The 144179-nt window shown below is 36.4% G+C and overlaps 2 protein-coding genes and 1 non-coding gene across 12 annotated transcripts; 1 reads left to right on the top strand and 2 right to left on the bottom strand.

The window, feature by feature from the left end:
- Positions 1–40640: 40640 nt before the first annotated feature.
- Positions 40641–56153, bottom strand: EXTL2 (exostosin like glycosyltransferase 2). 5 transcript variants are annotated; one of them, XM_033433903.2, is made up of 6 exons: positions 55585–56153; positions 53294–53373; positions 48967–49065; positions 46001–46428; positions 45282–45352; positions 40641–42730 (listed from the first exon to the last, which is right to left on the bottom strand). In XM_033433903.2, exons 2-6 carry the CDS (start codon positions 53296–53298, stop codon positions 42242–42244), a joined length of 1092 nt encoding a protein of 363 aa, XP_033289794.1. In that variant the 5' UTR covers positions 53299–53373; positions 55585–56153; the 3' UTR covers positions 40641–42241. The 5 variants fall into 5 exon arrangements, with proteins under 5 accessions (XP_033289794.1, XP_004263135.1, XP_033289796.1 ...); XM_004263087.3 differs by lacking the exon at positions 48967–49065; XM_033433905.2 differs by lacking the exons at positions 48967–49065; positions 53294–53373 and having other exon boundaries at positions 55585–55751; positions 55970–56153.
- Positions 56154–56222: 69 nt separating this feature from the next.
- On the top strand, positions 56223–138473 carry SLC30A7 (solute carrier family 30 member 7). Of its 6 annotated transcripts, none has more exons than XM_033433890.2 (11): positions 56226–56364; positions 57338–57439; positions 70216–70329; positions 74662–74749; positions 75386–75512; positions 84333–84476; positions 88463–88513; positions 91768–91903; positions 116967–117057; positions 122977–123126; positions 132051–138473. In XM_033433890.2, exons 3-11 carry the CDS (start codon positions 70244–70246, stop codon positions 132096–132098), a joined length of 921 nt encoding a protein of 306 aa, XP_033289781.1. In that variant the 5' UTR covers positions 56226–56364; positions 57338–57439; positions 70216–70243; the 3' UTR covers positions 132099–138473. The 6 variants fall into 6 exon arrangements, 5 of the variants coding, with proteins under 5 accessions (XP_033289788.1, XP_033289781.1, XP_033289762.1 ...); XM_004263088.3 differs by lacking the exon at positions 56226–56364 and adding an exon at positions 56856–57118; XM_033433897.2 differs by lacking the exon at positions 57338–57439 and having other exon boundaries at positions 56223–56364.
- LOC117203211 (U6 spliceosomal RNA) lies at positions 121085–121190 on the bottom strand. The gene has a single exon (XR_004485891.1). It is a non-coding gene; the product is annotated as a U6 spliceosomal RNA (small nuclear RNA).
- Positions 138474–144179: the final 5706 nt, after the last annotated feature.

Below are 144179 nucleotides of genomic sequence, written 5' to 3'. Positions count from 1 at the left end.
AAAAACATAATAATAACTCAAACCAGTCACAGCATGACATGGCTAATCTTCCATGTGTTAGGGCTTGTGCTGTGTTTGTTTGGGTGGGCTGGCTGATTATTCAAAGAAATGTACGCTCATACATTACTGATAGCGGAAGGCTATAGATTAGATGTCAGATTACCTGGGAATAATATTTTAAACATACATAGTTGTTTGGGTTCCCCTACTCCAATCAAGTTAGAATGACTGCGGGGGTGGGGGTGGGGGGGCACCTGGCAATGTTTATTGACAGTTCCTCAGGCGATTCTAAAGAGTAGTCAGTTATCTACATAGAAGTATCTATTCTTTCTCAAGACCTTTTCCCATTTAAGTTATTACAGGTATTGAGCAGAGTTCCCTGTGCTATACAGTAGGTCCTTGTTGGTTATCCCTTTTAAATATAGCTGTGTGTACATGTCAATCCCAAACTCCCAACCTATCCCTCCCTGATACACTTCCGCGCTGGTAACCATAATAAGTTCGTTCTCTAAGTCTGTGAGTCTGTTTCTGTTTTGTAAACAAGTTCATTTGTATTATTTTTTTAGATTCCACATACAGGCAATATCATATATTTGTCTTTTTCAGTCTGAGTTAATTCACTCTTTGCTGTACACCTGAAATTAACACAACATTGTTAATCAACTATACTCCAATGTAAAATAAAAGTTAAAAAAATAAATTTTTAAAAAAAGAAATAAAAAAGAAATAATTGTGTTTAACTATGGCAGTAGTGGAAATTAGCCTGTAGTTTATTTATTTATTTAATATCTTTATTGGAGTATAACTGCTTTAAAATGTATCAGTTTCTGCTGTACAACAAAGCAAATCAGCTATATGTATACATATATCCCCCATCCCCTCCCTCTTGAGCCTCCCTCCCACCCTCCCTATCCCACCCTTCTAGATCGTCACAAAGCATCGAGCTGATCTTCCTGTGCTATGTAGCTGCTTCCCATTAGCTATTTTACATTTGGTAGTGTATATATGTCAGTGCTACTCTCTCACTTTGTCCCATCTTCCCCTTTTCCCCTGAGTCCTCAAGTTTGTTCTCTACGTCTACATCTTTATTCCTGTCCTGCCACTAGGTTCATCTGTACCGTTTTTTTAGATTCCATATATGTGCGTTAGCATACGGTATTTGTTTTTCTCTTTCTGACTTACTTCACTCTGTATGACAGACTCTAGGTCCATCCACCTCATTACAAATAATTTCGTTCCTTTTTATTAGCTTGTAGTTTAAATGGTGTTATTTAACTGTGAAGTAATTATATTGAATTATAATGATTTTCAATTAAATGTAAACATAAACGTCTCCAAAAATAGCATAGCCTTACTATTCAGCAAACATTTCATTTATTGCAAAGTAGATAACTTCCTGGGTTTTTTTTTTTACACTTATGATGACTTAGCTGCCAAGAAAATATTTTAAATGGTAATAATTGGAAGTTTTAAAGTATAGATTAAAATTGACTGTACATAGCTAAAAAAAAAAAAAAAAAAGAATAGACAGAGTTGAGACCCTGCTGTAGACTCTCTGCATTAACTTTGGATTTAAAGGCAATCATTTTAATGGTCTCTCTGACTGGAGCCAGTTGTTTGCCCTTTAGGGAAAATGGTGAAAGTTAAGTCTAAACACCCCTTGTTTTCACAATAATTTCAAGATAGATTAGTGTGGGTCATCTTAGAAATATGTCCTGTTATTAAAGGCTATTTTTAAACAGAGTGTAGTTGAGAGCCCGTATGCAGAAATCAGTCTATTTACCAATAAACAAAGTTTAATCTACTTGAGACAGGTCTCAAACCCTATCTGCATAGGGCTGGATTTTGCAGTGAGAAATAACCTGTAAATTAGTTGATATGCAAACAACTCTTGACTTTCTCTAGTTTTCTCCTCCTGCTTTGATTCTATCTACACTCTAGTATATTCTCACTATAGGATTTCTTTCCTACCATTTTTCATCACACACATTTAGAAAAAAAAATTGTGCTCAATCCTTAGTCAGTATTTAGTATCTATTTCCCTTAAATTCTTTTTTCCTGTTAGTCTTTCACCTGTTTTCCATCTGAACTTATGTCAACTGACATTGTTTGAGTTTTTCTTTATAGATTCTGCCTTGAAAACATCCCATGGGTTAGGGTTAACCATTCGTCTTGCCTACTTGATGTCTAATACAATTAATGGAAAAGTTATTTTTGTTCAAAGTGTGAAGAACAAAGGAGTTTATGCTTTAGAGATGTTCAATGACATATTCAAATGAAAAATAAAGTTTTAAATTAGAAATAAGCTATTATTCTCCAGAGTAGCAGTCACTGAATGAACCAGTAGTTTCCAGTGAACTAAGTTTTACAGCCTGAGATCGATGGCATTGATAATAGGTATAAATGAAGTGTCTGCATCACTAAGGAGAGGCGTTGTGATGCGAAAAGCATGAGACTGGCAGTTGTGTGATTTGATTTGAAATTCCAGTCTATTGCTTGCTAGTTGTGTGACCCTGGGCAAATTCTTAACCTTTCTGGGTGCAATTGTGAAAGAGTGAATGGAAATAGCTCTCCAGTTGAAGGCAGGAAATCTGGGCTTAAGCCATATCTCTTCTTGCAGGCTTTGTGACTTAGATCAAATCATTTAACTTCTCTGAGCCAATTGAGGATAATACCAATCTTACCTCGCTGGGTTGTTGTAAAAAAACTAAATGAGATAATGAAGAATGGAGCAGGAACTTAGTAAATGTTTGGGGTTATTTTAAAGCATATAGCTTTGTGGCAAACACGGAATAATAAAAAAAAATATTTTGGAGTCAAGCAGAACTGAAACAGCTGTGTGACTTCTAGTAAGTTACGTAACCTCTGAATCTGTCATGAGGATTATTAATTATGTATATAGACTATTATCCTTGGTCTCACTGGTATGTGAGAATGAATGAGGTCAAATTAAGAGTATATTTCACAAGCTTTTGCCCTCACCTGTTTGTTTCTTACAGTATCCACCCTTTATGTTTCCCCAATATTGCCTACGTGCTGTTAGGCAAGGCTATAGGACTTCTTCTCAACGCTGGCTTGTAAACAGAAGTGACACATTTGTTATGACCATTTAGCCTTTCCTGGAATACACCCATTTTTTGGCCTCCAAACTTTCTGGAAATAATAGTGAATTTCCAGAAGTGCTACTGAATATATCCAGTCAGTTATCATGGGACATCCAGCAGATTCCACTGCCCTTCTTAAGCATTTGCTACCTCTCACCAAAGGGCTCTATAGTCACCTGCTACACACTTCTCCCTCAATGTGCTAAAACTATTTGTTGGATTGTGATAAATAAGGGACATGTCTCTCTCCCTCATTTATGTTACACTGTATTAGAGGAGTACCAATACTTCAGGGTTTTAGTGGAAATGCTCTTTTAGAGCACATTCTCTCTCACTCTCACCTGACTCTCTCTCCCTGACCCAGACAGGGTCCATGAGGAAGGCATAAATCCAAGTGACATAAAAGTCACTTGAGGAGTGGGTGAACTCTCCTCTCTCCTCTTTTCTGATGACTAAGGCTTGATATTGGGTTAGGCATGTGATATCTGGTTCTTTGTTTAAGGTTAGTCATTTCCCAGGGGGATCCTCAGCACCTTCATGAAAATAGATTTGCCCAAATCTAACGACGCAACTGAACTGCTTAAGTAGATGTACTTACCCTCAAGCTGAGCTATCCATCCATGCACGTAAAGTATAATGTACGTAAAATATTCAGTGGAATATTGGGAAACAGAAATTTAATAAATGATAGTGCCACTGGTGGCGAAGGTAGTCAAAAGCATCCTGCACGGTAAAACTACTTTTCTTGTTTCTAAGTTTTAGAAGCTTCTTTTCCTCTTCTTCACCTTCTTTACCTTTCATTCTTTTTTTTTTTTGTTTTTTTTACTTTTCATTCTTTAGTTTCATTACTGTCAGAGAGTTTAATTAGCTTTCATTTTTATGCAGAGAAGTGCAGCCCTTCCTGTCTACTGGTTTGGTTTTATTTTTATGTCTGATAGCAATCAGGTCAAAGAAGATGATCTCAGAATGTCTCACATCCGGTCCAATTCACTCACTAAGATTTTAAACTTTGTTCTTTTAAAATATTGCTAAACACAATTGTTAGGGTATTTTCTTTCAGTTTTCATCAGATCCAGTTCTTTAGACTTTCTGAATTTCAGGAATCAGGGGAACTTCCCAAGAAAATTGGGAGTTTTTGATGCTACAAGGATTTTGCAACAGTTTTAATCTTTCTTTCAAGGTGCTCGTCAAGGGGTGTGGTGTGTAGAACTTTCACTTAACTGATTTATTGCTATTAGAAATTAATTGTTTCATTTCCTTTAAACAGTATGAAAAGTATTTTTTTTCTGCCTCTTTTAAGTGATAAAAATCTAAAGACAATATGTCCAGTATAACAGGCATTTGGATGTTACTTTTTCCCTGGTTAAGAGAATAAACTCCATTAACAAGGTGCTATTAAATCAAACTATTAACACCAGTGAAATTTGAAACTCAGTAATAATAATAATTGAAATAATGTTACATTTCCTGGTATTTTTCTGGGCTTCTTTGGTGATTGGAAATTTTATTGCAGAATGAAAGCCTGAATAATAGAATTTTAAAATAGAATAAAATTTATTTAACCAAAACACATTATATACAAAAGAATAAGCTGAAACCCAGAGAGTTTACATTATTTACCCAAAGACACAAAGCTAGTTTATGAAAGACCTGATTTCATAGTTTCTTTTTAATAGAATAAAAATGGCTATTTACAGTCAGCTTTGGCTTCTGTTGTAAATATTTATGTTCAGGCAAAACATAAGAAAGAATTTTGCAAACATTGCACACATTACTGTGAATATGTACTAAGCCCAGTCTACTTTTTTTGTCACCATTTTGTTATAGCTCCCAAATCCTCTCCTGTTGCTAAAGATAAGTTAAGAAAGGAAAAGAGAGGTGAGAATTATAAAGCAAATACAGTGTTAAAGCCTGCATTTAAAAGACAAGTGCCGGGAATCTGTCCAGAAAACAAAACAGGCACCCTATTTGTAGAGACTCTAAAAGGTCCCATGCTGTTGATCTGATAGATTTGGTGTTTCACACTATCAAACTAGGAGCATTTGAATTCATTCCACCTTCACATCAACAAGTTGCACTTTTTATAGCAGCAGAAGCATTGGTCTCCCTACCAAAGATGGATATTCAATTAAAACCCAAAAGAATCCAAGACTAAGGTAGGTAACAAACTATGATGATAAAAATGGAATGTTACAATGACTATAACAAGCATGATGACATTTATTGGAGGACATTGTTCTCCAGGGATAGAGATCCATGAATCCTTCCCTTGATATGCCCTCTCCCAATTGAATTGAGTAGTTCCCTAGCGTCCAATGCATTTTTTTTTTTTTTTTTTTTTTTTTTGCGGTACGCCTGCCTCACACTGTTGTGGCCTCTCCCGTTGCGGAGCACAGGCTCCGGACGCGCAGGCTCAGCGGCCATGGCTCACGGGCCCAGCCTCTCCCCGGCATGTGGGATCTTCCCGGACTGGGGCACGAATCCGTGTCCCCTGCATCGGCAGGTGGACTCTCAACCACTGCGCCACCAGGGAAGCCCCAATGCATAGTTTTTGATTATAGAATGCGGTGTCAGACACCTCTTGTGTGCCACTTCAAATCCTTTCACAGCCTCACCTCTTACTCCTGCCGCTGCTGTCGCTACCTGTTCAATAGCTGCTTCAGCCAGTTTTGTACAGGAGGAAACAGTTTTTCTCTGTGTGCCTCTTACTTTCTGCCTTGCCTGGAGCTTCTCAGATGAGGAAACTTGCTCAATACTTGTATCACTCAGGGTTCAATCAGAGAAGCAGAGCCATTAGGAGGTTTTATAGATACTTATATTTGTTGCAAGGATTTGACCTTACATGATGGTAGATGCTGGTTGTGCCGTCATTGTAAGGCTGTTGTCCTCAAGTCAGTGGTGTTGTTCTACTGTTCTCTTTCTTCCTCACTAGGCTGTAAGCTCAACAAAGGCAAGATCATCATATTTTTGATATATTCATTAATGTACCCCCCCACCAAGAAAGGTGTCTGATAAATAAATAGTTGTTAATTAAATACATTAAAATGTTTGAATTGATAAACTGTTCTAAAGATCACAACTTAGAGTAGAAATAAATGCTAACTTAAAAAGTGTATAAACAGTGGTTTTTATAAAGATAAAAGCTGGAAATGCTCTCCCTTGTCATTTTAGGATAAAAATGTTAAGGCTGTGTATGCAAGAAAATCAGCTCTGTTTTTCCACAGGGACAGATGCCAGATGGTGCAATAGAGAAAAATAGTCCAGATATAAAGGATCACTGACCATCAGGGAGGGACACAGAGTTGATCTAGACTGTCCAAACAGACATCATTCTAGTGTATTTTTCTGCCAGAAAGGCAAAATGAATGCTAAACTTGGTTAGGAAGGAAGTAGGAAACCATGATGTCCTTGATAGGTTACTTGAATTGTTCTGCTTTCTCTCCAGAACAAAAGCTTAGTCACTGAGTAGTGGTCTACTAGGTACCATTTTCCAGGCCTTGTGGTGCCCTCAGCAGAGAGGTGTGCTTGGCCAGAGAATATGTCTTCAGATATGGACAGACCTGATTATTGCAGTCTCTTCCATCATCTATATGCTGGCTCAACCTCTCTGGGTGATGATCATATATAGTATCTCATTTATGATGTATTTGAAGCAACTTTACCTTGAATTAGGGTGGTCAGGAAGGAGCCTTACAGTTTTCTGTATCAGATATGAATTTGGCCTTTGGGCATAGACATGACCACTGGCTGAAAATTGCCTAGGTGATGATGAAGAAGAAAGAGAAAGAGAATATGGAGGAGGAAGAGGAGGGTGAGGGGAAGGAGAAATTTTACATTTATTGAGTTCTTTCTTGGTGCCGGGAACTATGCTAAAAACTTAACATTTATTATTTCATATTGTTCTCTATGAAGTGAATATGCTATTCTACCCAGTTTACAGATGCAGGAGGTAGAGCTTGGAGGGCTAAAGAAACTTGCCTAAGGTGACTCACGGATCAGAGATTCAAGCACAAGCAGTCTAATTCCAAAACCTCTTTTCTTCAACATTGATCTTTTTTAATATTAAAAGTTTAAAAATTAAATTAAAATATATATTGGTAAAGCAGATGCCTATATGCCATCCCCCACAGTGAATATGTATTAGTTCATCACATTTGGAAAATTTTAGGCTTCTCTTTCATCAGATATATTTTGTGTCCCTTTGTCTCTCTCCTCCCTTTCTGGGACACCAATTACACACATGTAAGACCATCTGATATTAGCTCACAATTCCTGATACTTTGTTCATTTTCTAAAATCACTTTACCTCTCTCCTTCAGTCTAGATAATTTCTATTAACTTTTTTTTAATTCACTAATTTTTTTCTGCAGTGATCTATTTGCTGTTAAACATGTCCAATGAAATTTTAATTTCAAATGTTACACTTTTCAGTTCTAGAAATTCCAGGGATTTGTTTTTGTTTTGAAGTTCACTTGTGATTAGTCCAACTTACATCCTCCCATGCCTCTCTCTGTCTTTTTTTTTTTTTTTTTTTTGCGGTACGTGGGCCTCTCACTGTTGTGGTCTCTCCCGTTGCGGAGCACAGGCTCCAGACGCGCAGGCTCAGCGGCCATGGCGCATGGGCCCAGCCACTCCGCGGCATGTGGGATCTTCCCGGACCGGGGCATGAACCCACGTACCCTGCATCGGCAGGCGGACTCTCAACCACTGCGCCACCAGGGAAGCCCTGTCTTTTTATTTTATTGGTAGTTGAGCTGGCAGTCAATGGTGCTGAATTTTAAGATATATTTGGTTCACTTTTTGGACATAATTGGGCAGATCCCTGGAATCTAATTACTGCAAGAATGCCAAGGACTACACTTCCACCCCCTCAACACCCACTGTGTTCTCAGCCCAAATTCAGAGTGGGGTTATAGAGAACTGTAAGACCTAGCAATTTGCTTTGGATATGGGGCTTTTCCAGATGTCATTCTGTTTCATTAGTGCATATATTTAAGGCAAAGGCTGAGCTGATTTATCCTTATTCATGCTGTTTCTCCACCTATGACAAGCCAGCTCTTCCCTCCATCTGGACACAGAACAGGCACCTCCTCCACCACCCAGGTATGGAGGCAGCCACAGCTCCCTGACCACACAGGTGTGGCCCATATTGCTCTGTAACTTAGTTCTTAAAGGCTTCCTTATGCCCCTCTTTCTTGTCTAGCCCCATAAAAAAGTGTGAGTTTCTAATTTTGCTTGGGTTTTTTCCTTGTTGTTACTGTAGGAGTGGAGTTCTTTCACATCTACCTATAGTCTAACTGGAAGTGGAAATCTCCATAGAAAGTTTCCTAACACTACATTCTCAGCAGCGACTGCAGATTGCTCTTGGCTGGAGCTTGAGATTAAATCCATTTGCTGTCTCAGACACCTGTGTGAGAATTGGGACTATAATTCAGAACACTTCCAAGGCACTGATATCAGTAGGTACTGAAAACTTCTCACATAAATTTTTTATCCTATGAACTAATTGAGGCATCTGTTTATTTGTATATATTCAATCTTGTTTCAGAAAGTATATAAGATATTAACATAGTAATAATAATTGCTCCCATTTACTGAATGTGTCAGGCCCTTCAACAAGTTTCTTTATAAATTTTTAAGTTTATGTAATCCTTATAACAATTGTTAGAAAAAAATATATAACTATAATATAAAATATATTATGTTATTTTATATTATTATAGTATTATTATAACCATTTTTTACAGATGAGAAAAAAATTTTAATAGATTTCAATGAACTTCTGTAGGCCACACAGAACTCAGATTTTAACTTCCATCTGTTTTCATCACCATGATATTTTAAATCCTAAAACTTTGGAGATTACAGTTGTGTTTTTCCCAGATCACTTCTTCAGGGCTTAAACACCCATCCTCCAGCTGCTGGAACCATCAGCTACTGATGCCTCATAACTGCATCTCTCCCTGGATACTGTCTTGCTCAGGAGTACGTCCCTGAGGGAGCAACCAACAGCCAATGACTACCCCTTTGCCTTAGTTCACTATATCTCTGAAGGTCTATCCCAGCTCCACATCTCCTTGTCAGATAGGTTGAGGCCTCAGTTGCAACCTCACTTCTTGTCAGTTTCTACTTCTGCCCAGTCCTGACTTTTCATTTTCTTATATCTTCTGAGAACATTCCTCAATAAACCCTCTGCACGGAGTCTGATATAGAAGGAATGTTTGTCTCTCCTCAAAATTCATATGTTGAAGCCCTAACCCCCAATGTGGTAGTATTTGGAGATGGGGACTTTGGGAAATAATTAGGTTTAGACAAGGTCATGAAGGTGGGGCCCTCATAATGCGATTAGTGTCCTTATATAACAAGGCACCAGAGAGCTCTCTCTCTCTCTCTCTCTCTCTCTCTCTCTCTCTCTCTGTGCCATGTAGAAGGTGGCCATCTGCCAGCCAGGAAGAGAGCTCTCACCAGAAGCTAACATGTTGTCACCCTGATCTTGAACTGCCAGACTCCAGAACTGTGAGAAAATAAATTTCATGCCCTGCCCTCTTCGTCCTTTTTAAAAAATCACTGCCATCCTCTTTCTCCCTTCATTAAAAAAAAACCGAAAACTTTATGATGTAATATTCGATATGTACAAAAGAAATTATGTCACTCTTACTTAGATTGTAAAGCAAAATAATAAAACAAGCACCTATCAATCCATTACCCAAGCTCATAAGCTCAATATCACCGACATCATTGAAGCTACCTGTTTGTTCCTTCTTGATCCTATTGCTCTGACTCTTCCTTCCCTATAGTCAACCACCATGGTGAGGCTTCTGGTTACTTATAGGCTTTCTATGGTTTTGCCTCAAAATAAACAATGTCTATTTTTGTTTTTGAAGTTCATAAAAGTAAACTCTTGTTCACAGATTCGTATCACACTATATGAATCACTATCAGCATATCTTCACTAGAATGTTGTCTCTCCACAAGAGCAAGGACTTTCAGCTGTCTTGTTCAACATTGTATCAGAAGTGGCGACAGCAGGGTCTGGCACCTGGGAGAAGCTCAGCAAATATGTGTAAACTGACTGAATGAAAATCTGAGACTTCTCAATAGTTTTTGTCCTTCTCTTCATATCTGAAGTTTGGCAGTTAAGTGTAGCTGCTTAACTGATTGAGGGCTGATTGTCAGGTGCTATTATTTGTAGCTTTCTATCCTGCCTGATATAGATATTTCACGGGCCTAGGCATGAACTAAGCTATTGTAAATAAACCCATTACAGTAAGTATGGATTTCCTTCCTGCTTATCTCCACTGTCTCATTATAACTATCCCAGACCAGAAATAATTCTTCAATACAATGACTTTTGCCCCAGTCATAAAAGTCCTAGGATAAGACAAAAAAGTGGATTTCCTTCCTTCTGCTGCTAAATCTCAGATTATTCTATGCAAGAATGCCTATTTAACCCAACAGCTTGGTTGTTCACATGTCTCACCAGTTACTAGAATTATTATGGTCTTATAATATATATGCTGTTTTTCTCTGTACCAGCATTGGAATACTTTATACATCTTTTATGTTTACACTGCATCATTTCCTTGAATCAAATGTTTTGCATACACAGCGAGCTCCTTCAGAGATCATTTATTTATTTTTTACTAATGTGTGCTTTGTGTTTACTATTTCCTTAGTTGTTTATTACACATATATCTTTTCTTCTCTATTCTTGGCAGAGAATATTTGTTAGAAGTCCTGTGTGATTAAACTTCCAAGACAGGGAATGTTACTAACATTTGCAAAAGTGTTTAGTTCTAAAGACATTTGGATGCAATGCAAAGTTTTTTCATGGGAGGAAGAGTTGTACAGTGGAGGAGAAAAAGCTGTTTTGTGATTACAGTGGTTCCTTGACCGAAATAGGAGAGAGAATCGCTGGTGTTTCTGCAGTGTTGCCATGGATTTCTATTCACTGACAAGGCATTCCTCCACATTCTGTTTTGCAAAACTGGAAATTCCCTGAGAAATCTCCAAGAAAGCTGAGTGCCATATGAAAGAAAAGAAAACTGAAACCAGGGAGCATACTATATGGGGCAAGAACTCAACAAAATAGAACTGTGCCAGTTTCTAAAGGTTAGCATGAATTTGAGAGATATCACAATGTTCACTGTGGACATATACATACATATTGTTTTTTTGTCCTCAGTGTTGCTTTTTCTTAGTCTGTAATCAATGAGCAAGTATCTACTGAATACCCATATACACTTAGCATGGCTTAGGACACTGAGGGGTTTCTGAAGAATAATCTATAGAGTCCCTGCCCTTCAAGAGCGTACAGTTGAGTAGGAGGAATAATATTAACACACTTAAGCCACAAGGCAAAGCAAGATGGTATTTAATTACTATAAGCACTAAATTATGAGTTACAGACTATTAATACTGTAAAATTGATTGAGAAGGGACACATAGGAGCAGGGGTGAGCCCCCAGGGTTCCAGAATGTTCTATGTCCCATCTGAGTGGTGGCAACCTGGGTGTTCTCTTTATAACCATGTGTAAAACTGTACACATAAGTTTATCTCCTTTTGTTTATAGTTCACAATAAAAATAATAGAGGAGAGAGAGGGAAGGAGCTGAATAAAGACTGGAATATTTAGGACAAAAATCTGTGGGGGAAATAGGACTTAAGGGTGGGCTACAGAACTGGCCCAGAGGAGAGAGGAGATCATACACATGCAAATGTAGCATGGTTGTGAGTGGGTGGGGATGCAGGTGGGCTTCAGGGAGAAAGGGTGCCGACAAGAGTGGACCTGGAGTTGGAAGGGAGGTGGGTAGATGGGGGGTGCAGCAGCTAAAATAAAGCTGGACAGTTTGAGAGATTAGAGGGGTTGAAGAAGGACCTTGAAATGGAGGCACAATTTAGCTTCTGTTGCAGTAGAACATCAACACATTGTAAGTTTTAAACTAGGTGACATACTGATAACAGAGGATTTTAAGGAAAATTAGTATGGCTGTGGTCTACCTTTTGGATTAAAATGGGATAGAAGCTGGAGTAAGAAAGGGAAGCAGAAATCGAATCACGTGGTCAGTGAAGGCCATTTGTCAGCATCACTGGAGAGGAAGAAGTAGACGTGAGAAAAACTACAGAGGAGAAATGTGCATGACTGGGTAGCTGACCAGATAGGGGGAATGAGCAGGATAAATTAAGCCCATATTTTATAAGCCTGTGGGAATAACGGTGTCAATGATAGAGCAATTGGTAGAAGTTGGTTAAGAAAAGAAGGGAATTTTCATCTTTCAAATGTAGGATTTGAGGCGACAACAACAACTAAGCAGTAGCAATATGGGGACAGAGCAAAAGCACATAGAGAAATGTTAATGAACGTTTTCTAATATAAGATATCACAACCAGAAATGAATCGTCATCTCATGCTATATGACATATATCATAAAGTACCTAAGCAATGCTTCTCTCACAACAAGGACAAGGCTAAAACTCGAGGCAATTTCCCATCCTTAAATGTAGTAGCAAAACCTACCACTATTCCTTCCCTATTCCATTTCTGACATTTCTGTGAATACGTTAGTTCTAAAGCAAGACCTGTGTGTTTTATTGGAGGAAAAAGCAGACATTCCAGTTGATGGTGATTTCTGTGCAAGATAAACCATCTTACCACTTTTTAAATCTTTTTGATTTTGTGTCTTTTTAACAAATTTGGAGAATTATACTATAGAAATGCAAATCTATAAAACTCCAAAGGGCAGATGAAATCAAGGAGGTAGATTTTGATTCAGTTTAAAAAAGCACTTTCTAAAAATATGAACTACCCATAAATGGAAAAAGCTAATTATATTCCCTCTTTGGGAAATATTTTAGCAAAAGCTTGACTCTCTGTAGAGATTCTATATATAGGATTTTTACTTTGAGTCAGTGATTGGACTAAAAGACCTCTACAACACTTTTTATACTTATTCTCTTCCTGTCATATAATGAGGGTAGGTGAGGAAAGGTTGGAATAATATCAGTGAATTTGTTCATTTATTCATCCAAGCAGTTTTTGTACTTTTCCAACGAGACAGGTACTGGGTCAGGCACTGGGGACACAACAGTGAAATAGACACTGACCCTGACCTCAGTGAGCTTGTAGTCTAATAAGGGGTATAGTGAACAGAGTGTTAAATGCTATCATAGAATAAATACCTGGAATTCTGGAAAGGCAGGGCTCACTCTTGAGGGGTCAAAGAAGACTTTAGGAAGTAAAGAACATATTATTTGAAGCATCGCATATTATACCAAACCAGATTATTGAAGATGGAAGAGGCTTATGTTACTTCCATGAGTTTACTTGCCCAATATTCACTGAACACAAAAATTTTATAGTAAAGTCTACTGACAGAAAATAAAGCCTAAAAGAATGAAATTCAATATGCCAGCATGAACTGCTGTCTCAGAAATGTACTTTGGGTTTCCAGAAAACCCAGATCCAATGGAGATTGAAGTATTTTAAAATATAAATAAAATCCCTGTCATGCAGTGAAGTATTCCCTCTACCTGAACCTCCCCTATCCAGGTCATTAGACTGGATTGTTCCATTGTCCCAAGAAACAGGATGAGGAAGAAGGGAAGGGGAGGAAGTTGCAACACAAACCAAAAAATAAAGATATCAAGTTCTTGGCTTTGCAATTAAAGATGCCCAGTTATATGATACAAGGATTAAATCAAGTATTTCCTGGGCATTTTCCCTTTCCAGAGGAGACAGTTTAAATTTTTTTCTGAGGTAAGGAAAGAAAGTGTTTGAATTGGGGTGGGAAACAAGATTGTTAAGACCTTGGTGAAGATCTCTAGGAAGGGTTCCCGGACCCTACTTCCTCTTACCTTCCTCAAAATAATTAGCTCCTTAGGGAGGGAAAAGCAATTGAACCCTTAGATAGGTCAGGGTCCTGAGGGCAAGTTGAAACTCTGTCTTGTATCTCAGGGATGAGTGCTTTGCAAATTTTAATGTGTATACGAATCACCTGGAGATTTTGTGAAAATGAACTTCTGATTGAGTAGTTCTAGAATGGGGTCCAAGATTCTGCATTTCTAACAAGTTCCCAAGTGATCCCGATGCTACTGGTCTACAGTCCACACTTTGAGTAGCAAGATCATAGAGGATTCTTGAAGGTGACATTGTCCCCAGGAATCCTTTCTACTGTCATGGAGCATATTCAGTAGCAGAGGTTGTTGTGGAAATGGATGGGGGCAGTTAGAGCCTGAGATGGTCCTATGGAGCTTCCTGAAGCCCAATAGCAATGTAGGAGAGGAGATAATTTTCTTATGCCCTAGAAAAGGGTGCAGAAACTAGCCAGGAAATTGGTGAGGAATTCACAGTCATAATGAAGAGGATTTGTAATGAGAGGAAAGCAGCTGGGATCACACCACTATGGTACAGGAGGGAGCAGTGACATCTCCGTGGATGCCAACATGGAGGGCTGTGCATGGCTTAAAGGGCTATTGCAACTCCGTGGAAGCCAATATGAATGACAGCTGTCAATCATGGGCCAGATACCCTTCAACCATCCCCATCTGCTCCCACAATATCATGAGCCTCCGGAAATCAAATTCTACATCAGAGAAAAGATAAAGGAGAAAAGACCCTAACTGGACTGGTTTACTCAGAATTGACAAGATTATTTTATTGGCTACTGAGAAAAAAGGGGATTTTTGAGACAGAAACTAAGTTGTTTCAGAAAAATATTTTCTTAAATTGTCAGATTTGTGACCTGAGAACTTCATAGTCACTACTCGATATATATAAGAAATGTGATGGTTAATGCTCCCAAATAGTAATTTACATGAAGGTTATAAATTACAGGTTTGTTTTGAGGGGAAAACTGATGTGCTGTGGAGTTTTATATTCTATTTAGGGCCTAGAACAGTCCTTAAAGGAAGCAGGAGGATTCAAAACTCTATCAAGTTCTTTTGGAAAACAAAAATGCAAAATCCTGTGAAAAAGATGGTCAAAGTCAATTAGAGTTTTCTTTCAATCCTTTAAAGAAATAAAGTAATGCAGAAAAATGCAAAATGAGGGAAATCAGTTCATGGAGAGAAGGAACTAGAGTAACACATTTTGATCACTTACTATGTGCCAGGCATTATAATGGGAACACAGCATATAACTTCCCTAATCCTCTCAACGACCCTGTAAGGTAGATTAAAGACCTTTTTGCAGATGAGCAAATAAAGCCTGAGGAGATCAAGTGGTAGAGCCAAGGTTTAAATTCAGGTTTATATGATTACAGAGTCAAGGTTTTCTTGTAAATGAACATGAAAGATCCAGAGAATAATAGATGTCTTGAGATCAAAGTTGTGGGATTAGCAAATGCCAAAAAGTTATTCATAATACAATAATAAGAATAGCAGTTGTCAGAAAGAGACATGAGGCGAAGGACATGGTATAGGTCAGGGGAATTATTTATTTTGGACTTATTCAATATGATCTTATAAAAAGAATCATGCTAATTACAATAAATGGTTAAACATTTACCCATACTTACAAGTAAACATATTAACAAATAGACACTTGAAAAATAATATTTTCTAAATATTATAAAATAATAGCAAAGAAAACAATGAGGATGTAACCAGATTCACCAGTCTAACTGCTCTTAATGATAATATATTAAGGGACTTTGGGTACATATAAACTAATCCATTTAAAATGAGTTTTGAAGAATCTCTGAGAACTGGGGATAATGCAGATGACTAGAAAAAGTAGTACAGCTTCCTAAAAAAGAAAGAAGACATCCTTGGTAATTACTATTCTTCCATGGAAGATATTGTGTTTGGGATACATCATTGAAAACAAAAACAAATTTAAGCAGCTAACTGGGATGGAAAACATGAACAACACAAGCAAAGTATATCTCTTAAAGCACGGGTCAAAGGATGATCTAATGGCCTCAGTGTTTTCCCGAAAAAGAGAAAGGGAAATTCTTTTCTGTTACTGAGTGGAGAAGAAATAAACGGAAGGCTTGAGTAGAAAAATGAGGCTACTGGACAATTTCCAAAGAAAAAAAGAGTAAGACAGCTAATTCTAGCTTCAGTAAGAAATAATTTGGTAAGCAGTGCTGAGCAAGTTTACAAAACATAGACTTACAGAGGAGATGACTGTATGATTGGGAACCTTTTTTCCTTTAGAATTTAGCTGCCTGAATAGAATAGCAGCAGAAATATTTTTTAAGATTTCCAAGTTTGGGGCTTTTTCAGGTAGGGTAGGTTTATGGTAAAGAGGCAGAGGAGTTGCATGAGCTATTAAGACTATATTTTAAATAATTAATGATAGACTGAGTATGAGAGATCAAGAGAAAATGGGTAGAATGCAATACAATTGGGGGAGCCTTAAAGACCTGGAAGAAGCTAAGAAGTCAAACAATAATTCTCTTACCTTTTATTCTTTTCACAGATCAAACATAGAGGTCAAATGAGTTTCCTCTAGTACAAAAACTCACCAATGCCTTTCGATATCAAAGCAAATTCCTGCTACAAATTACCAAAATTTGTAATGGATGCTAAGTGAGCGTATCAAAATGGGAATTTATATACAATTCAATAAAAGCTTTGATACATAGAGTATCCAGCAAAATTACAGAAATGAGCTGTATAAGGTTCCCATACAAAAAGTACCTGTGGGTTGGGGTGGGGGGGAAGTGGGGGAAAAAAAAAACCTGTGAAAGAGAGAATTTCTCTAATTATGAAGAAAAGTGTCTCAGTATGCCATTCCCTACCCTCTCACCCATATCTGGCAGAAAAAGGCTAATCCTTAAAGTCAAATAGAACTCATCTTAAGTTCCCATAACATTCTGTGCTGGAAGCAGTGACCATCAGCCAGTTTCTTCACTTCTTTAAGCATAAGTAACCTTAGAGGAGTATACAAAGCAATGTTTGTAGAGCATTTTACCTAGTGCCTGTCATATGTTAAGCTCAATAAGTATTTTACTTTACTTTATTCCTACTTTAATCTGGTAAAGGAAACGATCATAAACTATTCTATTCACTAAAAAATAAATAAATCACAAGTCCTTCTACACAATTAACAATTTTTTTATTTTAAAATTATGAATTACAAGATAAAAGAATGGAGGAGATGCTGACCACCAAACTTAGTAATAAAATAGTGTCTCTTAAGACTTTTCTTGCATAGTCTGCATGAGTATGGATATAAGAAAATAAAGCCATTCCAGTGGCAGGCTTAGTAAATGGGATATTTTAAGGACAAAACTCAGATATTAAAGTCTAATTTTCTTTCTTTTTCTGTTCCTTCATTCTGCCAGGTGATAAAAGGATAGATTAGTCAGAGCCAAGCAAACTTAGAAATTTTGGGTTTAAATTCAAACAACTTATTGTTATTTGCTTTTCCAAATATTCCTTGGGATAATATCAAATTTCTGAGAAAAAAAATGTATAAGCTATACCTCCTTTAATCTATTCTTCTGATGACTAACATTCTAGAATTTTCTAAAGTTATGTATCTCAGCCTTTTATTCATGAGACAATCCAACTTAGTCATGATGTATCTAATATTTGTTTAGAATTCTTAAATCTACATTCATAAGTAAAATTGGCGAGTAATTTTTTTCCTCATATAATCCTTGTCTGGTTGTTATCGTGGTTATTATTGGACTCACAGAATACGGTAGGGAACATTCCCTCTTTTTTTCTATTTTTCTGAGAGTTTGCAAAAGATTAGAATAAACTTCTCCTTGCAAATTTTGTAGAACACATAAATAAAACCATCTGAGACTGGTGTTTTCTTTATAGGAAGATGTTTAACTACTTTGTCAGTGTTTTTAAGAGTTGTTGAACTCCTTTTAAAAGTTTGTATATTTTTTCTATATTTTCAAATTTATTGCCATAAAATTAACCAAAGTATTATTTTATTATGTTTCATAAATTTTGTTGGTTATGAAGTTATTTTCCTTTTCCACTGCTAACATTATTTATTTGTGCCATCTCTACCTTTCTTTCTTTCTTTCTTTCTTTTTAACATCTTTATTGGGGTATAATTGCTTTACAATGGTGTGTTAGTTTCTGCTTTATAACAAAGTGAATCAGTTATGCATATACATATGTTCCCATATCTCTTCCCTCTTGCGTCTTCCTCCCTCTCACCCTCCCTATCCCACCCCTCCAGGCGGTCACAAAGCACCGAGCCGATATCCCTGTGCCATGCGGCTGCTTCCCACTAGCTATCTACTCTACGTTTGTTAGTGTGTATATGTCCATGACTCTCTCTCACCCTGTCACAGCTCACCCTTCCCCCTCCCCATATCCTCAAGTCCGTTCTCCAGTAGGTCTGTGTCTTTATTCCTGTCTTACCCCTAGGTTCTTCATGACATTTTTTTTTCTTCTTAAATTCCATATATATGTGTTAGCATACGGTATTTGTCTTTTTCTTTCTGACTTACTTCACTCTGTATGACAGACTCTAGGTCTATCCACCTCATTACAAATAGCTCAATTTCGTTTCTTTTTATGGCTGAGTAGTATTCCATTGTATATATGTGCCACATCTTCTTTATCCATTCATCCAATGATGGGCACTTAGGTTGTTTCCATCTCTGGGCTATTGTAAATAGAGCTGCAATGAACATTTGGTACATGACTATTTTTGGATTTTGGTTTTCTCAGGGTATATGCCCAGTAGTGGGATTGCTGGGTCATATGGTAGTTCTATTTGTAGTTTTTTAAGGAACCTCCATACTGTTCTCCATAGTGGCTGAACCAATTCACATTCCCACCAGCCGTGCAAGAGTGTTCCCTTTTCTCCACACCCTCTCCAGCATTTATTGTTTCTAGATTTTTTTTTTAAACATCTTTATTGGAGCATAATTGCTTTACAATGGTATGTTAGTTTCAGCTTCACAACAAAATGAATCAGTTATATATATACATATGTTCCCATATCTCTTCCTGCTTGCGTCACCCTCCCTCCCACCCTCCCTATCCCACCCCTCCAGGCGGTCACAAAGCACCGAGCTGATCTCCCTGTGCTATGCGGCTGCTTCCCACTAGCTATGTTTCTAGATTTTTTGATGATGGCCATTCTGACTGGTGTGAGATGATATCTCATTGTAGTTTTGATTTGCATTTCTCTAATGATTAATGATGTTGAGCATTCTTTCATGTGTTTGTTGGAAGTCTGTATATCTTCTTTGGAGAAATGTCTATTTAGGTCTTCTGCCCATTTTTGGATTGGGTTGTTTGTTTTTTTGTTATTGAGCTGCATGAGCTGCTTGTAAATTCTGGAGATTAATCCTTTGTCAGTTGCTTCATTTGCAAATATTTTCTCCCATTCTGAGGGTTGTCTTTTGGTCTTGTTTATGGTTTCCTTTGCTGTGCAAAAGCTTTTAAGTTTCATTAGGTCCCATTTGTTTATTTTTGTTTTTATTTCCATTACTCTAGGAGGTGGGTCAGAAAGGATCTTGCTATGATTTATGTCATAGAGTGTTCTGCCTATGTTTTCCTCTAAGAGTTTGATAGTTTCTGGCCTTACATTTAGGTCTTTAATCCATTTTGAGCTTATTTTTGTGTATGGTGTTAGGGACTAATCTAATCTCATACTTTTACATGTATCTGTCCAGTTTTCCCAGCACCACTTATCGAAGGGCTGTCCTTTCTCCACTGTACATACCTGCCACCTTTATCAAAGATAAGTTGTCCATATGTGCATGGGTTTATCTCTGGGCTTTCTATCCTGTTCCATTGATCTATCTTTCTGTTTTTGTGCCAGTACCATACAGTCTTGATTACTGTAGCTTTGTAGTATAGTCTGAAGTCAAGGAGCCTGATTCCTCCAGCTCCTTTTTTCGTTCTCAAGATTGCTTTGGCTATTCGGGATCTTTTGTGTTTCCATACAAATTGTGAAATTTTTTGTTCTAGTTCTGTGAAAAATGCCAGTGGTAGTTTGATAGGGATTGCATTGAATCTATAGATTGCTTTGGGTAGTAGAGTCATTTTCACAATGTTGATTCTTCTAATCCAAGAACATGGTGTATCTCTCCATCTATTTGTATCATCTTTAATTTCTTTCATCAGTGTCTTACAATTTTCTGCATACAGGTCTTTTGTCTCCTTAGGTAGGTTTATTCCTAGATATTTTATTCTTTTTATTGCAATGATAAATGGGAGTGTTTTCTTGATTTCCCTTTCAGATTTTTCATCATTAGTGTATAGGAATGCCAGAGATTTCTGTGCATTAATTTTGTATCCTGCTACTTTACCAAATTCATTGATTAGCTTTAGTAATTTTCTGGTAGCATCTTTAGGATTCTCTATGTATAGTATCATGTCATCTGCAAACAATGACAGCTTTACTTCTTCTTTTCCAATTTGTATTCCTTTTATTTCCTTTTCTTCTCTGATTGCTGTGGCTAAAACTTCCAAAACTATGTTGAATAACAGTGGTGAGAATGGGCAACCTTGTCTTGTTCCTGATCTTAGTGGAAATGCTTTCAGTTTTTCACCATTGAGGATGATGTTGGCTGTGGGCTTGTCATATATGGCCTTTATTATGTTGGGGAAAGTTCCCTCTATGCCTACTTTCTGCAGGGTTTTTTATCATAAATGGGTGTTGAATTTTGTCAAAAGTTTTCTCTGCATCTATTGAGATGATCATATGGTTTTTCTCCTTCAATTTGTTAATATGGTGTATCACATTGATACATTTGCGTATATTGAAGAATCCTTGCATTCCTGGAATAAACCCCACTTGATCATGGTGTATGATCCTTTTAATATGCTGTTGGATTCTGTTTGCTAGTATTTTGTTGAGAATTTTTGCATCTATGTTCATCAGTGATATTGGCCTGTAGTTTTCTTTCTTTGTGACATCCTTGTCTGGTTTTGGTATCAAGGTGATGGTGGCCTCGTAGAAGGAATTTGGGAGTGTTCCTCCCTCTGCTATATTTTGGAAGAGTTTGAGAAGGATAGGTGTTAGGTCTTCTCTAAATGTTTGATAGAATTCGCCTGTGAAGCCATCTGGTCCTGAGCTTTTATTTGTTGGAAGATTTTTAATCACAGTTTCAATTTCAGTGCTTGCGATTGGTCTGTTCATATTTTCTATTTCTTCCTGATTCAGTCTTGGCAGGTTGTGCATTTCTAAGAATTTGTCCATTTCTTCCAGATTGTCCATTTTATTGGCATAGAGTTGCTTGTAGTAATTTCTCATGATCTTTTTTATTTCTGCAGTGTCCGTTGTTACTTCTCCTTTTTCATTTCTAATTCTATTGATTTGAGCCTTCTCCCTTTTTTTCTTGATGAGTCTGGCTAGTGGTTTATCTATTTTGTTTATCTTCTTAGCTTTTAGTTTTATTGATCTTTGCTATTGATTCCTTCATTTCTTTTTCATTTATTTCTGATCTGATTTTTATGATGTCTTTTTTTCTGCTATCTTTGGGGGTTTTTTGTTCTTCTTTCTCTAATTGCTTGAGGTGCAAGGTTAGGTTGTTTATTCGAGATGTTTCCTGCTTCTTAAGGTGGGCTTGTATTGGTATAAACTTCCCCCTTAGAACTGCTTTTGCTGCATCCCATAGGTTTTGGGTCATTGTGTGTCCATTGTCATTTGTTTCTAGGTATTTTTTTATTTCCTCTTTGATTTCTTCAGTGATCACTTCATTATTAAGTAGTGTATTGTTTAGCCTCCATGTGTTTGTATTTTTTACAGATCTTCTCCTGTAATTGATATCTTGTCTCATGGCGTTGTTGTCGGAAAAGATACTTGATACAATTTCAATTTTCTTAAATTTACCAAGGCTTGATTTGTGACCCAAGATATGATCTATCCTGGAGAATGTTCCATGAGCACTTGAGAAAAATGTGTATTTTGTTGTTTTTGGATGGACTGTCCTATAAATATCAATTAAGTCCATCTTGTTTAATGTATCATTTAAAGCTTGTGTTTCCTTATTTATTTTCATTTTGGATGATCTGTCCATGGGTGAAAGTGGAGTGTTAAAGTCCCCTACTATGAATGTGTTACTGTCGATTTCCCCTTTCATGGCTGTTAGTATTTGCCTTATGTATTGAAGTGCTCCTATGTTGGGTGCATAAATATTTACAATTGTTATATCTTCTTCTTGGATTGATCCCTTGATCATTATGTAGTGTCCTTCTTTGTCTCTTCTAATAGTCCTTATTTTAAAGTCTATTTTGTCTGATATGAGAATTGCTACTCCAGCTTTATTTTGGTTTCCATTTGCATGAAATATCTTTTTCCATCCCCTTACTTTCAGTCTGTATGTGTCTCTAGGTCTGAAGTGGGTCTCTTGTAGACAGCATATATAAGGGTCTTGTTTTTGTATCCATTCAGCCAATCTGTGTCTTTTGGTGGGAGCATTTAGTCCATTTACATTTAAGGTAATTATCGATATGTATATTCCTATTCCCATTTTCTAAATTGTTTTGGGTTCGTTATTATAGGTCTTTTCCTTCTCTTGTGTTTCTTGTGTAGAGAAGTTCCTTTAGCATTTGTTGTAAAGCTGGTTTGGTGGTGCTGAACTCTCTCAGCTTTTGCTTGTCTGTAAAGGTTTTAATTTCTCCATCAAATCTGAATGAGATCCTTGCTGGGTAGAGTAGTCTTGGTTGCAGGTTTTTCTCCTTCATCACTTTCAGTATGTCTTGCCACTCCCTTCTGGCTTGTAGGGTTTCTGCTGAGAGATCAGCTGTTAACCTTATGGGGATTCCCTTGTGTGTTATTTGTTGTTTTTCCCTTGCTGCTTTTAATATGTTTTCTTTGTATTTAATTTTTGACAGTTTGATTAATATGTGTCTTGGTGTATTTTTCCTTGGATTTATCCTGTATGGGACTCTCTGTGCTTCCTGGACTTGATTAAGTATTTCCTTTCCCATATTAGGGAAGTTTTCAACTATAATCTCTTCAAATATTTTCTCAGTCCCTTTCTTTTTCTCTTCTTCTTCTGGAACCCCTATAATTCGAATGTTGGTGCGTTTAATGTTGTCCCAGAGGTCTCTGAGACTGTCCTCATTTCTTTTCATCCTTTCTTCTTTATTCTGCTCTGCAGTAGTTATTTCCACTATTTTATATTCCAGGTCACTTATCCGTTCTTCTGCCTCAGTTATTCTGTTATTGATCTCATCTAGAGTACTTTTAATTTCATTTATTGTGTTGTTCATCATTGCTTGTTTCATCTTTATTTCTTCTAGGTCCTTGTTAACTGTTTCTTGTATTTTGTCCATTCTATTTCCAAGATTTCGGATCATCCTTACTATCATTATTCTGAATTCTTTTTCAGGTAGACTGCCTATTTCCTCTTCATTTGTTAGGTCTGGTGGGTTTTTATCTTGCTCCTTCATCTGCTGTGTGTTTTTCTGTCTTTTCATTTTGCTTACCTTCCTGTGTTTGGGGTCTCCTTTTTGCAGGCTGCAGGTTCGTAGTTCCTGCTGTTTTTTGATGTCTGTCTCCAGGGGCTAAGGTTGGTTCAGTGGGTTATGTAGGCTTCCTGGTGGAGGGGGTTAGTGCCTGTGTTGTGGTGGATGAGGCTGGATCTTGTCTCTCTAGTGGGCAGGTTCATGTCTGGTGGTGTGTTTTGGGGTGTCTGTGGCCTTATTATGATTTTAGGCAGCCTCTCTGCTAATGGGTGGGGTTGTGTTCCTGTTTTGCTAGTTGTTTGGCATAGGTTGTCCAGCACTGTAGCTTGCTGGTCGTTGAGTGGAGCTGGGTGCTGGTGTTAAGAAGGAGGTCTCTGGGAGATTTTTGCCATTTGATATTATGTGGAGCTGGGAGGTCTCTTGTTGACCAGTGTCCTGAAGTTGGCTCTCCTACCTCAGAGGCAGAGCCCTGACTCCTGGCCGGAGCACCAAGAGCCTTTCATCCACATGGCTCAGAATAAAAGGGAGAAAAAGTAGAGAGAATTAGTAGAATTATGAAGAAAGAAAGAAAGGAGGGAAGGAAGAAAGAAAGAAAGAAAGAAAGAAAGAAAGAAAGAAAGAAAGAAAGAAAGAAAGAAAGAAAGAAAGAAAAAGAAAGAAAGAAAGAAAGTAAAGTATAATAAAGTTATTAAAATTAAAATTAATTATTCAGAAAAAAAATTCAAAAATAAAATCATGGATGGGTAGAACCCTAGGACAAATGGTGGAAGCAAAACTATACAGACAAGATCTCACACAGAAGCATACACATTCACAAAAAGAGGAAAAGGGGAAAAAATCATAGATCTTGCTCTCGAAGCCCACCTCCTCAATTTGGGATGACTCGTTGTCTATTCATGTATTCCACAGATGCAGGGTACATCAAGTTGATTGTGGAGCTTTAATCCGCTGCTTCTGAGGCTGCTGGGAGAGATTTCCCTTTCTCTTCTTTGTTCTCACAGCTCACGGGGGCTCAGCTTTGGATTTGGCCCCACCTCTGCGTGTAGGTCGCTGGAGGGCGTCTGTTTTTTGCTCAGACAGGACGGGGTTAAAGGAGCCGCTGATTCGGGGGCTCTGGCGCACTCAGGCCGGGGGGTGGGAGGGAGGGGCACTGCGTGCGGGGCGGGCCTGTGGTGGCAGAGGCCGGCGTGACGTTGCACCAACCTGAGGCCCGCCGTGCGTTCTCCCGGGGAAGTTGTCCCTGGATCCCAGGAACCTGGCGGCTGCACAGGCTTCACGGAAGAAGGGTGTGGATAGTGAGCTGTGCTCGCACACAGGCCCCTTGGTGGTGGCAGCAGCAGCCTTAGCGTCTCCTGCCCGTCCCTGGGGTCCGTGCTTTTAGCCGCGGCTCGCGCCCGTCTCTGGGGTTCGCGCTTTTAGCCGCAGCTCGCGCCCGTCTCTGGAGTGTCTTTAAGCAGCGCTCTTAAACCCCTCTCCTCGCGCACCAGGAAACAAAGAGGGAAGAAAAAGTCTCTTGCCTCTTCGGCAGGTGCAGACTTTTCCCCGGACTCCCTCCCAGCTAGCCGTGGTGCACTAACCCCTTCGGGCTATGTTCAAGCCGCCAACCCCAGTCCTCTCCCTGCGCTCTGACTGAAACCGAAACCCGAGCCTCAGCTCGCAGCCCCGCCCGCCTCGGCGCGTGAGCAGACAAGCCTCTTGGGCTGTGAGTGCCGGTCGGCACTGATCTTCTGTGCGGGAATCTCCCCGTTTTGCTCTCCGCACCCCTGTTGCTGTGCACTCCTCAGCGGCTCCGAAGCTCCCCCCTCCGCCTCCCGCAGTCTCCACCCGCGAAGGGGCTTCCTAGTGTGTGGAAACCTTTCCTCCTTCACAGCTCCCTCCCACTGGTGCAGGTGCCGTCCCTATTCTTTTGTCTCTGTTTTTTTCTTTTGCCCTACCCAGGTATGTGGGGAGTTTCTTGCCTTTTGGGAGGTCTGAGGTCTTCTGTCAGCCTTCAGTAGGTGTTCTGTAGGAGTTGTTCCACGTGTAGATGTATTTCTGGTGTATCTGTGGGGAGGAAGGTGATCTCCGCGTCTTACTCTTCCGCCATCTTCAAGGTCCCCCCCATCTCTACCTTTCTTTATCAATCTTGCTAGTGGTTTGTCTCTTAATAGTCTTTTCAAAGAACCAACTTTTGATTTTATAGATCCTATTTATTATATTTTCTATTTTCTAAACCATTAATTTTGCTTTTAACTTATTCTTTCTTAATTTTTTTCTGTTTTTCTAATTTTTTAGGTCGCATGTACAGCTCATTTATTCTTTTCTAAAACAAGCATTGAAGGCTATATACTTTTTTCTAAAAACTCCTTTTGCTGGTCCCCTCATGTTTTGATATGTAATATTTTAAATATTTTTGGTTATAAATATTTGTACTATACAATTTAATTTCTCCTTTCCAAGTATATGAGAAGTTTTCTGCTTGTCTTTTATTGTTGACTTTTAAGTTGTGTTTAGAGAACATGTTTTGTGTGAGAACAGTTGGAAATTTGTCAAGCTTTGTTTCAAGGCCCAGATTGTAGTCAGTTTTTGTAAATAAGCATTGATAAGTATTTAAACAGATATGTTCAGCAAAGTATAGACTTTTTATATAAAAGTTAAGGTTACTTTACCTTCTAGTGAAGGAAGACAGAGCTAGATAAAATAGACAGGTAAAATATATGGTACAGCAGATACCAATGTCCTAAGCAGAAATATAAAGCAGAGTAAGGGAACAGCAGGATGAAGGATAGCCTCACTGGTAAGATAAACTGAGCAAAGAAGGGATGCCAGCTGTGCCAGTATCTGGGGGAAGAAGGGCCTTCCAGGGAGAGGAAAGAGCCAGGGTCGGAGATAAGAGTCTGCTTGGTGTGTTCAAAGGACAGCCCAGATCCTGTGTGGCTGCAGCAGGGTGAGTGAGGCATGGAGGGGTAGGCCATGAGGTCAGGGAGGGAGGGTGGGATCAGGTTATTTTTGGACTTGTAGGTTGCTCTGAGGACTTTGCCTTTTATTTTGAGTGAGCCAGGAAACCACTGGAGAGCTGTGAGAAGAATTGTGATATGACTGATTTAACTTTTTAAAAGCTCCCTCTGTTAAGGTCATGGTCAGAGATTTGATGAAACAAAAGTGAGAATGCTGCATTTAGTTCATTTAGTTTCATTTGTTGAATTTAGTAAGTGATTATTAGGTGTTAGGAACTGTGCTAGCTATTGTGCACACATGATTTCATTTAACTTTCAACTTGCTCTATAAGGCGGATATAATAATAATAATAATGATAGTTAACATTTATTGACCAGTTACAGTGTACCAGGCACTATTCTATGCTCTTTAATCATTTAATCCACTCCAAAACCAATGAGATACAAGATATTATTGTCCCTATTTTACAAATGAAGGAAACTGAAAGAGTTTGCAGAAGATTAAGATAATCTTTTCCTTGTAAATCTGAGAGATTAAATAATTTGCCCAAGGTCACCTGGTTGAATCCAGGCAGCCTAGCTGCAAACCTTCACCTCTTAGGCACTTCACAACATTGCCTCCCTTGCAATAAGCTTTATTTTGAGGATAAAGAAATTTGGGTTCAATGAGGTTAAAAAACTTGCCAAGTTCACATCTTACTCAGTGATAGATATGTAATGTGAACGAGGTCTATCTGACTCCAGAGCCCAGGTCTTCTGGTGGCTGATGGTACCAGCCGATATTCTCTCTCCAGAGCCCTGTTGGTCATGAGGGGTCAGAGTGAGAAATGGCCAGTGGCTTCATCTTAGGACAGAAAGGCCAGAACCTTATGTAGGTTGTGTGCTTCTTCCTTTTGTTCCACTCTACCCTTCAGATGAAGCTATTTTACTCTCTGTAACACTTGATATACTTGTCTCTTTCCGTTCCTTGAGAACAAGGACCATTTCTTACCCTTCTTTGTATCTCAAGCACCTAACATGGTGCTAGGTAGTAGGTGATTAATCAATGTTTGTGGAATGCTAAATGATTGCTTAAACTCTTTCCTGGAGAGGAAGAACCAAATACATCAGGGCTTAACCTAGTGCATGTATAAGAGAGATGTTAACTCGCCTAGTGTCATGTAGGGTGCTCCGTCCTAGCTGACATGTTTCATCATGACTGATAAAGTGAGAAAGTATGTGATCAAAATATACCAATTGCTTGAAACAACGCTCAGAGAAAAAATAAATAAATGCTGAGTTTTAACTGATCTTTCATAAGTATTTAAACAAAAGTGTCAAAAATGTTATTTTTTAGAAACAACTTTTTGATAATAGGGCAACGTTAACATGGTTAATGGCAAGTGGTAGGTAAATATGACTGAAACAGTGAGAATAAACCCAACTTTTCATGGGATATACATTTATATCAATAATGCTATATGCAAATTCATCAGATCTAGCAACTGTCCAGTTCTTTCCTCGTCCCCTCTTCATCCACTGCAGAAAAAGACAAAAAACAAAAAAAACCACAGGCCCTAAAATATTTTAATTGTTGGAGGGAGGGAAATAAAGAGTATGGTTGACAGCTATTTAAAATGAGGGAAACAATGGGGCATTTTGCGTTGGCGGTTCTGACTGAAAGGACCTGTCATATTTTGCATTTAATCTGTTAACTGCAGTCATGTCAGGAGCCACATCACTGCCAAGAATGTGTAGTGAGTTGGGTGTGCAGCAGGAGTCAAATTACAAAGGAAAATCTCCATTCTCTTCAGAGAATCTCTTGAGGTTTCAGATAACCTCTTTCTCAACCCTCATGTCTCCATTTCAACCAAAGGTGGAGGCACGGGGGAACATGGAATGTTTCCTTGGTAGAAGTCAGTTTAGTCCCTTTTCAGAACTCAAGACTGTCCCACGGGGGGTTGGAGGCTGAGGGCAAATCACACCCTGTGCCCTGTGCCCTCTCCAGTTTCTTGTTCCCTCTCCACAGGCTGTCCTGAGCCCATTTGGATAAACAGGACAATTGGATTTAAGTAAGCCTTAAGAAGAATCCTGAAAGAGAAAAATCACAGCAGCGTTTATAATTAGAGCATCAATTATATGCATTTTTAATGAACATCAGGTGATTTTTTTCAGCACTACCTCCATTTAGTCCCATCCTTCCTCTTTGAGTTCCTAGCATCTTTGGCCTTCTCAAAAGGTAGGGAAGTTACAAAGCCCTGCTCAGGGCAGTGGTTTTCATTAACCATAGCCTGAGTAGGATATAAAATACTAGTGAAGAATGTGAGCTTTGGAGTCGATGGACCCAGTTTTCAATCCTGTTCTTATACTGTGTGGCCTTGAACAAATCACTTAATCTCCCTGAGCGATAGTTTCTTTATCAGTAAATTAAATTGCCTATCTCACAGGGTTGTTTGAGAGTATTAAATAAGAGTATTCTGGGACTTCCCTGGTGGCACAGTGGTTAAGAATCCGCCTGCCAGTGCAGGGGACACGGGTTGAAGCCCTGGTCCAGGAAGATCCCACATGCCACGGAGCAGCTAAGCCCGTGCGCCACAACTACTGAGCCTGTGCTCTAGAGCCCATGAGCCACAACTACTGAGCTCACATGCCACAACTACTGAAGCCCGCTCGCCTAGAGCCCATGCTCCGCAACAAGAGATGCCACCGCAATGAGAAGCCCGCACACTGCAACGAAGAGTAGCCCCCGCTCGCTGCAACTAGAGAAAGCCCACTCACAGCAACAAAGATCCAATGTAGCCATAAATAAATAAATAAATAAATAAGAGTATTCTGCAAAGGCTGATCCACGCTACATTATAAACGATCAAGAAATTGTAGATGTTGATGTTATTATTACTATGACACTTTATTCATTCAATAAAAGTTATTAATTATTTTAATCCAGAAGCTATACTGACTAGACTCATTTTAAATTTGTGACTACAAATCTCAGATGGCTCATAACACTATCTGAGAATTCTACCTCATTTCCATGGTGACTTCACTCTCCCTCTCTGCAAGTTAGCTGTCTCATAACATCCTCCCTTCTCAAAACTCCAGTATCTCTCTCTCTCCCCCACCCCCCCCACACACATTCACACTCACACTCAGCTGATGCTCACACTCAGACCTCAGTTCATAAAGATGATAAATTCAGTCAGATGGGAGCTACTCTTCTTCCCGCTACCAAATCCACTCAGCTGCCTATATACCTATCCATGAAATTTACCTCCCCTCCTTTTCCAGTGGAAGAAGTATTGCTACTCCTCAGCTGACCCTCCCCTCAGTTTGGAGCACATCCTCTCTGGCCTTCCCAAAGACCTCATTCTTGTCTCATGTGTTGGCTACTTTTCCTCTAACAGGACTTCCAATGCTGGAGTGTCCAAGGGCTCTGCCTGGCCCTCTTTTCTTCTCTATATTACCCACCTGAATGATTTCACCCAGTCTTATGGCTTTAAATGTCATCTATGCTCTAATAACTAATCCCCAGTCTTCTTCATCTCAGTAAATATTACCAACATCCACCTCATTGCTCAGGCCCCAAACTTAAAGAGCCCATATCCAATCTGTCTACAAATCCTGTACAGCTCACTGCCTACCTCCAAATATATCTTAAGTCTAAGTACTTCTTAAAACCTCCATTGCTACCACCTGGGTCAAACCACCACCATTTCTAAATCATAGTTTCTCAACCTTGGCACTACTGACATTTTGCCCCCAAAATTCTTTGTCATGGGGACTGTCCTGTGCATTGTAGGCTGTTTAACAACATCCCTGGCCTCTACCCACTACATGCCAGTAGCACTCCCACTCCGCAGTTGTGAGAAACCAAAAATCTCTCCAGACATTGCCAGATGTCCTCTGGGGGTTTAGGGAGTACAAAATCACCCCCCACTGAGACCTTTGGTCTATAATTGACATCAGTCTCTTCTTTAGTCTTCCAGTTCCACCACTGTCCTTCTAAAATCTACACCCCACACAGCAGCCAGAGTGATATTATTAAGGACATAAACCATATCATCTCCAGCCCTGGTTTAAAACATTTCAGTGACTTCCTTTGCACTTAGAAATCAGCTCAAGCTCCTGACATCATTTCCTTCTGCTCTTACCATTAGTCACTGCCCTATAGTCACTCTGGCATTCTTATTGTCCCTCAAACTTGCCAAGTTAATTCCCATCTCAGGGTCTTTGCCTTTGATATTTCCTGCTTGAAACTCTCTTCTTATAGATCATACATTGGTTACATCTCATCATTCAAGCCACATCTCATATGTCTCCTCCAGCTTTCCCTGAACCCCCCAGCCAAAGAAGTCCCCTAAAGCTGTTCTCCACAAAATTACTCCACTTTATCTTCTTTATCAGTACCAAAATTATACTATTTATTTTTACCTATTTTTTGACTTCCTGCTAAAATGTCAATTACATGAGAGAAGGAACTTTCTTTGGTTTTGTTCACTACTGTGTCCTTAATTTCTTGAAAAGTGGCTGATCAAAATAAGCTTTTGGAAAATATTAACTAACAAATTGTTAACTGACTAATTGGCTGATTAAATACATATGTGATCCAGGTACTGGGTTTTGGGCTGTGGCTAGAAAAATGAATAATGAGTCACAGTTCCTGCCCTCAAGGAGCTTGGTCCAATGGAGGTGTCAGAGAAGAAAAAAAGTAATTGCAATACAAAATGTAAATGCTATAACAGGAAGAAGCTCAAAGGCTGTAATAGTATTAATGTCAGAGACCTTTAACTCAGAACTGGGGCAGCCAGAGAAGACTTTTCAGAGAGGGTGGCATGAAAGAATGAGTTGAAAGGGGTGAGTCAAAATTAGCTCTGTGAGTGGGTGTTATGGACTGAATTGTGTCTTCCCTGAATTCATATGGTGAAACCTTAACCCCTAGTAGCTCTGAATGTGATTGTATTTGGAGTTAGGGCCTTTAAAGAGGTAATCAAGTTAAAATGAGGCCACTTGGTTAAGCCTTAATCCAATCTGACTGATGTCCTTGCAAGAAAGAAGAGAAAATTTGGACACTCAGAGAGACACCAGGGATGCACTTGCGCAGAGGGAAGATCATGTGAGAACACAGTGAGAAGATGGCCATCTGCAAGCCAAGGAGAGAAGCTTCAGAAGAAACAACCCTGCCAACACCTTGATCTCTGGCTTCTAGCCTCTGGAACTGTGATAAAATATATTTCTGTTGTTCAAGCCACCCGGTCTGCAGTACTTTGTTATGGCTGCCTAAACAAACTGATACTATGAGGTAGAAGAGTGAAGTGCGCCTATATGGGAAGAAAAGCATCTGAATGTGGAGCGCAAGCTGGGTGGCCACAAGAGAAGAGGCTGGAGACATAAGCCGGGGTGAGCTCCTGGAACCCAGCTGAGGATTTTGAGCTTTATGGGGAAGGGTCCTGGGAACACTGAACAGTATAGGCAGCAGAATAAGGTGATCAAATTTGCTTCTGAGAGAGAGAACTTTGGTAATACCATAATGGAGTTTCGAAGGGCAATCATGAAGACCCTAAGAGCAACAAGAAGGCATATGGCTTTGGAGTCCAATAGACCAATGCTCTGATCCTGGTTCTGCCATTGAAAAGCCTTGTGACCTTGGGCAAGTTTGTCCTCTCCCTTTGCTTCTATTTCCTCATTTGTAATTTTAGGCATAATCATTCTTACCCTGAGGGGCGATACGAGGATTAACTAAAACAGCTATGTAAAACACTTGACAGAGTACCTGATCCATCGTAAACAATGAATAGTTGGTAGCTATTAAAATGTCTAAGGCAATAATAGTAAAACTGGGAAAAAGTGATGAGCTTGAGCAATCTTAAAGATAGATACTCTGGAAAATTCAGCAGTTATTGATATTTTTATGTCTGGGGGTAAGGGAGAAGACGAAATCAAAATGAGCTTCCAGACCTTTGATTCGGGAAGCTTTGGATTGTAGTGTCATTCACCCAAATGGGGAACATAAGAGAAGAAGCAGAGAGGGGAAGAGAATAAATTTAATTTGGGATATATTGAGTTTGCGGGATCCCTGGCATATTTAAGAAGAATTGTGGCATAGATAGTTGAATATAGGGACTTAAGATCAGGAAAGAGTCTTGGGCTAGAGACGTAAACTAGATTGATGAGAGAATATCCAGAGAAAGCATGCAGAGTGAGAGAGAAGTATAGGGTAAGTAGAACTCCAGGGACCCATCCAAAGGCAGAAGAGGAAATAGGATAGGAGGCTGAAAAGGAACCAAAGAGATATAAGAAAAAGAAAGAGACCAAGGAGGAAAGAAGTTTTAAAAAGAGAGTGGTCAACAGTACAAAAGCCAAAGAGAAATCAAACAAGGTAAGGACCGAGACACACTCATTGGTTAATGTCCTGCCTGGACAGCAGGCATGACTTGGGAAAGGATGGTTTCATGGAATGACAGGGGTACAAACTCTACTGCAATGAGGCAAAGAACAGATGAGAGGCTAGGAAGTGAATAATATGAGCTTTCTTAAGGAAAAGAGAGAGAAGACTACCTGTAGAAGGAAACTCCTTTTGCTCCCTCTTCCTGTATAATTCCCTATCTTCCATTATGCCAACTTCCCTTTTATCCAGAGGTTCTCAACCTTGGGTCCATAGACCCTGTCAAGTGGTTCATGAATAGAATTTAAGGGGTCTGTGAATTTAGAATGGAGAAAAAAATTACAGCTCTAATTTTACTAGCCTGAAATTTAGCATTTTCATCAACTTTGCCTACTTTATGAATGTAGGTAAAAACTGCAAAAGAATAGCAGTGACTGTGACTGTCAAAAATATATTTTCATATCGTATTACAGTTGTCACAGATTTCTCAAAACATCATTTACACTCATCGCTTTTATGAAATTATGGTAGTTATCAAACTGACTGCTAAATCTTAATAAATTGTTTAAACCTATTTTGAAAACTGTATTTATATGTAATTAATTTTCTTTGTAATCTTATGTATTTTATTTTATGTTCTTTAAAAACACTTTTCTAAGAAGGGATCTGTAGGCTTCCCCAGATGTCAAAGAATTTTTGGTACTAAACAGTTAGGACTTCCTGCTAGTCCATTACATAAGCCATGTACTACTCTATTATCCCCAATTTTTGGTTTTTATATGCTGCTGCCCTTATTTCAATAAACCACAATTGTCCTAAACATTCCTCCAGGGAAAATAGCCATGTGCCTCTATGTGCTTTTCTATTGATCTGACTGCCTACTGGTCCTTTCACTTTTCACCTGGTCATTGAAAAACCACATGCCTGGAAATGGCAAAATCCATTCAAGTATTCGTTCACTTATTTGCTTACCGTCAACAAACGTTATTGAGCATAAGGTTCTATGTTACAACTTGGAGATGCAGCACTGGTACCTCCTAGGAATTTATAATTTGGGGAGTGGTCAAAAGAGAAGAGAGACAGACATACATAAACAGTTATAAGACAATGTGGAGGCTGCTTTACATAGAACATAGAACATTTTATGGTATATGAGATACCAGAGGAAGGCTTCATGCAAGAGGTGACATTGAGAATAAACAGAATGCCATTAAAGGACTGAGTTTGCCGAAACTAGGCAAGTAATATTCATGAAGCTGTTACTCTGTTTTCTAAAAACCTTTGAAACGTTAAACATAATGGAATAAGAGAGATTTCTATCTTGATATGTTGATTTAATTACCATCCTTGATTAGAACTAAGAAAAAAAAGAGGAAAAATTGAATATTTCAAACATCCTCCTTCCTTTAAGCATTTATATAGAGAAACAATGTTCGTAATCATTACAGATGAAAATATTAGGCAAATATTAAGAAAGCATTTTGATAGAAAGAGTTGTCAGTTTTTCATAGATAAGTGCGTGACACCTGCTGGCCAAATTATATAATTTCCCTCTCCAATGGAATGGTGAGTAAATAAAGCTGATATTATTAATACTGTTCTCCTACCTAGGAAGTATATATTAGATTTCCTTTAATCACCTTTAATCAGCAGGAGGGAGATTTTTTGGAATGGTGAGTCTGGTCCTTTTTTTTTGTTTTTGTTTTTTTGGCTTGAGAAGTTCAAGAAGGTTTAAATAATTTAGATATTTAATGCAATTTCTTTAACAGTACCTTAACTGAGATTTGGAGAGAAGTAATTCTCACTCAGGATCACACACAAGTGGGTTGGCCAGCTAACACTAGTACCCTGGTTTCTCCTACATTCCCAGATGAGGCTAAGTATTCCAAGGCAAGATTCAGGCTGTTAACTTCTCTATCTCTTGTTATTTGACTCAACAATTCATAAATTTTTATGGAATTATTAATACTTTGTGTCCAATGTCTTTCAATTTTTTAAAAAGTCTGGTTTACTGAGGTAAAATTTACATAAAATAAAAGTCACCAATTTTAACTTTGTAGTTTTATGAGTTTTGGTAAATGTATATAGTCACATTAACACCACCACAATCAAGATCTAGAATATTTTTATCATCCCCCAAATTTCCTTCAGGCTCTTTTGTAGAAAGAGCCACTGATTTGTTTTGTCTCTATGGTTTTGCCTTTTCCAGAATGTTATACACATGGAATCGTATGGTATGTAGCCTTGTGTCTGTCTTTTTTTACTTGGCTTAATGAGTTGATATTGTGCCATGGTGTTGCATGTATCAGTGGTTGGTTCCCATTTATTGCTGAGTAGCATTCTATCGCATGGATAAACCACAATATATTTATCCTTTAACTAGATGATGGAAATTTGAGTTGTTTTCGGTTTTTGATGATTATGAACAAAGTTTTGATAAACATTTTTTATGCATGTCTTCGTGTGGATATATATATTTTCACATTTCTTGGGTAAATGTCCAGTCATGAAATTGCTAGGTTAGATGGTAAGTGCACATTTAATTTTATTTAAAAAACTGGCTTTTGCTTTTTAAAAGTGGTTTTACACATCTCTTTATTTTTCCTTATTTTAGCCTAATTCTAGTTGTGTCCCATACCGTTGTTGTAGAAATGTTTTGTACAAAATATAGCTTGAACTCCGAGTGTGACAAAAAAATGCAACAAGAGGCCTCTTTAATACAGGGTCATGAAATAGCAGTTTTAGAGGAGCAGAATATTGCATAAAGGAAAGAATATAGCCTTGGAACCATCTGAGTTCTGTCACTTTGACTTTCTGCGTAACTTTTCTTTATTAGGCAAATTACCTAACCTCTCTGAACATCAGTTATTGAATCCTCAAAGGTGGGTGATACAAGTATCTACGTTGTAGGCTGTTACAAATTCCCCACATCATAGACGTTGCTGTTACTGCCATTAGATTAACAACTTTTGCTACAAGCAAAGGCTACATTCCAGAAGACAGATGGTATCACACTCTAGATATTTTAGGGATTCATTAGGACTTATTGTGTTTCTTCAGGGACTGTAAATACGTCACCCAGAGACAAATGAGTTTCCTTTGGCTCTAGTGTCTATGATGTGTGAGTTTTTAAAATACTGTTATTCTTACACTTTACCCCAGATTAGCATTTTGTATTTAATTAAGGTCATGTCTTTTATATGTCACTGAGAAATGCTATTGTCACATAAGTTATGACGATAATAACAATGTGTTATAACTTATGTAATATGATTTACCTAGGCAAGGGCCCGTTTTAACTTAATAACTTCTGAAGGATTGATTTTTTTCTATAGCTCCACTTAAGAAGATATTCTTAATCAAACACATTGACAGTAGATTTTTTAACTGCTATTTTAAGACTGTTTTCACTCAGTTTACTGGCAGGTATTTAATCTGCTTTAAAAAAAAAGTGTTACTCAGTTAATTAGGTTGCACTGACATCTGCTGGTAAGATAGAAAATTCCATTAAAATCATGTTTTATAAATGTCAGTAGAATCAAATAGTTTAATTCAGTCTTTAAAACTTGTATTTGCATTCTGGGTTTAACAAATTAGTGGCTTTACCTAATGATTTCTGCTTCATAGTTCAATTTGATTCAAGTGGTTTGTTGGCCTGTTGCAACTTTTTTTGGGATCTTCCTGAAGGCCAGTGGCAACAGATGCTTGGTTAAGAAGTAAAACATCTTTTATTTTTTAATTAAAAAAAATTTTTTTATGTTGGAGAATAGCTGATTAACAATGTTGTGATAGTTTCAGGTGCACAGCAAAGTGACTCAGCCATACATATACATGTATCCATTCTCCTCCAGACTCCCCTCCCATCCAGGCTGCCACATAACACTGAGCAGAGTTCCCAGTGCTATACAGTAGGTCCTTGTTGGTTATCCTTTTTAAATTTAGCAATGTGTACATGTCAATCCCAAACTCCCTAACTATCCCTTTCCTTCACCCTTCCCTCCCTGGTAACCATAAGTTCATTCTCTAAGTCTGTGAGTCCGTTTCTGTAAAACATCTTTTAAATCATAACCTCTTCTAGTCAGTGTTTAACACTGAAAGATGACATCATCAACTTCTTTTTTATCCCATCATCATGATTACGTCTTTTGGTCCTAAAGCAGTACAACGGTAGTGATGTTTATTAAGTTAGTTTTCACTTTGAGAAAGGATTCCTGGAAAGATAGGCTTAGGGTGTAGGGAAGGTTGTAAGCTCCAGCAGAGCTAAACTCTAGGGAATATTTTTTTTCTTGTCAGGAAGTATAACGTGGCTCCTTTAAAACCTACCAATTCAACACTGATTTAGGGTCACAGAATTTTACAAATGGAAAGAAAGTTACTAATCATTTAGTTTACCCCTCTCCTTTGTAGATGTGGAAACTGAGACCTAGATAAACCTACAGAACTCATTACCTAGCTGATACAAGAAAAATGTCTCTTAATTCTCTCATTCCAGGATTCTTTCCTATATAAATTGTCTTCACTAGCTGTTTATTAAGTTTATTGTTTAAACCAAAAATACTTGACCATACATAAATATGATTATTTGAAAATTTGTACTTAGTTTACTTTAACTTAACCATCCTGACTTTCTCTAACTAGAGATGTGTTATGAAAATACACACTATATTATGTAATATTGCTCTGTAGTTCTTCAGAAATATATGTTTATTCATAGGTCCTTCCCAGAAACTGAAGCTCTATTGTCTATTTCTTCAGATGTGAAAACAGAAAAAGGCAAGTGGATCAGAAAAAAAAAAGTCAGAAATAAACCTTAACCAGGGAAATTTCTGGCTCCTTGATCAGATTTTGGGTCACAGAATTATGCACCAGATGTCTTAATAGTAATATAAACATGTTCCCCCCCCCACTTAATTTTGTTCCAATAGGCACTGTTATATAAGATAAAACTTTAGGAATGCAACTGGCAGTGTCATAAAGTGTTAGTTATATAGATAAATTACCAATCAAATATTCTATAATATATCATGCACGTTTTTTCTCAGCTTCAGCACTATTGACATTTTGGGACAGTTAATTGGGGGCGGCAGTGCTGCAGCATCCTCCCTGTATGCCAGTAGACTGCTCCCATTTGTAACAACCAAATGTGTCTTCAGACATTGCTAATGACCCCTGGGAGGAAAATCAGCCCAAGTGAAGAACCACTGCTGTAAATTAAAGCTGCTTCCTTCAGATTTATTTATTTATTTATTTTTTATTTATTTATTTATTTATTTATTTATGGTACGTGGGCCTCTCACTGTTGTGACATCTTCTGTTGCAGAGCACAGGCTCAGGACGCGCAGGCTCAGTGGCCATGGCTCACGGGCCTAGCTGCTCTGCGGCAGGTGGGACCTTCCCGGACTGGGGCACGAACCCGTGTCCCCTGCATCGGCAGGTGGACTCTCAACCACTGCGCCACCAGGGAAGCCCCAGATTTATTTTTTTTTAATCTACTTAAGTATTCTGACCAAAAATTTTGTCCTTTTTCTTTTTAAATAAAATAAATATTGATATATGAAAAGAGAAAGAGCCTCGAGTCATCTCTAGTTTAAATACTTCATTTAAATATTTCATTCTGAGCCAGAGCTAATAAAGTGGGTTCCTTAAATTGTTTTCGGTACTTGCATATTTATTTTCACTTCTTTTTATGCGCTAAGGTGTAATTTTGACACAGCTACTAATTCACAACCAAGTTTTTTTCACTCTCAGCTGAGCTGCTCTTTATTTGTAACGGCTTTTAAAAAATTCTTTCATTTCCCTGATACTGTAAAGTTCTTCCTACACGTTGTGCCCTTTGAAACCAAAAACAACCAGTGAAATTTTAGGGCAGGTATTTTCAACCCCACTCAGCAGATGAGGAAATTTAGTGGAGCCAGGACTCAGTGCATGTTTCCAATGAATCAAATGCTCTTTGCGTTTCATCCACAATAAGTATATTTTTGAAAATATTTGGGTTTTATATTGAGAGAGCCTTCATGAATGGAGAGGAGGTGGAAGGGGAGAGAGAGAGAAAGTTGGAGGAAACTAGCAGAAAAATTAAAACTGGCTTATGAAATAGCATGCGGTAGAGGATGATCAGATCTCACCATTTATGTCCTCGTAGCTACCAATGAGATTTAGCACCTCTGTCTTCCTCTTCCATCACAGCACTGTCCTCCACTCCATCCCCTTCCTTCCCACTCCCTCTACCTCCTACCCTCCCCACTGTCACCACATGTGCACGTAGGTGTGCGTGCACATAGGCACACACACACACACATTCACTAATACACTCCTGACTTTGTGGTCAAAGCCCTAGGTCTTTTTCAGAGGAACCATTGTGAGCATTTTTTGTTGCTTCCAAGTTCTTTTTTCCTGGGACCAGCAAAGAGCCAACAATTCATTGCCTATACTCAAGCCTGGGAGCAAAGAATTTCTGGAAGCACTTCAGGATTCCTGAAGCTTACACTGTCCTGGAATCTTTCATTTGACAGTTGATTGCCTGCTTTTTCAGTCTTCTCAACATGGAGTTCTTAACACAGCCAGAGTCCTTCCAAATTCTGCAGCATTTGTGCATGGCAAGAGAAATTAAGAAAATTTAAAATAATATGCAATGTTGGGAATCTGATGAGAAACAGGTGCTCTCAGATGTGGTAATACTATAGCTATGGCAATGTTTCTTGGGGATATATAGCAATATGTATTAAAACCCCTAAAAATATGAAGACTAGATAGATCCAGGCATTGGACTTGCTGGACTTGATTTTAAAGAAATCATTATAGGTAGGCTCAAAGAGATCTGTTCATGGCAAGGACACTTACCCAAATGTTATTACAATAATAAGAAATTATCAAACAGAATAGCAATATGATTGATTATATAAACTATGGTTTACCCATCCAATGAAATACCAAACAAATCATGCTTTTAAAATATATGCCTAGAAAAGTCAGGAGGAATAGACACAAAAATGTTTAGCCATCGTTAATGTGGTTGGGGGCTTTTCATTTCTTCTTTATACTGGTCTGAATATGCCAAAATTGCTAGAATGAATATGTACTGTTTTAACTAGAAAAAGGGCATTTGAAATAAAGAAAATGAGATGAAAATTGCCATGATTATACAGAAACACTGTTATGTAGAAACATTTGTTATGTAGAAACAATTTCCCAAATATCGCACCTGGTGGGTCCGGGGGCCTTTCTGATGCTTGAGAGGTGAGTTGAGTAGAATGAACTGCCTTTACTGTCAATGACACACCCCAACATCTTTCCTTTATTGACCATTTAAAATGGGCAAGGCACTGTGTTCATACTTACACAAGCTATCTCTTTTATTCCTTGAAACAAACCCCTACGTAGATATTATTCTCATTTTTGCAGATGAGGAAGTTGAAGCTCCAAGAGGTGAAGTATACATTAGATGCAGGAAGGATTTGAGCCCAAGGACTCCACTGGCACATTTAACCCCTAAGCTATATTGCTTTTCTGATGTAGCTTTAAGCCTGAGCATCCTCTCTTCCCCAGATCATTTGGAGCAAGAATAAGAGGGTGCAGGGAAAAAGAGTTTTAGTATATGTCTAGCCTCAATCAATGCAAGAGTTTTTGTAACACAGACTGAACTTCACTTTGCTTTCATATTTGCTCTATAAGGTCTGAAAAATGTGATATGAGCAACTTAAGTGATGCTGAAGATAAGTTTAAGAATACAAGATGAGAAATAAAACCTGAGAATATTTTCCCACTGGAAAATTTTCCCATGGGCAATGTAGCTAATACCTCTAATCTTACTCGGAACAAAATATGAGAATATTTGAAAATCTGTGTAAATACCAACCACGAAAGCATGAGTCTGCTTAATTAACATAGAACATCTGGATGGTAAAAGTTTATTTTATTTATCTGCCAATCTCAAGAGGCAAAAAGTCACTACCAAGGTTGGACAAAGCAGATAATTAACACTATAAATTTTTAGTGAGGCTGCGAGTTCTATTGGCTTTCTCTGATGGCATTAAGATACATACACATGCCCATGTAAAGGAACAATATACACTGAGCTAATTGCACAGAGACCTCATTGTTGGAACATTAACCATGATTATTTTCATAGCTTTGCAATTTTGAGAATATAACGGCATAATGGGAGCAGAAGGGGGCATAGGAAGAGGAGAAGGTGGCAGAAAGAGGCCTGAGTATTCCTTTCCACCAATAGTGAACGAGGACCAAACACAGACACCGTGTGGAACAGATACTAATTCACATAACAGGAAGTGGGCAACTTAACAATCAGCTGATGCAGACTCCCTGTGGAATTCCTCTACTATGACTCAGGTCTCTTATTTTTTCCTGTATCTATGTAACTGAAATGATCTCTGGATCTTTTGCTGTGTGGAGGGAAGAAGTTCTGAATGCAAGAGATTGACTTAGTGCGTAATACACACGTTTTAGTATCCAGGAGATAACCTACGCTTTTATAACAATAAAGATCATTTGATAGTAAGGGTTGTAATTTCTACCAGTTCCTACTTAAACATTCTTTCAAAAGAGTTATTTTATACATGTTTCTTAAACAATACATACTTTATGTAAAATCTAAGAATTAATGTGCAATCTCAAAGTCAGATTCAGTGACAAAATGCACGACCTGAATCTAGTAACACATTTACTCCTCACTGCATATAAGTTGCATGTTAAGAAACAGAGGCTGCACTTGTGATCCATGCAGTAAATGTTCATAAAAATCAAGTGAACAACTAGACATCCTTTAGCTACTAAAATTAACCCTCCCAGTCACAACAGATATCCACAGAAATAAAAGCACTGATGGTTACACCAAAATCATGCTGGGATAAGTTAGTCCTGGAAAGGGCTGGTTGGAAGGACCACAAGGGAAGTACTGATAGTCACAAAATTTCCACTCATTTTTATATGGGATTGAGACTATTCTCTCCTCACATGGCTTTTCCCTATGCCACAGGCTTTTGTTGAAGAGGCATTTCAGGCTTCAAATGAAAATAATCATCCTTTAATGAAAAAGCTGAGAAATACCTGTCCTGAGTTTCTGATCCTGGAAACAGCTTGCTAAAGGTCCTTAAGGTAAGTGCCAGGAGTCAAAACAACTGTAGAACATTATCACAACACTGTAAATTAACTATACTTCAATAAAAAAATTTTTTTTAAATTGTAGAACGGTCTCAGGATGTAAACAATAAAATTGTTGACCAAGGAATCATATCTGTGGATGAAAACTTCTCACAGGAAGACCTATCTGGGTAATACCAGCTTCTTGGGTTTTGAAGTGCCTGTAAATTTTATATGCTAGAAGCCCTAAGCACTTTTTCCCCCTTGTAGAGACTTCTGGAGTAGAAAAAAGTTCATGATGTGCTTAAAGATAAATAAATAAATAAACCGACCATAGCATGAAGAAGCTACTCAAATACCAAGCAGTTTTGAGTTTGTTTTTGTTTGTTTTACTTTCACATTTTACTTTTGTGGTTGGCATATGGAAAACCAAACTGAGAAATCATAATGTTGGAGTATTTTAAGGGCATGCTGTCATAGATGTTAACAAGCTTATTTATACAATAAGACCTCTGCAGAAAGTGCTCAGCTCGATGCCACATTCCAGAATAGCCACCATTGGTTTCTTTTTCTAAATTGTCTATGTTTACAGGTTTCACAAATACCCCCGAAGTCTTCCCAGTGTGCTTGGCAATGATAAAATTCATGGCAATATCATCACAGTTTTGCGTTTCATCTAACAAAGCATGGACAGCTGCAGGTTGCCTCTGAAAGAGTTCAAGGTATTTGCTATGGAAGAATGAGGCTCCAATCAGCACCAGAGAGTAATGGTCACCATTTCCAAACCCTGGTGTTTGCAGTTCAAAACCTCCGTAACTGTAGACACCAGAGGAAGTAGACACATGTTTTCTTGGAACAAATCCTACAATTTGATCAGGAAATTGCTGAAAAGATGGAAAAAGAACAATTAAGTGTGGCATTTCTTTAAAGCTGACATGGTGAAAGGCAATGATTTACTACAGAAAGAATTAAACTGATTTGTCAATGTTATTTTATTCCTGGCTTCTACATCTCAATTTCCTTTAACTCCAGACAAATTCATAAATCTATGTACTGATAAGTTTAAAGGTCAATTCATCATAACCAAATCTCTAACAAAATTTCTAACCTCACAAATATTCTCCTAATTTACATTATCCAATATTAATAAATTCGAGTTACCAAAGAGTCTGGTTTTTCAGAGTTTGCTATAAGAGAAGTTGACTGTATGAATGATATTTATTACAGGAGATAAGAAGATATAATGTGATTATTTTGAAAAATTGTTTTAATCTCTTAGGCGTATATAAAATTATGGATTTACATGTATCATTTTACTGTTTTTCCATGTTGATTTCAATGTTTTTGAAAGTCACCATTGATTTTAAACGATGTTTATTTTTATCTCTTTTCAGCTTGGGTGTCTCTTTTTTAAAAACATAAGGAAAAAAATATATACACACATATATACACAACACACACATATACAGTTGAGCCTTAAACAATGCAGGGGTTAGGGGCACTGACCCCCTGAGCATAGTAGAAAACTCGTCTATAACTTTACAGTCAGCCCTCCGTATCCACAGATCTGCATCTCTAGATTCAGCCAACCACCGATCATGTAGTACTGTGGTTTGTATTTATTGAAAAAATCTGAGTATAAATGTACCTGTACAGTTCAAATCCATGTTGCTCAAAGATATATAGATAGATGGATAGATAGATAGATATAGACATATATATAGATATATAAGATGTGTCAGGATCTTTGAAGGATAGTATTAAAACAATAATAGTAGGATGAGAGTGACTAAAAATAAAACAAAAATCAGCAAAGAAAAGCAGAGAATCATGGAAAAGAAGCATGAACTTATAGAATTAAAAGGTTTAGTTCAATCTCACAAATAACTTGAGTTTCATTCATTGACAGAACAGACACTAAACTAGGGACACACGCACACAAGTCAGGGTGGGTTAAATCCCATTTCAAAGAACGCATAGTCTAGAGAGGGTATGATACAGATATGTGAACCAGGAATTACCACAGTGTGAAAAAGCTGTAAATGCAGCTGTGCAATTCTCAGGGGGGCACCGAGGACAGGATGACAACTGTGCTGCTGGGAAGCAAAGGGGAATGTCAAGGGTTGAGTGTAAAGGCTGGGAGCCTTCAGAGAAGATGTGTCACTTAATCTATGCGATGAAAGAGATTTCACGGATGAATGGAGGTGGAAAAGGTAAAGCACTGCAAGTGGAGGTGATGGGTGAGTGCAAAGGCACAGATACCTGTCTGCTCTAATCTTGCGTCTCTCTAGGCCCCAAATCACTACACTATGCAGGGCACTGATGGGACAGAACTTTAGGAGTCAAATTATCTTGCGCAATGGATTGAAACTGTTCTTGATGGTTTTATGAATAAAACCTAAAGTCATATTTATCCATCTTTAATTATGGTTTACTTGGATTGTTCTAATTAACCGCAGTTCTCATATTTCCCCCCACCCTGATATTTTCAGGAAATTGATTTTTTACCTGAAATAGAAATCTCACAGCTGGAGTATTACATTAGAACTTTTCGCCTAGGAAGCTTTTATTTATAGGGCTGGAAAAACTGCTGATATGGAAAAAATCTGTTGATCAGTACACTAGGCATGAAGCTGAAAACTGAAGTTTTGAGAATGATGATATCTGCAGAGTACTGTGACCACTTACCATTAATACCTAATGTTGTTACATCCCAAGTCGCTAATTAAGGAGAGTTACTATAGTGCAAATTAGACCATTTATTGGGTAGCACAGTGTTTAATTATTGGACAGGGCTTCAAAGTATTTGTATGCAGTTCTGGTTTCAGGTACTTGTAGTGCAACTTGTAAAAGCTGTCTACTATTAACACATATTCAGTAGGAAAAAGGAGTTTTTATAGATACCAGGCAATTTATGCCTGTTTATCCCAGCTTGGAATTTAAGGGGGTGGGGGTGGGGGAAACTGCCACTACAATGGTCCATGCAGAATTATTATCAGTATTATTAATTTTTAAACAATGGTCTCAGAATCAGAATTAAATTTTATGGATGTAATAAATTGTTTCTTTCAAAGGAAGTTCTGTGCAATATTAATACAGAAATACACTTCTCATTTGAGATACAGGCGAAAATGCCTCTGGATTTTAGTCTTTGCTCTATCATATACCAGATCGTTTCCTCATTGTTCTTTGGAAGTCAGTTCTAGCTCTTCTTTCCAATATACCAAATATAAATCAAATACAGATAAAAGATACTGTAACTTTCAGATTAGCTTAACTGAGCTCAGGAAATCTGATTATGACAAATTCATCTACCTTTTAGATAAATACTGTCTACGCTGGTTTGGGTGACTCTCACATTAAACCATGCTGCTCTGGTTAAACACTAGATCAGACTTTATACGGATGATTTCATAAAGGATGTAGTAACATTACCTGCCACACGGAGAAAGCAAAAACAAGGTCTTGGGTGCTAATTAGCATGTCATCATCTACCATTAACACCGCTGAAATGAAAGGAAAAAAATTTAAATCAAACAGTTTGGAAATGAAGACAGAAGTTATAAGATACAGTGGTGTTTTTATAAGTCATTCAAATGAAGTATTTTCTGAATGAAATTCAGTAAATAAAAAAATGTATTCTTGGAGAGATTTGTCTAGCAGAGAAAGTTTTTACTTGAAATGTAATTGATTTTTATAATTTCCTGAGGGGGAAATTATCATGTATTTATCATCCATTATCCTAGAAACTAATGAACCTATAAATAAATAAAACCAAGGTTCTTTTAAGCAAATTACAATCTCATGTAACTGCTGAGTGGGAGGAAAAGGAGGCGGCAAAAAATACATTAAGCATAAGTTAAATGGCATTTTACTAACTTCTGTGATGCAGTAATATGTAATCATAGCATATCTTCTTTCACAGTATTAACCTCTTTGTCACTGTTGCAAGATATATGCGATTTCTTCCCCAGGAGACTGCTTCTTGACATCTTGGAAACTGCCCCTTAAGTTTTTCAAAATGCTTTCTTATGATTAAATTTCCCTATCTTCTCCAGGCAATTAAGACAAGTAGAAGGCCCAAAAGCCACACACCCACCCCCAGCTCTGGTTAGCTGCAGCCCTGCCAGACTAAGAACCCAGCTGCAACTCACCATTGGTTTCTAGTTCAGGAAAGACCTGGAGTCGATTTCTCATCCTGTTTGTTGTCTGTACTTTGAAGATCACAGGGACAGGGTGAGGCCCTAGAGAGTTCCATAACTCATCTGGTCCCTTCTCCCCAACATTGTTCCACACCACAATCACTTTGTGCAGATATGGTACTGCCTGATAATGATTTAAAAGTCTCAACAAGAGATCTGTTCTGTTGTACGTCTGCATTATGAGAGTAAAGGAATCCTGGGTGGACTTGCCCTGGGATTTTATTTCCCTGCGCAAAGTGAGCATCTTGTCTTCTTTGATATTAGGAAGTAAAGCGGTCAAAGCCCCAGCTACCAGCAGTAACACAAGGATTACCACCAAAGAGAAACGCAGTACTCGAATCCCCATCACTCTTCCAGGGAGTTTGCAGATGTGGCAACACCTGGAGTAGAAATGGAAATAAAATGCAGAATCTTAGCATTCTTACTAGTTACCATGTTTTTGTTTTTGCTTTTTTGAGGAGAGAGGTTAATCATCTTTTAGCTGACTCAAGTTCAGTTCACCCTGCCTCTTTGATAAGGTGATTTGGCCTTAGATAAAAAGTACAGTGAATAAACCTTTCCTTCTGGGCCTGCTCGCTTTGCAGCTGCAGACAAAGGGTTATCTACACACCGAACAGGAAGAATTAAGCAGTGCATTTTAAAATTTGCCCTCATTTCACTACTAAACATTTGGAACTGAGATTATTTTTTTCAGATGGGATTATATTTTTCTTGGTAGTATACTAATTCCTTAAGCAGCTTTATTGAGATATCGTTGACACATAAAAGTTGTATATATGTAAGGTGTACAACTTGATGTTCTGATATATCTATATTTCAGTACACTAACTTTAAACTTACATTTTGGTAGCAAACTTTTTTCCAAGTGAAATCATGTGCAGAACCCTAATATATGAAATAATAGTAATAGCAGCAGAAGCAAACAATTATAGTGGGTTTATTACATTCTAGGCCCTGTACTATGTGCTTTGCATGTCATAGTATGTGCTTACTCAGTAAATTAAACAAATAACCACTGAGCACTTACTGTACCATGCACTGTTTTAGATTCTGTGAATATAGCAATGAATAAGATAGACAAAGTCTCTGCTGTTAGTAGCAGAGGAAATAGTAGGGCCAAACAGATAACAAAGTAAATAAACTCAAAGCTAATTCAGCATGATGGTAACGAAGAGAATAAATCAGAATGACATGATAAGCAAGGGCCAGATTATGGGGGATCTTGTTGGCCTGAGTAAGGAGTATGGATTTTATTCTAAGTGAGATGGGAAGCCATTGGAGGGTTTTGATCAGGGGAGCAACAGAATCTTGTTTATATTTTACTAGTATTATTATTCCCATTTAATAGTATTTGGATGCTTACAGAGGTTAAATAACTTTCTCAAGGTTACTAAACAACTGAAGTAATGGATCTAGGATTTTTATCCAGGAAAAAAAAAACTGCCACAGCCCAGGCTTTTTCATCATCATGGGCTGGGGAGTGTACTGCCAGTTTCAAATGCGGGATGTGCTGAGGTAGGGCTCTTGAGCTTCCAAAGCAACCTCCGTCACAGAACATGAGGATCACCAGGTATTGTCATCAGCTCTGGACTCTCGTATTCCTCACTATACCTACAGGATCTGCCTGAGATGGCTACAGAAGAGTAGGCGAACAAAAACCAAGGGATGTGGCCTGGAGATTTATTGGTCAAAATTTTTTGTCTGATCAAAACTCAGTCACAAATGTAAGGAAAGGTTAAATCTCATACTGTTTTACAGATACCCAGAACTCTGATTTCTTGGCTTCCAATACAGTTTCATTATCACCCCTACTGCCTCGTTTTGGAGAACTGCTGGCTTTCAATTGCTGCTGTTGTTTGATTCTTCTGCTATTTCTGCTTTTGATTTACTTACTTTACTTACTCCTCCACAAGCCTCCACAAGCTTTTGAGGGATGGCCTCATTTTCCATGCTGGCAGCTGAGCCTTCAAATACATCTCAGAACTTTTCCTAGATCTATTCTACTACTCTACTCAAGTACAAAAGCCTGAAATGAGGAAAAAGAAAGCTTAAAGAAATTTACTTATAAAAAGACTGAAAACAAAAATCAACCAGGAGTTTCTAGACATATAAAACATATCTTTAAGGAAAAAAAACAGATCTCTCAGAACCAGAAAGAATGAGATATTATTATTCTTGATGACTTTAATTGACCCATGGTCTATCCACTCTTACTACTTTTAATAGAATTTTTCCTCTCAGGCTATACAATAAACAGATACCCTTATCTATTCCTTATTACAGATAAATAATATCAAGTTGGAAAAGACTTCTCACTGCTAACTCACACCTGTGGTGTGCTAACTGTACAAGCCACTGTCACTGTTCTTCCTTGTATAACACTGCTTCTGTACAGTTTATTTTGGTTTCCTTCATGAAAAAGTGCACTGTGTCTGTATGTAAGCTCTTGATTTTGCACCTTGTGGTTTCAGTTGGGCATCTGCAGCTAGGCCACCATTCTACAGACAATCCTAAAACTAGTCCAAATCTTCCTGTCTATCAGATTAGGTTCCAAATGAAATCTCACTTGGCTATCCAAATGATGTCCGATCAGTCTTCTGTTTTTCATCGAGGAAACTTGGCAGTGGTGGAGTTAAAGTGACAGTCACATTCCCCTGATCTTGTTTCACGTTGTGAGGTGTGTTTTGTAACTGTAGCAACAGTTTTTCTCTATACAGGTCAGCAAGGACATAGAGAGCCCATATAGACCGTGCCTTTAACATCTCTCTTTAAAGTTCACAGAAGTGGGGACTGGAGAATTGCAAGGCTTATAGGGGAACACACCCCATGATGTGATAATGCGCTGAGGCCTGTGCAAGCAAAGGAAGAACTTATTCATAAGGACAAGGGAATGGTCATTGTCATTCAGCAACTCTCACTTTTCAAAAGTCCAGATTTGAAAAGAAATGTTCCCTTGCAGTAATCTTTTTGGAGAGCTTTCAAGGATATTCTCTCCTGGACTTTCTCTGCAGCCTGTTCTGTTAAGAAAAGAAATTTTGTGTTTCTCCTTTTATCATAGCTTCACTCTAAGATACGAACAAAATGAATTATTTTTGAAGTAACTTCAGCTTTACCATGATTACTTTTCAAGGATGGTGATTTAAGGTTTGAGAGCACAAATCTTTTCACTGTATACACCCTTTTACTAAAACAACATATACTGTTAATGTGGTAAACCAAAGAGAAACCATTATGAATTAATAATCTTGGTTCAAAGGCCTTGATAATCCTTCTAATACTGACTCAAAAGCAGGTCTCATAAAACATATTTTCAGTTCTGCATAAAAATGGCTGTTTATAAGCACTCAGAGTTAAGACTCCTGACAACTGCATTAAAGTATACCCTGATTAAGATCTTTATGTTCATTTATGTTCATTTTCTTCAGCTGAGTAGGAGTAACATACTATAAAACTTACATAGCAGTGTCTCTAGTCTCTAAAACAGACATTAATAGCTACCTGGCAGTTTTAGTGGAGAAAAAGTAATGAAGATTCATCTCTATAGCCTACTATAAATATACATTGTCAAAGATAATTGTGAACGACTGTTTCACTTTTATCTATACTTTAAAGTGGGAGTTACCCCACTTTATCTGTCATAGAAATTTCCTCTTTCAGATAGCTTCTAATCCCCTATTTTACTTGTATCAAAAATGTTTTGAGAGATATAATTTATATCTTTGGAAAAACAATGTAAATATTTCATGTAGTATTTATTAAATGATATCGCCTGATAAAATTATGTTACATTTGTAGCCTACATAGAAAAGCAAGAACAAAAACTTTATAGACTGCAGTGCAAGTGGCATCTCTACTTTGAGAATAGCCGAAGTCTGGAACTTTATTGTAGGCCTACTGCAAACAGCCTTAGAACAGTATGGAGAGAGATGATGACTTCATAGCTATCTGGATTTCAGTTTATAGCTTTCTTCTGTCCTTTGTCCAGAGAAGAATCTATCACCTAAATCACAGCTTTGAGTTTTGAATGGGGGGATATGAAAATGAATACATCTGGATAACCTATGTCTTATTTAGAAAGAACCAAGAATTAAAATTATTTAATTTAAAATTATATCTATTGATATATATATTTCCTGGCACCCTGCCTCATTCCAAAAAGGATCTGACAGTTCTTAGTCTATCCCCTTTCTGCCCTTCTTCCATCTATGACTATAGTAAACTAAATGTGACTTTGATAAACACAGTAAATGTCAGCAAAACAAAAATCCTTCTTTTTCTCCTAATCATCTGCAAAATCAAAGATCCCCAGATGATATTTTTTGCACATATGTTAACTTATTTAGTTCCTCATGAGTAGAGAGCACATCCTTTTAGTTATTTTGATATGGTTACATAGCATCTCCTAGACCAGCGGTTTTCAACCAGGGACGATTTTGCTCTCTAGGGAACATGGGGCAAAGTCGGGAGACATTTTTGATTGCTGTGACTGGGGCTAGGAGATGCTATTGCTCTCTGGTGGGCAGATGGCAGTGCTGCTGCTAAACATCCTACAATGGACAGGACAGGCCCCACAGCAAGGAATTATCCAGGCCTAACATGCCAGTGATGCCAAGGTGGAGAAGCCCTGCTCTACATATATTTTACCTTGAACACGAACACTGCTAGCCAGGTGGCCCCTGAAATCCCTACTGCTATGTATTACGCTCAATGAAGGATAAAGCAATGTCTCCAAAACTGCCCCAGTATCTATATGCCTTATGATACAAACACATCATAAACTCAGAAAACTGAAAGAGACCTCAGAGCCCTCCTAAGCCAGCTTCCTTGTTTCATAGATAAAGAACCCAAGGTCCAGGCATAAGGAATTTGCCTGAACTGATGCAGATGCACATATACTGTCAATAGAAAATCACTTTAACAACAACATATACATGATCACCAGTAGCCAATCTAAGTCCTGTCATTTAGAAAGCTTAGGACTATAGACTGCATTTTGAGTCTATAGTTCTGAAACAGAGGTGCTAAAACATATTGATAAATAGCTGAATTTCCTACAGTATCACATTTGAAAAACAGAAGTTGCTGCAACAGGTCATTTCTCACTTCAAGCTGTTAAGGAAAGAATTTCTGCACTGGTCACATTAAATTAGAGCAAGTTCTTCTCCTGGCAGCAAGATTGAGTGAGCCATTCCCTTACAGGTAAATCAAGTTCAAATAAACACCGAAGACACCATTTAAAACAGACAGCAGACACTAAGTACCTGTGTCTCCACCTCCCTCCCTAATCTCACCCTGTTATCAGTAGCAAAGGCTGCCTGACAGTCCTGGCGTTTTGTTTTTCCCCTCCTAAGCATCCTGTACAAAGCATCAAATTGCTTCTCAATACTTCTTCAGGCAGCTACTACCAATTAATAGATTTGCTTTCTCATCATTGATTTAAGAAGAAATAACATAAATATTATGTATAAAGGCTTCTTAAAGCACTGCGTCCTTCAATCCAGCTATTTGTTACTGAGGCAGTGAGGCCTTCTCTACCCTCAAAGTGCACAGGTCTGAATTATGCTAGATGAAACTTCCTTCTCGTCTTGCATCTTTCTCCAGGCATTGACAATTAATTGTATGATAATGATGATGGTGGTGTTTGGGGATGACCAAACTTATGGGCATATATCAGGGCAGGAGAAGGAATGGACTTATTCTTAAGAGGAACATCCACGACTTATAAGGATCCAAGGAGTCAATGCATCCTAAGAAGAAAGCCTAGAAATAGAAAAACATTTTTAGCTCAGTACAGTGCCATGCAAAATCAGTTCCAGAAATGGGTCAAAAAGAAGCCAAGTACATCTGCAAATACATTACTTTTACCATTCCAGGACACTGAAGCTTTTCACTTGAACTTCTCTCTGTTTTAGTCACAGGAAGATGGAGGGGAGGCAAGATTGTTGGGCAACAGAAACTTGGAATATTCTATGGAACCCTCTCCCTTTTATACAACACTGGTTTTCAGCAATAAACTCACACTGCAAAATCGTTTCTCTAAGAGAAACAGATTTCATACACATGAATTATGATTTGTAAATAGCCTTAGATATTAAACCTAACAAAGACGTAATCTTAATTCATATGAGCTTCCTAACTTTATTAGAGGAAGGTCAGAATATCCATAGTAGTTATGTCAGTCCATAAACATTCCTAGGTGCTTACCATGCACGAGCCCAGCACTGTCAGGCACTAGGGATGGTAATGAGCAAGGCCATCAATTCCTGCCCTCACAGAGCTTAGCAATAGTAATGGAAGTTATCAGACCTCTTCCCTCTTTATGTTACCTAACAACTCAAATCAGTAATGTTTCAAACCTTCAGAGACACGGGAATTAAAATATACCCACCCCATTTTGTAGATGGGCTAGCTGAGACTGAGAATATTAAATGATGTTTCCTGAGCCACAGAAAGAGTGGTGGGTCCAAACAAACTCCCGACTCTCACACTTGACCTACATTGTATTTTTAGTGTCTTTCAAGTAGTTTCTGTTTTCAGCTTTGTTCTAGTCTACAAGAATATTTCAACTCTGTAGGTATTGACTTTATACTATAACCTGGAATACTATTTCAATGGATAAGATCTAAAACAGGCAATACAGTATTTTCTAACAGACCCTGGCTCAAGTAAAAACTCTTATTTCCAAGGAAACAAAAACACCTCTATAGGAAACAATTTTTCTCAGATAAAAATACTGGTATTTCACTTATGTCCATAGCAGCATTATTCACAATAGTCAAAAAATGGAAGCAACCCAAATGTCCATTGACAGATGAATGGATAAACAAAACGTGGTATAGACATACAATGGAATATTATTCAGGCTTTAAAAGGAAGGAAATTCTGAAACATGCTACAACATGGATGAACCTTCAGGACATCATGCTCAGTGAAATAAGCCAGCACAAAAGGACAAATACGCTATGATTTCACTTACATGAGGAATATAGAGTAGTCAAATTCATAGAAACAGAAAGTAGAATAGTGGTTGCCAGGGGCCCGGGGAACAGAGAAATGGAGAGTTGTTGTTTAATGGTTATAGAATTTCAGTTTTGCAGGCTGAAAAAGTTCTTGAGATTGGCTGCTCAACAATGTCAATACACTTAACACTATTGAGCTGTACACTTAAAAATGGTTAAGATGGCAAATATTATGTGTATTTTACCACAATTTTTAAAAAGTAAAAAAAAAAATACTGGTACTTACCTCATTATGGTAAAGTTTTAATTTTTTAAAAAAATTTTCCTTATGGCTTCAGTAATTGATAGGAACAGGCTCTCTTGGCACTATTAAGGGAAATCAAAGAATTTTCTGTGATGTTTTTGTCAATCACCAGGAAATTTAAAAAAAATGCTTTTTAATGCTATCGTCCATAGGCTTTGAATTATTTTTAGAAATTAAAATTTGCTATACTGTGTTCTAAAAACTACATTTAGGCAATTAGGTAGGTGCTACCAGTCAGGTTGGTGCTAACATTGCTATATTTTTTATTTTCATCTTTCTCTTAGGTATCCAGAAGCAGAATAAACTCACATCATGCTGATGATCTAATGTGTTTACACTTTTGAAACCAGAACATATATGCCATGGAGCAAGACCTCTGAATGCATTAGCAACCTGCACTTGTATTCAATTTCTAGATTTTTAAGTATCTGTAGTTTTATCTACCATCAAAACTCCTTTTTTCACTAAAGGTTCATAAGGCATTCAATTTGAAGTACTAAAAAAACTCAGGGTCTATAATAGGGTTGCAGGTAAATGTCAGCGTTGATTACTGAGGAATGACAGATGGCATCCTTCCTATTCCTTACTATTGCCCAAAAGGAGCTGGAACCTTGGCTGGAGATGAGCTTCTGTCCCTTAATCTTCTCGGCTTTCATTTCTCACAGTCCTTAATCACATGTCTAAGAAGTTAGGGATTTTTTCCCCCATATAGTCTGCACAGTTAACCTAATGCAATTAATTAGTAGATGATCTAAACAAATATTTAAAAATTCAGGGTAGAAATCCATTTATTGGTTTAAAATGTTCATTAATATATCTACCTATTTCATGATCTTATAAATCCATAACATATGAAGGAATTCAGAACTGACTGGAGACCAGCAAGATACTGCATCTGTAATGACCACCTGAATAGACCTGAAGAATCATTTTTGATTTTCCAAACTTATATTCTTTCATGATTCAAGTTACTGAAGGGGTAAAGGGATGGCTTAGCATGTATCTGGACTCATCAGGTGACAGTTGTTCCTCCTCGCTACACCAAAAGCACCTCTTGTGCACATCTTAAATATCATTTAGTTCTAAAATCCTGAACTGATTTGCCCTCTCCTCACATCCCGCTTCTTCTTCCCATAAAATTCCTCCAGGGAAAGAACTTTATCAGGCTTTTTAAGCTACCTCCCTTCCCCCACCCCATGCCCAGCACAGAGCTTAGCACATAGTAGACACTCATTAAATGATTGTTGAATGAATGAAACTAACTTTAATTTTGATATGACAACATATACTGGTTAACATATATGGGACAAACATTATTTCAAGATGACAAATCACGTGAGACATGTCAAACATTTTCCACTCATAGCACTTTTCCTGATTTAGTGTCCAATTTATATTTCTAATAAAATATTTAGTATTGAAGTTGGTAATTATGTCGTCTAAGAATGAAAGATGTGAAGTGGCATTGCCACTTTTTGAAAGAAGGCCCTCACCGGAATAGCTATCTTATATTCTGGGGAGTGAGCAGTGGGGAATTTAGGAGTTCCAGGACCACTGTAACTGAAATTAAACTTCAATTTCTCCAACTTATTTCAAAACTATTTGAAAAAGGGTATTGCAGATTTCTCCATAACCCAGGTGAACAATTTCTCATCTGCAGCAATATAGGGCAAAATGTAGAATTTATTTTCAAAGGCAGAATACAAAAACACAGGCTCAGATTGCAGCTGACCTGGATGAGTTAAGAGAACGCTGGAAACCAGTTGCTGAAATTTAGTTATTTCCATATATGCACACCCCACCCCCACTCCCAGTTACATCATACTGAAATAAAGCAGCTTTGGAGAAACACTCAATCGCTGTGGAAATATTTATCTTCAACCTAGTTTGTACCCACTTAACGTTTCCCCAGCAGTGCAGTACAGTAAAACTCAGTCTATGGCTAATATAAAAGCTTCCTAAAAATATAAGTAAATGTTATTAATTGAAAATATTTCTATGTTCAAATTAAAATAATGAAATATACGCCAAGAAAGACAAAGACAAAATACTCTTTCCAGAACTTAATTTCTGAAATCTAGCTGTTTTTACACAGCAGTTTAATTAACACGAACATTAAAAAAAAATTGTAGAATAAGTAAATTTTATTTTCAAAAATAAAACCACAGAATCACTACCCCACACACTCACAAAGTTCCAAGAAGGAGTGCAAAACACATATATTCTCACTGCAAAAAGATTTTTAACACGAGAGCATTTTCCTATTTCCTTACCTCGAGCGCAGAAGACTGCAGTGGGACCTAGCCGATTTATTTGCTTCCAGCTTGGTTATGATGAAACGAAAGGGGGGTCTCGCTTGCTCATTTTTCATTTTTTTTCCAAACCCAGCAGCGTGCCTTCACCCGGCATTACTCGCTGGATTGATAACCTGGATGAAACGCTGCCCACAAAGAGAGAGCCTGAAGAAGAGGGCAGTCCCGGGTGGCCGCCCCTCCCTTTCGGTGACGCTCCACTTCCTGTTAGACTAAAAAGCCGTTCCCAAGAAGCTCGGTTTTGTAGTTTCTAGCCCACCTTCAAGAGCCAGTCCTCCTTTGCCCCATTTCTCCCCCCAAGGGTAACAACTTTTAATCATTCAGGTGTTGGACCACCTGACCTTACCCAAACAATTTCCCAGAGAGGCGTTGGAAGAGGAGTTCTAACCACCGTGGGCGCCCAGCACTGGCCCGCCGGGCTCGCCTTTGGCGCTCCGCAAGCCCTCACGTCCCACCAACGAGTCAGTTTTCCCTGCACTTCCCTGAAACTGGTTATGGGGTTCTCACGAGAATTAGAGCCACGGCGGCGGCCTCCGGGATGACCTGGAAGTGAAGGGGACGTGTAGGAACTCGAGTTTTGGGTTATGAACGGATTGAGATTGTCGGGGAAGCAATGCCTTAACCAAACCTCAATTTCAACACGGTCTCGTAGGATCTCCTTTTAAAAGACTCTTTTAAATACCTTTAAACATTCTTTCGGAAGACATTTATTGATTGCCTCCTGCGTGGCAGTACAGAAAGGTCAGGCACTGTTTTCGGGGGCGGGACGGGGTGGATTACTAGGATTTGGGCGCCCATGGAGATCATCCAGCAAAATCATTCTTTGCGGTTCCTGCAGACTGGCGGCGAGAGAATATGTCGCCGCCTGGATTCTTAAGCACTGCTCTCTAATGCACCAGGATTTAATGCTAATAGGGGCAATGGCGAAAGGGCAGGCGCTGGACGCCAGCGCATCCGGGAACAAGAATGGTAGGCAGTCGGAGTGGGCGTGAGTGGGCTCACAATCTCCCAGCTGGCCCAGTCTGTGGGTGGCCATCTCAGGATTTTCTTCCTGAGTCCAGGCGGCGGGACTCCATTCCAAGTCGGCCCTTTAGACCACTTAATAGTTGCCAACTCTTTTTGCCCCCAGCAATACTCGCGCAACCCGACCCTCGTCGTAAGCCCCGCCCCACCGCTCACGTCCCTCCCTCGGCCCCGCCTTCCCCCTTTCCCGTCCCAGGACGCGTTGCGCGGCTGGGGCCGGAAGTCGGCGCGTTCTCCGGTGTGTGTCTGAGTCTGTCTGTCTCGAAGCCGCGCGCGGCCCGGGACAAGCGGGATTCCCAGATTCCCATCTGAGGCGTCACCACTGTCACTACCATCACCCACGGAGCCACTACTAGAGGGGAGTAGACCCGGCCCTTCGCCGGGCAGAGAAGATGTTGCCCCTGTCCATCAAGGACGATGAATACAAACCACCTAAGTTCAATCTGTTCGGCAAGATCTCAGGCTGGTTTAGGTGCGGGGTGCCGTATTTGCGGGAAGGGGGTGTCCGGCAGAAGGGGAAAAGGCCCAGACTTAAGGATGGCCCGAGGTCCAGGGAGGGAGCGTCAGGGACACCCTCGTTCGTGTGAGGACAGGAACGGGTGGACTGGGAGGGTCCTGAAAGGGGAACCCAACCTCCTGGTCCGGCACTCCTCTGACTTTCCCGGCTATTTCCTACTTGTGTCATGCTTAGGTCTATCCTGTCGGACAAGACGTCTCGGAACCTGTTTTTCTTCCTGTGCCTGAACCTCTCTTTCGCTTTTGTTGAACTACTGTACGGCATCTGGAGCAACTGGTAACCAAAGGGGAAAAGGGTTGGGGCGGAAGCAGCGGGTGGGGGAGACGAAGCACTGTTTGCTTAATGCCACGTAGCTCCTTACCAGGAGGTTCAGCTCTTGCCTTTGCCACCACCTCTGCTGCTGAGTTGCTTTCTCATATCCACACCAATCTGGCACGGTTACATTTCTTAAGAGCCGAGGCCATCACGTGCAGCAGTTAAGATTTAGGTCCCCTCTTCCTTTTCCCACTTCCCCCCACTCCGTCAAACCGGAGTGACAAGTCCCCTCCTCATTTTGACAGATGGAGAGAGTCTTTTGTCCTTACACACCTTAGCTTTGTTCACTTTCTTGGAATTGGGAGAAACGCGTTTCCTGCCACTCTCGGGGGGAGTGGCATTTGGGATTCACCCATAAAATTCCGAGAGGGAATATCTGAGATGTTCTACTTAATTTGTTATTAGGTCTTGAAACCAGGAAGAGGTTTATAAAGGGGATATCGAAAGAAACATGTTTTCATTCTCTTCTAATTTTATGCTGAAACTGTATCATGATTTTCCTTTGGTCTTGACTGCGGTAGAAGATCCCATATAGTTTTCTAAAAGCCTTACATCTCTTGAGTTGATGGTTTTTGGTGTCACCTTTGGTTGTTTTTGTTTTTAACTGCAATGGAAAGAGGTCTATCCAGTGTAATTGTGAAGATGCAGTACTGTTATCCAGGTGTTTGCTGTTGAATAACTTAAGGTCTTATAAAATTGTTCAGCAACGATAAGATCATCTCACTTGTAGGTGTATTGATTCCTCTTTAAATATCATACTCATTTGAGAATCTCATAATAGCCAACACTTCAAAATTTTATATAAAACTTGTTTTTTCTTGGGTTTCTTGAAATAGGTCTTGGACCCCAAAATAAGAACCTATACCATCTATGCTTTATTTCCTATTAATTAAATAGACTTAGTCTCTGTCCTTTAAGGTCCATTTTCAGAGAGAATTGCTGTTCTTGATTTTTATCTCTATTGAGATTGAACAATGACATTAGGTGATACCACCAGTTTTTGTGACATGTATACTTTCATATGAAAACGTGGACTTTTAAATTCAAATGTCAATTCAGTTTTATCAAAAATACTCAGCAGATTATGACGGTTATTGGTTTAGTCACCACTTAAGTGTAAAAGGCATACTGAAACATAATAAAATGTCAATATATGTAATCATTTTTAATCCTCTGGGAATCCGATATATGTGTCCTGTAATATTAACACCCTTCAATATATTACATGTTAATATACATGTTAATATACATGTTAAAAGCACTCTATTATCTTAACTTGTATTGAAATAATCATACTTTATTATAAATATGTGATATTTATATTATATTTTATATTTTCTTCTTCCTAAATTATGCCATATTGTGGTATATGTGCTGGCTGTATCTTGGTTTGCCTACACACAGTTTTGCTACAATTACTTTATATTACAATACATTATATTTCACTATGGCTTTCCATTGCATAAATTACTATGTGAAATGTCTTGTTCAAGGGATTCATATTTGAAGTGCCTAAACTATCTCTTTATGGAAAGTAATTCTTTTGATCTGTAGAGATCCCTTGAGGAAATTACTAAAACCATTGTTTTCTAAGCCATTAGTCAATATTCATCAGTACATAAGGAAAACATCAGTGATACATGACTTGTTCTGCCCTCAGGTAGCTTGTTCTTTTAATTTTAGGCCTTTTCTCCTCCAGTTTACTCCCTTTGTGTTATATCTTACAGATTTGCAGTCTAGCTCTGAACCACTGTCTGTCATGCCTAGATTAATTAGCAGGTATACATTTTTATGTTAACCTCCACATCCACAGTCACTTTTCCCCCAATATTAATTTTTATCAGCTAATTGGGAGTACAAATGTGTTCCCGTTGAAGCCTTGGCAGACTTGGAAATTGCTTGGGCCTTTTCATAATCTGGCTTTTTGTCTTATTTAGACACAACAAATTTTGGGCCCCTTTGTTGACTGATCAACGATTTCTTTATATGACTAGATTATCTCTGTTCCTAAAGGTTCAATTAGATTTTAAGTTCCTTGAGTAAATTTGTTACCAAAACTTGTTTTTTGTTTTTGTCATAGTCATTTCTGTGTTCTTTTGCATTATGTAAAAGTTAAGTTTCAAGATGTTATGAAATGTCAAGAGTTTTTTTCCATTATGGAATTAAAAGATAGATAAAACATTCTTTCTCTTCATGAATAAAGGTTCTTAGAAACATTTGATCTAGTTGCAACAAATGTTAAATAGTTTTGGTTCTTATTCAACACCTTCATTTTAAATAAGAGCTTAATTATACTTGGTTTATATTTTTGTTGGTGAAAATGTGTCATCAGTGGAGAATAGCTAAGCTCTTTGTATATTTTCCCTCATTAAATATCCAGTGCCTTTTACCTTTCTACTAGAATGTAAACTTTATTAAAATGGGATCTCTTCTGTCTTATTCAGGCACCTTAGTACTTGGTGCATAGTATGCTTAATACATGTTTACAGAATGAAATAATGAAGGAATAATGAATATATGGAATTAACCTCCCTAAACTAACCATGCTAACTACCCCATTTGGGGCAGGGTGAGGGGGATATTAAACCCTTCCTATTCTTAGTAGGAAAATGGTAGGAATACCATATGTGATCTTTCCTTCTAGGGTTCTTTTCCTTCTAGCATTTATTTTCATTTACTTATTTATCGTTGAGTAACTAATCTCATTGTAGAATGGTATATGTAAACAATGTGTTTTGTACCATCTAGGATTAGGTTCTTTCTCAAGTTTTAGAAAAACCCCAAATTAGTGATTGCCTAAACAAGATAAAACTTTATTTCCAAAGTGGCTATTAAGAGTTCCAGCCATCCCTAGCAGCAGAATGTCCAGAATGAAAAAGTATGTAAAGTGTCTTTTAAGGAGATTTATCTGGACGCTAACACAACAGTTTTCACTGATATTTCAGTGGCTCAACCTTTGTCACATGTTCATGTCCAGTTGCAAATGCCATATTTGCTCCAGTCAACCAGGTATTCTGCTGAAAGTCAAGGATTTTTCACTAATGAAGAAAGGGAATATGTAGGCTCATGAAGTGGGACTAGAAAGAGAAATAAGCCGGTCGGACCTCTTCTACAGGTGGAAAAGTATAGGAGGCCCAGGGAGTTTTTTACTTTCCAGAGTAGCAGAAGAGCCTAGCAGTACCTGTTATCCAAGTATTTTCTACTATACGGTGATTCTTTCCCTAGTATCTTAATATAGTTTGCTTTCTTTGTTTTTATGCTCTTCTATTTTATGTTTACTTCACTGTCTTAAAATTCTTAATTTCAGTGATACTTTCTACCAAAGCTGTTACAACCATTTTCCCTCTTAGACATAGAGGAAACTCATTTAACTCTAAAGGCAAATGTCTTTGTATTAGCAAAGTAATTATGTGTTAAAGAAATGTTTTAGGCCATACCAGTCACTCATTTGGTCCTACTTCTTATAAAGTATGTCATAGCATATGTTTGTAAAGTACTTCCTTGGTTAAGAAAAAGGCTTCCATTAGTTACGTATTTTTCTATAGCATTAAAATTTTTCAATGTCTTAGACTTTTATCAACTTTTCCCTTCTCTTCCCAAAAGACATTACTTACCAGGTTAGGTTAGGGTGATGACTTTTGCTTTTCTATAGTTTTTTTTTCTACTTTAAAAATGTAGATTTCGATTCCATTGTGCTTAGAATTTTTCTTTACAGTAAAGGGTTATATGGAATGTAGTGGAGTTGTGGGTTTTTCACTGTAACTCTCATTAGTTTAACAACTTATACAAATATCAGGATTCTAAGGATTTTCTAATTCTTGCTAATTAATCGATAGTTGATAGTTTCTTTCCCCCTTTATATCTCATGGAACCCAAGTTGATGATTCCCTTTCTTTGATTTTGAATTAATGTCTAACAACCACTGTAAATATGCTGTTAGCCTAGTTACCAGTAGACCTTTAAAAAATTTTTTATTGTGGAATATGTATATAAAAGTAGAGAGTTTAGTGGACTTCATGTATCCATCACCCAGCTTTAATGTTTATTAACATGTGGCCTATTTTGTTTCATCTGTTACACTTGTCACCATTGAATTGTTTTAATGCAGATACCAGATATAGTATAATTTCTTCCATAACTACTTCAGTTGAGTCTAAAACATAAGAGCCCCCCCTTTTAACATAATCTGATGTCATTGTGACCTATAAAAATTAATAATTTATTAATATCAAATGTCCAGTGAGTGTTCACCTGTCCCTTATTAAATAAATTCTTTTTAAAGTTGGTTTTACAAATCAGAATTTAAACAAGATCAATGGTATTTGGTTGATATGTCTCATACCTCTTAATTTATAGGTTCTTTCTCCCTTTCTTTGTTTTTTCCTTCAATAGACCTTAAATAAAATCCATTTCATAAGTTTCTTTTGCCAAATGTTCTGTTCACATTTATTATTATTATATTTTGCTTCAGTGATCAGGTTTCTTTTTTATATCCTAAGAAGTTTTCTTTATAAAAATGTCCTTAGAAAGTGGTCACTTAAAAAAAAAAAGTTTAAAAATACATTTTAGTATTTAGTGTTTAAAGATAGGAGCCTAAAACAAGGAGGCTGCTTTTAGCAACTAATTTTTTTAATCAAGTCACATTTGATGTGTAAATCATATAACCTTAAATATTCTCTATGCTACCTTTATTTTCTAAGGAATTTTATGCCATGTAGTTTAAGTGATAATTCATAATCAGAAACATTTACTGATATTGAAGATGAGCAGCAAAATTGACATTCCTCATGAACACTATTTTGACATATAATAGGTGAGCAGAGAACTAGAAGTAGACTTTTTTCACATGAGTTTGCCTACATAGTTGTAACTAAGTAATTTTCCAATCATGATACCAGGTTTAGGTGAAAAGATCTCATATCACAATGCTTTAAGAGAACATGATGTTCTACCACCTCAGAAGAGGAAGTATTATTTCAGGTAGAATCATGTTTTATGTTATGCTAAAAATAAAATAACACTTTAATGACAATTAAATTTACTTAAAGTTTAAATAAAATCAAAATCTCATTTTGATGAGTATTAAAATTGCCATGCTATATCTAAGCCTCTTTAAAAGGGAACTTGATTGCTCTAGTATACAGTAGAGGTTTACCCTTTTCTTGCACTAATATATGTAGATCAATAAATCAGTAAATTTTAAAATTTATATTTATTTAGCATGAATACTTGCCTTCTTCTACAACTAATTTACAGTTATTTAGAATAAAAGTCATATATATAATAAAACCCTCCAATTAAGAAATAAAAACTTTAAAAACCACATATACAGAGAAAAAAATAAACCTATTAAATATGTAGCCTAATGTCGTTGCTGAAATTGACTTTTAAATTCGGTTATAAAATCTCATGAAATCAAGGCAGGGTGGGTAAAGATTCTCATTGTCAGGATTTACTGCAACACCACAATATTTTATCAGAATAGAGACAGAGTTTTCTGAAACCAAATTTTAAAAATAGCTTACCATATCAGTCCTTTATCAGAGCATAGAAAAAATCATAATGTTTTTATTGGTTTTATAACACCTTACAGAGATATTCTTCAAATGGGTCTTTCATACCTCAAAATATAATTAAATTATTATTTTCAGTGTTACAAAGCTATTAAGGGCCAAGTGTGTAGTTTTACGGTGATCTAACTATCCAAGGAAAATCTTAAAATAACTAAATCTGAGAGGATTGCTTGGATAGCAAGAACCTTACCTTGTTCTCAGGTTTTGATTTTCTCACTCAGCCTTTTCATTTATTCACTATTTCTTATTCTGCTTTGAGTTAGGTATCAGATAAGTATAGACGATACTTAAACTATCATGCATCTATATATAGTTGAATAAAATATACAAGGTTCATGATAAAACTTAAGACATTTTCAAAATACTTTATAATGATTTTTGAGAAATTTATAAATTTTTGTTCCTTTCTGTGTGGGTGAGTAATGTGCTTTACTTGTTTCTAATTTTATAATTATCCTAAATTATAAGGAAATGTAAAAACTGCTTTTTCAACTTCTATGAAGAATGTTTTTGACTTTTAGTTTGTAGCACTTACAACTGAAGAAAGCTGTAGCATATAACCAAATATTGAGAGCTATAGATCATACTGGGAACACTAGATATTATAAGGTATTCATATTAATAATAGTAATAATGGGAATATCAATGTGGCTTTAATGTGACAAGCACTGTGATGTGTTTCATGTATATTAATTCAGTTATAACATTTATGACATTTTTTACTGTTACCTGTTTAAATGATGGCTAAAAAATTGAGGTCCAAAGTAGTTAAACAACTTCACAGTCACAGAATTAGTAAATGGTAGAGCTGGGGTTTGAACCCAGATACTCTGACTTCCGAAGTAGTGCTCTTAACCATTCTGATGCTTCTTGCTTTTTAAAGATTGAGCTGCCGATATGCTTGCTTTCAGAAGTTGACCTAGCCTAAAGTTTCCTGATTTCTTTCCTCAGGTCTGTCCAGTCTGCTGATAAGCCAAGTGGAAGAATTCTTCATCTCTGATGCCTTGTTTTTTGTTTCTAGCATTTCCATTTAAATTTTTGTACTTCCCATTTCTCTGCTGAAATTTCGCATTGATTCATGCATTTTCCCCCACCTTTTCCATAGATCCTTTAATGTACTAATTATAGTTCTGATAGTTCCAGTATCTGGGCCAGCATCTTGGTCTGATTCTGTTGACCGCTTTATCTCTTCACAACGAGTTATTTTGCTTGCTGTTTTTTGTGTTTCTTGAAATTTTTGATCAAAGCCTTGACATTGTGAGTAGAGATCAGTAGACATTGAGATAGTAGTATTTATGACTAGGAATAGGCATGCATCTTCCGACAGGCGATTAGGCCTTTTGTTTCCAGTATTCTTCATATGCATGTGTCACAGAAGTTCTCTCTTCATGCTCAATGCACCCTCCCCCTGCCAAGCTATAGACTGCTGTTGATTGTTACTCAGTGTGAGGTTTGTGGTGAGGGCAGAGGAGCATTCATTAACTTGACCAAGCCTCAGTCTTAGGCAGGCCCTGTGAGTCTGGGCCTCAAGGGTATGTTTTTTGGTTTGTTTTTCTTTTGTTTGTTTGTTTGTTTCTAACATTTTTTCCTTCCTTTGGTGACAGCTAAAGTCTGTCACATTTATGTAGATGGTCTTGGGTGAGAGTGAGTTTCCTGCTCCTTTGGTCAGAGCAAAACATCTGCTTTGTGTTGATACAGGATCCTCTGCCCAATAGGATTTCCTGCCCCCCCCCAGTAGCTTTTTTTTAAAGCATGTATAATACAAATCTTTAACATCACAAATAATATGTTGCTTCATGTATCTTGTAAGAACTTTATAATAATACACTTCCATTTCCTTCTATCCTGTATGCTATTATTATTATTATTATTATTATTATTTTTTTTTTTTGGCTGTGTTGGGTCTTCGTTGCTGTGCGTGGGCTTCTTATTGCAGTGGCTTCTCCTGTTGTGGAACACGGGCTCTAGGTGTGTGGGCTTCAGTAGTTGTGGCACACGGGCTTAGTTGCTCTGCGGCATGTGGGATCCTCCCGGACCAGGGATCAAACCCATGTCCCCTGCATTGGCAGGTGGACTCCCAACCACTGTGCCACCAGCGAAGTCCCTGCGTGCTATTATTGTCATACACTTCACGTTTATGTAAACCCTACAATACAGTGTTCCTATTTTGGCTTTATACCGGAGGTTAGCAAACCTTTTCTCTTGACAGCAGATAATAAATATTTTAGGCTTTAAGGGTCATAAGATCTCTGTTACAGTTTCTCCATTCTACTGTTACAGCACAGAAGCAGCCATAGACAGTGTGTAAGCAGATGAGCATAACTGTGTTTCAGTAAAACTTTATTTACAAAAATGAATGGTGGTCCAGATTTGGCTTGTGGGCCATAGATTGCTCACCCTGCCTTAGACTGTCAGATGTGGTTTTTTAAAACAGCTTTATTGAGATATAATTCATATACCTTAAAATTCTTCCATTTACAGTCTACTATTGAATGGCTTTTAGTATAGTATTCACAGAGTTGTAAAACCATCACAACAGTCCATATTGAAACACTTTTATTACTGCAAAAGGAAACCTTGCACCCCTAGCCATCACCCTCCAATTCTCTCATCTCCTGATCTGCCCCAATTCTAGGTAATCACTAATCTATTTTCTATCTCTATATATTTGCCTATTCTGAACATTTCATATAAATGGAATCATTTGCATATGATCTTTTGTGACAGTTTATTTCCGTTAGCATAATGGTTTCAAGGGTTATCCATGTTCTACATGTATCAGTATTTCATTTATTTTTATTACCAAATACTATTCCAGCAGTGTGTGAGGGTTCCAGTTTCTCCACCAACACTTGGGATTATAGGGCTTTTTTATTGTAGTCATCATAGTGCATGTGAAGTTGTTTCTCATTGTTTTGATTTGCATTTCCCTGCATTGTAGTTAATGATGCTGAGTAACTTTTCTAGTGCTGATTGGGCATTTGTATGTCTTCTTTGGAGAAATGTCTATTCAGATCCTTTGTTCATTTAAAAAATTGGATAATTTCTCTTTTTGAAGATTTTTAAGAATTCTTCATATATTCTGGATACAAGCCCCTTGTCAGATATATGATTGGCAGATATTTCCTCCCACTTGTGTACTGTCATTTCACTTTGTTTATATGTCCTTTGAAGCATGGAAGTTTTAAAATTTCAGTGATGTCCAGTCTGTTACTTTTTTTCTTTTGTTGCTTGTGCTTTTGATATCATATATAAGAAACCATTGCCCAATCCAAGGTTGTGAATACGTTAGCTTTTATGTTTAGGTCTTTGATCCATTTTAGGTTAACCCTTGTGTATAATATGAAGTAAGGGTCAAAAATCATTTCCTGCATGTGGATATCCAGTTGTGTCAGTGTTGCAAACACTATTCTTTCCACCACTGAACTATTTTGGCATCCTTGTCAACAAACAGTTGACCATAAATGTGTGAGGGTTTATTTCTGAACTCTAAATTCCATTCTACTGATCTATACGTTTATTCTTATTCCAGTACCACATTGTTTTGATTTCTGTAGCTTTATAATAAGTTTTGAAATTAGGAAGTGTGAGTCCTCCAACTTTGCTTTTCTTTTTCAATATTGTTTTGGCTATTCTGTATCTCTTGCTTTTCCATATGAGTTTTAAGATCAGCTTGTCAATTTCTCCAAAGGGGTCAGCTGGGATTTTGATGGAGAGTGAGTTGAATCTGTAGATCAATTGAGGAAGTATTGCCATCTTAACAGTATTGTCTTCTGATCCATAAACATGGACGTCTTTCCATTTATTTAGGTCTTCTTTAATTTTTTTCCAACAATATTTTATAGTTTCCAGAGTATAGCTTTTATACTTTTTTGTTAAATTTATTCCTAATTATTTTATTCTTTTTGATGCTATTGTAAATGGAAATTTTTTAAATTTCATTTTTGTGCATCACATTATATAGGAATATAATTCATTTTTGTATGTTGATCTTGTATCCTGCAACCTTGCCAGACTCATTTATTAGTTCTAATAGTTTTTTAGTAGAGTCTTTAAGATTTTGTATATACAAGATCATGCCATTTGCAAATAGAGATAGTTTTACTCCTTCCCTTCCAGTCTGGGTGCCTTTTATTTCAGTTCCTGCCTAATTGCCCTTGTTACACCCTCTAGTACAATGTTAAATAGAAGTGGTAAGGGGACATTTTTATCTTGTACCTGATCTTAGGGGAAAGCATTCAGTCTTTGGCCACTAGTGATGCTGATGTTAGCTGTGGGGTTTTCGTAGATGCCATTTATCAGTCCAGGAAGTTCCCTCTATAGCAAGTTTGTTGAGTGTTTTTATCATAAAAGTGTTGGATTTTGTGAAATGCTTTTCTGCATCTATTAAGATGATTATGTGGGTTTTGTCCTTCATTCCATTGATATGATGTAGTATATTGATTGATTTTCATGTAGTTAACCAACCTTGCATTGTTGGGATAAATCTCACTTGGTTGTAGTGTATACTCTTTTATATATTGCTGAATTTAATTTGCTAGTATTTTGTTGAAGATTCTTGTGTGTGTATTTGCAAAAAATACTTGTCTGTAGTTTCTTTTCTTGTGGTGTCTTTTGTCTGATTTTGGTATCAGGGTAATGCTTATACAATGAGTTGGGAAGTATTCCTTCATCTTTTGTTTTTTGGAAGAGTTTGTAAGGGATTGAATTTTTTTTTTTTTTTTGGTGGTACGCAGGCCTCTCACTGCTGTGGCCTCTCCTGTTGCGGAGCACAGGCTCCGGACGCGCAGGCTCAGCGGCCATGGCTCACAGGCCCAGCTGCTCTGCAACACGTGGGATCCTCCTGGACCGGGGCACGAACCCGCGTCCCCTGCATCAGCAGGCGGACTCTCAACCACTGAGCCACCAGGGAAGCCCAGGGATTGATATTTATTGTTCTTTAAATGTTCGGTAGGATTTACCAGTGAAGCCATCTGGGCCTGGGCTTTTCTTTGTTGAAAGTTTTAAAATTATTAATTTAATCTGTTTCCTTGTTATAAATCTATTTAGATTTTTTTTTGACCCAGTTTTGCTAGATTGTTTCTAGGAATTTGTTTATTACATCTAAGTTATCTAATTTATTGGTTTATATTTAGTTGTTCATAGTATTTTCTTATAGTCCTTCTTATTTCTATAAAGTCAGTAGTAGTATCTCACTTTCATTGCTGATTTTAGTGCTTTGAGCCCTTTCTCTTTTTTCTTGGTCAGTTTATTTAAAGGTTGTGAATTTTACTGATATTTCCAAAGAACCAATTTTTGGGTTATTGTTTTTTCCTCTTTTTTTCTATTCTCAATTATCTTCTAAAGATACTAAAATAAAGTTATTTTTAATATTTTTACACCTATTTATCATTTTCAGTGATCATCATACAAGGCTAAGTTTCCATCTGGTATCATATTGGACTTAAAGAACTTTCTATTCTTGTAGTTCAGATCTGCTGGCAGTGAATTCTCTCAGTTTTGGTTGTATTAAAAATCTATTTTATCTTCATTTTTGAAAGATATTTTGCTAGATATAGAATTTTAGGTTGACGCTTTTTTTTTCTTTCAATACTTTAAAGACATTGCTTCATTGCCTTCTGCCTTGAGTAGTTTCTGATGCAAAATATGCTATTAATCTTATCTTTGTTTTTCTGTATCCAATTTTTCTTTCTTTTTTTTTTTTGGTTGTTTTCAAGATTTTCTCTTTCTGTTCGGTGTTCAGCAATTTGTGAGGTATGTAGGGTTTTTCCCTTGCTAGTACTTCATTAAGCTTCTTGGATATGTGATTTGTTTTTTGTTTTTCATTAATTTTGGGAAACTCTTCAAGCATTTTCTCTTTAAATGCTCTTTCTACCCTATTCTTTCTTCTCTATTACTGAGAATCCAAATACATGTATTTTAGTCTGTTTGATGCTTTGATAGGTTTTGAATGTTCTTTTTTATTTTATTTTTTTTCATTCCTTTTCTTCTTTGTGTTTTACTTTGGATAATTTGTTTTGACCTGATGCTTTCTCTCTGTGTCCTGTCTGCTCAGAAGCTCATGTATGTTATTTTTAATCTTTAATACTATGATATTTTAAAAGTTTTTATCACTTCCATTTGATTATTTTATAGTTTCTGTCTCTGTGGAAAGTCCCTGTTCGTTCATAAATTTTCTCCAGCTTTGTACCACATCCTTTAACATATTAATCATATTTGTTTTAAAGTCCCTATTACAATCTAATCTCTGGGACTTTTCTGCTTCTGATTCTGTTGACTGTTTCAGCTCTTAACAATGGGTCTTATTATTTTGTTTCCTTGATCTTATAAATATTTATTGAGTGCTGCATATTATGTTTAAAAGAGTAATAGAGACTGAGGTTAGTAGTATTTATGCACAGAAACGTGCACGCCCTTTTTGTTTTGTTTTGTTTTGTCAGCATGGGGGTTTTGAACTTATCTGATCAGTAGTTGAGCTGGGCTTTTGTGTTGTGGTATATTGCTAGTTAATGTCAACAAGCCACAGATGTCACATTTTTCCAGAGGCTTCTACCACTTTGTGCTTAGTGTAGGATTTTGAGTACTGGAGGGTTTTCTCAGTGTTCTTGTTTCACTCTCAGTTTTCAGCAAGCCCTGCATACCTGTGCCACAAGGGAGTCTCTCCGTGCTCTTGCTTGACTTTCAGAGGTAGATTGCTGTTGTCTTTTACTTTAGGCAAGGCTTTGGGTGGGGAAGTGGGGGGATGAATATTTCATTCTCCTGTTGCAGCCTCAACATTAGGTAGGCCTTTTCCCCCAGAGTGTCAGAGTGGGTGTTATTAATGTTCCTGCCCATTTCCCCACCCCTCCCCGCAGCCGTGTATCAAGAAAAGGAGCAAGGGTCCTGCACCTCTTCCAACAGCTGACCTTAGCTAGTCATCAGAGGGCGGACAGATGCCTATCCTTCTTTCAGTAGCAGCTGGGCTTTTCCTTTGGCAAGGGGTATGAGGGTTTCTTCTTAGATGCTTAAAAATTATCTTTAATGTTATTCAATATATCATATTTTAATGTTGTCTTTTTAGAAGATTAGTTCCTGATGAGCAGAGGCTGGATCTTAGATTTTTAGAAAAGGATGACTACTATTTGGTTATTATTATAATATGCCAATGTGTTTGTTCTTTTCCAGCTTAGGTTTGATTTCCGACTCTTTTCACATGTTTTTCGATAGCACTGCCATTTTGGCTGGATTGGCAGCGTCCGTTATTTCAAAATGGAGAGATAATGATGCTTTCTCTTATGGGTAAGACTTTTTAAAAACATTTTTATTGAAGTATAAGAAATACAGAAAATAATATATAAAACTCAAGCTCAATGAATTTTCACAATTGAATACATTTGTCTAACTTGAACCCTTGAAAACCCCTCATGCCTCCTTCTAGTTCTTTAACACTCACCTTCCCGCTTTCCTAACTCCATAGGTGACTTTTGCCTGTTTTTGGACAATATATAATTGGAATCTGCAATGTGTACTTTTTTTTTTTTGCATCTGAGTTCTCTTGCATCTTGATTTTACCAGAAATTTTCAGGTGAGATTGTTACTAGATAGGGAAATTTCTCAACTCTTAATCTATTTTTTTGGTTTTGTTTTTTTTTGAAGAAGGAGGAAAAAGAGAAAGTTTCAGTATATGAAAATGGTCATGTTTCTTTAGTTTTCTTTTTTGGTTGATATTTTGTTTACTTATTGTCTTCAGCTCTGCTTTTATGTAAAGTACTTCCCCTACTTTTGCTGAATATGTACAATTAACTAAATATTTGGAAAGTGTTTTTATGCCGAAGGGGCTGGTCTCACTTCTGAGCCTAGTAACGTTAGAGGCAGAGTTTGCTTTCTGCCATCTCTGATTGGGGGCAGCAATGGAGTTTCCATTATTTGATTTACTCTGCCTGAGTGTTTTCTCTTTTTTTGAGCTCATAGACTGTTTTACAATGTAATTATATTTATGTGTAAATAAGTAGCGCTCAGAACTAATATCCTCTTTCTCTTTCTCTCTCCCACCCACTTTCTCGTTCCTGCTCCCCCCTCTCACCTGCTTACTTATTGACTATTGCCCTGTCTCTTCCCCTCCCCTCACTTTCCCTTGTGAGTACTGTCTTGTACTCCCTCCTTTCTTTGCTGTCTTTCCTGTTTTCACTCCATCTCTCATTTGTCTCCCCATACTCATACTCATTCTCTCCCTTTTACTTCTCAACTCCCTTCTTTCCTTTCCTGTTCTTTCTTTCTAGTTACTTGGGTCTGTGCTCATGGTCTTTTTCTCTCCCTCTCCCTTCTACTCTCCATTTTCCCTTTCTCCCTCCCTCTCTTCTTTTCTCTTATTCTTTGCTTTCTCCTACTCTTCCTCTATGCTGTAGCACTGTATGGCTAAGACTCTTTCTCATCCCATCTTCCCCACCCCTTAACCTCTTCAGCTGTAGTTGTTTTTTTTTTTTCTCTCCCTTTCCCAGGCTCTTTCTTTCTTTCCCTGATTCTCCTTGCCTGTGCACTTTCTTTGCTGTGCAGTTCCTCTCATTCTCTTCTGTTCACATCCACCCTCTTACATGCACTGTTTCTTGTGCCCCTGGTTCTCTCTTCTACTGGTGCTCCCCCACTACTTCCTCTTTCTTTCTAGCTTTGCTTTCTAGCTAGCTTTGTTCTTGAGTAATTACACACTCTCTGCTTCTTGCACGTGCTCTTGTTCTCTTCAGATGTTTATCGAGGGCCCAATATGATTTGAATACTGTGCTACTTGTAATGATATAAAAATGAATAAGATACGACGTCTGCCTTGGAGGAACTTGTGGTCTGATGGGGAAACAGTTCTGTAAAAATCCTATGATAACTATACATTGTGTGACAAGTGCTAAAAGAGAGATATGTGAAATTCTGTGACAGGACTTGCTGATTTGGGGTATAACCCAAGTGGTATGATTACTTGTAACATTATAAAAAGTGAGACAAAAAATAGTATTATGTTATATTTATAGAGCAAGAGATCCTGTTTATTTATAAATCCAAACAGCTCAAAAGCTCAGAAAAGAACCTATTCCATGGCATTGTATAATCAAAAGACTCTTAAGTATATTTTGAATTACTAAAGGTTGTATGTGAAGTTATAATTTTGTGTTGGAAAATTAGTAATTCATACATATTTTACATAAAAATATCTAATTAGAGTATCTTATTAAGCAATCTTCTTGGATAGACAGTAACTAACTATAAGAATTCTCCTCAATTCCTTAATTCTTAGGGTATCTATTGTTTTCTATTTAGAATGCATAATCTCCTGGTATAAGATAGTTTTTATAAATAGCTTTGAATACCTTCAGTACCATAGCAGGTTTTACTGATTCAACTTTAACTAAAATATACGAGAGTAATATTCTTGACATTTTTAAATTTGTTTATCCTGTCTTCTCCTTATTTGCTTTTTTTTCTTTTGAGAAGGGAAAAATTAGGGGAAAAAAGCTGATGTAACATTTGAAACTATTAGTAATTGCTATAGTAGTAAGTAGCAGCAGTAAATGTAGGTGCCAGTATAACAGAATTACACTGAGTAGGCTAAGCCAGTGATGAATCCCCAAACCCCTAATTCAGTATGATCAGAATAGCAGGCTGACTGCAATAGTAGAAACCATAGGCAGAATCTGAAAGGCAGCAAAAACTTTTCAGTATTTTTTTTATGTAAAGTCATCTCTGTGTATTGTCACACTCCTAATTTTGAAATAGCAAAGCTAGAATAAAAGTAATACATATCTGGGGCTTCCCTGGTGGCGCAGTGGTTGGGAGTCCGCCTGCTGATGCAGGGGACGCGGGTTCGTGCCCCGGTCCGGGAGGATCCCACATGCCGCGGAGTGGCTGGGCCCGTGAGCCATGGCCGCTGATCCTGCGCGTCCGGAGCCTGTGCTCCGCAACGGGAGTGGCCACAACAGTGAGAGGCCCGAGTACCGCCAAAAAAAAAAAAAAAGTAATACATATCTGATAGGTAGATAGATGCATATGTGCATGCTTATATACATATGTACAAATATTTGTATCTTTTTCTCCCTGGCTAAAGAATCCACATACCATCATACTAAATAGGCAATAGCACATTCATGGATCGTATGTTTTAATTCCAAGACTCAGTCTGTTCAGGTAAACACAGTGTGTTTGGAAAAGCAAGTGTGTCTAGATTTCACAAGTTTTTCATTTTAATCCTGCAGTCAACTTTAGCAAATATATTAAACCTAATTAAAATCACTTTAGCCCAACAATTTATCAGAATTTATGGAGCACCTACTAAGCTAAGCATTAGGGACAAAAAGATGCCTGAAAAACACTCCTGCCTTTGATCTTGAAATCTAATGGAACTCAAGGACAAAAGGCTTTCCATCAAGCATTAGCTATGGGATTAGAAGGGTGGGTTAAAAGAAAGTGTTTTTTATTTCTTGGACAGTAACACTGTTGATATATTAGATAAATTCCTAAGTATGGATTGTAGAAAGCAGGCAGTGAATTCTTTGAATTTAATGAAAAAAAAGTGTTTGCTTTGACAAATAAGATACTAATTTAATTCACATATATGTATTAGAAGGTAGACATATGCAGTATTTCTGAGTGTAGAAATATACACTATGTTGGAATGTACTTAACAGACAAGCTTCAACATAACCATATGGAGTATATTTTAAAGAGTTTTTTCTCTTTAAAAATATTTTTTGCAGTGAAAATTGTATTATCTAGAAATTAACATAGAAAGCTAGGAAGTCTAGCTTTTTGATGCTCCTGTTACATTGTTCAAGAACCAGAGTCATTAATTGCTGTCAGCACCCTTTAAATAATGTCTGAACATGTAAAACTGCCAAGTTAAAGTTGTTTTAATGACTTTAACTAAGCCAAATATACCTCATGGAAAAATAAAATCTTTCCCCAATGCTTCACACAGGTAGGAAGCAGAAAGCTTCAGAAGCCCATGGAGAAAAAGAGAGGTATTTTAAAAATAGTTTAATTAGAATTATGTGAAGCTAGAATTGATTCTAAAAATAGGTAATTGAAAAGTTTTTGTTAAATTTATTAATCTTAGAAGAAGAGTGATAGAAATATAAATCTCATGTTGTCTCTGGGATAATTCAGAAATAATTATGTTTTCCTTCAGTCAAAGCTCCCCTTGCCAAAGATTTGAAAGCTGAAAGGTACAAAGCAGAAAGCATAAGGAGTTCTTAGAAAAGAAGGAATTAACAAGTTATAAAAACCCCTTTTTCAAGGTCTCTTCTACTTTTTATCTTTGTATCCTTCCTTCTTTGCCCACTTATCTGGTCCTGTCCTTCCTTCTCCACTGGCAGCTTGAGATTTATATTTCTGTGAAAGGTCTGTCTAAACCTACTTACTCTAAAAATGTCTTTTGTACAAATCTATATATTTTATGGCATTCTGCTGTTAAATATAACTCATAATTTTATTTTCTCAATTTTATGCTATATGTACAATAAAACATACTATAAACACTGGGACTTTGTTGGCTGCTTATAACCATATAGTATGGTTTAGGACCTCTGAATATATGAATTTGTGATTTGATTTTTAAGAACTAACTTAATTCAGTTGTTTGCTCTTCTTTAGGTATGTTAGAGCGGAAGTTCTGGCTGGTTTTGTCAACGGCCTGTTTTTGATCTTCACTGCTTTTTTTATTTTCTCAGAAGGAGTTGAGGTATAGTAGATAATAATTAGAGTCAGTAAATTATGTTTCTATAATGAAAATATTTACTAACTAAAGATACTTGTAATAGAGCTATTTTTCACACTATCATTATTTATTGAGGCCAGTCTTGGATTAGATAAAATATTATGTGTGTACAGGAGGAACTTATAAAGTAATTGAAAAAATTATATGTGAAACTACTTCAAATTGAAAACAAATAATAGTGCTTTACAAGCTGAATGAAGTGTTGACACTTTATGAAAAGTAAACACACAGTCCCTGTAGTGAGGTCTGTTGGAAGAGTTCTTAAGATAGAATGTGAGGATTTTGCCAATGAATCTTGAATGTTTTGTATATTAAAACAAGTAAAGAGAAAATTTAAAGATTAATCAACTGAAAATTAATGACAGTATTTTAAGATTCTGAAGAAGGATGGTTTTAGTCCAAATGTTCATGCTTTTAAATGTATTTATTTAAGAATAGTAACTGTTACCTTTTCTACAGTGTGTGAGCAATGGTTTTATTTTTATTAACTGTTTTGGCAGATAATTTTGGAGTGATTTTAATTCTGAAAATAACTAAATTTACCAGTTGATCAGTCAGAAATTATATCAATGCAATTTGTTTGTATTCTGTATTTTCTAGAGAGCGTTAGCCCCTCCAGATGTACACCATGAGAGACTGCTTCTTGTTTCAATTCTTGGGTTTTTGGTAAACCTAGTAGGAATATTTGTTTTCAAGCATGGAGGTCATGGACATTCTCATGGCTCTGGTATGATGGTTAGAACCCTTTGTTTCTTCATTTCTGGTTTCTGTCATAGTCACTTTTGAAAATTGATAATTTTTAAAGTTTAACTTACTATACTGACTTTTAATAAAGAAAGTAATATGTTAATAGACTCATATTAATGTCTTCGTGAACAATCCTTCCCGCTTCTCCATGTCCCTCCCTCTTAGTGGCTTCTCAGAGTTGTACATGTTATCAGCTTGGTGTGGATACTTCCAGACCTCTGTAGCTCATCTGTTTAGTATGATATCATTTATATAAAACAAACAAATATCAAAACCACAGTACAAATCTAGTTACTAAAAAGTTACAGTGTATGGGGGTATGAAATTTATCATACAATCTGTCTTTGAGATCCTTCCACCTGGTATCCATCAGTGTACCTTCTCTTGTTAACAGAAACACAAAACTCCATGGTGTGGGTTACCATGGTTTATTTAACCAGTCTTCTATGGATTTAAGTCGTTTCTTGTTTTTCGCAGTTCCATATGAAGCATATCCTTGTGAACACATGCAAGTGTTTTTCCAAAGCTGTGCTATCCTATACAGTAGTCATTAGTCACATGTGACTATTTAAGTTTACATTATGGTTAATTAAATTTAATAAAATTAAGAATTCAGTTCCTCAGTTATATTAATTACATTTCAAGTGCTCAGTAGTCACATAGGGCTACCATTTGGACAGCAAATGTAGAAGATTTCCATCATCACAGAAAGTTCTTTGAATTGCAGTCTGCTGGAATATGAGTAGAATTGCTGGAACACAGGATATCTAGTTTTTAGTTTCAATAGATGTTAGCAATTTGCCCTCCAGATGACTCATTCACTTTTACCCCAGCAAAAAATTCAAGTACTAGTATTCTGTCACCCATATCAAAACTTAATATTATGGGTTTAAAACCATTTTGGTGATATTTTGATAAAAATGGTATCATTTTATTTGGTATTTCTTTGCCTAGTAGTGTGGTTGAAAATCTTTCTGTATGTTTTTAGGCCATTCAGATTTTTTCCTTTTCTGGAATTGTCCCCTTTTTTTTTTGCCTGTTTTTCTTATTGTTAATCCCCTTACAAGCATTTTTAATATATTTTGTATATTAATTCTTTGTTTTATGTGTTGCAGATATCTTTTCCCAGTCTATGGCTTGTCTATTTAAGCTTTTATATAGGGGTTTTTAATTTGGATATAGTCTAGTTTTTCTGTCATATATTTTGTGGTATGTTTTCTGCTTTGTTTAAGGAATTTTCTGTCCCTGGGTCATAAACGTATTCTCTTATTATTTAATACTATGAAAACTTTGGTTTTATGGTTTTTTCCTATCTACTTTGGTCCTTCATCTGTATGTAATTTATTTTTGTGATGGGGTGAGTTAGGACTTTTTTTTCTCGGTGTGAATGAATAAGCAGTTTTCTAAGCACCATTTATTAATCTGCTCTTTACATCATTGATATAAAAGGACACTTTTACCCTATATTAAATTGCTTTATGTATCAGATCTGGCCTGTTTATTTTTGGCCACCCCACTATCACACTGGAATAATTGCTGTAAACTTTATGTTTTAATATCTGGTAGGGTTAATCCCACCTCTCTCTCTCTCTCTTTTTTTTCCCTCCAAAGTTGTTTGGGCCTGTCTTGCTCATTTGGTATTTTTCATCAGCTAGTCAAGTTTTATGAAAAATCTTTTTGGGATTTGATTGGGAATGCATTGTCTTTATGTTTATTGCAGAGAATTAACATCTTATATTTTGAGTCCTTTATTAAATTGTCCTAGGCACTTTAATAAAGATCTTTATATTTTTCATTTGGTTCATTTTTAGGTATTTGAAAAGTTTTTCTCACTATTAAGAATGAAAACAATTATTCCTGCTTGTCTTAATTACATAGCCAGGACCTCTAGAACAATGTTCATTAGAAATACTTATAGCTTATATCATTGTGTCAACCTGGATAATCACCTGGGTAGCTTTTAAAGAAACGTTGATGCCCAGGTTTAATCCCAGAATATTTACATCAGAATCTCTGGAGGAAGAGACCCAAACATCAGCATGTTTTGAAGCTCTCCAGTCAACTTTAGTGTGCAGTAAATGTTCAGAACCATTGCTTTAATAAAAGAACGCTACTAAAGTTTTACCATTGGGTCTGATGTTTGTGGTCTGTTTCTGATAAAACTGGTTTATCAAGTTAAGGATATTTCTTTTTTTTTCTTTTCTTTTTTTTTTTTTTTTTTTTTTTTTGCGGTACGCGGGCCTCTCACTGTTGTGGCCTCTCCCGTTGTGGAGCACAGGCTCCGGATGCGCAGGCTCAGCGGCCATGGCTAACGGGCCCAGCCGCTCCGTGGCATGTGGGATCTTCCCGGACCTGAGCACGAACCCATGTCCTCTGCATCGGCAGGCGGACTCTCAACCACTGCGCCACCAGGGAAGCCCTATTTCTTTTTTTTCTGCATCTATTGAAATAATCATTTTTTTTCCTGCTTTAGTTAATTTAAAATTAGTAATTACATTGATTTTCTCATGAGGAACCGTCCTTAAATTTGGGGGTTAAAATTTAGGTCTGCGATCCATTTTGTGTCAATTTTGTGTATGTTGTGACGTCTGGGTCCAATGTCATTTTCTTGTATATAAATGTCTGCTTTTCTCAATAGAATTTGCTAAAAGATTGTTTTTCTTTGTTGAATTGTCTTGGCACCCTTGTCAACAATCAATTGAGAGTTTACTTCTGGACTCTCAATTCTGTTTCATGGATCTATATGTCTGTCCTTAGGGCTAGAACCACACAGTCTTGATTAAGGTAGCTTTTGGGTACATTTTGAAATTGGAACATGTGAATTGTCCAACTTTATTCTTTTTTAAGGTTGTTTTGGCTACTCTGGGTCTCTTCTTGCATTTCCATATAAATTTTAGGATCAGTTTGTCAATTTCTGCCCAAAAAAAAGGCAGCTGGGGTTTTGATAGGAATTGTACTGAATCTGTAGGTCAATTTGGGAATTATTGTCATCTTAAAAATGTTAAGCCTCCTGATCCATGAACATGGGATGCCTTTCCATTTATTTGTAGCTTCTTTGGTTTCTTGCAACAGTGTTTTGTAGTTGTTAGGGTACAAGTCTCACACTTCTTTTGTTAACTTTACTTGTAGGGCTTCTTTTTTTTTGCCTGCCATTATCAGTGGGATTGTTTTCTTTGGATTGCAAAATGGGATAAGGGATACAGCTCATTTTTGTATATTGATACTGTGTCCTGCCACATTGCTGAAATAGCTCATTATTCTAACAGGTTTTTGGTGGATTCTTTAGAATTTTCCAAATACAAGCATACCTTATTTTATTGAGCTTTGCAGATTTTGCATTTTTTTACAAATTGAAGGTTTGTGGCAACCTTGCATCAAACCTATTAGCACTATTTTTCCAACACCATTTGCTTACTTCATGTCTCTGTGTCTCATTTTGGTAATTCTTGCAATATATCAACCTTTTTCATTATTATTATGTTTGTTATGATGATCTGTGATCAGTGATCTTTGATGTTACTATTGTGACTTGCTGAAGGCCCAGATGAATGCCAGTCTGAATGCCTTTTTTTATAACTTGTCTAAATGCCCTGGCCAGATCCTACAGTGTTAAATAGAAGTAGTGAGAATAGACATTCTTTTCTTTTTCCTGATTTTAGGGTGAAAGCATCCAATCTTTCTTTATTAAAGGTGATTTTAGCTGTGTTAGCTATGGGTTTTTCAGAAATGCCCTTTTAGATTGAGGAAGTTTTCTTTTTATTCCTAGTTTACTGGGCGTTTTCATCATGAAAGGGTATTGGATTTTATTAGTGATTTTTTTCTTTATTTTTGAAGATGATCAGTTGGGTTTTACCCTTTATTCTATTAATATGGTATATTGCATTGCTTGATTTTCAGATATTAAAGCACCTTTGCATTCTTAGGATAAATCCCATTTGGCCATGGTTTATAATCCTTTTGACATATTGCTAGATTTCATTTGCTAGCATTTTGTTGAGGACTTTTGTGTTTATATTCTTAAGGGATATTTGTCTGTAGTTTTCTTTTGATATCTTTGGCTGGTGTTGGTATCAGGGTAATACTGGCCTTATATAATGAGTTGGGAAATGTTCCTTTCTCTTCTGTTATTTGGAGGACATAGGTAGGGGAGAGTTTGTGAAGTAGCGGTACTTTTTAAACGTTTGGCAGAATTCACTTGTGAATCCTGGGCTTTTCTTTGTTGGCAGTTCTAAAATTATTCAGTTCTTTTGCTTGTTATAGGTCTATTATGATTTCTGTTTCCTATTGAGTCAGTTTCAGCAGTTTGTGTGTTTCTAGGAATTTGTCCATTTCATCTAAATAACTTATTATTGTTTATAGATATGTATTTAAAAGTGTGCCCTTTTTTTCTCATAAGATCAGCAGTGATTTTAGCAATTTATGCCTTCTCTCTTTTTTTTTCTTGGTCAGTCTAGTTATTTTTCCCTTTGGTTTTGTTGGTTTTTCTCCATTGATTTTCTTGTCTTCATTTCATTTTATTTCTGCTGTAATATTTATTATGCACTTTCTTCTCCTTGCTTTTGGGTTTAATGTTTTTCTTCTTTTTCTAATATTTTTAAGGTGGAAGATTAGATTATTGATTTGATTTTTTTTTTTTTTTAGCACAGGCATAATAACTAAACATTTTTTTCTAAGCATTGCTATAATGTAAGTTTGGGTATGTCATGTTTTCATTTTTGTTCATCTCAAAGTATTTTTAAATTTCCCTTCTGATTTCTTCTTTGATCCATTAGTTATTCAGGGGTGTGTTTTTTGATTTTTTTCATATTTGTGAATTTCCCTAATTTTCTTCTGTTGTTGATTTCTGATTTAATTTCATTGTGATCAGATGGCATACTTTTTATCATTTCAAATTTTAAAAGTTTTGTTGAGTCTTGTTTTATGACCTAGCACTTGGTCTCTCCTGGAGACTCTTCCTTGTGCATGTGAGAAGAGTATGTATTCTGCTGTTAGGTGGGGTGTTCTGTAGCTGTCTGTTAAGTCTGATTTGTTCATAGTTGCTCAATCTTCCGTTTCCTTGTGAGCTTCTGCCTAGTTATCTACCCATTATTGAAAGTTGGATATTGAAGTCTTCAACTATTATTGTTGTTTATTTTCCCAGTTAATTTTTTTAGTTTTTGCTTTATGTATTTTGGAGGTATGTTGTTCAGTTCATATATTTCTATAACCGTGGGATATCTTCCTGAGGGGTTGAACTTGTTATATAAGATGTTCTTTTTCTCTCACAATAAATTCTAGCTTATTGTATTATGATAGCCATTATGGCACACGCACGCCATAATGCATGGTATTGGTATACTTTTCTTTCTGTCCTTTTTTTTTTTTTTTTTTTTTGCGGTACGAGGGCCTCTCACTGTTGCAGCCTCTCCCGTTGCGGAACACAGGCTCTGGACGCGCAGGCTCAGCGGCCATGGCTCACGAGCCCAGCCGCTCCGCGGCATGTGGGATCTTCTCGGACCGGGGCACAAACCCGCGTCCCCTGCATCGGCAGGCAGACCCTCAACCACTGCGCCACCAGGGAAGCCCCTTTCTGTCCTTTTACTTGCAACTTATTTGTGTCTTTGAATCTAGAATTTGCTGACAGAATACAGCTGGATCATTTTTTTTTTAATCCATTCTGACAACTTCTGCCTTTTGATTGGGGTTTTTAAAAAATTTACATTTCATGTAATTACTACTAAGGTAGGATTTACATCTGCCATTTTAATATTTGTTGTCTGTATCTTTTGTCCTTTTTGTTACTCTGTTCCTCGATTCTTGTCTTTTAAATTAAATAGATATTTTTTAGTGTACCTTTTTAATTCTCTTCTTTTACTGTATATTTTTTAGTTATTTTCTTAACTGTTGCCCTGGGGATTACAAGTATCATCTTAACTTAAAACAGATTAATAGTAACTTAATAATTCAGATTAATAGTAATTTAATAATACACAAAACTTTGATATACCTTGATTCCCACCGCTCTTCTTTGTACTATTATTGTCAGATGAATTACACGTTTTATGTTTTAAGCCCATCGATACAGTTTTATAATTATTGCTTTATGCAGTTGTCTTTTATTGGGTTGGCCAAAAAGTCTATTCGGGTTTTTCTGTAAGATGTTACGGACAAACCTGAACGAACTTTTTGGCCAACCCAATATAATGTATAGGAGAAGAAACAAGTTACAAATAAAAAAATATGTTTATCCTCTCTTTCGTAATTACCTTTACTGGTGTTCTTTAATTTTTTTGAGTGGATTTGAGTTACTGTTTAAGTGTCCTTTCATTTCATTTGTAGGGAATACTTCAGTTTATGTGGAAATGTCTAATTTTTCCTTTATATTTAAAGGAGACTTTAGTTGCATTTAGAATTCTTGGTTGAGTCCTTTTTTTATTTTAGTTTTGTCATCCTATTGTCTTTTGGCCTCCATGATTTTGTGGTGAAGTCAGCATTTCATCTTGTTCAAGTTCCCTTGTATGTGATAAGTCATTTTTATCTTGCTATTCAATTTTCAAGATTTCTTTTTGATGTTCATCCATTTGACTGCAATGTCTTTAGATATGGCTCTATTTGAGTTTATTCTACTTGGAGTTTCCTGAGCTTCTTGAATGCGTAGATAATATTTTTCATCAAATTCGGGGAGTTTCCAGCCATTATTTCTTCAGTTACTTTTTCTATCTCTTTTTCTTTCTCTTCTCTCTTTGAGACTCCCTTTATACTTAATTGGTACACTTGATGTTTTCACAGGTCTCTAAGGTTCATTTTTCTTGATTTTCTTTTCTTTCCCTGCTTTTCAGAGTGGATAATCTCTATTGATCCATCTTCAAGTTTGCTGTTGTTGCAGCCCAGATCTGTGGTTGAGCCCTTCTAAAGTGGATATTTTATTTTAGTTATTTCTTTTTAACTCCAGGGTTTCTGTTTGGTTTTCTTTTCTTTTCTTTTCTTTTTTTTTTAAATTTATTTTATTTATTTACTTTTGGCCGTATTGGGTCTTCGTTGCTGCACACGGGCTTTCTCTAGTTGTGGCAAGCGGGGGCTACTCTTCGTTGCGGTGCGCGGGCTTCTCATGGTGGTGGCTTCTCTTGTTGCGAAGTACGGGCTCTAGGCATACAGGCTTCAATAGTTGTGGCACGTGGGCTTAGTTGCTCCGTGGCATGTGGGATCTTCCTGGACCAGGGCTCGAACCTGTGTCCCCTGCATCAGCTGGTGGATTCTTAACCACTGCACCACCAGGGAAGTCCTCTGTTTGGTTTTCTAATAGATAGATAATTTCTGTTTCTTTGTTAATTTTCTCTACTTGATGAGTCATCATTATTATACTTTCATCCTTTAGACATGGTTTCCTTTAGTTCTTTGATCATATTTATAAGAGCTGATCTAAAGTTTTTGTTTATTAAGTTCAAAATCTGAGTACCCTTCAGGAATATTTTCTCTTGGCTGGTTTTTCTCCTGTATATATGGCATACTTGCTTCTTTTTTTCCATGTCTTATAATTTTTTTGTTGAAAACTGGACCTTTTATATTAAAATGACACTGATATCAGATTACTTCACCCTCTCAGAGTTTGTTGTTGCTGATATTATTGTAGTTTTTTTTTTCTGTTGTATGACATCCTTGGATTAATTCATTTCCTGCAGTGTATGGCTATTGAATTCTCAAAGCTGAACTCTGAGTCTGATAATTATCACATTGAGAATAGAGATTTTTTTCAGGGAACTGAAAGTTTGGACAAAATATTGACTGTGCTCTGGACATGGTGCTTTTAACAGTGCTTCAGAAGAAATCAGATCTCTCCACTGTCTGCACAGCTGCTGGCTTTTGGCTATTCTCAACTGAGCTGAGGCAGGAAGTGGAATGGCATAGCCCCAAGTTAAAACATCAAGACCCTGCTATCTTACTGAGGTTTGGTAGTTTCTTGGGTAGATGATTTTCAGTTCCTTTTGTGGTTTTGGTTAATTGTCAGAGTTCTGAAATTTTTTAGTTGTGTTCCACATATTTTTGTTGTTTTAGGAGAGCTAGTTTGCCCACATCCTCTGTCTACCATTCTGGAAGTTGATTTCCCCATTATTCATGATTTTTCATGTAATGCAATGCTGAATTTGATTTTCTGGTATTTAGGATTTTTGTAAATATAAGTGATATTTTTGAATTAGGTAACATCCAGTCTTTTTCTATGCTTTGGAATAGTTTGTAGAAGATGTTTCTATGATGGTTTAGTAGTTTTTAGGTCTGCTATGGAGAAATGATTCCCCACTGTTTTGTGCTTTTTTTCCCCTAAGGATTCTACCTGCTTTAATTTTACTGATCCTTTTACCAAATGCAGCTGCTTCCCTGCCTCTGTCTTAATGTGACCATATGCATGCATTGTTTTATCTTTGTTAGTATGTATAATAGTACTGGCAAAGTTTTGGCCAAGATTTTGTCTGTATTGTTCACTGCTTTATCCCTAGTGCCTAGAATGATGCTGTAACATAATGTGTTCCAAATGAATGAATGAACATTGTCTAATCTCTTTAAATATTTGTGTACTTCTCACTTATTTTCATCTCCAGTAAAGTCTACTGGAGATGAAAATCTACTTCCTTCCATGCTTTTATTTCCTTCCTGTACTTTATACTATACAATACTATACAGTATTGTTTTAATGAATCTGTAGCACTTTCTACAAGTAAATCGAATCTGGTTTTAGAGCCAATTCTTTTCACTAATGTCAGTATTATTGTAACCATTAAATAATATATTTTTACATAACTTTTGTTCTAACACTCTTTGTTTTTAGGCCATGGACACAGTCATTCCCTCTTTAACGGTGCTCTGGATCAGGCACATGGCCATGGAGATCATTGCCATAGTCATGAATTGAAACATGGTGCTGCACATAGCCATGATCACGCTCATGGACATGGACACTTTCATTCTCATGGTGAGTATAGCCTAAATGCTTTCAAGTGGACAGTTTTTTAAATAAACAGAAATTGCGTAGATTAATTTTTGTAGTTGAAATAATCTGTTAAAAATATTGCAATCAAGTTCCTTTCTAATGAGTCAGACTGAATGGTTTCCTGGACTAGTTTATTTTTAGTATATAATGAAATTAACTTGGCATAGGCAGTGATTGTAGCTTTTTTCAGTGAGTTTATTATAATAAAATGCCACTATTTTAAATGAGTGTCAGTGAATGAGGAACTATTGCATTTTAGCAAATGATTTTTTTGAAGTATACTGAGGCCTTTTGTGCCATATATAGGCTTATAAAAATATGACAGTTTTCAATTTTTCACATTTTTCTTGTAATTTTGATAGCTATCACCTGATATTTACCTCCATCTTTATATGCTAACTTATATAGTACTAGGTACTAAATTATAAGGTATTTATCAACTTAATTAACATTGAATTTTAAAATTATATTTAAATAGTTTATTCACAAAATTTTAGAATATAGATTAATAGATACAAGCTGCTTAGGTGATACCATTTTATTAATCTTTAAATAAATTATGTGCTTAAAAATTGTCTGTACTTGGCACACAGACCAAATCCTAAAGCTTTCAATTTGAAAATATGAAATGGGCCTTATAGATTAAATACTAAGCCCCTAATTTTTTCAGTCTCTAACATTTGCTATATTTTTGTAACTATTACACTGATATGCTTTAAAACCTGCGTTTCTAAGTTTTTTGCTCACATGCATCCCAAAATAATTTTGAAAAACCGTATATTGCCCACAGTTTTAAGATGATTTCTAAAAAAATTTGTTTAAATAATTGCAAAGAATGTAATTTCTGATACCTTATAGATTATATTTTAGAAAGAAACTTCCATATTACTCTTGAATATAGTCAGTCAGTGGACTCTAAATACCTTAGTGATTTGAGACCCACTGTCACCCATTCAAAAATGCATAAACAGTTATAAATTTTACAGCATCCTGTTTCTCCTCGAATTCTTATTTCTATTCCACTTCCTTTCCAGAATTTTATAAAATGGAGTATATTTAAGTCCTTAGTTGACCATCTCTTATATTTCTTGGCAATAAAATATGTATATAAATTAAAATATTTTATTTCTTAGGAACACAAGACAACATTTAAACATTTCTTTTGGATGGAGTTATTGTAGCGTTTACTAGTATAAAGTCAATGAAAATAATTCTGTTTTGATTTTTGATATGTATATAAACATAAAGCAACATTTTATTTGAAATACATATCTTTTTTTATTTTATATGGCTGTGTTGGGTCTTTATTGCTGCACACGGGCTTTCTCTAGTTGTGGCAAGCAGGGGCTACTCTTCGTTGCGGTGCGCGGACTTCTCATTGCGGTGGCTTCTCTTGTTGTGGAACACGGGCTCTCGGCACATGGGCTTCAGTAGTTGTGGCACGTGGGCTTAGTAGTTGGGCTTGCAGGCTCTAGAGTGCAGGCTTCGTAGTTGTGGCGCACGAGCTTAGTTGCTCCATGGCATATGGGATCTTCCCAGACCAGGCAGATCCCAAGATATTGATAAGATATATTCAATATCTTATCGAACCCATGTCCCCTGCATTGGCAGGCGGATTCTTAACCACTGCATCACCAGGGAAGTCCCTGAAATGCATATCTTAATGATATGACTGGAAGTCTTTTTTTCCTCAACTAGTTTATGGATAAGTAACACTTATTAGCATAAAACAGGTTTGGCATCAATTCTGTTCCTATTTTCCATCCTTATAATGTAAGTATCAATACTAAGAAACTTTAAGGAATTCTGTTATAGCAGTTTCACTTAATTCTTTGAACACCTTCAGAATTACATTCCAAAAATTACATGACCTATCACCAAATGTTATTTTTATGACTTAAATATAAGACATGACACTATAAAACTCCTAGAAGAGAACACAGGCAAAACATTCTCTGACATAAATCGTACCAATGTTTTCTTAGGTCAGACTCCCAAGGCAATAGAAATAAAGGCAAAAGTAAACAAATGGGACCTAATCAAATTTATAAGCTTTTGCACAGCAAAGGAAACCATAAACAAAATGAAAAAACAACCTACAGACTGGAAGAAAATATTTGCAAACAATGAGACCGACAAGGGTTTAATTTCCAAAATATACAAACAGCTCATACAACTCAATAACAAAAAAACAAACAACCCAATTTAAAAAAAGGGCAGGAAACCTAAATAGACATTTCTCCAAAGACATACAGGTAGCCAATAGGCACATGAAAAGATGCTCAACATCGCTAACTATTGGAGAAATGAAAATCAGAACTACAATGAGGTATCACCTCACACCACTCAGAATGACCATCATTAAAAAGTCTACAGATAACAAATGCTGGAGAGGGTTTGGAGAAAAGGGAACCCTCCTGCACTGTTGGCAGGAATGTAAATTGGTACAGCCACTGTGGAAAACAGTATGGAGGTTCCTTAAAAAACTAGAAATAGAGTTGACGTATGATCAGCAGTCCCACTCCTGGGCATATATCTGGAGAAAACTCTAATTCAAAAAGATACATGCACCCCAATGTTCATAGCAGCACTGTTTACAATAGCCAAGACATGGAAGCACCCTAAATGTCCATCAACAGATGAATAGATAAGAAAGATGTGGTATATATACACAACGGAATACTACTCAGCCATAAGAAGGAATGAAATAATGCCATTTGCAGCAATGTGGATGGACCTAGAGATTATCATACTAAGTGAAGTAAGTCAGAAAGAGAAAGACAAATACCATATGATATCACTTATATGTGGAATCTAAAATATGACACAAATGAACTTATTTACAAAACAGAAATAGACTCACAGACATAGAAAACAGACTTATGGTCCAAAGGGGAAAGGGGGTGGGAGAGGGATAAATTAGGAGTTTGGGATTAGCAGATACAAACTACTATATATAAAATAGATAAACAATAAAGTCTTACTGTATAGCACAGGAAACTGTATTCAATATCTTATAATAAACCATAATGGAAAAGGAAAAAAAAAGACTGTCTTTATCTCGACCAACTATGTATAGACAGAAATCTCATGCTCTGATTAGGAGCTGCATTTTTAGAAGAGTTAACACTTTTGACTATCAGGATTTTCAAGGTAGCTCCATCTTTCTCCCCACGCAGCAGTGCCATATTAAGACAGAAGTCATTGTGTAGCCTTATGCTTTTATACCTGGCATTGTTACAGTGTTCCATCAAAGATGTAGTAACAAGGGTGTGTCCACTCTTTGGTGCTGTGGGCCAAGAACCATGACTGTTAGTCATGATCAGAAAGCTCGTCAGTCCACTTGATGATCCCATAACAAACATTGCTGATCTTTTACATTGTTTACCTGTATTTTCTGCTTTAATGTTAATGCTGATTAGTAATCTTCCAAGTATAAAAATTGCAGTATTTTTTCATTTCGTCATTATAAAGGCAATATGAAAAAGTATTTTTATCTCTTCTATATGAAAAGCTTGCCACGTTCATCTAGAAGTTATTGGGAAACTGTTTGCCATAGTCCAGTTTTCCTGGATGCCGTCCTGGCTTCATTTCTTGGTCTTCTTATAATATCAAGTAGTAGTTTTATTTTTTCTGGATTTTCCAATTGTAAAATTGGTACAGCAGGCTCTGTAAGGTATGTTATGAATATTAGAAGACTCAATGTTTTTATTTACTGTTTTTTTTTTACCAGATTGCTTAATATAATAATTTCCTAAATACTCTGTACTGTTGATGCAGTTTGAAATTTCCTATGTCTATCTTCATTTAATTACCATATTAAATTTTAAAAATAATTTTGTAGGTCTGATGTGGCTATATAGTCATGCATCCTTCACGATACATTTGAATGAAAAGTACTCTGAGTTGCAAAAATTGAATCAGGAATGAAGACATGTTTTAAAATAATTTAACTTAACTCTCTACAGATGGCCCCTCCTTAAAAGAAACAACAGGACCCAGTAGACAGATTTTACAAGGTATGACAAGCAATTTGTATATTTCTCAGTTTTATGAAACTGTTTTCGTAGTTTTGAGCTATCTGAAGTTTTCCTTTAAGAAAAATTTTTAACACAGTATTTGTGTTTAAAATGTTAGCCTTCCTAGTCGATTTTTTAATATATACTATTAGGTATATTAGCAGATGTTCTTTTAACTGTCACTAGGCTGTTTTCTCAGATTTAATAAGAAGATTAAAATATTCAGAAACGATACTGCTTAAATCTAAATAAATACTCATGCCAGTGACTCTAGTAACACCGTAATATTTAGCAATAACTATATTAGTAATAAATAATAGTATGATTGCCTTTGTAGAATTATTAAATAACTTTTCCAAGAATAACATTCAACATGTATTTATGTTGTGGAAAAATTTAATGCTAAAAATGTAATGCATCCAAACTCAAATAATGTACAGAGCTAAGAGTGAATCCTAATGTAAACTGTGAACTTGGGTCATAATGATGTGTCAGTTGTAACAAATGTACTACTCTGGTGGGGGAGGTTGACAATGAGGGAGGTTATGCCTGAATTGGAACAGTGGGCATAAGGGAAATCTCTATCTTCCACTTAGTTTTGCTGTGAACCTAAAACTGCTCTCAAAAATAAAGTCTATTATATTTAAAAAAAAATAATGCAAAGGGAGATCTTTCTCATATCCATAGGCATCAAATGATGACACCTAAAGAGGACTTACATATTATGTAAAATGATATATTACGGAATTTTACAAGCTAGAGAAAATCAGTCTTGTCTATGAACTATGGTAGTTTCTTTTTTGGGATGTGAACCAACCTTTGGCTCTGGATTTCCATATAAACTTCACTGTCACAGTTCCTAATTTGCAGCTCCCCATTTTCCTGCCTTTATTAACTTTTGACTGCAGTCTGACTTTCTCACTAGCTTGTGATCCAACTTCAACTGTACTTATTTTTATTTTCTCCTCTATTCTTTGATATAGTTCTTGCTTTTTATTTTTTCACTGTGAATATGTTCCTCCATACTGAAGAGCTTATTTCAGGAGGCTTAAATGTGTCTTGTAGTGACTAGTTTTCCATTTGTGAAATTGTTTTAGGACAGCATTTGCTGAAATAGCTTGTAATCATGCATATGTAATGCATCTGTATCCAGTGCTACAAATTTAGCCTTGATAATAAGAATTTAGTTTTAGTCTTGGAAATCATCACAAGTTGAGGGAAGGGAGGTCAGATTTGCATTCCTAATTATCTTTTATACAAGCTGTTGTGAAAATTAGCTTGTATTTTCAGAGTATCCATTAATTTATGGTGACTGAAGCAGCCCAGTAGAAAGCTGAAGGTTAGGATAACTTCCAGGTACTAAAACTTTTCCATATAGATACTCACACATGAAAAACTGACTTTACTGAATTTTTCAGTTATTTGCTGCATTTTCAATATGACCCCTGGCTTTGTAGGTTCTTGGGCAGTTAAAATATCAGTATCCTACCAAGTCTTTTAAGGGTTTTAATTTTTATATAAGTTAAACATGTTAGTTTAGATTTCTCTCTGTAGTGATTTTCTTCTTGAAAGAGTTACTGGAAAGTAAGAAGGGCTTAGTTAGTTAATGACATTTGCTAGTAAAGCCAGTTTTCAGGTCAGCAAATAAGATGTAGCCAGGGACTTGCCAGTCAAAGGAAAATCAAGAACCTTTGTTCTTTTCTTTCTCCTTTTCAGTGTTTAGAGCTGCTTTCAATTCTGGTCCTACCAAAACATTGATTAAAGAATGTATTAAAATTTAAAATCACATATCACTTAAGAGTTTTGAAGGTTAGGGACCCTCAATCCACTTCCATGTGTATCTTCCTCCAGTTTTAATTTTAAAACTTAAAGTGGTCCCAAAATTTATTAACCTATTTAATTCTTTGTTATATGAAACACCATAGAGAAATAGAATATTTTTTTCATAAATGTGCTTGTAACATATTTTTTGTTACAGAAAAAAGAGCTGTTAACTTTTTGAAGAGTTGTTGTAAAGGTCAATGCTGTGTACAAATGAAAAAGCATATTAGGTACTGAGGAATCAGTTACATTTGGTATTAATACATGATATAAAATTCCACATTAGCAGATTGATTGAAGCATATTTTCATAGAGTGTGTTAAGATTCAATTCAGGTGTATTAAGATTCAATTAACAACTTGTTAATAGTCCATTTTTAAATTATTAGAAAGTGTTTTCAAGTTTAAATAAATCTGTTTTATACCTAAAACATAATTGGGTTACCTTTAATTGCTTATTGAATAATAAAAAAGAAAAATAAGTATTTCTAAAGTAGACACATGGTTTCACACATTAGATATTTCTTTTCAGATAGAGTAGTTGATGCTGTTGAAGAATGTTCTATTTCTAGCAACATGTGGTTGACGTTTGTTTAAGATAGTGTTTTGCTATACAGTAAATTTTACCTCTTACAGATCTAAATGGTGAATAATTTGTCTTAGTTAAAATTTTTTTAAATAATGTATACTAAACTTAATTTTTGACTTTTTTTTAATGGTTTTCCAGTCAAGTATCAATTATTAAATGTTAATATATCTAGGTTCTTGGGCAGAGTATCAGTATCCTACTAATGTAATATTTAATTATTAAAAGTTCAAAATATATTTACGTCCACTTTAAAATATTCAAATCTCTACTTTCTTTCATATCAGGTTTGAGTTTAGTGTGTAACTTTAGGTAACAATACCTTCAGGATAATTACCAGGATTAGCAGTATGGTCCATAGGAAATTCTAGTCTCAAATGGTAATAATTTTAATTACCAGCAGAGGGCTCTGTGTGTACATATATTTGTAGTTATAAACAATGTTTTCTTGACTGATTCTTTCAGCCTAATGCAGTTTTCTTCTAACAAAGTATTAATTAACTTCTGGACTCTTAACCAGAGACGAGTGTGCACAAAAAATTTTTTAAATCAGTTATTTCTCTACTTCTTCATTTATATTATAGCAAAATACTAAGGATCATTAAGAGCAAGCATAACTTAATGAGTCAAATATTTTAACCCCTGCTGTTTTTTAAAAGGAAAGATTATTTCAATTCCCAAAGGTACTATCAATATTACTTCTTTACTAAACAGTGAATCTGCATTCTTACTGATTTTCAAATTGCTAGGTTTTTATATATAAAATCAAGAATATAGTTTTAAGAAATATTTGCATTTTCAGTTGATCAGAAAATGTTATTTTGATTTTCATTATGTTTTATTTCTAGGTGTATTTTTACACATTCTAGCAGATACACTTGGGAGTATCGGTGTAATTGTCTCTGCCATCATGATGCAGAATTTTGGTCTAATGATAGCAGATCCTATTTGTTCAATCCTGATAGCCATGCTCATAGTTTTAAGGTAAGTGTTGGTAGGTTACTTTCAGGTATTAAAATGAGAGGTGATAAATATACTACTTAGATTACAGATCTAAATTATTATTATGTTTGGGGTTTTTTGGTCTTTAACAAATTTCTACATAGATTATTTCTCTTTTCATCTTACTGTTTTTTCTGTGTTTACCTAGGGTTTGATATTTCTTTTTGGTGTTTAGTAATTGATCTTCTGTAAATCAAATCAGTAGTAATTTTCTTAAATCCAACACTATATCTGTAGAGTAGAACATTAGAAATATAAAATGTATTAATGTTAGAATATTATTCCTTTGACATCTGTCTTTTGCGCTATCAAATGCAAAAGAATATTAAAATCTCTTCTAGAACAATTTTTAATTTATAAAGTTATATTATCATTGCAGAAGTCTTATAAAATTGCTTACTGAAGTATATTTATGTCCTTCTCCCTATCTAGATTATAAATTCTTGAGGAAGAATCTATCTTTTAGCTCTTTGGCTCTCTGTTGCCTGTCATAGTACCAATGTGTATGTAAAAGTGTGTGTGAGTGTGTATAAATTCTCAATAAATATTTTCTGAATTAGTGTATGGTTACTAGCTCTTAAATTTCTGTCAAGTTATTTTATTATTATTTTAATTTTTATCAGAATAATGGAACATTATGTGCCTTTATTTCACAATCTGAATTATTTATATAGATATGTCTTGACTGGACTGTTTTTGTCTAATTTATCCATATGATTTTACTGTTAGTAAAGCTATCTTTGTAATGATAAAAGAGCTATTAGAGGGCAGACTGTGATGATTTTTATAGCTTGCAGTTGAATAGAATAGACTTTAAAAATTACAATGAAATTATACTCTTATAAATTAGTCATAAACGTAGGTTTTCAAGTTTTTGCTTAAAAAATAGGATACAGTATACATTTTAAACATGCAGATTATTTTAAATTTTTCTTTAAATTATTTGTACTAGGAATCATCTCTGCTATGTAAAAATCTTTTATAAAACTCGGAATCTCCTTTCTTCATCTTTGGAAATCTTACATATTTCCTTGAAAGTTCAGCTTGGATTCACATATTCTATGAAACTTAACTCCTGATAGATTTGGTAACTTACATCTGTACCTCTTTATTTTCATGTTCAGTGTTTATTTTATTTTGTTATTTGCATGTTATAATTTGTGGCTGCTTCTAATGCTTCTTAGAGTAGGATCTTAATCTTTATTTTCCTTTGTCTCCACTCATATTATCCTAATTCTCCTATCATTTGTTGCTTGGAAGAGGTTGACCTTTCTGTCTCCCTCTAATTTCTTTTCCACATTGTGACCAAAGTGATCTTTCTTTAATGAAGATTATGGTACATGGAAAAATAATCTTGCTTTAAATCGTGCCATGGCTTTCTTGCCCTCAGGATAAAGTCTGAATTCCTCAGTAGGCCTTCACATTGGTACCCATTTATCTCTTCAGTCTTTCTCTCACCCTGTCTCAATTTCTGTTCTGCTCTCCAGCCACAGTAAATAACTCAGTTCCCTGAAAACATGTTATAAGCTTTCTGGATTCTGAGCTTTGCTCTTGTTTCCTCTCTCCAAAATAAAATACTCTTACACTGAGTGTCCTTCTCCTTTCCCCTTCACCGCCACAAGTACTAGATAACAATTCTCATCCTTGAGATTAGATTTCAGTTTAAATGACACTTCCTTGAGGAAGCATTTCCTGATCGTCTACCTCCCAGGAGGGGTTAAGTATACCTGTAGCACCGCCTGCTACTCCTCTTGTGGCATTTACTAACTATGTTGAAATAGCCTGTCTTATTGTCTTCCTTAAGCTCCATAAGGGCAAACTGTTTTTTCATTGTTGTAAAGTCAGCACCTAACTCTGCCAGGCAAAAGTTGGTACATTTTCGATTTGAATCAAAATAAATTCGTGTTTTTTCAGCCTCAGAGAATTATTTTCTCTAATCCTAAATCAGGAATTCTTACTTAGTTCTAGTCCCATTCACTTGTTCTACAAATATGAATAAATAAATAAACACACACACAGAGGACAAGAGAACTTTTTTTTTCTGAAATATAACACATTAAAAAGCTACACAAATTATTTTCAGCAAATATTTATTAAGTAGACCCTCTCACCAGGGTGGTGAAAGGACAAGATAACTTGCTGTTTTGATCTTACATTATAGTAAAAGAGAGAGACACAAACAAATTAATCAATAAACCACTCAAGTATCTAGCAGTTAATTGTGCAGAGAGTTAAGATGGGATGTTAGTGACTGAGGTGCTATTTTAGACTGAGTCATAAGAGAAGACTTCCGAAGAGGGAGGATTTAAATTGAGATCAGAGTGTTGAAGAGAGCATTCTAGTCTAAGGAACAGCTAGTATAAAAGCCCTGTAGTGGAAAGAACATAATGACCAACTGAAAGTTGGTCATTATGGCAGAAGTATAGGGAGTAAGGGGAGAGTGCTTTGAAATAAAGCCAGAGGGATAGGCCTGGGAAAATTAGCCAGGGTTAGGAGTTTGGATTTTATTTTAGGTGGAGGAGGAAACCATAGGGGGTGACATTATTTGATTTGTATCATTAAAAATAATTTTGGCTGCTTTGTAGTTAATAAGATTAAAAGGGGGTAAGAGGGCACACAGGCAGACCAACTAGAAAGCTATTAAAGTGGACCAAATAAGAGGCCAGGGTCCCTTGGTCTAAGGTACTAATAATCTAGGAGGTAGAAAGATGTAGCTAAAGTTAGAAAATGCTTTGGGCCTAGAATTAATAAGAATTGCTCCTAGATATGAATGTTTAGGTGAAGGGTTGAGTGAAAGGGGGGAAATTAAGGATAATTCCTAGAGTTTTTACATGAGCAACTGAGTGAATGAAGGTTCCTCTACTGAAAGAGGGAAGACTAGGGGAAGAGTTGTTTTATCTGATTCAAAGGGCATTGCTGATCAGAAGTTCTGTTTTGGTTGTTGCTAGGTTTGAGGTCTCTCATTAGACATTTATATGGTGATCTCAAGTAGGTGGTGCAAGTACAAGTACAGAATTCTTGGGAGCACTCAGCTGAATATAAAAGATTGGAAATAGTTCACATATAGATTTAAAGTCATGGAGTAGCATTTATCTGTCATGAATTCCACAATTCCTACCCCTTCCATTTTCCTAGAAAGCAACCCTCTTTTCTGCTGAACCCAATTTAGCTAAAGGAAATAATGCTTCAGGCAGCCACAACCAACTACAGTTGGCTTTCAAGATAAACCTATAAAACTTAGGTGTTATCCTTGTCTAAGTCCTACTGACCTGTTTATAAAACTTTTTCTCAGTAGTTTACATAAATATATATTCTCAAATTCATATAATTTGATTCTTTTTCATTTTTGTTAAGCTTAACATTTTTGCTTGTTCTTTTCCTTTGTTCTCATATCAAAAGTAATACATGTTGATTGTAAAAAACTCAAACATTATTGAAATGTGCAACTTGTCTATTGAAATGTCCTTTCAATCCCACCACTTGGAGATAAAGCAGAAAACTTTAACGAATCTTTAAATCATTTAACAAATGTTTTAGTGCCCACTCTGTGCTAGTCAGTAAACAATATAGCAAATACCCTACCTTCATGGAGCTTATATTCTAATAGGGGTTATAGTCAATAAAGCAGATGGACATGCAAATAGATAATGTATGTCATATAGTGATAAATGCTATGAAGTAGGGGAAGGGGCTGTATTTTAGAAGGGCTTGGAAAGTCCTCTGCATCGTTTGAGGAATGACGAGAGGAGAGTGCAGTGAGTAGGGCAGAGAGGTGGCAGGTATATGTATCTAGAATTTGGGGAAGGGGTTGAGGTGAAAGATAGAAATTTGGGTGTCATCAAGCTGCATGGTATTTAAAGCCATGAGATTGGATGAGTTTGCCCAGAGAATGAGCACTGATAGAGAGAAGTGGCTGGAGGACTGAACCCTAGGGGAGGTGGGGAACAGAGGCAACTCCAGCAGAGGAGAGGAAAGCGGAGTGGCCAGTGAGGAGTGAGGAGACACATGGGCATGCCTTGTTTTAGGAGCCGTGTAAAGCAAGTGTTTTAAACAAGAAGGAATAATTAAGCCTATTAAATGCTTTTGGGCTGGTAATTGGTAACTTAGATAATATGTCCAGAGGAGTGATGAGAATGAAAGCCTGATCAGAGTAGCTTCAAGAGAGAATGGGAGGGGAGGAAATGGAAGTAACTGTAGTCAACTCCTTTTCAAGGCCCTTTGCTGTAAAGGGGAGCAGTGACTGCTGGCGACACTGAGGGCTCACTTTGAGGTTTGTGGTCATGAATTTAAAGTGAAAGCAACCAGCACAGTTGTGTTTTTTTTTTCTTTTTCTTTTTTTCTAGTCTTGTTCAGCTACTTGGTAAAAGGTATGGAATAGGCAGAGAGCTGGATTTAAAAGGTCTGAGGTTTTGTTGGGTGAGTGTTTTGTTGGGTGAGTGTTGGGTGGTGTTAGTGTCCCATGTCTATAATCCCTGCCTTGCTCCTTTCTCACTGGCAGAGTGAGAAAGGAGCAAGGCAGGGATTTTAGACATAGGAAACTAAGATTTAAAGGTAATAATAGATTCTGAAAATGAAAGTGATGGGAGTGGATTGGATTGGAATTCTGGGAAAAGTGTTAAAGATGGATTGGGGGAAGAAATCAGAAGTAGGAAGGTTTATTGAGATGCTTGAAATTGAGATCTTAAGGTCTAAGGTCTGATCATAGGGGTGGATCCAGGAAAAGAGCATCATATAGAGGCCAAATGTTGGATGGATTGTTCACGTGGATATTTCAATTAAGAGTAATGAAAAACGTAGAGATGGAAAGAGAATAAGCCTGTTGCTAAACTATTCAGTGACTGAAGGGGAGCTATCAAGAATTGTATCACTAGTAATTAGGGTGGGTAGAAGGTGGCATAATCTGATGGCATGGGCCTTAAAGGAGCTGTGTTGGGGAGAAGTAGGAACAGTAGTAGTGATAAGTGAGGAGGACATTTACCTCCCGGTAAGTCCCAGTAGTACAGGGAGTGTGGGAGAGAAAGTGCTGTAAGGAAAAGTGTCCTCAGGTGATAGCCAGTTTTCAGGTAGAGCATGAACATGCTGTTGCTATTTAGAGGGGAGGCTGAAGATTTAGTGAAAATTACATATTTAAAAGTAGTTTTTTAAAATTATGGAAATAGTTATGTTGATAAAGAAACTTGGTAAAATATAAAAAAGAATAAGGAAAAAAATTACCCATAGTTCCACCAGCCTAGAGAGCTATGTTAATATTTTTATGGGTTTGGCTTTTTTATTCTGAGTCTCTTTATATATATATATATATATATATATATATATATATATATATATAATATATAGTATTTTTTATCTGTATCATGTATACAAGATTATATTCTGAGTAAGAAAAATTTTTTAGCTTTTTCTGATAATAAATATGTAGTCATTATAGAAAACTTGGGAAATGATGAAAATATAAAGAAGTCAAGAAAGATCAGTCGGGATCACAACACGCAGGGGTCACGTTATCACTTTAACAGTATTTCTTTAGTCATTTTTAGGCCTTTTCTTTTTTTCCATTATTGAGTTTCTACTACATGTGCTGATTTATTAAGTTTGGTCAGTAGTAGAGCATTCGCAGGTTCTAGATGAAAGATAATAGTACAGTTATTGTTTTAAGTCAATAAAGTTTTGGGATGATTTATTAGGTAGCAAGGTCTTAATTCAGTGACAATAAATGACAAGATACAGGGCAATGCATAAGTATGAGTCATTATTGTAAACAGTCCATATCTGAAGTATATATTTCTCTTTACATGTAGGATGGAGGGAAAAAAAAATATATATATATATCCCTAAATGTTAATTGGATCTCTCTGGGTGATGTAATTTTAAAATTCTGCTTCTTTCCTAATTTTTCTAAAGTAAATCAATAATTGTGACTTTGCCTTTTAAAAGCATATATATATATATATGCATATATATATATATGCATATATATATATATTTTTTAATGGCAGGCAGTAAAAACCAAGGTAGCTCCAAAGTACAAAATTAAGACATTCCAGTTCAGTCTGTTTTTCTGTTAAGAAAGCAAACTTATTTTACTTAAATATTTACATGATAATGAAATATTTGCAAGCAGATAACTTTGAGACACTTCTCAAATTGTTTAAGAGTTTGTCTAATGAGTCAAAGCTAATTTTAGGAAGTAGATTAAAATTTTTAAGCACTCAACAAAATGGAGTATTAGAGAAGTAATTTTCCTTACCGTTAATTTTTTCATATATTCTCAATTCACTAAAAACGAGAAATAATGGTACTCTTTATATATTCTCTAGATCTAAATGTTCCTCAATTGAGAATGTGCCATGAAATAGATGTCTGTCCCTTCTAGGCTGCCCAGTGTTGCAGTATCACTTTCAAGTGAAAGTGATTTCCTAGAAAAAGACATTTTTTCTCTAAACATTTCCTAACACGCAAAGGGTAATTTAAACTTCTGTGTGAAACTCGGCTGTACTGTGATGGATTTTTTTTTTTCCCAGTGAAAAGCAGGAGATTGAGTATAAGAGCAAGAGTATAATCTTTTATCATCTGAAAATATAGGAGATTTCAGTGTGATTTCACTTCCCCCCCCCCCTTAGTAAGTTGAATTGGAATGGAAAGTGGGTTCATAACTTAGAGAACAGAAATCTGAACAATTAGTTGTAGCTTTGAATTGCACTGTGATTTAAAAGCTACATAAATCTGTAGCTTGATTTTTGATTCACTTAAATAAAAAGGGTACCTGTGCATGATGGGAAAAAATACATAAACAGGATGCAGAAAAAAGCTTTGTTACTGGTGTGGTATTTCTGAAGCCTTTTTTTTTTTCTTTAATCAGTTTTCTGCAACTCAAAAGATACTATCTTGTGCTGCTCTGTGACTTTCACTAATCATTTGTAAATACAAAGAAAACTTTTCTTAAAAAAAGAAATTGTCTTTTTGTTAGGGGCAAAAGTATTTCAAATAATATATTTATTTATTATCATATAGAAGGAAAAAATAGCCCAACTTTTAGAAGCAAACCAAGGTACAGGCTTTAGAAATAACAGGTAGTGGTCATAAGCTGCAGTATGAAATGGAAAGAATATACAGTAATGAAACAAAATTTATAAAGTTGAAATTCTAAATGATTATCTAGATGGTTATCATTGTTCAAGAATACAGGATTTGGATCAGATACTGATTTTGATAAACCTTGTTGATTTTGTGGTTAAATAGATAATTATTTGTAGCCTATATTAAGTCAAAAAAGCATTTTTTTAAACAAGTAATATGCTACCATATCTTCAAATAGTTATATATATATGAGAAATTACAGATTTTTTTTTCGAGAATGGTTTTGGGTGTTGCCTAACAATTTCCTTTGCGGTTTGTCTTTCAAGTGGTTTTAATTTGTGTACTATACTTCTGGGACTAAGATAAAGATAAACAGTTTCCCAAGATTTTAACTTGCTGTTTGTACTCATATTGTAAAATCAAACGTATGGGAATGTTATTGTATGGTAATTGTATTTTTAATCACATGTAAAACCATCATAGTAAGAGCATTTATAAATACTGAATAGTCTAACAGCTTTTCTCAACCAGCATTCTGGGAGAGAATACCCTAATGCCGTAAAGTATCCATTTGTATGCAGTTATTAACTTCACCTCTGCATCTAGAAAAGTACTGGTTATGTACTATTCTTGCGGACATTGAGAAATAGTCACTGAAATCATTTTGTGTTCAATGGTTCAGAAGAGGGATCCCAATTAAGAAAGGCTGGCAGACAGTCTTAGAAATATTAAAAGGAACAGAGCAAGTGTGGTAATGTATTAGTGATCATAAGCCAATAACATTAGATAAGAGAAAGTATTTGAGACCTAAAAATTGGAAAGAAGAGATTATTCTTTTATGTAAAATATATGACTGTATTTCTTTAAACCCTCTAAGACTCAGTGGAAACACTATGACAAACAGGTAATTTAGTAAAGTTACAGATGCAAAACTAATGTATAAAATTAGTACCCTTTATATATAAGCAAATTCCAGTTGAATGTTACAATTAAAGAGAAGACACCTTTTCAGTAGCAATAACAAAGACAATCTAGAGATACAATGTGTAAAACTTGTAGGAGAAAAGATTTAAACACTTCTGAAAAACAAAAGTAGACTTGAACAGAGCCTTTTTTTGGTCAATTATGGTGTTTTTAAAGAATCAACATTATAAACATGTTAACACTTATTTATAAATTTTAAACTATTCTAATAAAAATACCAACAGGTTTTTTTTTCTAGAGAGGAGGTAATAAAAGTTGAATTTAAAGTTTATAAGGAAAAACGAAGAAGCAGGAGGAATAGTCAAGAAAACCTTGAAAAAGAAGATGTAAAGTGTAAAGCCTTCACAGTTGTTTTTTTTTTTAAATATTTATTTATTTGGCTGCACTGGGTCTTAGTTGTGGCACGTGGATCTTTGTTGCCATGTGCGGGATCTTCCTTTTGGCATGCAGGATCTTTAGTTGCAACATGCGGGATCTAGTTCCCTGACCAGGGATTGAACCCAGGCCCCCTGCATTAGGAGCATGGAGACTTAACCGCTGGGCCACCAGGGAAGCCCCAAGCCTTTACAATTAAAATAGTGAGATGCCTAAAAAAGCAAACAGACTAATGGAGCAGATTAGAAATTCCAGAAATAGATTTATATGCAAATAGAAATTTTATAGGGATAAAGGCAGCATTTTGAGTCAGTGGGGCAAAGATGAGCTTTCTACTAACTGGATAACCAACCATGTGGAGAAAGATAAATTTGGAACTGTACCTCATACTGTTAACCTGGATAAATTCTAAATGGATTGGAGCTCTAAAAGTAAAACTCGAACCCATGCTAATACTAGAAAAAAAGCATGTCTGAATTATTTTTACAACATGGGAATATTAGGGGAACAGCTATGGCTCAAAACCTAGAATCAGTGAGAGAAAAGATTGATGAAATTAAGTTACATTTAAAAAAAAAACTTTGGCATAGAAAAAAAGAGCACCATAAGGGAAGTCAAAATGCATAATCAGTTGGGATAAATATTTGCCACTTAGATCATAAAGGGCTAACCTCCCTAATATAGAGAGCACTCTTAAAAATAAAAATTAAATTAAAAGCCTGATAGAAAAATAGGCAAAAGTATAAGCTCATTTAGTTCAAAGGAAAAGAAATACAGATGGCTTTTAAACATGTAAAAGTAGTTAAGCCTCACTTATAAAAAAGAAATGCAAATTAAAACTATATTGTAACACCACTTCTCACCAATCAGGTGGATAAATATCCAAAAATTTGCATAATCTTTTGGCAAGGCTGTAGGTAAAATAAGTACTCTCATACATTGCTGATAGAAATGAGAGTGGTACTGTCTCTGTGGAGAGAACTTTGACAAACATCTAGCATAATTAAATGTATGTTTACCTTTGATTAAGTAGTCCCACTTCTAGGAATGTATCCTAAAGATAAATTGGCAAAAATACATAAAGATATATTTTAAGGCCATTCTTTGTGGCTTTATGTGTTTGTGCCAAAGATTGGAAAGAACACATATGTACACCAGTAAGGGACTTCTGTATATCCCTAAAAATAAAGAATAAAGGGAGACAGGAAGTATAATCAGCAAGATGGCATAATAGGAAGCCCTAGACTCTCTTTCCTCCATGGAGACAGATTTAACACAACAAACTGACAAAATACCTCTGTGAGAAATCCAGAAACTAGTTAAAAGTTTCCTGCACACCAGGCTAATGGAAAGCCAACCACATGGAAGCTTGACAGGAAATTCATGACACTCCCCACTTTCTCTCCTCATAACCACTCCCACCACCCAAGCCTGCACATGGTGGACTGTTTGGGAAGAAACCTCCAATTCCCATATCCCTGCGGGGGGAAAGGAGTTTAACATTAACTGACTTTTAGGGTGGTGCTGCCTGAGAGATTTGTCTTGCTTGTATCCAAGTACTGACAAAAATCGGTGCCTTGGTTGGGCATCCCTGGGAACAGACGTCAGTTGTGCATTACAGTCTGCAGTATCACAGACAGACACTAGATGGAACTCCAGGACTGTGATTTACTACAGCTCCAGGAGGCAGCAGTATTGCAGATAAACACCAGGAGGAGCTCTTGAATAGGAGCCAGCATCCTTTTTCAAATAGGAGGTTACATGCGCAAGCTCAGAGAGGGCATGTACCAGAAAAGACTTGAGAGGTCTCCTGAATCTCCAGCCAGGCTATATAGAGTAAGTCCTCCCTGCATGAAACCAGACCACAAAATCTGGAAAGTTGACTGATTCTTAAGGTGCTGAAATCCCAACAATGAAAAATAAGACATACAAAGAAACAGCCAACCATGGAAACAATTAGATATCCAGAAACCAAACCTGAAAAAAGGTGACATATGAATTGCCAGGTGAAGAATTCAAAATTACCATCATACAGATGGCGAATTAATTAAAAGAAAGCACAGGTAGACACTAAACAAAATCAGGAAAATGGTGCATGAACAAAATGGGAATATCATCAAAGAGATAGAAACTGTGGAGAAGAGCCAAACAAAAGAACAACAATAACTGAATTGAAAATTTCACTGGAGGGCCTCAGCAGCAGATTTGACCAGGCAGAAGAAAGAATCAGTGAGATTGAAGGCAGGACTTCACAAAAATTATTGAGGCAGAGGAGTAAAAAAAAAGAAGAAAAAAAATGAGGAGAGCCTGAGGGATTTATGGACAAGCAGAACAACAAATGCATTATGGGAGTCTCAGAAAGTAAAGAAAGAGAGAAAGGTGCAGAATACCTAGCTAAAGAAACTTTCCCAAATCTAAGAAGAAAAACAGATATACAAATTCAAGAAATGTAAAGAACTTCAACTTGGATAAATATAATATAAAGAAACCTACTCTGAGGCACATCATAATCAAGCTGTCAAAAGTTACATATAATGTGAGAATCTTGAAAGCAGCAAAAGAAGAGCAACTTGTCACATGCAGTGATAACCACAAGGGAAATATTAATAGAATATACACAAAGGGGAAATGAGAAGGGAACCAGAACATGTCACTACAAAAAATCAATGAAACACAAATGAAGAAGTAAAAGAGGGAAAAAAGGTGAAAGAGAGATGAAAAAACTACAAGATAGACAGAAAACTGAACAAAATGGTAATAGTAAGTCCTTCCATGCCAGTAATTATATGTAAAGGGATTAAACGTACCATTTCAAAAACATTGACTGGCTGAATGGATTTTAAGAAAAAAAGAGTCATCTTTATTCTGCCTACAAGATATTCATTTTAGCTATAAGGACTCACATAGACTAAAAGTGAAAGGGTAGCAAAAGATACTTCGTACAAACAGGAACCTGAAGAGAGCAGTGGTAGCCATACTTAGCCAAAATAGACAACAAAAACTGTCACAAGAGACAAAGAAGAAACATTGTAAGGATAAAAGGGTCAATTCACCAGGAAGATATAACAATTGTAAATACATATGCTGCTAACATGAGAGCACCCAAATATATAAAGCAAACATTGACAAAAAGGGAGAAATAGACAGCAACATAGTAATAGTAGGAGACTTCAGTACCTTAGAGGAACTAGGAAATCAACCAGTCATTCATTAGAGACTCAATAGGGAAAGAGAAGACTTGAACACTATAGACCAGTTGGGCCTAACAGGTTGTTGTTGAGCCTGACCCAACTACAGCAGAATACACATTCTTCTCAAGCGCACATGTAACATTCTCCCAGAAAGAAGATATGTCATGTCACAAAAGAGGTCCTAACAAAATTTAGAACATTGAAATTATATAAAATATTTTCTCTGACCACAGTGGAATGAAACTAGAAATCAATAGCAGAAGGAAAACTTGAAAATCCAAAAATATGTGGAAATTAAACAACAGGCTCTTTAACAACCAATGGATCAAGGAAGAAATCACAAGAGAATTTAGAAAATATATGGAGACAAATGAAAACAAACAAAAACACAACATACCAAAACATATGGGATTCAGGAAAAGCAGTATAAAGAGGGAAGTTCATAGCTATAAACACATACATTTTTTAAAAAGGAAAGAAAGATCTCAGGTCAACAACCTAACCTTACAACTCAAGGAGCTAGAAAAAGAACAAACTAAACTCGAAGTCAGCAGAAGGAAGGAAATACTAAAGGTTAGAGCAGAGATAAATGAAATAGAGAATAGAAAAACAATAGAAAAAAGTCAACAAAACCTAGAGTTGGTTTTTTGAAAAGATCAACAAAATTGATAAAACTTTGCTAGACCACCTAAGAAAAAAAAGACTCAAATATCTAAAATAGGAAGTGAAATAGGAGATATTACAACTGATATCACAGAAATAAAAAGAACTATAGGGGACTACTATGAACAGTTGTATGCCAACAAATTGGATAACCTAGAAGAAATTGATAAATTTCTAGAAACATACAACCTACCACTGCTGAATCATGAAGAATTTTAAAGATGTGAACAAACCTATTACTAGTGAGGAGATTGAAGCAGTAATCAAAAAACTCTCAACAAAGAAAAGCCCAGGATCAGATGGTTTCACTGGTGAATCTTACCAAAAATTTAAAGAAGTGTTAGTACCAGTTCTTTTCAAACTATTCCAGAGAATTGAAGAGGAGAGGAGAATCCCAAACTCATGAGGCCAGCATTAACTGGATATCAAAACCAGACAAAGACACAACAGGAAAACTATAGACCCAGTATCCCTGATGAGTGTTGATTTAAGAATTCTAAGCAAAACAGTAGCAAACCAAGTTCAATAGCACATTAAAAGCATCATACACCATGACTAGGGGAGATTTATACTTGGAACGTAAGGATGGTTCAACATAATGAAAATCAATCAGTATTATACACGATATAAACAAAATGAAGGAAGAAAAGATGTGGTCATCTCAAACAATGCAGAAAAGTGACAAAATTCAACACCCTTTCATGATTAAAAACACTAACAAACCAAGACTAGAAGGAAACTACTTCAACATAATAAAAGCCATATGTGAAAAACCCACACCTGGAGAGGAATGAAAACTTTTCCTCCAAGATCAAGAATAAGGCAAGGATGCCCAATTTTCCCACTACTATTTGCCATAGTACTGAAAGTTCTAGCCAGAGCAATCAGACAAGAAAAAGAAAAGGCATACAAATTGGAAAAGAAATATTACAATTATCCCTGTTCACACGTGACATGATCTTATATGTAGAAAATCCTAGATTACACATACACACAAAAACTGTTAGAACTAATAAAAGAATTCAGCAAAGTTGCAGAATACAAAATCAGCACTCAAAACCCAGTTGCATTCTTATATAATAACAATGACCAATCAGAAAAGGAAATTTTAAAAACAATCCCATTTACCATAGCACCAAAAAGGATAAAATACTTAAGAATAAATTCCACCAAGGAGGTGAAACATGTGTACATTGTAAACCATAAAGCATTGCTAAAAGAAATCAAAGAAGATATAAATAAATGGAAAGACATCTCATGCATGGATCAGAAGACTTCAATATTGTTGAAATGTGTATGCTGCCCAAAGTCATCTACAGATTCAGTGCAATCCCTATCAAAATCCTAATGACTTTTTTTTTTTCAGAAATAGATTTTTAAAAAATACTAAAACTTGTATGGAATATGAAGAGACTATGATAGCCAAAACAATCTTAAGAAAGAAGAACAAAGTTGGAGGCCTTACACTCCCTGATTTCAAAACATAACAACAAAGAAACAGTGATTTAGATGGTGTGGTCCTGGCATAAAGACAGATATATAGACCAGTAAACTGAATAAAGAGCCCAGAAGTAAACATTTGCATATATATAGCCAAATGATTTTTGACAGGGGTGCCTGGACTACACAATGGGGATAAAGCAGTCTCCTCAACAAATGGTTTTGAGAAAATGGATATCCACGTGCAAAATAATGAAGTTGGCCCCTTACTTTACACCACATAAAAAAATTAACTCAAAATGGATTAAAGACCTTAAACATATGATCTAAAACTATTAAACTCCTAGACAAAAACTTTTCTCCTAGGAGAAAAGTTTCAGAATATTGGTTTTAGGAATGATTTCTTGGATACTAACCAAAGAAGACAGGCAAAAAAAATAAAAAATAGACAAATTGGACTTTACCAAGCTTAAGAACTTCAGCTCATCAAAAGGAGCAATCAGCAGAGTGAAAAGGCAACCTATGGAATTGGAGCAAATAATTGCAATCATATATATCTTGTAAGATGTTAATATTCAGAATATACAAGGAAAGTCTACAACTCAACAACAACAAAATAAACCAATTTAAAAATAAGCAAAGGATTTTAATAAATATTTCTCCAAAGAAGATTTACACCTGGCCAATAGGCACGTAAAAAGATGCTCAGTGTTACTAATCACTAGGGAAATGCAAATCAAAATGACAAGACATCACCTCACACCCATCAGGATGTCTACTATCAAAAGAATAGATAATAAGTGTTGGCAAGGATGTGGAGAATTTGGAGCCTTTGTGCACTGTTAATAGGAATGTAAAATGATGCCACCATTATGGAAAGTTAAAAATAGAGTACATATGATCTAGCAATTCCACTTCTGGGTACATGTCCAAAAGAACTCAGAGCAGGATCACAAAAAGATATTCATATATCCATGTTCATTGCAGCATTATTCACAATAGCCAAGAGGTAGAAGTAACCCAGATATCTGTCAACAAATGAATGGATAAAGAAAATGTACATACATACAATGGAATATTATGTAGCCTTTAAAAAGAAGGAAGGTCTGTCACACACTACATTATGGATGAAACTCGGGGACATTATGCTAAGCTAAATAATCCAATCCCAAAGAGCAAATATTGTATGAGTCTACTCATATGAAATATATAAAGTAGTTAAAATTGTGGAAACAAAGTAGAAAGGTGATTGCCAAGGGCTGGGGCAGGAGGGATGGGAATTATAGTGTTTAATGGGTAAAGAGTTTCAGTGTTGCAGTGTGAAAAAGTTCTAGAGATCTTTTGCACAACAATGTTACTTAACACTACTGAACTATATATTTAAAAATGGTTAAGATGATAAATTTAGTGTTACATGTTTTTTACCGTAATAATAATAATAATAAAGAATAAGGAATATCTCTATATGGTAATGTGGCGTTATTTTCAAGATATGTTGTTAAGAAAACAAAATAGCACTTGATATGTAGCAAATGATATATAGGAGTATAGCATAAGATAGGCAAAAAGTAGCACTATTACCTTTTCCATAAGGAGAAGAGATACACATATAATCTGCATGTTTTCTTATAATTTTGAAAAGAAACACAAAGAATAAACCAAAAACAAATATGATAAATATAGTTACCTCTAGGCAGAGGGAAGGGATTAGAAGTGAGACTTTGAAGTATATTTTAAATATACTTTTGACTTCGGAATCATAGACATTTTTAGCCTTTAAAATAATAAAGTAAAATTTAAAAGGTTGAAAGCATATTAAGTTTTTTCTACTCTTAATTTACTCCTGCCAAAAGAAAAACTATTCGTCCCTTTGATTATTCGTTGTTCATTGTTAATTTGTGTGTAATTAATTTGAAATTCTCCACCACTAGGTATAGTCTGCACTTGTTACTCTGTTCTCTTGCTTAGTTTATCCTTTGAAAACATGATTTCTATTCCTACCTCAGTAACTAAATATTTTAATGTAGTCAGCATCCAATGTAGCACTGTAGCAATTAGAAACCTACTTTGAGATATTTAATAAAAATTATACTCTCACAGTGGTATTTTAAGTTTAATTTGGGTAAGCAAATAAGAGTACTTTTTCCTTTGCTTTTCATTTCCTATGTTAGGTTTGCTTCTCAGACATGTGACTTTGGAAGTTATCATTGAGGATGGGTCCAGAACAGAAACTAGGTGTCAGGGGTTTGCTTCTGTTCAACTTTTGACTTTACCAGTCAGCTCTCAGATGGCAGAAAACTTTCATATTGTTATTACTGATCATCTTTTCCAGAGCTTTTAAATTTCTTTTTGCGGTCCAGGCCTCCTATACACTTTGAAGGTCAGCATTTCCTAATGTCAGAATTCTCCTTTGGGTAAAGGTGTTTTGGGAGCACTAGCAAAGCCACCCTGATGACTTAGTTGGAAGGAGTCTTGCAGAGAAGTTAAGAGCATTTACTGTGGAGCAAAACTGCCTGGGTTCAAATCCTGTTTCTACTTTTTATCTGTGTGACCTTGGACAAGCCACTTAGCCTCAATTTTTCATCTTTAAAGTGGCAATGATAGTTGTATCTTCCTCATAATTTGCTATATGTGGATTAAATAGGTTAAGATATACCAAGCCTAGAACAGACCTGCCACTTGGCAAGCATTGTGCGTTAATTGCTTAACCTAAAACCAGATAGACACTGTTTAGCTCAGATTCCTAATAGCCTTGTTGAACCTAGGTATTTGATCAGCATTCTGGTCCCACTCCTCTTGGATTTTTCATGCTGATCTTAAGCCCTTTTTGTTCTGAGTTAAAACTTGTGATCACTGAAGTGATTAAATATTTCTTGCCCTCTTATCTGGTTTTCCTAAATAAAATCCTGTTTCTTCACTTCTGTACTTTTTAAAATGCAGATTTCCTTAAAGAGCTTCATCTCCTGCCTTTGTCCATCTTAGCCTCGCCACTGCTTTCAGTGAGTTGCAGAGGTAATGGGGAGGTACCTCCAAGTCTCATGATCTTTTCAATACAAACGTTACCATATTTAATAAGAATAAGAAGATTTATTCCAGTCTTCTCTCAAAACTATGTATATCTTGTGGTGCTCTTTGTCCTCGTCTTTTTCTTTTTTTTTTAATCCTTTCACCTTTTTCTCTGCTTTTCCTTTTTTTAAAAAAATTATTTATTTATTTTTGGCTGCCTTGGGTCTTCGTTGCTGTGCGTGGGCTTTCTCTAGTTGCAGTGAGTGGGGGCTATTCTTCATTGCAGTGCATGGGCTTCTCGTTGCGGTGGCTTCTCTTGTTGCAGAGCACAGGCTCTAGGCACGCAGGCTTCAGTAATTGTGGCACATGGTTTCAGTAGTTGTGGCTCGTGGGCTCTAGAGTGCAAGCTCAGTAGTTGTGGCACACGGGCTTAGTTGCTCCGCGGCATGTAGAATCTTCCCGGACCAGGGCTCGAACCCGTGTCCCCTGCATTGGCAGGTGGATTCTTAACCACTGCGCCACCAGAGAAGTCCTCTCTTCTTACTTCTTTTATTCCATTGTTTTTCCCCATTTCCCTCCCTCTTGACAGGGTATTAATGAATTTTCATTCATTTTTCTTATTTATTTGCACCTTTGCTCTTCATGGATACATATGTGTCACTTAGTAATTTTTTTTTACTTATATTGTTGGTGTGATTTTAGTTTCTTATTTATGAGAATATTCTTATTCATTATAATAAAGAGCCTTTATTAAGATAACAAATTGCACATCAAGAGCTGGGAATGTTGATTGCTTCTGCCTAAGTGTAATTAATTCTTTCTCACCTATACTTGAATAGAGAATAAGATACTTTTGCTTCTATTTATTGGAGATTCTTTTGGGGAAATGACTAAATTGAGGGGCTCTTTTCTTGTTTTGTTATTTAGCTGTTATTGTGAAGGGTTGAAAGTCATGTCAAACAAGGGATGTTTTACATTTTAATAATCTTCCTCTAGTGTTTGAAATTTTAAAATAGACTATGCATTCAGCAGACATATGTCAAGCACTTATTATATTCCATACACTGTGCTGGGCACTGGGAATTAAAAGAATATAATATGGTCTCTGACTCCAGAGGACTCAATCATGATGAGACTGCAGTGTAGTGCAGAGAGCTTTAGTCTTGGAGTTATCCCACCCAACTCTGCCACTTACCAGTGTGTAACAAAGAACAAGTTGTCTTAATCTCTCTGAGATGGTTTTCTTTTCTGTAAAATGAGGGGGTTGGCCTAAATGATCTCTTATGATCTTGCTTACATCTGTGATTCCAGCATTTTCTGAAAGTTACTTAAGGTTGTTGTGAGGATCAAATTGGAAAAAATTTATTAAATACTTTAAAAACTATTAAGTGTTGTCTAAACAAAGACATTACTACTTACTAACGACATTATTTACTAATGGTTTCAGTCCAAAGACCAAATGCATTAAGTGTTATAACTAAGTTCCAGAAGTTTAAGGAAAAGAGTGACCTTTTCATGACTTTGGCTCTTAAGTTCTAGGGGTATTTTAGGATATCTTACTGTCTCCATTATTGAGTAAAGTAGGTACTCTGTAAATATGCATTGATTTAAACCATAGGTTTCAGAAACTCAGAATAATTATAAGGCGAACCACAATTCCTGTGGTTCTGGGTTATCTGTTCTGTATTAGGCTCATGAAATTCTGGGTTAATGGGTAATTGTTTTTTACTACGGAATCATTGTATTTGTGTAAATATGACTGCATATTTACAGCTTGTCATAGGACCACCATGTCTGAATGCAGAATACATTGCTTTGGGGGGCCAATTTTCTTTGTTTTTTTGGTCCACTAAACATTTTCGAGTATATGATATATACTAGACCTTCAAATTTATGGGTTCTTTTATAAAGTACAGCTGTCTATACACTTGTAGATTATAAGAACCACTGGTAATATGCAGGAGGACTTAAGCCCATTAGCCAATTCAAAAAAGTTGAATCAGTAATTATTTTTTAATTATTATTAATATTTATTCTCAGATCTAAGTAATAGTTTCAACTCTCTGAAATTTTTTATTGTTAATGATTATGATTATCACCAGTCTGTTCTTCAAAAGTTTTCATAATGTATACCCTTTCCTTTGGTTTGGTTTGTTTATAATTATTGCTAGATAATTTTATGTACTGTTGAAATGGTGAGACTCACTAAATATGCTGCTTTTGAAGTAAGATTTAGTATTTTTTCATTTACAAAGTTACTGGCAATAAAGAGTAATAACTGTTGCTTATTTAATCTGCTAACATTTAAGCTTTCATATTAATTTTAAGTGTATGATTGTAAATTTGATTTATCTTCAGGTTTTGAGGAATAAAACTATTACCATGTTTTACTGGTGAACTCATGTACCTAATGACTCATTCTTTTTATATATGCTAGGAAAATGCTATTTCACTGTTAAAGCTAGAATTGAGTTAGTCAACCAGAAGTGAACCTCTAATTGTTTCCAAATGCTTACTTTCTGGGTTTGGATGCAGCTCTAAGTCTTAGCTCAGTCAGGAATTTGCTGAGTTTGTCTTTTTCCCCATATCCTTTCATTATGGCTAGATAGATCCATGCTAAAATCTACTTTATGATTCCCTATTACAATAGTTAATCAGAAAAATATGGGCGTAAGCTCCTGAGCTAAACACAATTTTTAAAAAGCAAAAATAGAGTTTCTACAGGTTTCTTTTACATTTTTATGACCTCTGAGATTGTTATAGGAATTGGCTTTGGTTCTAAATTGCTTATCACCATGTGATTTAGCAAGCACCTTTTTCTCCCCACCCCAGTTTCATAACCTAGTTATATAGCTCCTACATCTGAAATTCTTAACAAGATTTTAAAATTATTATTGGAGAAAATTAGTGTGATGCTTCCATGTGCTTTGGTGAAATGCTTGCTGCTGTTGAATGTAAATATTTTATTAAAATTCTACCTAAGTAGGCAACCATTCCAAATTTTATAGTATAACAAAATCAGTAAGAACCTGTTGGTACACTCTCTATATATTATTTCCTTATACATATCAGTTATATCTTTTATTTAGTTATTTTAAAATAGATGCTTGCTTCTAACGTTAATTTTATTATTAAAATATTTATCTGCATTATGGTTCTTGAATTGTGTTAAAATGAGTGATCTCTAAATTCTCTGTTAATTCTTTTTTTATAAATTTATTTATTTATTTTTGGCTGCGTTGGGTCTTCTTTGCTGCTCGTGGGCTTTCTCCAGTTGCGGCGAGCGGGGGCTACTTTTCGTTGTGGTGTGGTGGCTTCTCTTGTTGAGGAGCATGGGCTCTAGGCGCACAGGCTTCAGTAGTTGTGGCACGTGGGCTCAGTACTTGTGGCTCGCAGGCTCTAGAGCACAGGCTCAGTAGTTGTGGTGCATGGGCTTAGTTGCTCCGCGGCATGTGGGATCTTCCCAGCAGGGCTTGAACCTGTGTCCCCTGTGTTGGCAGGCGGATTCTTAACCACTGTGCCACCAGGGAAGTCCCCTCTGTTAATTCTAATAGTGTGTAATCTGTGATCATGGAACTTCACCAGTTCTAGAATCCTCAAACTAAGGGCCACAGGTGAAAGTAAACTTTAGGAGAAAAAGGGCCATACTAGTTGTTGTTATTGTTGTTGTTCTTACAAGGGAGTAGCAGTCTTTGAGAGGCAACACACGTGGGTTAACACAAAAATTTGAACAAAGGTTTGGATAAATTTGTAGATGGTTATTTTGGGTGACTTATTAAGAGACTGTATTAAGGGAATGTCTTTAATGTTTTAAAGCTGATCTCCTTAAGGATTATTTTAGATTGGACTCAACTCTTTTGTATTAATTGTGTTTTAGCTCTTTGCAGGGAAAGCTAGACTAGCCCTAGGTATTCTAAGACAATAAATATTTTAAAAGTTGTTTGCAAGGTGATATTTTACAACTATTGCTTAAGTAATATCATTGCTCATATTGCATGTCTTCTGTTACAGTAGAGTCCATGTTCTCTTCTATTCCTTTTTCCCCCACTTTATTTTGAAAGTTATACTTTTTATTTTTAAAGGTATGTTTAAAAGTAAGTTGTCAACATACTAATAAAAAAACCGTTCACCAAAAGTTCATGGGAAGTGAAATTGGATACAGGCTTTTAATCTACAGTTGTTTTGAATTCATATGCCTTCCTCCAAATGGTGGGTCCTAAATAAGTGTTTGTTGCCTCATTTCCATTGATCTCTACAGGCTTTTTCAATAGTTGTGAATTCCTTTGAGGTAAGGCATTGTGTATTATTTATCTTTTTATTTCTGGTGCCTAGCACATGTCTGGCACATGGTAGGCATATAGTAAATGTTGACTTGAACTTTTCAAAATTGAGTTTGGAGTCAAAAGACCTGTTCTTATTATTCTAGCTCTCCCATTCACTAGCTATGTCCTTGGGCAAGTTACTTTGGTGCACTAGGTCTCCATTTCCACAACTCTAGAGTAAGATTCCATCTGATTCGAGAAAATCTGATGCCAAGCAAAGCATGTAGTGCTTAATTATTGCTTATTTGTATTGATTGTGTAATAAAATCCATTTGCAGGATTACCTGATTAGTAATAGATTAAATTCATTTGCAAAGTGTATCTTATTTGATGATGCTGTTGTGCATTGTTGTTGTTGCTGTTTAGAATATAAAGGCAACTTATATTTTCTTTCATTTCCAAATATTTTCTCTCTTAGTATTCCTTGTAGATTGACCTTTCTTTTTCTTATTGAATGAAAATAAATTAAAGATGGAAGAAATTGCCTAGATATTTAATCTACTTCCTCATTCTATAGATGAGAAAACTGATGCTCTGGAATGTTATACTATTTGCCTGAAGCTATTTAATGGCAGAATTAGAACCCCAAGTCTCATGATTTACATTTGAGTGATTTTTCCACCTCAGATATCTCCAGATTATTAGGAGTTTCTTGAGATAAAGATTGGAGAAGAAATGATCAAAATAGCTAAATTTAGTGGGCACATGGAAAAACTTTTCTTATTGTCGGGGAGGTGGTGATGTGATGATTTGGGATATTGGGATTGACATATATACACTAATATGTATAAAATAGATAACTAATAAGAACCTGCTGTATAAAAAATTTTTTTAAACTTATTCTCAAACAGTTATTCTAGGGGAACCATTTTTGTGCCTCATTTTCTGAGAAGTACAATAAGGAAAGTAGGAAAACATAAAAATTGTGTAAATTAGATATATAGAAACATTTAGTGACTGATCCTTTCTTTTTCCTGAGAAATGAGGATGGAGAGAGGAAAGAAAAAATGTAATGGTTGAATTATGCCTTATTATTCTACTGTGTTGTTTTTCTTTGCCTTTTTGGTAAATCCAGGGAGTCCTCACCTATTTAATAACAGCACAGTAGATAGAAACAGACACTACTCTTCAGGTTAGATGAAGGAATAACCAATGTTCTTTCACTGTCAAAATCCTTAACCCCGATTCCAGTTGCTTTCCACCCATTTTTCCTCCACTGTTAATATAGGTATCACAGATTTTTTACAGGAGCACAGAGAGGACATTTATACAGTTTGGAGGACAGTTTGGGATCAGGGAATATACCCTAAAAGGGGTGACACTTGATATTTTAAAGAAGGAATAGAAGCCAGATTACAGGGCAGTTTAGGGACATTCTAGAGAGGTTACAGCATGAGCCAGAGCATGAAAGGAAAAACAGCAGAAAGTGAAGTACAAACATGATTACGTTTTAGAGAGCTTAAAATGTGAAGCAAAAATGATAGGAGGTGAAGCTAGAGGAGGGCAGATCAAAAAATATACCATGTGAAAGAGCTTACACTTAATCCTCTAGGCAGTAGGGAGCTCTTAATGGATTTTTTTTAAATGGGGAATGGAGTCAGATACTGATTTTAGGTAGATTAGTCTAATGGCTTTGTAAAGAATGGTTATATTAGTTATCTATGAATGCATAAGAACTTAACACAAAAACCTCGTAGCTGAAATAACACACATTGTTATCTTTGCCTTGGTTCCGGAACCTGACTGTGGCTAACTGGGCTCTGGCTCACGGTCTCTAACAAGTTAACAGTCAAGGTGTCAGCCAGCTACAGTCATTCCAGTGCTCATCTGGAGGAGAATCCGCTTCCAAGCTCACTGAAGTGGTTGTTGACAGTATTGAGTTTCTTTTGGGCTGTTGGACTGAGGGTCTCAGTTCCTCTCCAGAGGCATCTCTCAGTTCCTTGCCCTGGGCCTCTCCATAGGACAGCTCATAGCGTGGCAGCTTTGAGCAAGCAAGTGAGAGAGCAAGAGAGGAGGGTGAACAAGATGGAAGCCAGAGTACTTTAATTTAGAATTGACATCTTGTCACTTTTGCCATACTTTACTCATTAGGAGCAAGTCACTAGATCCAGCCCACACTCGAGGGGAAGGGATTACACGAGAGCATGAACGCTAGGGAGGCAGGGATCATTGGGATCCATCTTTAAAGCTGCCTATCACAGCAGACTTAAGGAAATAAGACTAGAGGTAAAGGGACCATTTAGGAGGCTGTTGTAATAATCCAAGTGAAGTGATATGGAGATTATTGTAGACATATGTAATAGAATGACAGGGAGGGGATGGAGTTTAGAAGTGTTTAGAATGTTAAGTCATGAGAACTTGGCGATTTAGAGCATGAGAGTTTTAAGGGAGAAGAAGCAATTAAAGGTGGCATCCAATTATTCTTGGCTCGTAAATCACTATCTGACTGAAGAATAATTTCATTTGAATGTGACTTAAACTCCTGTCTACATTGAGCTTTTATATTCATTACTGCTATTCTCTCCACACTTTTAGTTTTCTAAGCTTGCCCTTGGTGTTGCTTCCCTGGACACCAGTTTCTAAATATCTCAATATCTCTCAGTATCTGCTTAATTTTCCTATTTGTTTCTCTTCCTGTTTTTACCCTCCCTATCCAAATACTTATCACTGTACACAAAGTATGGAACAGTCTCCTAATTTCTTCCCTGGGGCCTTTCCTTTCTTTAATCTAGATTCTAAAACATCTAATATCTATGCATTTATCATTCATTAAACCAACAAGTATTTATTGTGGGCCCACTTTGTGACCAGCACTTTACTAGGCCTCCTTGGGAATATAACAGTGAACAAGACAAGCATTGTCCCTGTTCCTTTGTGTCTTCATTAATATCTTCTCTTTCTTTTCTGTCTGTCAGAAGTACTACTAATCTTTTAAGGTACACTTCACCTTCTACCTTCCTTAAAAGGTATATGTTTTGTTTTGTTTTGTTTTTATCTCTATCTCCTATAGCTATAATCAGGAGGGGTTTTACTCTAGAAATATTGAGATACTACAAGTTTAAAAGAAAGAACTGGCTTAAACTATTAAGTGTAATGAAGCTATTCTTGACCTTCTCTCTCAGTCTGCTTCAAGCAATAGAGCAGTGCCTCACCCCCTGACTCATTGGACTCCCCCTGGAGAGCTTTTTAAAAACATAGATGCCTCAACTCTCCCTCAGAGATTCTCATTCAATATGTTAGAAATGACAACAAACAAGACTCTAAGGTGAATTTGATATGTAGCTGGTTTAGAAAACTACTGCATTAGAGTCAGCCTCACCATTACACTATTAATTGCTTTGTGTGCATTTAACCATCCAAGTAGCCTAAAGCCATAATTTCCAAATACTGGTTGAGGACTAATTACATCAGTTCATACAGACTTTGGGGCCCTATCACAAGAGGTGCTGATTCACTAGATCTGTGGTTATATCCAGGCTTCTATTTTTTTTAATAATCAATGAAGACTGATATATAATCGGGTTGGAAAAACACTGGACAAATGAACTTAATATGCTGTATTAATTTTTTTTGTATTTTCCTTAATAGTACTCTTCAGATAAATGAATGTAAATATTTGATAAACGTTAAGGACCAGTTGGCCATGATATGCTTTATAGATTATCCTTGAAGATTCTAGCCATTTGAAGTCATATTATAAATGACAGTTGAACGACTGCTGTGTTTAAATTTTAAATGCTCCAGTACTATTCAGTGGCGTGTTTATTGTTTCATACATTGATACATTTCATTTAGCTCTTTTACTTTTACTTTAAAGAATAACTTATTTGTCCCATGAAAAATTTGGAGCAATGGCTGTATTCTTTTTCCTCATATTATTCTGACAAATCTTTGTTATATTCTATTGGGAGGTATATTATTACTTTCTTGCAGGATGGGATTGTCAGAATGTGGCTTTAATAAGTTTGATGTCTTCCTTTTCTATAGTGTTATTCCTCTTTTAAGAGAGTCTGTTGGAATATTAATGCAGCGAACTCCTCCCCTTTTGGAAAATACTCTCCCTCAGTGCTATCAGAGGGTAAGTTTCAAAGCTTCCAAGCCATTGGGTTTTGGTTGTTTCCAAGCTGTTAGGGGTTATAACTTTTATAAATATGGGTAGCATGTGTGTATAATTTAGTATTTCTGCCAAGACTGAATGCTGACCATGAATGCCATTTATATGAACCAGAATAAAATCATTGGAAAATATTGAGCTTCACTAAAGAAAATGTGGTAGAAGTTGTCCTCATCTAGAAATCAAGCAGCTCTTTTAAAATATAAATATAAATAGCAGATGATATAAGCATTTCTTCAGCATAGATTTTGTGAGCTCCCCTTTTATGCCATATATTCCTCTAAGGTATTAGGGGTGTAATGGTAAATAAGGTAGTCAGGGTCTATCAAAGAATTTATGGTCTAGTGGGAAAACACAGGCACTAAACAATAAATAAGAAAATATCAGTGATGATTACTATAATAGAAATAAAACAAAGTCATGTGAGACATGGATGGCTATGTCAGATTTATCCAGGAAGTCATATTCAAGGAAATTGAAATCTTGTTGACAAGAAGGAGCCAGACATGAACATCTTGGAGAAGAGTGTTCCAAGCAAAGGAAAATGCTAACGCGAGAAGTTCTATGACTGGAACTAATTTAGTGTGTTTGAAAAACAGGAAAAAAAAAAGCCACTGTGGCTGAAGCATAATAAAGGGAAGAGTGGCTGGAAAGGCTGGGGAGAATGGCAGAGACAGATCATATGGAGGTTTTGGTCTTACTAAGAGGTTTAGATTTAATTCTATTCACTGGGAAGCATTAGTAAGCTTTTAGGCAGATAGAGTGTCACAAAATGTAAGTTTTTAAAAGCTTATTCTGCTTGCTATTAGAGAATAAACTCTAGGGAGAATGAAAGCAAAGAAAACCAGTTAAGAGGCTGTTTTAATCTGAAAAATCATGGCCTGGACTACAGTGGTAGAAGTGAAAATGGAGCTAAGTAGATATTTTGGATAAGTTTTTGGAGATGGATTATATTAGCAGAGGGGAGAAAAAGTGTTGAATCGCAACTAGGTAGATGCTAATACCATTTGTTGAGGTTGATGCAGGTGTGAGGGTGGAAAATCCTCCCAAATCAAGAGTTCTATTCTGGATATGTTAAAAATGAAATGCCTACTGTACATCTAGGGGAAATGTCACTCAAGTGGTTGGATATGCAAATCTGGAGTTTTAGGGACTGATGAGAACTAGGGGGAGTTTGAGTCATCAGTATATGACTAGCATTTAAAACATTAGGATTATGTGAGGTTACCTTGGGAGGATTAAGCTCTAATCTTTAGGTCAAGCTTCCACTCCAGATTTAGAGCACAGGCAGGAAAGCCAGGAATGGGAGCTGGAAAACCCAGAAGAAGTTGAAGGAGGAAGTAATCAACGGTGCCAAATATTTCTGTGAGGCAATTACAGTAGGAACAGAGAAGTGACCATTGATTGGGATCATGAACAGCATTAATGGCCTTGATAAAAGCATTTTCAGTAGAGTTTGGAGAAAGCATGATAATAGTAGATTAAGGAGAAAATGAATTGGGGAGGTAGAGATAGTGGTTACAGTCAACTTTTTTTTAAGAAGTGTTGTTAAAGGGAACAAAGAAATGAGCTGATAGCTTGGCTGTAGATATAGTAACAGTGGTGAGGGAATTTGTTTTTAAAATAAGATGTTTTAAAACAGCATCCCATAGAACTTTCCCCAATAATGGAGATGTTCAATAATCTACATTTACCAGTATGGAAGTCACAAGGAACACGTGGCTATTGAGCACTTGAAGCTTAATAATTTGAGCTATAGTGCAACTAATTTTTAAACTTTATTTCATTTTCATATATTTAGTCACATGTGTTTAGTGACTTCTGTATTGCACAGTGCAGTTCTGGAGCCTGTGTGTTACAGGAAGAAATTGATGGTATGGTAGTGAAGCAGGTTACTTCACTACCTGCTGAAGGAATGAAGGTCTTGAGAAGGTGAAAAAGGAGAGAACCCAAAGCACTATGGAGGAATTAATTGTAGATAGGAGCCAGGGGTACTGTATCCCCCAAGGGAAGACAGAAAGTGCTGAAAGAGGTGAGGGCTGACTGGTGGATTTGGTGGTGCAGGATAAGGGATTTTCTGTGTGCTTCTATTTTCTCTTTGATTTACAGGGCAGAGTAATCATGCAGAGAAATTAGAAGACCAGAGGAGAAAAGAGAAGGTATAGAATAGTCCTTTTTGAGGTAGGGAAAGTGAAGTGCTGCCCATTTGACATTTGTGGTTTTATGATTTTAAGGTAGGACCAGTCAGCATAGTTGTGGAAGAGAAAGGGGCAATTTATTGAACGCCTACTCTAAGCTGGTCCCTATATTAAGTGATTTACATATATTGTTTTTTTTCTTCACATTAACCATACAGGGTAAGTTTCATCTTCCTTTCCCTAGGAAAATTGAGTAAAATTGATGTTTGAGGATTTAAGTAACTCATCTAAAGTCACAGATGGTAGTGGCTGAATCTGGATTCGAATCCATATCATTCTGGCTTTAAAAGCTCATGCTCTTTTTGTTAAACCACACGGTCCGAGCAGGAAGAGCGACACAGATTTTCATCTGTAGCTACACTTTCCCCACTTTTTTTAATTCGAGTAAAGTTAATGCCAGTTTCTATAAGACTCATTCCTTAACTTATGCTTTAGGATAACTGCAGGAATGTGTTTGTACTGCTATATCTATGGAGGTAGAAGAAATCTGTTCAATCAGGGTGTTGTTTCCCTAGCAGTATACCATTTCCATTTAGAAAAGTGTGGAGGGATATCAGGTTCAAACCACTGTGTCATCAGAGTCCTGAAAGAGGAAGAGGAAGTGCACCTTGACCTCTTTCCCTAGTAAAAGCAGTTTTTTTAAAGGGCACAATGGTTATTGTCTCACATTTCCCACCAAGTGTCTTGGAGCTTATAGAAAGTGATCCTACAACAAATTCTGATAAAAATAAATATTTTTGATAAATATAAGTTCAACTTTTTCTTAATTGACAGCCCAAATAGATTACTTAAGAATCAGGGAATCTCAGAATTCAAAACGATCTTATTATTCATTTGGCCCAGACTTCTATCTGTTGGAAGAATCTCCTTTGTGACATTCAGTTGGTCATTCGGCTTCTTGACTATTTCCAGGAATCGGTAGTTAGCCCCTTCACTGAGTAACCTCTTTCTCTTTTAAATTGCTGTAATTGTTATAAAGATCTTTTTAACTTCTGGTCTCTGATCTTAGTTCATCTCCTCTAGATCTATACAGAGATATTGAACAATAGCGGTGATTTGGATATCTTTGTAAAGATTTTCCTGATCTTCAAGGGAATACATCTAACGTTTTTTCCTTAAGCGTTTTCTGTACGTTTTGGGTAGATAACTTTTATTAAGTTAAGGAAGTGTCCTTCCAATCATAAATTGGGGTTGAATTTTATTAAATAATTGTAATGCTTTTATTGAAATGACTGTGATTTTTCTCCTTTGCTTCACTAATTGAATAAGAGTAATAGAGTTTCTGATGTTTAATCTTTCCCTCTTGGGATAAACCTAACGTAGTCATGATATGTTATTTTTTAATATACTGTTGGAGTTAGCTTATTTAATTCATAAGAGAAATTAGCTTATGATTTATTGTCTTTATCTGGTTGGGGATCAAGATTATTTCTTATATGAGATAGCACCTCTTTTTTATTTTCTGGCAAAACTAAGAGGTTATGTTAAGTTTCTTGAAAGTCTGCCCTCTGGGACTGGGGGTTGGGGGGGCTTTATGAAAGAGAACTTTTATTACCTTTTCAGTTTTTAATGGCCCTTTTATATCTTCAGGTTTTTTCTTATATTACAGCATTTTCTGTATTTCCAGAAATTTATTCATTTTTGTCTAGATTTTTGAAATTGTGTTTTTTGTTGTTGCTTTTCTGATTTTATTATTTATTTTTTCCAGCTTTAGTGAGGTAAAATTGATAAATGAAAATTATGTATATTTAAAGTGTACAATATGTTGTTTTGATATACATGTACATTGTGAAATGACCATGGAACACTTCATGAATTTGCATGTCATTCTTGCACAAGGGCCATGTTAATCTTCTCTGATCGTTCTCATTTTAGTATATGTGTTACCAAAGCAAACACCAAAATTGAATTTATATTCATTTTATATACATACATGTACTATTTACTGAGCAATTACTTGGGCCAGGCTTAGGTCCTTACAGTTTTAGGTGCTGAGGATACAAAACATAAAAATCGAAAATAAATCCCTGCCTTTATTGAGCTTGAGTTCTGCCAGAGGAGACAGGCAAGAAACAATATAAATAACATAGTAATGTAGTGTGCGACATTATATGCCGAAAAGTAAGACAAACCAGAGAAATGTAAAAATAAAAGCATTGTAGTTTTACATAGAATAACAGTAGAAGGGCCTCCTGAGAAGATGGCATTTGAGTCAAGACCCAAACAAAGTAGGCCAGGCAGAAATCTGGAAGGAAAGACACTCCAGGCAGAGGGAATAGCAAATGCCCTGGGACAGGAGTGTGCCTGACTTTTCAGAGTGGTGAGGAGGCTTCTGTAGCTGAGGACGAGGGAGCAAGGGGAGGAGTAGTAGGAGATGAGGTAAATAAGGTAAATAACAAGGGGCCACATGACGTGGGTCCATGTAAGTCATTGTGAAAGCACTGGTTTTTGTTCAGAGTAAGATGGGAATCTACTGGAGGATTCTGAACAGAGTGAAAGCATCTGATCTAAAGTAACAGATTCTTACTTGGGCTGCTGTTTTGAGAATAGATGAAGAGGTGCAAGGCTAGAAATAGAGAGACCAGTTAATAAGGTATTATAATAATCCAAACTAAAGTGGCTTCAACTAGCCTGACAGCAGTAGCGGTGGTGAGAAGTGTTTGGATTCTACTCAGCTGTAGTATTTTGTACACTCACATATTGATACATTCATATAGTATTCCGTTTTATGGTTTTTAAAATCTGTTGTTTGTAGTTCTTTTCCTTTTTCATTTTGTACTTTGTTTAATTGCATGTTCATTTATTTTATTTTTTTACCGCCATCAGAGTTTGTCTTGCCAGTGGTTGTCAACCTAAGGGTGTGGAACACTTAAGGAGCCACTGGAAAAACTTTGAGACATCCCTCCCTTTTCTGGTTGTCACATGAGTTGGGGAAGAGTATATGTTGGCATGTAGTTCCCTGGGTCCTGGGGATGCAAAGATCCTGTAGTTTCTGACACTTGTACACGATGAATAATCATCCTGTCTAAAACATGCCCCCATTACGTATGAAACACTGACTCTAGCTTGTTAATCTTTTCAGAGAACTAGTTTTTTGATATTGTGAACTCTGTCATTTCTAAATTTGTGGATCATTGATTTCCATCCTTTATTTCCTTCCTTTTTATTTCTTAAGTTGACTTTTTTGTTTTTTTCCTAATTTCTTAGCTCATTTGTATTTATATTTGTCTTCTGATCGATGTACAGTTGACCCTTGAACGACACAGGTTTGAACTGCACGTTCTACTTATACATGGATATTTTTCAACAGTAAATAGCCACAGTACTGCATGATCCATGGTTGGTTGCATCCTCAGATTTTTGACTGAGAAGAGGGCTGGTGTCCCTAACCCCTGTGCTGTTCTCGGGTCAACTGTATTTGAAAATGTAAATTTCACTTAGGCGCTCTCTCAGCTGTGCCCCACAAATTTTGATATGTGCTCATTTATATTTCCCAAACACCTGTCATGGTACCAGCACATAGTAAGTACCCAGTAGGTATTTGTTAATCAATGCAAGCCACCCCCCCCAACCAGGCCACTTTTTTCATTAGAGAGTAGAATCCATGTTCACTGATGTGTTGCATGATTTAAGTTGGGTGTACTTATACTTGAGTTCATGTTAATATGTGCTCTTTATATTTTAGGTGCAGCAGTTGCAAGGAGTTTACAGTTTACAAGAACAGCATTTCTGGACCTTATGTTCTGATGTTTATGTTGGGACCTTGAAATTAGTAGTAGCACCTGATGCTGATGCCAGGTGGATTTTAAGCCAAACACATAATATTTTTACTCAGGTATGATTTTTTTTACTAACTTCTTTTAAGGGTCTAGGAATTTATTGTATCTACTAGTCTTAAAAGATTTACTATTTAACATATTGAATATATATATACTACACTGTGAGGTAAGTGTGAAAGTTTTTTTTTCAACCACAGAGTCAAATTTGGGAGATCCTTACTTTAGTGAATACTGTTAATGAAGATAGTCCTGTTTACTCATTGTTGTACTGATTTGAGCTCCTTTAAGAAAAAGTAGATTCTCCGTTACTGTACACTCCTTATAAGACATGTTATATGATATTTGAAGCTAGGAATTCTAAGGTAGCATTTGGAATAAGAATAATGTCTGGTCAGTGGCGTTGGCTAAAAGCAAACTATGTTAACATTTTTGTTGATAGCAAAGCCATCTCTACTTCTGTGTCATTTAATGGCTTAATATGCTGTTGAGTTTTTCTTAATTCTGTATATGGGATCACGAATTAGTCAGTGCATGACTGCAACCAAATTATATCAGGTAATGTTTATGCCATCATGAGTTGACATAGTCAGTGACTGATAAAGTAAAAGTGATTACTAGGTTATTCTGTATATACTGGGAGAATAAGAACATCATGTCAAGAATATATGAAGAGAGAGACCACAGATTTTTTTTTTTTTTTTTTTTTGTCTAGCTTGCTGGAAATATTTGGCAAAAAATCTAGATGTTGACACTGCTTCCAAAATTATCTAACACATAAATCTAATGAGGAAACTGATTCCATGCCTTAAAAATCTGTGCTTCAGTGTTCATTGAAGCACTATTTCCAATAGCCAGGACATGCAAGCAACCTAAGTGCCCATCGACAGATGAATGGGTAAAGAAGATGTGGCACATATATACAATGGAATATTCCTCAGCCCTAAAAAGAAACGAAATTGAGTTATTTGTAGTGAGGTGGGTGGACCTAGAATCTGTCATACAGAGTGAAGCAAGTCAGAAAGAGAAAAACAAATACTGTATGCTAACACATATTTATGGAATCTAAAAAAAAAAATGGTTCTGAAGAACCTAGGGGCAGGACAGGAATAAAGACGCAGACATAGAGAATGGACTTGAGGACAAGGGGAGGGGGGAAGGTAAGCTGGGACAAAGTGAGAGAGTAGCATTGACATATATACACTACCAAATGTAAAACAGATAGCTAGTGGGAAGCAGCCGCATTGCACAGGGAGATCAGCTCGGTGCTTTGTAACCACGTAGAGGGGTTGGATAGGGAGGGTGGGAGGGAGACGCAAGAGGGAGGGGATTTGGGGATATATGTATACGTATAGCTGATTCACTTTGTTATACAGCAGAAACTAACACAACATTGTAAAGCAATTATACTCCAATAAAGATGTTAAAAAAAAAAAAAATCTGTGCTTAAAAACTGACCCAGCCCTCCTGATGTGATGCAGTGGGAAGTACACAGCATGACCTGTGTGGCACTCTTGCCAGAAATAGTTAATGTGAATCCCGTCACCTTGTGGACTGTTACCCTGGATTCTTAAGAAGTGTCAGTGTCATGAAAGGAAAAAAAGGAACGATGGAGGATTCTTCTAGATTAGAGGAGACTTCACAATTAAATGCCGTGTGTGGCCCTTGATTGGATCTTGGACTGGGGAGAAACAGCCACAGAGGAAACTATTGGGTAATTAGAATATGGACCACACAATAGCTCATATAATTGTGTAGGTGTTAAACTTCTTGGGTACGATAATGGTATTGTGGTTATAGAAGAATGCTTGTATTCTTAGGAGATACATGCTGAAGGCTTTAGTGGCAAAGTATCAGGATGTCTAACTAATTTTCAAATGTTTCAGCAAAAGTAAAAAGGATTATAAATAAATACATATATAGAGAAATAAGGCAAATGTGGCAAAATGTTTGCGATTGGTTTATACAGGTGATGGGTAGATATGCATTTATGGTGCTATTCTTTTGACTTTACGCCTTTTCAAAATAAAAAGTTAAAAAATAAAAGTTTGGTGGCTCCTCATTGCCACCAGGATAAAGCCCAAACTTTCTAGCATGACACAATTAACTTTTCAAGCCTCTCTCCTACTATTATTCATTGCCATGTACTTCATACGCCAGCCCCACCAGACTATTTACTTACCTGTGTGAGACAAAAATCCTACTCTAATGTAAAGGTCCAATTCAATTGTTACTTTCTCTCTGAAGCCTTAAAGACCCTTCTAAGCATCATATAGATAGAGAAAGAGAGAGGGACAGACTGACAGTTTAAATTCAGGACCTTAGCATAAATTAAACGATCTCTTCTCTAATAGAGGTGTATGGTTATGTTCCTTTGGAATAATTAATGAAATAATCTTATAATGTAGGCAACAGCCAGACGTCCTCTACTACAAAACAATATGCTGGTACCACTTATTTACTCTAGACATTTAAGAACTGTCTTTTCTTAACAGACATTATAAGAAGTCTGTACCACCATGAGTTTCATAATGCAGCATGCAAAACCTTCACAACATGTCTGAATCCTTCTCACACCTCCTCCCTTTTTCAGAGGCAAAAAGGAGAACATGACTAGCAACAACCTTGCTTTTCACTGCCATTTCTAGGTCATTATTCTCTCCTTCAGTCTCGATTTTCTCCTAGTTATACCATGTCCTTCCACCCTCACAGTCTGAGCTTCTGTCCACCTCTAGGATACCTCATACTGTCCGAAGACTTTGACACTTAAGTCACTTAATTTTCCCTCTGAGAAGGAATGCAATTTATAGGTTTAGAAATGTGTGAGCAGCTGTGTCTGTGCTTAGAACTGCTGAAGTTGTAATTGAAGTAGGTGGAGGGAGGTTCTTCTGGTAACCTTAGAAATCTTGGCTTTTAAAATGGCTGAAGTTGAAAGTTTACTCAGCTGCCTCTTTGGTTTTGGAAACTGTATTTGGGTTTTGAAAATTTTAAGCTCTAAAACATATTTTAAGCCTTTTTATCAGCTAAGGTCAAGCACACTTGATTTCATTCCTTGCAGAGACTAGGGACTCTCTTAGGCTTGCAGTGAAAATGGTTCAACACATTTTTCCCAGCAGGCAGAGAGAAGTCATCCTTCTCATGATTTTCATTCCATACATTTAATGATTGTAAAGTTGTTTTGTGATAGTTGTTTTGGTTCTGACGTATGCAAAACTGAAGTTTTTTATTAATTTATTTTCCTTTACTGCTTATGCCCTAGTCATGCATATTCATTATGCTATGAGTATATCCAATACCTTGCAGTAACATTTGCAATTCATGAAATGAAATTTAAATTTTTTTACGTTTTTTAAAAATTTTAAATTATATCTTAATCATAGATTTTACTTATCAAAAGTAGTAAAGATCAAATTGCTCCATTTTTAAGAAAAAAATTACACTAATCCTTTAAGTACATTTCTTGTAGAAAGACTTGAAATACTGGTGGCCTTAGTTCCAAAAGACCAAAAGAAGGATTTTCTCAATATTTTGTGGTTCTATGACATTTTAATGTATTTTTCTTATAGCTGATCTTAAATTGGAATTAAAATTTTTTTTTTTGGTTAAAAAGTTGTTCTTGTTAAAATTTATATGGGGTTAGCTTTGAAAAGGTTAACATAAGTTTGAGAATTATAACATTTTGTTTTGTTTTTAAAACTATAAGCTTTGCAACTGTTTTGGAACTGTACATTAAGCATGTCTTTTTATTCTCATGTTCCATAGTTATCACTTAATCATGAATGGCTAAGGCAGTTGGCTTGCTATCACGAATATAGAGCAATACTAGTGAATTGGTAGAAGTCTCTTCAGTACTTTGATTCCTTTGGGATTATTAGTTAAGTGATAATCCAGTTTTTAAACTACAGGGTTTTTTATTGACATAGAAAAAGTCCCTCTCCTTTCCACCGCGTGCACTAACTTTTTAAAAATGATTTATCATTTGGGAACAGATGAAATAGAAAACTTATTATTTATGTTTAGTATATGAACAGGAAGTGGATGTGGGATACTGGATGAGGAAGGCAATTTATCATTTATGTTTCTTGTTTTAAACTGGCTGATATCATCTGTTAATTTTTTTAATACACTTCGGTTAGAAATAAAGTTTGAAGAAAAATCTAGAATATGCTTGGGTTCATTACCCTCCTCAGTTCCACACAGCAGAAAAGACAATCAAGGCTAATGCATATTATTTGCTCCTTGATAGAAATTGTACCTTGATATCTTCCATCTTCTCTTCTGCCTGTTTCTGTTATACCTATTAAGTCCTGAACCCCTGGCTTCCTGCTTCAGCTTTCTGTGCTCTATTTTCTTGCCTCAAAATAGAAGTTAACACTGATCGCCAGGAAGGAACCAAAAAGCCTCCTCACTAACCCAGATGGGAGTTCCCCCAGATTCAGGACCTCCCACCTGCACCGCTGTCCTGCCTGCGCGATCCCTTCCTGTCTCTGACAGTAGGGAATAGGAGAAGCTCTCTGTGCCTTTCCGGGTGGCTAGCTAGTTTTCCACCCTTCCTGTTTGTAGGGAATTTTAATCTTTTATAATGATTGATTAGTTTTAATTAATCCACAGGGGTTAAGTGTCCATTGGTTGATGGTGGTGGAAATAATAACAGCAGCAGCAGCTAGCCTTATTGAGAGCCCACCACATGCCAGGCACTGTGATAGACACCTAACATATTAATCTACCTGCAGCACAGGTGGGGTATTCTCCCCAGTTTACAGAAAAAGGAACCCAGACCCAAGTTATTGTTCATGACTTGTAATTTCATCATATTAAGTCACTATTTCACGAATTCTGAGATGATTCAGTTTTCACATGGAAGAGTAAGGCAGTTTTTCAAGAATTCATTTTTAAGGGATAAAGACTAATATTCTACATTGAGTCAAAAATTAAAGTAGAGGGCTTCCCTGGTGGCGCAGTGGTTGAGGGTCCGCCTGCCGATGCAGGGGACGCAGGTTCGTGCCCCGGTCTGGGAAGATCCCACATGCTGCGGTGCGGCTGGGCCCGTGAGCCCTGGCTGCTGGGCCTGCGCATCTGGAGCCTGTGCTCCGCAATGGGAGAGGCCACAGCAGTGAGAGGCCCGCGTACAGCAAAAAAAAAAAAAAAGTAGAAAGTTTCTGCAGTTTTTGAGAATTGGTAGAGAAATACAAACAACCCAGTAATTTTCTTTAGCCGTATTCTTGTTTATTTTTCTAAATTTTTACTGCTGATTTGTCTTCCTTTCCACAACGAGTATTTATGGAGAGTATTCTAAGTCTATGATTTCAGGTTAACACTTATTTTCTTAGAAGCATGGATGTTAAAAATAACTAGCTGTCTTTCCAACTTAAAAAAGTGTTAACTGAATTACGGTTTATACATGATTGTCAGGATATAAGACACAAGTATTCTAGGGTTTTCACTTTTTTTGAGGACAACCCTCAGCCGGCTTTAGTGTCATCCCAGCGGTAGGTAGAATATTTAATGGCACTGGGCACTGTTTTGATCTGCTGGAGTATTTGTCATGTCTTTGTCGTGTGGATAAACTGTAAAGAAAACCTAGTTTGCATTCAGGAAGTAGGTGACTTCCTAAAGGAGTCTTTGGAAATTCCACTTGTTTTCTCTACATTGAAGGAAATTGAGAAAGGAAAATGGGAAGCTGGAAGACTTAAAGGTGTTCCCATCCAGCCAGATGGATGAAACAAAATGACTTTTTCTGTTAGACTGGGCTTTGTGTAAAGCAGTAGGCCCTCTGGGGAAAGATATCAGCTTGAGTAATTAACTTGTGATTATGCAAAGATCAATTTACCTAGCCTCTTTGTTTTTCCTCTTTCTTTTTTATTGCCTTGGGCTACCTCATTTCTTATTACAATCTTCACTGTATATGGGGGGGCGGTTAGGAAAGTGGCAGAGATAATAATGGGAGCCCAACTTACCTTGTCCATTTTTCTTTCATTAACAATTTTGTTAAAGAGAAAAGAAATTAAGCCAGTTTATTTGGGCAATAGTTGTTTTCTCCTAAGGTTAGATACACAAGAATTTTGCAGAAGGGCTCCTAAGTACAGTTATTACGGGGCCCATCTGGGTTGAGTAAATCAAATATAATCAACCATAATAATTTGTTTTTTATAGCATGTAAGAATCCTTTCTTGTATATTCACATATGATCCTTACAATAGTGCCTGATATGTAGCAAGGATTTATTAAATGTTTGTCAAATACTGGATGAATATATAACATTTTTGTGAGATAAGTAGGATTGGTATTTATCAACACTTTTAAAATTAGGAAAACTGAGATTCTGTTTCAGTTTTTAGCTTAAAATCATACAGATGTTAAGTTCTATCTTTTTTCTGCCACAAAACTCTTTGAGTGCGTGCAATTCAATGTATTTTCAGAGAACTTTAACTTTACCACAGCAAGGATTTTTCTTTTCTTTTTCTTTTTCTTTTTCTTTTTTTTTAATGAGGCAAAAACGCTAGCATGTTTTCTGTGCTGGAAAGCTACTGGGGTCTTTTCCAGCTTTTTACTCCACTAGAGCAGCTCCTGACTCCTTAGACATTCATTAGTGCTGGGCAGAGCCCTCCAACTGGAATGCTAGAAGAAAAGCCATGGTAGAAAGTAATGCTTTCAGGAGCCCAGAAATTCCTGGGAGAAGGTAGCGTTATTATTTTATCCCCCACTCCGGCTTTTCTTTCTCTTAGATGTTCCACTTTACTCTTCATTCTATGTTGCTGACAAGAAAGTGCTTAATTGTAACCGATTGTATGCTTTAATCTTTAAAAATTGTTTTTTATTTGAAAGAAGGAAATTAATAGAATTTCAGTTCATCCAACATGTATTTATTGATCATTTACTGTGTGCTGGGCACTACTTGAGGTTCTGGGAGTCAGCAGCAAAAGACAGGACAAAGTCCTTTTATCTTGGACATTATCATTGGAGAGTAACAATCAACAGCATCACAGCAAATAAGTTTTATGATATATTAGAAAGTGATAAGTGTTATAGATAGGGAGAGCAGGGTAGGGAGATGGGGGGGGTGGGGGGGGTGCTGAGGCATTTACCATCTCTTGCACCAAGCTTTGTTTTTGTTTTTTGTTCTTTTGATAGATAGAGAGAGATAGATAGATAATATCTATCTCATCATCTCATATTTATTTACTTGCTTGTTTATCATCTCCCCTCCTTCCTAGTTCCCAACAGCTTATAAATTCCATGAGGGCAAGGGTATTTTTTACCTGTTTTGTTGGCTGTTGTATTCCCGGGGGACAGAAGAGGGCCTGGATTCCAATAGATGCACAAAATGTATTTGTTGGATGAATGAATTGAATGCATTTTTTAATAGGGTGGTCAGGATAAGCCTCACTGACATCTGAGTAGAGATATGACAGGAAAGGGAGTATGTCATGTGGCAATCTCGAGGAACATTGTACCAGGCAGAGGGCCCAGTGTGGCTGGAACAGAGTCAACAAAGGGAGAGAAGTAAGAGATGAGATCAGAGAGGTAATAGGGGCCAGATCATGGGAAAGCTTTGAAGGCCATTGTAGGACTCTGGGCTAAGGACTGAGGAAGGTAAGCTGTTGTAGGGTTTGAGTGATGGAGTGACATCACTATAGTTGCTCTGCTGGAAACAGACCAAAGGAGGGCAAAGGTAAAAGAGTGAAAACGAGATCAGAGGCCGTTACAAAATGTAGGCAAGAGATGATAGTGACTTGGGCCAGGGGATAGCAATGGAGGTGATGTAAATTGATCAGATTCTGTATTTGCATTATTTTGAAGGTAAGGCAAACAGGTTTCGCTAATGGGTTGGGTATGAGAGAAAGAAAGGTTTTTAAGTTGCAGCATTGAGGAAGGAATTGAGCCTAAGAAGATATAGGATCAACAGTTTAGAGGGGAGGAAATAGGGATCAATTTGGCTGTGTTTCGATGCTTGTCAGACATCCAAGTAGAACTGTCAGGTAGATGGTAGGTAGGTTCCAGTCTACAAAAGGTGTGAGCATGTAGACGGTACTGAAAGTCTGGATACTGGGTGAGACCATCTAGGGGACAAGTGTCAAAAAAGAAGGGATCTGAGGACTAAGCCTTTGGGTATTTGAGTGTTTAGTATTCAAAGACAGGAGGAAAAACCCACAAAGGAGACTGAGAAAGATTGATAAGTGAGGTAAAAGGGCAACCAGCGAGTATTCTCTGGAAGCCAAGAGCAGGAAAAGTGTTTCAGTAGGAGGAAGTGATCGTCTGTGTCCTTTTTGCTGCTAGATTAATTACTAAGATGAGGACTGAGAATTGAGCACTGGGCTAAGCAATTTAGAGGTGACCTTGACAGTTTTGGGAAGTGGTTGGCAGCAAAAGTTTGGTTGAAAAGAGTTCAAGAGAGAAGAGAGTAAAGGAATTATAGATAGCAAATATAGAAAAATTGATAAAACTGGAGAGATGGGGGCAATTTTGAGATCAGTGTCCTTGAATAGCAAGTTTATATCCAAAATTGAAAAGAGGAGTTGGAGTGTAAAGTAATTCAGTAACCAGTAGATGGTTATGCTTATTTCAGTGTTTAAAATCATTTATCATAGGAAGATTTAGACTGGATAGATTTATGATTTTAGTAGCCAACTAGTCAAGCACTGTGGTGTTTTCTAGCAGAATAATGGTAGCTGGGTAACCTCATTTTTCCAAAATTCACTTGGGCAGGGCATGTAATTAGTAGCATAGCTTTCTTTTGTAGGGCTAAATGGAGAATCTTTTTTGCAACTTATTAACATACTTGTTTCTAAAATAAAATTATTGGCACTTTATGATGAAAAATGAAGAATTCTTTCCCAAAGACAGAAAACAAAAATAATTCTTCCCTTTTTCAAAAAAAAAAAAAAGAAAAGAAAAATTTTTTTTCCTACTACTTTTCTGAAATGTATAGTCTATTATTGGTTTGTTTGATTTTCTAATTTTTTTTTTTTTTTTAACTTTTCAGGCCGGAGTGAGACAGCTTTATGTACAGATTGACTTTGCGGCCATGTAAATGAATGAAAAGAAATTATGCTTTTTGGGGGACCTAATTTTTTCTGGTACTGTAAAATCCTAATCATGGTACCTAGCTTTTTAAAAAGAGAAATCATCACTACAACTTCCCAGCACCAAGTAGACCAGGCAGAGTCAGCCGATTGTGCTCTGCCAGGAGTTTACAACTAAGGGATCAGAATTAAGAGGATCTCTCCTGGACTTTTGGTCTTCTGTGCTTCTTCCCTCCAAACCATTTTGATTTCTGAGGTTTCTAGTTTTGTTCCAGGGTATTGTTTTCTGTTTGTTTCCTTTTTTTTTTTCATTTCAAATGCCCTCACTCCCACCCCTCATCCTAGCCAGTAAGAAATTCAGACAGTGGGCCTCTAATCATCTGGAATGTCTTCACTGAAGCTGCTGGAAACCACTGCTTTCATTCCCAGAAAACCAGTGTTATTTAAAAAAAAAAAAAAAAGAAAAAGAAAAATGGAAATCTGCTTTATATGTAATGTCACAATTGTTGACGTTCTTCAATATAACCATGTTTGTAAAATTGTTTGTACCTTGCAAACTTATGAACCAAACCATATTGGGTTTTCAAAGTGCCTTTGTATCAGAAAATGTATTTGCCAGCATAGAAATGTACCATCAAAGGTCATGTATATGTTTTTTTTTTAATGGGTATTCTGTATTCTGTACAAAATAAGACGCTTGTTAGTAATGTATACAGATGTCTTTTTGTGTACTTGCAGCATAGGTTTAGATATATAAAAATCTGCCTTTTATTGCTTTATCCCATCAAAAAATAAAAGGTGTTATTTTGCTTTTTAAATCAAATTCAGTTATTACATTAAATTATTTTGTGTACTGTGTTTTCAAAACTTTGCAAATGCTTCTGTTATACAGAGGGGTGTTTTAACTTACTTAAAACATCTGCTAAATTCCAAATTTCTATAAAAGCTACTGTGTCTGTGATAAACTTTCGTATATCTTTCCTTACTGTTTTTATAGATTCTATTAATGAAAGGAAAAGGCATGTAGAGTGAAGGCAGAAATGGTTGTGACAATGTTATTTTGCTTTTTCATTCTTCAAATGCCAAGTCATACGTTTTCCTGTGCAAGTGTTACACAAATACAGTTGCTTTCAGGAATCCTAAAGCAGCATTTTATTGACTTTGAAGTATTGAAGGTACTGAGTAAATGTGGTAACATAGAACTCTTCCTAACACAGGTATCTTGGAAGTTAATAAATAAGTTGATTTCTAGGCTCTTGTGTATTTGAAAAATAAAATTGCAATTTGAGATAAGTGCTTGAATGTTCTACTTAAATATTCTCTGTGTTTTATGAAGAAATTGTTCTGAATAGACATTTTCCCATTGTACTTCATTTTATCACAATGTATATTCCCTTTTAACTGAAAGGGAAAAATTTAAATTGCTGGGGGGAAAACCCTGCAGGATGGAAATGAATGTTTAGAATGTAGATCAGTAATAAGCACTTTTTCACTGATGTGGCAGAAATCACTGTTGATTTTGTCTAAGTTTCAAGGTATCTGTTTCCCTATTTCTGACCTACAATTTATGAAATATACTGTGTTAGGAAAACTATAGACTGCTTTCTTCATGCTTTTCTAAACCGCTGCAGATTGCCATGAACTGTTGATAGTCCCCTTTTTGCAGATTAAGTAGTATTTTCAAAACATTTTTACTTACTGCCAGGCAGTTTAAAGCTAAGGATTCCTGCAATAGAATGCATTTAACTGAAACAATTGTTAAGATGTTTCAGGACGGAAATATAAAAGGAAATGTCCTGATAATGGTATTGCTTTTTCATTATAAGTAGTCACTTGGAAGTTTGCATCCACTACCAAGCCTGATAGAAGCCTGCGATATTCTATAGGTTTTGGCATATTGTGTAAAATGACAGATCTAGAGGAAGGCGGGGATTTTAGATGTGTGCCTTTAAAAACTAATTATGTGAAATTGTACTGATATTTCACATACAGAGATAATTTTTGCACTGGCCTGTAAAATTTACAGTGCACATTGAAGATCCAATTCTGCCTTTCACTGAGGCCTCCATTCCAAGTGAAGTTTCTTGTCAAAATATGCATCACTTTATTTAACTACGCTCTCAATACACAAGTGCATGAGTATGGTTTTTTCCTTTGATAAGGAATAGAGTATATATATAGGACATTTGACTGAGATGAAACTCTTAGTTTTGCACCTGTTACAAGAGATCTCCAGTTCATATCATTTAGCAGGTTGGCCTTAACATTTATACTTTAATGAAATGTTCTTAAACCTGTGTGTGCAGCAGGACAAAAAGGAATTTTTTTCTCCCTTTTAGGAAATACTTTGTCTTCTCAATGTTCTTGGCACAGATGTATTGCTAAAGTAGATAATTTCACTGAGAAATACTCCTTGATTATTATTATAAATTTAGAATGTCCCTATTGTTGGCCTAATTCTTGGGGAAAAAAATCTGAGTATAACTTTGCTGATATTTTAAAAACCAAATATTCTCTGGAGAAAAAATTTGTATTGCTCAGGGAATGTTTACCTTGCCAAGTAAACTTCCCCAAAGAGAAATATACCTATACTAGTTTTGTGTTTTTAAATCTAGATTATATTGATCGAGATGAAGGGCTTAACCTATGTATGGCTCCCTTATTTTGCTTACTCCTTGTGCACTTTGTGAAGGACAGTATCTAGTTTATCTGTAGCTCAGTGTACCTCACACATCCCCACAGCATCTTCTGCAGAGGCATAAGGAAGTGGTAACAGATGTTACTGGCATTTCCCATGTACCTGGAATGCTCCAGCGTTCTTCAAAGCCTACTGGTAAACACCAATAACCAAAATACTGTGAGTTTTGTGCACCTTTGTAAAGCAGCCAAATCGTTGACTCCAGATGCAGATGACCAGAGTTCTGTAATGTTTTTACCTACCATGGTATAATCAATTTTACAGAATTATTAATATGGTAGCATCCTCTTATATAATGCTGGGATTTAAGAACAAAAATAATTCATTGCTTAGCATAGAATTTTACATCCAAGGAGACTGTCCTTAGAAGCAGTCTCTCATTCTACCTCTCACTTTACAGATGAGAAAATTGAAGCCCAGAAATGCTGTCATTTATTCAAGGTCACAGAGATAATTAGTGGCAAAGCCAAGACCAGAATCCAGGTTTTCTGACTTACTGTGCTTTGTCTCCAGTGTAATTCTGTAAATGTGTTGAAGAAGCATTTTTAAATAAAGGACGTCTGACCTCCATTTTTGGTACATTAAGGCACGTGATAAATGGAGTTTTTTTATTGTCTTATTTTTCTTAGCTAATTATGAGATTTAGAATATTATTTCCATAGTATTCTTTATGAAAGATATGATTAATTTTTTTAACTCTTTTTTACTCTTCTGGAACCAGTTTCTGATTTTTTTTAAAAAAAAATAGTGACAGGTGTGCATTGGATACTTTTAACTTGTGAGTAAATTTTTCTGTTAATTGCCCAAGACTAAATCCAATTTAAGGATTGTTTAGTTTCTTTATTTTGTTTAAATTCTGTGAATTGGTGCTTTTTAGAAACCAGGCTAATTCATAGGTCATATCATTTCATCCTTGTTCAGTCACCAGAGAGCTCTTGAATTCTTAACGTTATTCTCAGAGCCACACAAAATTGGGCATTAAATGTTGTATAGAACAAAACAAAATTTTTAATAGGGTAAAATTTTGAAGTCTTATCAGAATCCCAGATGTTAAACTGCTATTTTCAACTCTTCATTAAAAGCATTACCTTGAGAAAGTTAAAAAAAAAAAAGTTAAACTTTTTTTCTTTCTGTCACTATCTTCGAAACAAATTATTTTCCACTTCACCAGAACTTTGACAAAAAAGGAAATTATCTTATTCTTTAAAGAACATTCAATAAAAGTTTTACTCATAGAGGATTCTTTCAAGACACAATCCCCAAAAGCCCTAGTGATCCAGACCTCTATCATAGAATCAAGACAATGAAAAATTATGTATCAAAAAAAGTATTTGCAGAGAAGTATAGTTCTATTTAAAGGTCAAATTGATGTCTTTGATGAGTGTGTCTTTGGTTTATGTTTAACCATTTCCTAACTACAAATTATACAGGAAGGGTGGGGTTACTTTTATTAAGTGTTTATATATCAGGCTCTTTGTATGGCCTTTTTCATGTTATCACATTTAAAATCCTCATATTTTTATAAAGAAAGATTTTTCCATGATTTTGATCCATAGATCTTTTTCAGATATATTTTATCTTCTGATTCTCCTAACATTCTTGTGAGGAAGGAATTAATTCATAACTCCATTTTACAGATGAAGCTGTTTCGAGAGATTGTAAATGACCTAACTGGGGGATAGCCAGTGGTAGAGCACTGACTCTAGATCCAGTACTTCTTGGTGACAACTACTCTTTTTTGTATGTCATTCTACAATGATTTAAAGGTCCAAGAAGTTGTAGCAGATCTAAACACACTCTCCTATAAAATCATGAACCATCACCATGAAAAAATTGATATAGGGGAATAGTTGTTATATATACATTGGTTAGACTCATTCCTTCTTTGGATGCTCTCTTATGCTTATTACCTTTGCCATTTAACTTAAACTGTGCAGGCTAAAAAGAGCAATCAGAGCTCTTTTAAGCACTTTTAAGAACTTTTTTAAAAAAAACTAAAGTTTTTTTGACACAGAGTAAGCTGCTTAAAAGGGACTGATTCAATAGTGTCAGCACCAGTGTGTGACGAGAAACTGAACTCCTGGCCAAGAGACATTAACCTAGTTAGTAGGAAGTTGTCTTCCAAGAAGTACAAATAATTTTGCACTGCATGAGAGGGATACATAGGATTTGATTTACAACATTACATTTTATAGACACCTTTTCAAAAGGAAGAAATATATTTCACAATTAGTAGTAATCTATGCTTAAACTTAATAATATTTAACTTTGAACTCTTCCCATGGCTTTGAAAATTTAATATTTGTAATTTTGATCTTGATGGAAAGCCTGTAAAAAAGAATGTCTTTGTCTCATACATCCTATTGTCACCACACTTAGCATGAATTTACACTTAACGCACTTAGTAAATGTTTGGATAACCAGTGAGTAAATATTGTAGACAGCAGTGGATACACAAGTAAGGACTGGGGACAGGTAAACCAGTAATTTACTGTTTATTATAGAAGACATCTCAGCTTTTCTTTGGCATTTTTGCACAAATAAGTGAGTTTATATTCACTTTGGCCATTTTTTTTTTTCAAGTAGCCCTCTAAGCTAGCTGCTCCTTCATTTTAATACAGGAACAGTGGAAATATCAAGATGTTTTCCATTTTGCATGCTGTTGGACAGGAATTTTGTAGAACTGGGACTGTGGAACCTGGGTCACTTGAATTTTTATATTTTGTATAGCCAAATGAGAAACCACACTCTCCTTTGTTTTTATAGAAAGTTGCCATATTCCTATTACTTTAAGGACCTGTGTATAACATTCTATTTCATTTATCCCAGATGTATTTTCATCTAAAACTCTTTCAAAGGTGTATCTTGAAGGTACTTCTATAAAAACAACACTACATGTATTCATTAAGTGATTTAAACATTCCTAAGATAGTTTTTATCTTCTCTGTCTTTTCCCCTCTAAATACTAAATTTCAGTAGAGCTTCTCTTTACTTATTTTCCATCTCTTTTCATTGCTTCTGCCAATGTAAAACTTCCCTTTTTCACTAGTGGAAAAAAAAAAAGCTTTATTTTGAATTTTAGTATTTGAGTTTTATGTATCATATATCATGCATCGATTAGGCTCAATGAAGATTCTGTTCTGAACTAGACATATCCTGTCAAGAGCTTGCCAAGTAATCATCTCATTGCTTCCTCTAATAGCAAATTCAGTGATATTTCTGCCCAAGTGATATTTTGCCCCAACATTTGTGACTTTGATCAATACACAGAATGGGTCTTTTATATCAGAAATACTGTGAATGAAAAATTGCCAAATCCTATTCTAAACACCCCTACAACTCTTTACCTCCCTGTCTTTAATGGTTTCTAAACGTATGGCCAAGTTTGAATTTGGGTTTGATTCCTATGGTGAAGAGTATGGCATCAAAACATTTCTAAATAAACGTTTGAGTACAAGGCTAGGTTGGAATGTCAAAGACTATGTTGTAATTTGGTTTGAATATGCTAAAGTGAGCAATTATGATTTGCCTAAGAACAACACAACAAATTCATAATGTATATTTCACTTTTTTCTACTTGAAGACATTCATGTATATATTTTGTTTAACCTCAGATGTATTTAAAAAGAATGATAAACTATTGTATCAAAATTCTTCCAATAAAATTTCTGCTTAAAAATCTTTACCTGAATTGTGTCTATTAGTTTGATGAACTGAAAAGAACACTGTGAATTTAACAGTTATTGGAACAGATTCTGGAGGACTTAAGGAATGGAGGGGAAAGAATGATTCTCAGGGCCCAGAAACAGCAAAGTTGATCAGGAAAGAGGAGATGGCAGGAGACTTGGAAATGTCTTGACATTGTGAAGATCCTCGTTGTGGATCCTCATACTCATTATTTTACCTCATAAGCAAGTCTTAAAGTATTTCCAGACATTACCATTAACCCCAAATTGTTCTCTCACCTCATTCCCTATGATCTCAGCTTATAGGAAATGAAGACCAAAACCATCTGACATGAGCCTCCATTATCCTTCCAAATTTTTTCCCTCTAATCAGAAGAAATTCTTTTATTTCAGTAACTTCTCCACAAAACCCCAGATCCCACTCATCCCACTTTCTGAAACATACTCTTAAAATGCAGCTTCTTCCTACTATCAGTCTTTGCCACACAATGAGGGCTTCATCCTCAGGGTGTCTGTTGTCAAGCATCTTACATGTGGTCTACATGTGCTTCTTCCACTTCCTTTCTAACCATTTCTGTAGCTCCTAGTAATATTGCTTCACTCCTCCCTAGTTTGTGGAGTTAATCAAAGGCCATCGGTGGCTTGATTCTTGTCACAACTGTGGCATAACTACCAGCATCTCAAATTCAACAAAAAGAAAAGAATACATTTACCTTTCCCACTCAGATCTCTTTTCAACTACCATTTCTGTCAGAATTCCTTACAGAATTCTTAGAAATCTAAACGTCGCCTTTGCCACACCCCCGTTTCCCGAATCCCTATCACAAAGTCCTCCTCATTCTGTTAGGGGAACCACTGACTGAAACCGCCCACCCTGGCCAGGTATCACAGCAACCACTTGCATGTGATACAGGAGGTCCTGGTAAGGAACGCGGAACTAACAAGCTACCACCAACCGGAAGAATTCGGGAAGGGTCAAAAGGAGAGAGGAGATGCCAGTCCGTTTATGTCCTACCACCCTCCCAGAATCCTCCTCGCTGGAATCCATCTTGGCTGAGCGATGCACGCGCCACCAGGAAGGACCCTGAGGCAGAGTGACTGGCCAGAGACAACCCGGAAACTAAACCAATTACCGTAAAACCCGAGACGGCAAGCCACGTGGCAGAGCAGTTCTCCTGGGTTCCCTTACCCTGCTGCTCTCACCCAGGCGCCCCTTCCCAATAGTCTCTTGCTTTGTCAGCACACGTGTCTCCTTGGACAATTCATTTCCGAGTATTAGACGACAGCCCACTCTCGGGCCCTGGAAGGGGTCCCCGTCCCTGCAACAATTCTTTGCAAATCTTTTAAATTCACCTTTCCATTCCCACTGCCCTACTCTAGTACTTCATTGATAACTGTACGCAGAGTCACTCTGAGGAACTGTCTGACTTCCCATCTATTCCATGCCCAGCTCTAGCCACCTCCATTTCAGCACACACGCACACACAACACACCACAAAAACAATTCTGCCCTTAGGCAGGAAGACAAGGAATTTCTGCTGAATCAGACTCCTGTCCAGGCCCTTTATAAACATTTCCCCTAACCTGGTTTCCTGATTACCTTCTGCTTGCCCTTCTGCATAGTGGACTTTGACCTGCTAGAGCTACAGCACCTGCCAGGGACTCCCTGCCCTGCCTTTCCTGTGTTCTCTGGAATTAGCCTCTGGCCTAGTGGAAGTCCACAGTGGCCTATCAACGCCCCTTTAGAGCAGCCTCTTCTGTTTACATACAGGTTTAGGCAAGTTATTTACTAAAATAGTTCACTACCCAATCTTTCTTTATCTAGAGTTTTTGGCTTCCCTCCCCCCAGAAGCCACCCTGTGTTATACTAACAAAGTAAGCTTCCCAGTTTCCATTGTGATTCCTTCAGCTCAGGAATTGAGTGGCTGCCTAAATGCTCATCAAATACAAATTCCTCTGAACTTTAGCAACTCATAATGCTTTGCCTTCCCTCCTTATTCAATCTCATTTCCCATGATATGGCAATAAGCAAACTTTTCATTACTCTAGACCAGAGAAACAGCAAAGGCAGAGAGAAGCAAGCAGGTCTAACAGATGTAGATAAAATGACAGCAATTTAGTATTTTTCATTCTGTATGCAGAAAAGAAAACATCATTTTAATAGGATTCAATCTCATTCAAACAATCTGTCAGCTCATCCAGCTCTACTTCCAGACAAAAAAAAATCTGCCATGAAGTTCAGGCTTAGCACAAGCTACCAACATGTAAATGAATAATTCTACTTTATCTAATAAATTCCTATAACCAATAGGAGTAATAATGGTAACAGGGTGACAATACTCAAAGGCATCAGGTCTGGCACCGTTTAAACAATCAATATTTATTGAAAACAATGGATGAATTATGCTTACAATATAAAGGTTAGCACCTCTTTGAAAAATGGTTCTGTATGGATTGTTAAAGTGAATTGTACTCTTTGAAAGACAGTCCCTGCTAAAGTCAAAGGATTGAAAACAAAATAATATGAAAACAAAAGCATTCCCCAAAGTATTTCCTGACTTTAGGTACATATAATATTTTAAAAGGGTGACACTCACTGTACAAGTAAACAAGAAGTTAAGATTCACATCTAAGCATAGGTATAGTTTCACAGCAATTAGAACCCTGCCATTTGGCCTGGACTTTTGAAAACATTGTAACTGCTTCTAAAATTATAAATAAGGTCTGTCTGATTAGCCATCACTGTTTTCCACCCTAGGCATTAAGTTAGATCAGATTGTTGTTCAACTTTACAGGGGTTATCTGTCCTGTATGTGCATCATACTACTTCCCCTTGAGCAATAATTTGTACACAGGTCATATTGACTTCCTCAGAACTTCAAATCAAGACAAAGTTACTACATTTGTAGTTATACCATTTGGAGCAAAGGCTTCCCATTGGCTTCCAAAGACTTCCCCTAGACAATCCTGTAGTAGTGGCCAGCAACTATGGAAACCCACACGAACTATAACTGAGAGATGAGAATTTTTCTGTTTGACAGAGTTATGATTTCAAGAGGGTAGCGAAAACCTCTCTTGCTTTTTTCCTCTATCCCCACTCCATATAGGTCAGGATGTAGGCCCAATCATGAAGGTATGAGACACAGAGCAACAGAGTAAACAGAACTCCAAGTTTCTGGCCAGAGGACTAAAGAAAGGGAGCCTAGGGAACCAGGAAGTAGTGAGGAGATCATAGAGAGGGAGGAAAGCAACGTTGTGAAGTTGATTATGAACCCCAAAGTTCACTCTCAAGTCACTAATGCTTGGATCTGATCCTATTTAGCATACCAAAAGAACTTCAGAACTAAACTATCCAATTGACTAGGTCCCAGATTGCATAGGTTCCAGATCAGGTCACATAAATCTTAGATCCCAAGAACTGCAGTTCTTGAAAACGGAACTGACACTGGAACCACAGTCCATAGAAGGTGGACTGGTGACTGCATTCTGCATCTAATCAGGTTCATTGCCTGCTAAAACAAAAAGAATGCCACTCACCATAGAATCTAAACAAGACCCAGAATCTCATGATATAATATTCAAAATGTCCAAGCTACAATCCAAATTACTTGGTAAAGTGCCACAAAAATTTCAACTTCCAGATGAAAAACAATCAACAGATACCAAGGCTGAAATGACATCAATGTTGGAATTATACAACAAAGACGTTAAACAGCTATTACAAAAATGCTTGAACAGTCACTTACCTTGCAACAAATGTTAAAATAGAAAATTGAAGGTATAAAAAAGAACCAAATGGAAATTTTAGAACAGTAACCAAAATAAAAACATACAAAATGAACTCAACAGCAGAATGGAGAAGACAGAGGCAAGAGTGAGTGAATGGTACTGGCACAAAACCAGAAATATAGATCAATGGAACAGGATAGAAAGCCCAGAGATAAACCCACACATATGGTCACCTTATCTTTGATAAAGGAGGCAAGAATATACAATGGAGAAAAGACAGCCTCTTCAAAGGTGGTGCTGGGAAAACTGGACAGGTACATGGAAAAGAATAAAATTAGAACACTCCCTAACACCATACACAAAAGTAAACTCAAAATGGATTAGAGACCTAAATGTAAGACCAGACGCTATAAAACTCTTAGAGGAAAACATAGGCAGAACATTCTATGACATAAATCACAGCAAGATCCTTTTTGACCTATCTCCTAGAGGAAGGGAAACAAAAACATATGGGAACTAATGAAACTTAAAAGCTTTTGTACAGCAAAGGAAATCATAAAAAGGACGAAAAGACAACCCTCAGAATGGGAGAAAATATTTGCAAAAGAAGCAACTGACAAAGGGTTAATCTCCAAAATATACAAGCAGCTCATGCAGCTCAATATCAAAAAAACAAACAACCCAATCCAAAAATGGGCAGAAGACCTAAATAGACCTTTCTCCAAAGAAGATATACAGATTGCCAACAAACACATGAAAGGATGCTCCACATCACTAATCATTAGAGAAATGCAAATCAAAACTGCAATGAGGTATCACCTCACACCGGTCAGAATGGCCATCATCAAAAAATCTACAAACAATAAATGCTGGAGAGGGTGTGGAGAAAAGGGAACCCTCTTGCACCGTTGGTGGGAATGTAAATTGATACAGCCACTATGGAGAACAGTATGGACGTTCCTTAAAAAACTAAAAATAGAACTATCATATGACCCAGCAATCCCACTACTGGGCAAATACCCTGAGAAAACCATAATTCAAAAAGTGTCATGTACCACAATGTTCATTGCAGCTCTATTTACAATAGCCAGGACATGGAAGCAACCTAAGTGTCCATCGACAGATGATGGATAAAGAAGATGTGGCACATATATACAATGGAATATTAGCCATAAAAAGAAATGAAATTGAGTTATTTGTAGTGAGGTGCCTGGACCTAGAGTCTGTCATACAGAATGAAGTAAGTCAGAAAGAGAAAAACAAATACCATATGCTAACACATATATATGGAATCTAAAAAAAAAAAAAAGGTTCTGAAGAATGTAGGGGCAGGACAGGAATAAAGATGCAGACATAGAGAATGGACTTGAGGACAAGGGGAGGGGGAAGGGTAAGTTGGGACGAAGTGAGAGAGTGGCATGGACATATATACACTACCAAATGTAAAACAGATAGCTAGCAGGAAGCAGCTGCATTGCACAAGGAGATCAGCTTGGACCTTTGTGACCACCTAAAGGGGTGGGATAGGGAGGGTGGGAAGGAGACGAAAGAGGGAGGGGATATGGGGATATATGTATAGTTGATTCACTTTATTATACAGCAGAAACTAACACAGAATGTAAAGCAATTAAACACCAACAAAGATGTTTAAAAAAATGAAAATAAATAAATAAAGAAAATATATCAATAAAAATTATCCACACTAAATAACAGAGAAAATACCTTGGGAAAAAAAAAAAAAAAAGAACAGAGCTCAGAGACCTGTGGGACAATAAGTAATGTCTTAACATTTTGTTCTCAGAGGCCCAGAAAGAAACGACTCTGCATACAGTGATGAAGCATACATACACTGCTGAAAAAATATTTGAAGAAATAATGGCTGGTAAGTTCCTGAATTTGGTGACATAAACCTACAGATTCAAGAAGCTGAGCAAACCCTCAAAGGATAAACCCTAAGATATCCACATGAAACGCAA

Source organism: Orcinus orca, chromosome 1, assembly GCF_937001465.1.
Source record: "Orcinus orca chromosome 1, mOrcOrc1.1, whole genome shotgun sequence".
Classification (NCBI taxonomy): Eukaryota; Metazoa; Chordata; class Mammalia; order Artiodactyla; family Delphinidae; genus Orcinus; species Orcinus orca.
The sequence above is the reverse complement of the archived record's forward strand: the minus strand, read 5'-3'. Positions and strand labels throughout refer to the sequence as shown.

Excerpts from the sequence above, each read along its gene's own strand:
- EXTL2 (XM_033433903.2), bottom strand. Across the intron at positions 46,429-48,966 it reads CAAATCTGGACTTTTGAAAA|GTGTTGCCACATCTGCAAAC; the intron begins GTGAGAGTTGCT and ends TTTCTACTCCAG. Across the intron at positions 45,353-46,000 it reads TCCTGAACTAGAAACCAATG|CGGTGTTAATGGTAGATGAT; the intron begins GTGAGTTGCAGC and ends CTTTCATTTCAG.
- SLC30A7 (XM_004263088.3), top strand. The coding sequence starts at position 57,039 with ATGTTGCCCCTGTCCATCAAGGACGATGAATACAAACCACCTAAGTTC. Across the intron at positions 74,750-75,385 it reads TTTTCTCAGAAGGAGTTGAG|AGAGCGTTAGCCCCTCCAGA; the intron begins GTATAGTAGATA and ends TGTATTTTCTAG. Across the intron at positions 84,477-88,462 it reads TGGACACTTTCATTCTCATG|ATGGCCCCTCCTTAAAAGAA; the intron begins GTGAGTATAGCC and ends AACTCTCTACAG.